The sequence below is a fragment of the Oryzias latipes genome, chromosome 1 (genome assembly GCF_053564925.1).
Source record: "Oryzias latipes strain Hd-rR chromosome 1, Olatipes_Hd-rR_3.1".
Lineage (NCBI taxonomy): Eukaryota > Metazoa > Chordata > Actinopteri > Beloniformes > Adrianichthyidae > Oryzias > Oryzias latipes.
In genome coordinates this window covers 27,223,824-27,327,072 of record NC_136237.1, presented here as the reverse complement: position 1 = coordinate 27,327,072, position 103,249 = coordinate 27,223,824, and the positions used below count along the sequence as shown (strand labels likewise).

Below are 103,249 nucleotides of genomic sequence, written 5' to 3'. Positions count from 1 at the left end.
GAGCATCTACAAGCGCAGGGTCCCCAGCAGAGCTGGCTCCTTCATCAGGGACCCCACCCACCCGCAACGAGGTCTGTTCACTCTCCTCCCCTCGGGACGGAGGTACAGGAGTGTGAAGTGCAGGACCACCAGACCCAGGAACTCTTTCTTTCCCTCTGCCATCAGATTCCTCAACAGCTTACAGGAGTCTGTAACAACAAACTGCACCTTTGCACATCCTCATTGCTTATCTTTACTGTTCTTGCACATTTAGGTCATGTAAGTCTCTTTGTATAGTTAAACTCAGCTAGATTTGCACAACATCTGATTGTATATAGGTTTAATCATTTACTGGTGCATAGTAATATTTCAGTCAGACAACTCATGCAGTAAGAAAGCTTTACTTTCCATATTTTCTTTTAGTTTGGCATAAGACTCCATTCAGATACAATAAACAAGATCTCCATGGAAAACTTAGGGTATAAAACTACCCCTGACGGAGCTCACAGGTGGAAGCTTGGGGGGAGAGTGGGGCGATGGACATAGATGAAGAGGGCATAGGGCGCACTCCGAGTTCTTAAGTAGGACGCAAAACAGGTGACTAAATTGGGCTGAATTGCCCGCGGGGAGGAGTAAACATGTAAACGCTGCTGAGTTGCCAGCCTGAAGTTCTCCGCAGGTCGTATATTTTATGTTACATGTGAATTTTCAGTTATGGTGTATATATCCTACTCCTATCTTTATTGTATTTTATTTCACCTTTGGCATTTGGAGCAGACAGCAAAGTAAGCATTTCATTGTACAGGGAAACCCGTTTCCTAAGTTTGCATATAATAATAAACTCTTTGAATCTTGAATCTTGATGGACTCAGTCCAGGGTGTACCCCACCTTTGCCCAAAAACGGTAGCATCCCCATGACCCCAGAAGGAATTGCACAGGTTTGGTAAATAGACGGATAGATTGGATTTTTTTTCATTTGGAATCAGCCCAGGTGAAACTTTCTTTTTGCCCAAAAATAAATAAAGCTCACTGAGGTGATTCATCATCCAGTTATAATAGTTTCCCACCACATTTCTCAGTTTCACCATCAAACAAATATGTGCAATGACATTAACTAACACCTGGAGATAAATAATGATTAATGACCCCATTGAGAAATCTTAAACTACTAAAAACTACTCAAACTACATTAGAGCAACATATGTGGCATGTAAAAACATAATACCTGGTAAAAACTTCTGTTTTGTCAAACAAAATGGACTGAATTTACCTAAAATAAAGTTTCTGTATTTGCACTAATTCATTCTACTTTACAATTTTTTTATGGAAAATCATTGGGGGGTGAAGAAAGTGGTCACAGTTATCATAGTGTCTCTAGGTGGCTGGCCATGTTTAGATCGGGACAGAGGATGGAAATTAACCTAGGCTACAATCCTGCATATTTACAGTGTCTCATTACTTTTAGAGCTCAACACTGTTTGTTGTATGCATGGTCCCGTAAATGAATAAATACAAATACAAAAATACAAAATATGGAAAAGTATTTTTTTCCTCAAAATATAAATAGAATACAGTCTTATTCCACATCCACTGTTTCCTGGTTTTCCCTTACATGTTCTTCTTTTCTTTCAAAAGGGCATCTTCCCACAATTATACTTTAAAATGAAATCATTTAACCTTTGTGCTATCCTATGACCCCACCCTTACATTGAGGTGTTATTCCTACCATGACAAAGGTGGATAAAGGTGGAAAGATTTCATGTAATCCATGGACATCAGTGAAGATCACAAATCATTGAAGAAAAAAGGTTCAGCGCACTGTCTAGTGGGGTCTAGATGACCCAACTCCCAATGTTAAAATGCCTAGGATAGCACAAGGGTTAAATATAAAGGCCCAAGACCCTTAAAAATTTTAAAAACCATCAAAAGAATCTTAAAATCAATCCTGAAATGCACAGGGAGCCAATGCAGCGATTTTAAAGCCGGTGTAATGTGTTCCCGCCCTTGTCGTCAGAACTCGTGCCGCAGAGTTCTGCAATAGTTGTAGGTTTGAAAGCGACTTTTTGGGTAAACCAGAGAGCAGGGAATTATAATAATCTTAACGACTAAAAATAAAAGCATCCATCAGCAGCACCTCTGTGCTGGCAAGAGAGAGGAACGAGCAGACTCTGGCAGTGTTTTTAAGATGAAAAAAATCTTGTTTTCACCACGTTTCTGCTATGAAGAATAAAACTCAGCTCAGAGTCAAAAAGCATGCCCAGGTTTCACACATTGAGAAGATTTAAAATTCCTAAGTTTGGGTAAGATCATCTCTCTCTTGTCTTCAGGACCAATGATGAAAACTTTAGTTTGGTCCTGGTTGAGCTGTAGAAAGTTTTCTGCCATCCACAACTTTATATCTAAAATGCAGTTTAAAAGAGTGTTAACAGGTTCAAGGTCATCAGAAGACATGGCGACGTAAAGCAGTGTATCATCAGCATAGCTGTGAAAGTCAATGCAGTGTCTCCTGATGACATCCCCAAGAGGCAACATATATAAATTAAAAAGTATTGGACCCAAATTTGACCCCTGGGGAACCCCACAACTCATTTCGTGGATTCTTGAGGACCAAATGTCCATACCTACCAAAAAGTGTCGATTAGTAAGATAGGAATGAAACCAGTCAAGAGCAGTTCCTGAGGTCAGCCCGACTCCTTCGTCTGTCCAATAAAATGTGGTGATCTACCGTATCAAAGGCGGCACTAAGATCCAGAAGTACCAGAACAGAAAGTTTCTGCGAGTCATAAGAATTTCTGAGACCATTTAAAATTTTTAAAAGGGCCGTCTCAGTACTGAATATTATGTTCATTTAAAAAAATCAAGTAATTGAGTAAAAACAGTCATTCATTCATTCATTCATCTTCTTCCGTTTGTTCCCTTTCGGGGTCACGGGGCTACCGGAGCCCATCCCGCCCACTTGTGGGCAAAGGCAGGGAACATCGTGGACAGGTCGCTAGTCTGTCGCAGGTTTGAGTAAAGACAAGTTTTAAAAATTTTTTACAAAAAATCGTAAGTTGGATACAGGTCTGTAATTGTCTATAATATTTGGATCCAAGTTACTCTTCTGCAAGTGGTCTGCAAAGTCCTCACATGCATTTTGTGAGTGAGGCATGATGAATTTAGTCAAATCTTTGTTTAATAAAAAATCAATTGGTTTAAAATGAAAACTGGGAGTTGTGTTTATTGTCTGTGATGAGATTTGAAAAATAAACTTTCCTTGCCTTTTTGACAGCATGGTTATAGATTGTTAGTTGATCCTCAAAAAAGTCATCGTCGACTGTTAAATTAGTTTTTCTTAATTTTATCTCCGCTCTCCTGCAAATTCTCTTCCGATTTAAAATAGCATGTTTATCCAAGGCATCTTTGGATTCTGATTCAGTATTTTTTTTTTTTTTTCATTTTCAGCAGAGCTGCTGAATCAATGGCAAACTTAAGTCTGTCATTAAAATCATCAGTCGGAGAATCGCAGGACACAGGTAAAATCTGAGCAGGAGTTTGTTTTAAAATGTCAATAAAGTTTTCTGCCACTTCAGGAGTTATATATTGTTTCTTCACAGTTCAGCACATTTCATCATCACAGCTTTTTTGCTGTCACACCTAAGACACTCCCACCAACCTGTGCATATAAAGATCAGTTCCCAGGGACAGGTTGTATCAGTGCAACATTTACTCTCTGTAACTTCTCAAAGTAAGAAATAGCTTTTTTTTTAATAACTATTTATGTTAGGTGTGATTCTTTCAGGCAGACTAACAAGAAAAGATTAGTTGAAGTAACTGCTAAATACATTTTGTTAGGCTTTTTGTTGCAACAATAACTCACTTTTCTTGTGTAATTTATTTACTGCTATAATTTGTTTATCTGTTTATGCTTATCTCTAACTCTTTAATTCAAGATTTCATCTGCTTCTGGAAATAAAGATGGTGAATTATAAAGTCACTTTACATACGGACGACAGAGTCGCTGCTGGGACTTTAAACCACGTCTACATAAAGCTGGTCGGCACTCAAGGAGAGAGTGAACGCAAGTGGCTCATGGGCCTCAAAGGTGCCAAAGCCTTCAAGAAAGGAGCTGTAAGTCTGCAAGATCAGTCCATTTTTGTGGTGATGTACGGCATCCTTTCTTTTTTTTCCAAAAATTAACAAAAAGAGGGAAAATGTCTAGCCTGATTTGTTGCTGCTTTGATCGTTTTAATTGGAAAAAATTCTGGGAAATTGCCATGGCTTTATAGCGGTTACACCCCCTCTGTTCTTCTTTCTAGGTGTCCTCCTTCACTGTTTCTGCTCCCACCTCTCTTGGACAACTGGTTCTGGTAGAGGTGGACAAAAAGGCCTTTGTGGGTTTCCTAGAAGACTCCTGGTTTCTCAGCATGGTGGAGGTGAAATCTCCCTATGGAGACACGTTTACCTTTCCCGTCCACCGCTGGATCAGTGACAGCAACGTGCACCGCTTCAGGGAGGCTGCAGGTTTGTGGACACTGTTCATGTATACCACCTACTACTCTGTACACAATAAGATAAGGGGAACTTTGTCTCCTCCCTGTGTTTATCTGTGGTGTCAAATCTCAACATTTATCCCTTCTTGCAGCTCTGAGGGTCTTAGATGACAAGCATCATCTGGGCAGGTACAGTCGGGAGCAGGAGCTGAAAGTGCGAGAGGAGGCTTATCGGTGAGCGCTTTCACTGTTTCATTGTCCTGGATGTTAGAAGACAACAAAGACGTGTCATTTATCTTTGAATAAAGTCTTGTGTTAAGCAAACAAGGAACCAAATGAATGAGAGGATTTCATCCTTAAGATACTAGAGTTTCGTACTTGTACTTTTTTCATAGCTGGCATGTGTACACGGAAGGCTTACCTCACTGCATCAAGGCAGAGGACCTCACTTCCCTGCCATGTGAGGTCCAGTTTTCCTTCACCAAATCTACAGAGTTCGCATTTACCGCAGCATCAGGGTAATTTATTAATTTTCTCTTATGTTCATTCATCGTTAGCTATGAGGAATAACAAAGTCAAAACTTCTAAGTGTTTGTCTTTTGGTTCAGGTTGTTAGAGCTGAAACTGAAAGGCCTCGATAACTGCAAGAAGGGGTGGACTAACATCCATGACATTGATCAGGTGTTTTGCTGCAAACAAACAGACATAGCAGGTATGATACCATTAATCAATGCAGGTTATACATCTTCAACGGTCAGATGAAGGGGCTGAAACACTCAGAGTTACACGGATGTGAATAACTTTTCCCGAGGGCTTCCAAAGAGAAAACACCAGATATCAATTTAAGTTCAATAAAAAAAGCAATAAGATAAAAATGATATCTGAAGATACATTTAAAAGTAATTGCAATTCCACATTGCTGCATTCCTAAACATTTTTGGTCCAGACTTTTCATTGCCTTTTTTTATCAAAATTCTAGAATTTTAACAGATTCTTTCTGTTTTATCCTCATTTGCAATAGCAGAAGATCTACCATTGGTTTAAGAAAAATCCTTACAGATCAGTCGGATTTCTATGCTGTTTTTTCACCATGTTTTAAAAATCGGTCAATCACATTGAAAACACTACCCCCCCCCCCCCCCCCCCCACACACACACACAAAAGACATCACTTATATTGAGTTGCTATGAAAAGAGCATCAGCTATCAAACTTTCAGTTATCTTTTTATGTTTAATTTATTGGAAAATTAAAGTCAATGATCATCTCATGAGTCTCTGGTTAGAGTTTTGCATCATATTCCATAAAACCAAAGGGTTGCAATCAGTGTAAACTGCAACAGGATGAGAACTAGAACCAGATTTTTTAAAATGGAGTTCCGGCAACAGAGAAAGTGCTTTTTTTCTCAGTTGTATTGTTTGTTTGATAAACTTCTTAGAAAAATAACAGAGGATCCTGAACACCATTTTCATCATCTCACAGCGTCATCAGATGTTATTCAAAACCTTCTACTCCAACAGAAAAGATAAAACAAAATAGAATAAAATTTCAATCTAAGATGGTAATTGGCATATACTTATTATATAGCGCTTTCTACCCTCTTTCGAAGGCCCAAAGCGCTTAACAGTCACAGTCCCATTCACCCATTCACACACTGATGGCGGCTCCGCTGCCGAACACTGGCGCCAACCTCCCACCAGAGGCAAGGTGGGGTTCAGTGTCTTGCCCAAGGACACTTCGACTCATGGGCGGGCGTGCAAGGTGGGAATTGAATCTGCAATCTTACGATCATGGGTCGACTGCCCTACCGCTGCACCACGGCCAGCACCAGATAAGGCAGAACCATGGCCTGAGCCGTAACAGTCCACCTGTACTTGTGTATAGTTTGATCTTCATGTGGGGAAACACAAGAGCTTCACTTCAATTGTTGCATTTTTAAAACAAATTCCTCTTTGATAGAATTTGTGTGTCTTCCTGAATGAGTGATGCTTTTCTTATATAACTGGTTTGAAATTAGACTTCTGCATGGATGATACTTTATACCATAGTAAAAATTGATTGGTTTGGCAGGGGAAACAATAATAGTGTTAGATTTAATTTATTGCTAAAAAAGGACATAATTTTCAGCTTTATGATTGTCAGTTGTTAAAAAATAGACAAGAAAAAGGGTTAAGAAACAATGTAGGTAGTCTGATGCATCCGATGCTGTTTTCTTGTGTCACAGATTATGTCCAGAAACACTGGAAGGAAGATTCCTTCTTTGGGATACAGTATCTCAATGGAGTCAATCCCATCTTGATCCGACGCTGCACAGAGCTGCCTAAAAACTTCCCTGTCACCGACTCCATGCTGTTTCCTAGTGGTCAGATGAGCTTGGATGCAGAAATACAGGTCTTTGCTTTTCATTTTCTTGCAAAAAGTGGACTTTAGAGACTTTCTAGGGATCACAAAGTGGTAACTGAAGTTGTTGCTAACGTGAAAGTTTTATGTGTTTGTTTGTTTTTTACATTTGTTTCTTTTAAACTAACTTTGAGGTTTGGTAATTGACAAAAAAAATGAATACAAAGTTTGAGTTGTGATTACTGCACTTTTCTCTGTAAAATGTACTTTTTTATTTTATTATTTTAAGCCTTAACAGCAAATCCTCTCCTTGTTTTCATGTATACATCAAACAGAAGGGAAACATTTTCCTGTGTGACTACAAGCATTTGGATGGAGTGAAAACCAACACAATCAATGGCAAGACGCAGTACTTGATGGCTCCACTTGTGCTGCTTCAAAAAACTGCAGACGAGAAGTTGATGCCAATCGCCATCCAGGTGAGATCCACTCAAATGCAGAGAAGCAAAGAAATATTTTAGATTTCCATTTTAAAGGTATAATTTCTGCTCTTTTGGTAACAGAAGCAAATGCATTACAGCGGTAGAAAAACTATAATGTCCAACAAATTCTTTCCTTCTCCTGCAGCTGAAGCAGACGCCTGCAGAGGACAACCCGATCTTCTTACCCACAGATTCTGAGTACGATTGGCTGCTGGCAAAGATTTTTGTGAGAAGTGCAGATTTCAGTGAGCACCAGCTTAACACTCACCTGCTTCGTGCTCACCTGCTGGCTGAGGTTTATGCTGTGTCTCTGCTGCGCAACGTTCCGATGGTGCATCCTCTGTACAAGGTTAAGACTCAGAACTACACGGTTGTATGTTGTGGTTGGAAAGACGATGTAAAACGATTACATTTTGAGATAACAACTGAGGTTTCTTCCTCCTCAGCTCCTCATACCCCACACTCGATACACTCTGCAGATCAACTTCTTAGCTCGAAACTTATTGATATCTGAGAATGGATCTTTCACTCAGGTACAAAAACACTGAACATAAAAAAGCATGATTGTTTCCTTTATCCTGTCCTATACTGTGGAGTGTATTTGTCTAAAATTTGTGATTTGACTTGTTTTCAGTTTTCTGCCTCTGGTGGAGAGGGCATGCTAACCATCCTGCGGCGCTCCCTGTCTGCAGTTACGTACAGCTCCCTCTGTATAACTGATGATATTGCTGAGCGGGGAATGCAGGATGTACCAAACTACTTCTACAGGGATGATGGGCTGAGGCTTTGGTATATCATCTACAGGTACTGGTCTCACAGAAGATGGTTGATTATGTTTGGAGGGAGTTTTCCTCTCCACTGTCACCTTTAGCTTTAGATAAATCTTGTCCTATGGAAATTTTCTGGACTGATATTGATTGTAATAATTATCATTAATAAAGCTTGGTTTGATATTTCAGCTAACCTTTGTCCAGTAACTGATGTCTCTATAGCCACAGTTCTTTACTGTCTATCCAATTCTGAACTACTTGATAAAACTGATGTGCAATTAAAAAAAAAAACTGTTGATAGACATAATAGTGTCTCCATATTCAATATTTGCATTTTAAATAATTTTCTTTCTTTATCCTTCAAAGGTTTGTGAAAGGAGTCATTGAGTACTACTACAAAAACGACCAGGAAGTCCAGCAAGATACCGAAATACAGAAGTGGATTTCAGACATTTTCGAACATGGATTCCTTTCACAAGCAAGCACCGGTAAGCGTTCATAGAAATTTCAACATCTACACTCACATTGGGCGGTTGTACCGCAGTGGTTTGGTGATTGACCTGTAATCGTAAGGTCACAGGTTCAGTTCCCATTTTAACTGCCCGTGTAGAGGGCAAGACACTAGGGATGCCGCAATTCTTGGTGTGAAACTGAACTGTTTGTTACACCATTGAACTGAATTGTGGGGAAAGTGACTTGTAGCATCCCTCCTGTACACCAACCATTATGTTTACATTGAAAGTGTCTAACAAATGTATACCCTTAGCATAAGTAGTCTATTTAATCCTTGTGCTATCCTTGGCACTTTAACGTTGGGAGTTGGGTCATCTAGACCCCATTAGACAGGGTGTTGAACCTTTTTTCTTCAATGATTTGTGATCTTCACTGGTGTCCATGGATTACATGAAATCTTTCCACCTTTATCCACCTTTGTCATGGTAGGAATAACATGTCAATTTAAGGGTGGGTTCATCTAAGATGGCACAAGGGTTAAGTGTGCTGCAGGTATACTATACAGTCTATACTAAAAGTGAGGGAGTATAATTGAGGTTTATTTTTTACGGTAACTTTTAATGTTACAATTTACTCTGGACAAGTATTCAGTTAGTTTACTTAGGCAAGGCAAGGCAAGTTTATTTGTATTGCACAATTCGTACACAAAGTAATTCAAGGTGCTTCACAAAACAGAAAAATGCATTAAAATCACAATACATCATAGAAATAATCAACGTAAAATTTACTTTAAAAGAAAAGAAAAAAAATAAAATAAAAAAATAATTGAAAATTGATTTAAAAATAAAGGAAGGAAAGGAAAGAAAAGTGCAGATAGGACCTTTCAGTCATATACACGGCTAAACAGAAATGTTTTAAGTCTAGATTTGAACATGAACACAGAAGAGGCCTGTCTTACGACTTCAGGGAGGCTGTTCCAGATTTTAGCTGCAGAATATTGAAACGCTGATTCCCCTTGTTTAGTTCTGACTCTGGGAATCAACAGGAGGCCGGCCCCTGAGGCCCTCAGAGTACGAGATGGTTCATATGGCACTAACATGTCAGAGATGTACTTTGGTGCTCGGCCATGGAGAGACTTGTACACAAGCAGAGCTGCTTTGAAGTCTTTTCTTACTATACTACACATACACGCTCTGTGGTATACTTGTTATACCTATACATTTACTAAAGTAAACTTCAAGTGTACTACTTTTTGGTAAATATAAGAAGTATTTTCGTCTTTTACTTGTCCTGTCTAGCAGCAGAGCAAACAGATAAGAGCTGAAGGCGTCTTGTGTTGGACAGATTTCACTGTTACAATAAGAGGTTGTAAATCTTCAGAGACACGAGGTGTATATTTGTATAAACCCCTTTTGTGTTTGATGCTCAACTATATTTATATTGATCGTGTTTGTATAAATTTCTTCTTGAACCAGATGGAAATAGAAGAGAGAGAGAGGTGGATGTTAGTGATGGGGCATGAGGGCAAAAAGGAAAAGGGAGCTGAATAAGTTAAATGATGATTAAAGAAGTAGGGGGCATAGAAACAAAAAACAACAAGATGCTGGAGATGTATCATTAATACTGTCAGGTGTAGATGTTAATCCTAAGGGTGGAACCTGTCCACAGACACACTCAAATATCTGTTCTTATTCCTTTCAGGTATTCCGCAAAGTTTCACAACCCTGGCAGAGCTGGTCAAATTTGTTACCATGGTGATAGTCACAGGCTCCTCTCAGCATGCTGCAGTCAACAGTGGACAGGTGAGTCCTTGTAAATAAGAAAAACGACTTTGGATAGCTACAGTTTGCATGAATAAATGTTTCCCACACTACAAACTTGATGTGGATAAATCTGTTTTAGACTAAAGAACAACCAAGGATAATTCTATGATGATGATTTTTTTTAATAAAAAACATGCATATTTTACTAGGACTGGGTTGATAAAATTGATATGAATCGATCCATGCTGAATAAATCAGTAAATCGATCCATAAAAGTAGAGATTGATCTTTTATGCCTTTCCTTGTCCGGTGACCTAACGCATAACAGCAGCAAAAGCCAAAGTCTGCTAGCTTAGACTGAGAAACAGCTTTTTCCCCAGAGTTGGTCCATCCTGTCAGGTAGGGAGGGCTGGTGACCATGACTAAAATGCAGAGACGGGAGGCACACGGTTCCAGGGAAAGGGGTTTATTAACTCAACAAAAAGCGCTGCAGAGCAGGGAAACTAAACTAAACTAAACTAAACTAACTGAGGCCTAAACAAGAAAACATGTCAGAAGACAGTCAGGGAAGAGACAGTATGGACCAGTACAAGAGGAAGGCAGAAACAAGACTTATATACAGACAGGACTGACAAGACACAGGTGAAAACAATCAGGAGAGATTGGACCCAGGGAAGTAAAACTCAAAAACATGACATGCAGGAAACTTTACAAATTAAAACAGGAAACAGAACTCAAACATGACAGAAACAAGCATCAAAACCTAGGGCAAAGACACCCAAACCATGACACATCCACCCCCTCCATTCCCCCAATCACACAATTGCGTGCCCCCCACCCCCCACCCACCCACCCACACACAAACACACAGACTTACTATAACCCACTGATCCCCTGAGAGCTGCTGTAAACAATTTCGTTGTGCACTGCATAATGATAATAAAAGATTCTGTTTATGATTCTCAATGCTAATGTACAATGGAATTTCCCATAGGACGGCTACTGCTAACGCCTGTTTGACCTAAACATACCATTGCTGACTAAATGAATAGCTTTGTATACTATCAAGCTGGAATTTTAAAAACTCTTTTGAGGAAACATTTTTTGAAAAGTAGCCACCTTGTAAATTCTAAACACATTCAAACCGAATTGAATTATGTGGGTAGAAAGAATAAAAAAAATGTTCAATCGAATTGATCCAGGCTATGAATGGAATCAATTCTGGACATTGTTGGTGATACCCAGCCCTACACTAAACATATTTATTTGCTGCAGTTTGACTACGGTAGCTGGATGCCAAACACTCCCATCTCTTTGAAACGGCCTCCACCAACCAAGAAAGGAGAAGCAAATGAAACCACCATGCTGGAAACTCTGCCAGACGTCAACGTAACGGTTCAGGGCATGGCCACCGTGTGGCTTCTTAGCCAACAGTCAAGTGATTTTGTAAGTGGGCAAAATTTCTAAATAAATTCCAGGAAAGGAGACTGTGGTAAATAATTCTGTTTTTGATTTCTTCAGGTTCCCCTTGGCGTGTACCCTGAGCAGCACTTCACCGAGGAGACTCCCAGGAAGTTCATAAAGATCTTTCAAGCACAACTGGAAGAGCTGAGCAACGATATTATAGCCAGAAATAAAAAATTGGAGGTGCCGTACACATATATGAACCCAACGGAGGTGGAAAATAGCGTTGCTATTTAAATATGACAGTGCGGTACATCCCTGGATCAACTGATAATGAATTTTTAGCTCTTTGACCTACTAAAATCTTTTGATGTTTGCAATTGAAAGCTTTATTGAAAATTTATTTTGGACATCATTTTTTGCTAACTTATTCTATTCTTATTAAACATATTTGAAAAACATTTCAAACTATAAAAAGGATTTTGTAACAGGTTTTCTTTATTTGAGGATTATGGCAGAATTTGAATAAAAACAAAACAAAACAATGTTTTCCTTTTCCTTCTCATAAAACGAAATGTCGCAGGTTCAGTTCCCATTTTAACTGCCCGTGTAGAGGGCAAGACACTAGGGATGCCGCAATTCTTGGTGTGAAACTGAACTGTGTGTTACACCATTGAACTGAGTTGTGGGGAAAGTGACTTGTAGCATCCCTCCTGTACACCAACCATTATGTTTACATTGAAAGTGTCTAACAAATGTATACCCTTAGCATAAGTAGTCTATTTAAGTGTACTGCAGGTATAATATACAGTCTATAATAAAAGTGTAGGGAGTATAATTGAAGTTTACTTTTTACACAGTTTACCTTAAAATGTTCCAATTTACCTTCTATACTACACATACAGGGTCTGTGGTATACTTGTTATACCTATAGATTTACTAAAGTAAACTTAATAGAATAAACATCAAGTGTACAACTTTTTGGTAAGTATAAGAAGTATTTATTATTTTTTGTTTTATTATACTACACCGGGCCTAGTATAAGCCAAATGAAAGGGTTTTCTTTTTTCTTACTAGCTTATAAGGAAATTTAAAAAAAAACATGTTTATCCAAATTTTTATTTTTGTTTTGTTATATATACACAATCGTTATATTGAACTGAAACAAAACTGTGACATTGTGTTGAAAGTTAATTGTTGCATGCCTACAAGACAATGAAGCCCACATTTCTCCTGGTTGTCTGGTTAGTTCTTTGCATTTCAGCTACCATCAGTGTGTGAATGGAACTTGTGACTGTACAAACACTTTGGGCCTTAATGAAAGTGAAGTGCTATATCAATAAAGAATACACTACTACCATTCACAGTGCACTTTCACAAACAATACTAATTTTGTGGACCTATTAAACTATATCTGTTTTTTTGTCTTTTACTTGTCCTGTCTAGCAGCAGAGCAAACAGATAAGAGCTGAAGGCGTCTTGTGTTTGCCAGATTTTACTGTTACAATAGGGGGTTATAAATCTTCAGAAACACAAGGTGCATATTTGTATAAACTCCTATTGTGTTTGATGCTTAATTTTATTTATATTAGTATGTTTGTATACATTTCATGTTGAATAAGACGGAAATAAAAGAAGAGAGAAGGAGAGAGGTGGATGTTAGAGATGGAGCGTAAGGCCAAAAAGGAAAAAGGGGGCTGAATAAGTTAGACGATGTTAAAAGAAGTAGGGGGCATAGAAACACAAAACAACAAGATGCTGGAGAAGTATCATAATTACTTTCAGGTTAAGATGTTAGTCCTAAGGGTGGCTGTCCACAGAATCACTTAAACATCTGTTCATATCCCTTTCAGGAATTCCGCAAAGTTTCACAACCGTGTTGGAGCTGGTCAAATTTGTTACCATGGTGATAGCCACAGGCTCCGCTCAGCATGCTGCAGTCAACAGTGGACAGGTGAGTCCTTGTAAATGAGAAAAACAACTTTGGATAGCTACAGTTTGCATGAATAAATGTTTCCCATACTACAAATTTGATGTGGAAAAATCCGTATTAGAGTAAAGAACAACCAAGGATAATTCTATAATGATGATTTTTTTTATATGAACCTGCATATTTTATTATGGCTGGGTTGATAAAATTGATTAATTGATTTGAATCAATCAAAGCTGAATAAATCAAAAGTAGAAATTGATCTTTTTTGCCTTTCCTTTTTCAGTGACCTAACGCATAACAGCAGCAAAAGCCAAAATCTGCTAGCTTGATGCTAATGTACAATGGAATTTCCCATAGGACGGTTACTGCTAACGTTTGTTCGACATAAACATACCATTGCTAAGTAAATAGCTTTATATATTCACAGGCTTGAATTTGACAAACTCTTTTAAGAAAACACATTTTGAAAAGTAGCCATTTGGGGTCTAAAACTTGTAAATTCTAAATAGAATCAAACAGATTTGAATCGAGTGGGTTGAAAAACTAAAAAAATGCTGAATCGAGTCGATCCAGGCTATGGTGAATGGAATCAATTCTTGACATTGTTGGTGATACCCAGCACTACATTAAACATATTTTTTTGCTGCAGTATGACTACGGTAGCTGGATGCCAAACACTCCCATCTCTTTGAAACGGCCTCCACCAACCAAGAAAGGGGAAGCAAATGAAGCCACCATGCTGGAAACTCTGCCAGACATCAACGTAACGGTTCAGGGCATGGCCACCTTGTGGCTTCTTAGCCAACAGTCAAGTGATTTTGTAAGTGGGCAAAATTTCTAAATAAATTCCAGGAAAGGAGACTGTGGTAAATAATTCTGTTTTTGATTTCTTCAGGTTCCCCTTGGCGTGTACCCTGAGGAGCACTTCACTGAGGAGACTCCCAGGAAGTTCATAAAGATCTTTCAAGCACAGCTGGAGGAGCTGAGCAACAACATTATAGCCAGAAATAAAAAACTGGAGGTGCCGTACACATATCTGAACCCAAGGGAGGTGGAAAATAGCGTTGCTATTTAAATATGACAGTGCGGTACATCCCTGGATCAACTGATCCAGAATTTCCAGCTCTTTAACCTACTAATATCTTTTGATTTTTGCAATTGAAAGCTTTCTTGAAAATGTATTTTTGGACATAATTTTTTGCTAACTTATTCTATTCTGATTAAACATCTTTGAAAAACATTCCTAACTATAAAAAAGAATTTGTAACAGGTTTTCTTTATTTTTAATTATGGCAGGATTTGAATAAAAACGAAACAAAACAATTTTTTCCTTTTCTTTTTTTTTTTGAACACACTTTATTCAAGTATGCAGATCAATTATTGTCTTTTACAGCATAATGAAATGAACGAAGAACAAGTGGCATCTCAGCAAAAATGAAGGTATCAACAGGAGTCTTTCAAAAACAGTTTCCCAGGACTCAGAAAATATTACCATAAAAGTAAATAAATAATGAAACAATAATTGACAAAGAAATATTACACTGTACACTGATTATGAGTGGAAAAGCTGCCCATAAAGGTAAACAATACTGTCCCATTGCAAAAACACCCTATGCTAAAATTTATCCATCTGGCCAACCAAAGTGTTCAGTCACAGGAGTCCATAAGTCATAAAACATCTCTGACCTCAAATGAAGTTTAGCTGTTATTTTTTCCATCAAATAAACTTTCCTCAAAGCCTCCAGCCACTGTTCAAGAGTCGGGGGTGAGGTTTTAAGCCAAGATCTGGTGATCATATTTTTTGCCACCAGTAGAAGAATTTGTATAAGTTTAACTTTTTTCTTTTCTATGCCTTCTTCTGGAAGGATGCCTATTATATAGTAAAGTGGATTTAATGGCAAGTTGACCTGTGTTATAACTTTAATAATGTTTTGAATTCCTTGCCAATATGGTACCAGAACAGGGCAGTCCCAAAAAATATGTGTGTGATCTCCAATTTTATTGCATTTCCTCCAACATAGATCAGATTTATTTTTGTCATATTTAGATATGGTGTAAGGAGTCTTGAAAAATCTCATCATAATCTTCCAGTTGAACTCATTCCATGTAGGACTGTTTGAAATTTTATGAACCCCCTCGCAGATTGTTGCCCACTTTTCATCCTCAATGACAATGTTTGCCTCCAATTCCCATTTTCCTTTCAGATCTAATGAATTATCTGACAGGTGTGCCTGCAGACATTGGTACATATTTGATACTATCTTCTTCCTTGATTTATCAACAATGCTTTTGATCATTAACTATTCTATTTGAGTTGGTGGGTGTCTCAAAGCCTCCCATTCCCCACACGACCTTAAGTAGTCCTTTGTTTGCAAGTATCTGTAAAAATCCTTGGAATCTATACCGTATTTATCTTGTAATTGTTTGAAAGATTTTAAGATGTCTCCGTCAAATAATTGATGTATTGTTAATACAGTGATCTCTTGCTATAACGCGGTTTACTTTTCACGGTTTCGCTACTTCACGGATTTGCATCGTGCATCGTGTTCTGCATTCTGATTGGCTAAAAAGTCACTCCGCTTCTTCTCTACCTGTGCGTCAATAACGTTGAAGTTTAATATGTACACGTACGTAAAACAGCTTGCTAAATTTACATTACGTACGTGCAAATTCTCTTGCGATTTCGAGTTTCTCTGAAACCCATAGAAAAAAGAGCGACAACTGCCTATCACTATGTTCTTCTCCTGAACAAACACAGCTGCACCGCGGCTTCAAAAGAAGAAAACACTGCAGAGCGGAGTCAGGATGCGGCGGCTCAGTCTGTAGAGCAGTGAAATACACGAGTCACTATTTGTCCCACTGTACTTTGTATTTTTTTCATAATCATTTTAAATTTTCTCCCGTTTAATCCAATTACTCGGGTCGCGGTGGGCGGGGCTAATCTACGCGATTTGAAGTCTTCTGTTCACATTGATGATTAAAATTATTATTTGACAGTACAGTACAGAAGTTATTTGTTGAAAAAAAACGTTTCTATAGTACTTTGATTTGTGAAACAAATGCTCGAGCCTGTAAAATAGTTTGTTCTTTCTTTTCAATGTATAATAGAGTATTTAATTGTATAAACAATAGTTAAAAAAAAAATGTTTCTACTTCACGGATATTGCCTATCACGGGTTCTTTTTGGAACATAACCCCCGCGAAAAACAAGGGTTTACTGTAAACCTTTTTTGCCCCAGTCTGAGAAACCAGGATCTATCTTGTTCGGCAAAAAGTCTGCTATTTTGGAAATTTTGAGTGCTCTTGAAGTTGTCAGGGGGGCGCCAATGTTTTTCCTCACAGTTGACCATACTCTCTGTGTACACAGTATCAAATTGTTTTATATTTTGAGGACTCTCCATTTTTTCTGTCCCAAGAATGGTGCTGTTTCAAGTGAAACTGAGGGGGAAGCATTGTTTTCCAGTTTTATCCAATTTGTATCCACATCTTGGCTCACCCATTCAGCCAGCCCTCTTAGTTGAGCCGCCCAATAATAAAGCTTGAGATTTGGTAATCCTAAACCGCCATCCCTCTTAGAACTACATAATAATTTTTTCCGAATTCTAGGCTTTTTATTTTGCCACACGAATATAGAGATCATCTTATTTAATATTTTAAAAGTGGAGGATGGGATCCATATGGGAAGAGCTTGAAAAAGATATAGCAGGCGAGGGAGAACATTCATTTTGACGGTTTCTATTCGACCTACTAGGGACAAAGGTAAATTTTCCCAACGTGTTAAATCAGATTTTAAATTTAAAATCAATTTACCATAATTTTCTATGTACATTTTAGAATGTTGTGATGTAATCAGTACTCCTAAATATCTAAACCCTTGGGTGGTCCAGTTAAATCCTTTTCTTTTTTATAAAACAAAAATTTTTTTTTTTTGAACAAGATCATTTAATTTTTAAATGAAGAGCTTCAACACTCTGGAATTATTCAGTACCAACAAACTTGAATCAACTTCATTTAGTTCTTTATGAGAGTAAAAAAAAAGTCATCTTTTTTACATCCACAATTTTAACATATAGCTACTGTTTTTTAAAATCATGTATTAAAGACACTTGCAACAACTAAACAATTTTATTATGAAAATCAGAGATAATAAGTTCTCACGGGGTATAAATTGGAAGGAAATTTCTATTCAATGCCAGATAATAATGTTAAAATCACACAAACGTAATATGTATATAATTGCAAATAATTTAGGCTGTAGATTGTTTCCATTATTTTGGTGATGAAGAATGTGGTCAGATCTGAGGGGAGGGGACTGTCAGGAGGCCAGTGAGCTTCAGCTTGTTGATTCCTCCATCCAAGACACAAACCCGAGGAAAATTCACCTTGACGAGTTGTGAAGCGAACTGGAAAGACAAATAATGAAGAAAAAAACTTGACAAGTTTTCTCATAGTCTAATTTTACTAGTCACTTCATTCGTTTTACTAATGACATATATAAGAAATGTTTTTCTTTCAGTGTTCTTTAAGCCCTTTTTAAGGAATAATGAGAACATGGATGAAAATGACAGTAAAATAAAAATTGAGATGAAAATAAAATATTAATTTCTGCATTTCTTAATGTAAAGGATTAAAGCGATTAAGTTACCTGGAAAAAACAAAACTTGTTTTATGGAAGTTTGGGATTTAGAAGAACAGATGCAAAACAGGGAAACTAAGGCCCCATTTACACTGCATGGTTCAAGTTACCCAATTCCGATTTTTTTCCTCCCATGTGACACAGATCGTATATGAACGTGTAAGCAGGATAAAAAATGCATGGATTCCGATTTTCTTGGATCGGATTCAGGCCTCATTTATATGTGGAAATAAATTGGATACAAATCGGATACGTGCATTTGCGTTTGCCATGTAAGCAGACAAATCGGATATTCCCCAGTAAATGCGAGTCATACGTCAGTGACGTCAACTCAGGACACCACCAACTGAGACCACATGACTTACAGGTGCTTTTGTGCGCTGATTTTGCTGTTCGAGGACAGCCGGAGCCCATCAGTGTGTCACCTTTCAGCCTCAGGCTTCAGACTGTAGTCGGAAACTGCTATTTCCGGTCCGGTCCCGGTCAGGACGCAAATGGTAACTTATCAAGCGGGGCACCGTTGCCCTGGAACAGGCTAGAAGCCGTTCATTTCTTTGCTTGGATCAAACTGTTAGGACAGCAAAACGTCTGTAAACACTTCCTCGTTCAAAACTCAGAGAAAGCACATAAGCCGGGAGAGCAGCCCTCCTTTTTCCTCTCCTGCGCATCCCCTCTCATGCGCCTGCCTCATCCAGGAGCGTCCAAGGCAACGCCTCCTTCCGTCGCTGCATTGCCTTCATGAAAACCGCAGTCACACAAAAGAAACACAACAAAAAGGGGAGGGTTTCACCATGCTAAACGTTTGCCGTTTGGACCAACACGCATCTTCTAAATGTGCTTTTATTACTGTTATGATTATTATTAAGGGCCTGCTCACTCATAATTTTTTTAATCCGTGTGGTCAGTGTTTTTTTTTTCTTGGCTGCAAGGACCGCGAAGAAGGACTATCATTAGGCTATATGTGCTTAAAACATTGGCCGTGGCCGTGTAGGTACTTAAAACTCTGTGCGGGCATTGTTGCAATGAGTATCTTGGATGTAAACATGTGGGGATTACATCAGCCTTTATTATGTCTGGACACCACTGGAAACACAAATTTATATGATGGTTTACAGTTTCTCAGATCTGTGTAGCAGCACTTCCGCCTTCGGTGATCCGGCTGCTGGTCTGACGACAAAGCTAGTCCCGGGGACAGTTTCGACGAACTGCGGTGCGTCCGAAGGAGGTCCGCGGAAGGCGGAAATGCTGCTACGTAGTCCTCAGAATGTGTAAGTTTGATAGTTTCAGCACTGAATAGTGTAACTGCAAAAATCGCATGCGGGTCACTTTTAAAAGATGATGTAAGCGGGTCGTCAAAAAAATCGGATATAGTCAGAAAATCGGATTTGGGCATCAAGACCTGCAGTGTAAATGCAGCCTAAGAGGAGACCAAAGGACTACCGGTAAGTAGAATAAAAGTTAGGGTGAATAACTAAGAAAAAAAGAAGGGGGGGGACTAAAACAGTAAAAGATGAACTGTTTTCCTTGTAGCAGTGGGTTGCAAAAGAGGATGCTAAAGATCAGACGTAACTACAGCCAGACACAGTAATGTACAGCCTGAAAACCACCTGCTGACACAGGAGTGAGACACCACCTTTCTAAGAACCATTAAACGGCAGGCTGAAAGAAAGCACAGGTGATTTATCTGAAAAACAACATTTTCCAAAAAGCCACACCAAAGCACGGCAGGAGTGCAAGCTTTCTCCCATCCTTGAACAGAGATGCCTTTCAGAGACACCCTTAGGACCTAAAGACATGCTACAACAATGGACAAAATAGCAGTGAGCCAGGAAGTGGATGAGATAAGCCAAGGTTTCTGCCAATTACTCTATTAAAAATGATCTCATGCTTAAAGTTTCCAATCTGAAAAAGTTGATAAAACCTTACCATGCAAAGATTACCGTATTTTCCGGACTATAAGTCGCCCTTTTTTTCATAGTTTGGCAAGGGGTGCGACTTATACTCCGCAGCGACTTATAGTAGAAATAAATTGAAATAAATACATTGCTAACCCTCCTGTTATGTTCATTTGTGAGGAACAGAGATGATGTTCCTGGGTCAATTTGATGTATGAGGTATGTTAAGTGTTAAGAGTATGTTAAGTGACTCAGAGAATCAGCAAACTTTTTTTACAATAAGATCTTGAAGGCTAACAACACAATATTCTATTTTCCAATGATTTCATATATTCAGAAATGCAATAAAAGTGAAAACTGTTTCTACAAATACAGGATGAAAACAGAGTATTAGTTGGACAATGATGCCTCGTGAAAGGAATAAATAAATAAGTATGAGAAAGAATTACTGGGAAATTATGAGATAAACAGTCTGCTATGATTGTGTCAAGTACTTTGAAGTAAATGGTGTTTTTTTTCTCCATGTTCTTGTGACATTTTACCCATGATGGAGCACACATAAAGAAAAGTAAGACTTAAAATTGTATTTATGTTTTCAAATCGTTGTACATCAGAAGCAGACAAAAAAAATGCAGTTTGAAAAAGCTTGTAGTTGGGATATAGTTGCTACAATTGGCATGCCACAAGCTCTCTGCTCTGCTCCATTTCGATGCATCCACTTGTAGACGACTAGATAGTTGTAAGTCTTTTTTTTCTGATCCTAGCTGGCATCTGGCTCAAGACTGAATAGCTGGAAAGCTCCAATATTGCTCGCATTTTTGTTGCACCGGTAATGTTAGATTAGAGTTGTGAGTTGCTGTAAGCTAGCGGGAGAGCACATGATGGATGATGGAAAGGGGGCGGGCTTACTCCATGCCAACATTTACACCCACAACTTAGAGGCAAATGAATTACTGCAGCTCTGCAGAAATTGAATCAGTTAGTTCAAAAGGGGCCCAAGTCCAAGAGGTTTGTTTTTCCAGGAAATGATTTTAATTGCATAGCTTAAAGGGAGGCTACACCAAATGATTAATACTTTACCCAGATTTAGCATCAGTTCATAGCTTACAAATGCAATAATATTAAGCACCTCACTTTTGTAGTTTCAGAGGACTAGCAAACTAAAGTCTCTGGACTTGGGCCCTTCTTGAATTAAACAGGGGCGCTGCCATATTGGATAACTAGTGCTGCCATCTATGGGATAAAGCTAAACCCATGCAAGAGAGGCCCAAGTCCAGGGATTTTGCACTTAATGCATTTTAAATGTCAAGCATAGTCAATATATTACAACGGACTTGGGACTTTTCTGCACATAATCAGATAGCTTTTCCCTTGAAGACCATAGAACATATAATATTCTATTTTGAAAAATTGTGGACTGGGGCCCCTTTTGAACTAAGCGATTCAATTAAATATTACACAGGTTTTAGGATGTGTTAAGTTGACCTCAACCTATTTCCCACTAGCAAAGGTTTCCGTTTCACGCCACGTTCATCTGACAGCCATTAGCGGCTTACCTCTGATTTGGTGCCAGCAGGTATGTTTGGACTAAAATGAGCTTTGTCCAGACACGCATTGAAATATTTGGTTATGTGCTTTTCTGCACATTCCCTTGAGCCAAACAGCTTCCTCCTGGTTCAATGAACAAATATAGACACAAGATCCAAGTTGCTTCAGGGAAAATTTCTACCGTTCAGCAAAGAGTTTTTGTGCCAAAAACAAGGCTTTTAAAAAAAAATGATTTGTGCTCCTCTGAATCAAATCAATCCTCCAATTTTCATACTGAATAGGTCAATTTGAATAGACTTCATTTGTGTTCCATCTCAAACATGAATTGAAAATGTTTACCTTTCGTGGAGTCAGCATTCCCCTTCTTTCATTTAAACCTCTTTTTAGGTGTCAGATTAACTCACTTTATGAAAGTCTTAAATGCTGCTTGCATCTGCCCCTTAAAAAATTTTGCCCAGGAAGAACTCGAGCATTGCCTCTGCCCCCATGACTCATCATTTGTGCCACAAGCTGGTGGTCCCCATGCCGACCCAAGCTGCAGCAGTAATTGACCCAAAGGAATATAAACATATCCATACTTTTTCTATGTTAAAATCCTTTATTTCTATTTTCTATTCTATTTTAAATTGGATTATATAAAATGTATTTAAAATAACTTTTGTTGTTGTTTTAAAGCTAAAGGAAAACTTATGAGCTCAGTTGGCATCTGATTCGTGTCAACACCCATGAGTTTAAAGTAACTGAGTTTCTACAAAAAATGTTTTCCATCAACAGTTCAGAGGTATATGATTTTTCACCTATTTTTCATCATTATGAATCAATATTCATTTTTATAAGATTAGATTAGAATAGATTAGATTATATAAACTCTATTCACCCCACAATGGGGGAATTCTCTTATCTTCAGCAGCAAAAAAGACATTCAGAAATACAAACAGCAAAAGAATTGGCATACCCAGAGGATATGAACATTATAGATAAATAATAAAACATTATTTATATATAGATACTCTATGACAAAGTAAATTACATTTAAACAAAAATAACTAAGTAAAACTATGCCGCAAAAGCAACCGTTAAAGAATAAAAAAAACAACTGACTACAACAGTTTATAAAAATAAATAAAAAGAGTGAATGTAAAACACAAGACACCTAAACTTATCACGTTAACACAGAGTATTAAACATATATATGTGGATTAAAAAGTATAAAAACCTCCTCCACTCAAATATAGAACTGGTATTGTGACTCTGCTGCTTCTGCATTGGCCTGTTCTCAATCCAAGGAGATCAAACAGAGCTGCATGTCAAAAGGGCTGATGTTTCAGAAATATGCATGTTGGAGGGCCGCTGCTGCGGCGCATCGCTGTACTAAATTCAGTTTTAATGCACAAATTGAACGAATTCCAGGAAAATCCACTCAGCATGTTTGAAAAAGGAGCCTGGAAAAATATGTAGTACACCAACTTTAAAGCAAACATGAAAGTTGATCGTAAAGATTCTTTAATGCTTTGAATTTAATTTCTTTAAAGCCACCACAAACTTTAGGATAATGGAGCGAAGACCTGCGAGTGACATTCAAGCACAGCTGAAATTTTTTTTAGAAAACCCTCTGAGTCTGTAATGTCATGATCTGCTCTTTATAGAAATTTTACTCTACAAACAAACTAATTAGGTAAATATATAAAAAGTTTTGGGAAGGATGTAGCTTCTAGTTGCTGATTGGTTACCTGGTCGCTTCTTTACAGTATATCCTACATCACATGTGTCAAACTCCAGGCCCGCGGGCCAAATGTGGCCCGCCATGTCATTTTATGTGGCCTGGGAAAGTTTTTAATTTCTTTAAATAAAAAATAAAATTAGTGTGTATTTATTCATATCTAAGGGGAATCAGACTTAAAATATCGGATTGGTCAACTACACATTAGGACTTAAACACTTTCCATACAACCTAACCTGACAGAATCAATTTAAAAGGATTTATGCTAGAATAACAAGCAAACATGTGTTTTCTATGCAACTGTAATTGTCATTTTAAAAAGTTATAATAAATAAATAATGAGTTATTTAACATTGAGGAGTGGTTACATTTATTTTTCATTACCTTTAGTTACATTTATAAGTTATGTCTGGCCCTTTGTACGGTGCCCCAGAAGGGTCACAACACAACACATTAACTTTACACACAACACATTAACTTTACACACAACACATTAACTTAACACACAACACATTAACTTTACACACAACACATTAACCTAACACACAACACATTAACTCACAACACAACACAATAACTCACAACACAACACATTAACTCACAACACATTAACTCACAACACAATAACTCACAACACAACACAATAACACACAACACAACACAATAACTCACAACACAACACATTAACTCACAACACAACACATTAACTCATAGCCCAGAAGGGTCACAACACAACACATTAACTTAGCTCACAACACTTTAACTCACAACGGAAGTAAAGCAGCAATTGAGGTGCTTTTATCCTGAAATTTCCACTGGGCTGAGCGGCTAACTACCTAACAGAAAGTAATGTCACAGTGAGCTGTGGAGGGAGCATGATTTTTCTACAAGAGAACCTAGCAGCAGTGTTGCCAGATTGGGCGGTTTTGGTTCTAAATTTGCGGGTAAAAATGGCTTTGGCCGGGTTTTCATAATTTGGGCGGTTTTGGGGTCGGTTCTGCGTTTTTTCCCCCCTCATGAATATATAATAGCAGACTACGTTAGGCCGTGTGGCTGTGAGCTTCTATGTACTGAAGCTCAGTGAACGCACGAGGCAGAGACGCTTAACGGGCTCTGTCATCTAACCTGTTGTTGGGGGGGGTGCAAGGCCCGCCTCTTAAAAATTGTGTTCTTTAAAGCCTGACACTGCGGCTGCGTGTGGGATGAGCCACCTGCTAAAGTTATGGTCTGATCGCTACATGGAGCAGTGTCTGTGTTTATCAATCCTTTTATTATTAGTCTGAACTATCTTTTATTTTGAAAAATCATCGGATCGGGTGCTAAATCAGTCCAGTAGGAGGGAAAACTCAACGAAGGCTGTGTATTCTTCTTTCTCCTGATCTAAAAAAAGGAGGACAGTATTGAATATTTCTTCAGCGGACCGGCCTTCTTTCATTCATTGTGTGTGTGTGCGCGCGCGCCCGTGTGTGTGTATGTTGGGGACCACACGTGCATGTGTGAGGGGAGGGAGCAGAAGAAAGGAGAGGAGCGTGCGTGCAGCGACAGAGAGGGGTGGGAGGGAGGAGTGTGCTTCATATTGTGTGTGTTCAGAGGAAGCAGAATTGTAATAAAGAGAAAGTTTCTGGCAACACTGCTGCTAGCTTCTCTTGTAGCAATAACATCCTCCCTCCACAGCTCACTGTGACATTAACTTCTGTTAGGTAGTTAGCCGCTCAGCCCAGTGGACATTTCAGAATAAAAGCACTTCAATTGCTGCTTTACTTCCGTTGTGAGTTAAAGTGTTGTGAGGTAAGTTAATGTGTTGTGTTGTGACCCTTCTGGGCCATGAGTTAATGTGTTGTGTTGTGAGTTAATGTGTTGTGTTGTGAGTTAATGTGTTGTGTTGTGAGTTAATGTGTTGTGTGTTAAGTTAATGTGTTGTGTGTAAAGTTAATGTGTTGTGTGTAAGGTTAATGTGTTGTGTTGTGACCCTTCTGGGCCACCGTACCCTTTGAGATCACCCACTATGTTGATGTGGCCCTCAGTGAAAATGAGTTTGACACCCCTATCCTACATCATGAGAAAAATGCCACAAACACTAAACACAAAAATCATTGGAGTGGGTCTTTCAAAAAGTGCACTGAAATGACATAATCCAACATTTGATAACAATATATCTATAAGCCATTTGTTTTTATTTATACAATCTGTTGCTCAAAGCCTTCTTGGTGCAGAGTTAAGCAGAAATTTGACCTTTTCAACAGCAGACAAGCTCATGTGTCATCACAAAAAAATGCACAGGTGACGCGAAATTCAATTATAATTGCTTAATTCCACTTTATAGAGCTCTAATACCCAACAGTATCCAACATGCAGAATAGCATGTCCTTACCATTAGACCATAAAGACAGAATGCACATAAAAAAAAGGATTCCCCGTCCCTCATTTTCAGATCTTTATTATTAGATTGCAAATGACCTTGAGTGCCCACTACTTTTCCTGTACAGATATGAAATGTGAGATTTGCGATTAAACATGAAATCCTTTTTCAAATCTGTGTCTGCATTCCTTCTTTGCTCATTTTCTGAAAATTAAGAAAACACCTCAAAATCCTTTATGTTTTGTTGCCTCAAGCAAAGAGATTGTTATTAGGCTAAATCTTAAAGCGTTGAATTAATCATGCAGTTTTTCTGTAAGACATTCCTGAGTAAAACAGAAAGGTCTCAGGAATTTTCAGAGCTTAAATTAGCCGTAAATTCGCCATTTAATTCCAGCTTCATGTCTTTTTAATCTGATGTGCTGCGTGTGGGCGTACTCACTATGATGGCGCTCTTCACAGCATGGCTGATGACGACGATGACGCTCCCTTTGTAGGTGTGCAGGGCTCCTGTAGCCGGACACTGCACCAGCTCCCCGTCAGGGTTGAACACAGAGCTGAAGGGAACGTTGATGCTGCCAGAAACATGACCTCTGCTAAAGCTGAGGTCATTTGGGTTAAGGACCAAAGATTTTGATGAATAATGTGGCACAACAAACAGAAAAAATTATCCCTGTTCTTTTGCTTGGTTTGACTGTGCTTAGTTTGACTAAAAGGTAAATAACCTTTTCCAAATGAATCTCATCCAATGGAGGCCATTGATCAGAATTAACAGTGGCCATTGAGATTAGAAAGAAATTAAGAACACAGATCTCTTAAAAAGAAAATGTGTTTACTTACAAACATATACAACACAGACACCCACCACAGATCTTAGAGAAAAGTAGCTTCAAAATCCTGTGGACGTGGTCAAAACCCCTTCATGTCCCCATGGGAAGATTTGCTGAATAGGCCAGTTCCCATTAATTTTAAAAATGCTTATCCAATAACTGCTCAAATAAAAACAGTTTACTTTTTTTCAGTAAAATACAGAAAAAGTATCATTATTAAACATTCATTTAAGTATAATTGCATACTGCAATCTGAAGTAGGCCTATAAAGGTGAGAAAAAAAAAACCAGTATGATGGATCATAAACCTAACAACATTTAAATTTTATTTAGGAGCCTTAGAGGGACTTTTGTGAGTGCAACAATAACAAACTTCCTTTTATGAAATGGGAACACCTTGCGTTTTTTATGTTAGGAATAATGCACAACTAGTTTGGCCTTTATCCGTGGTTTTCAATGGAGCATTTGACCTGCTAAACAAATTCATCAATTTTCCCCCTTTGTTTTAGCAACTTCTTCCGACTGTGTTCACTCTTTATCTCATGAAGAAAAGAGAAATGGAAAAATAAAGCCCAAAACCCCTCACTAAGATCTATACCTAACTCAGCATGAGCGCTGGTGTTTACATCCCCTAGGTTATGTCTTCACTCATCAAAAAGGCATAGCATTCTTTTTCTTTTTTGATTTTCAATAAAAGTTCCAAACGGTAAACAGCCAATGGGTATGTATCAAAATTTTAAAGTACACATCGAAGGATACTCTTCTGAACTCCGAATATCGACAGCGACAATCTTGGGCTTGCCAGATTTGTTTCTTTTGGGGAGCCCGGCCTGAGATAATTCACAGAGGTCAATCAGATCCTCAGCTGAGATCCTGGGAGACGCCTCTGCTTTCAGGTCACACAGTGCCAGGGGCTCCCGGGACTGCAAAAGAGAATGAGAGTCACTGCAAATGGAATTTCAAAACTCATCTGGGTGGAGGCTTTTGCCCAAAGATGCATTTACAAATGTTCTTAAAGGAACCTTTCACAAAGTAAGGATTTTCGGATTCTGCCGTTGAAAGAGAAAAAAAAAGAACCTTAGATTTAAATTTTTGACTATAAGAAAATTAATTATATTGCATCACTGATCAGGTTAAATAACTCAAATGTGCATACTGGGACAATTCGTTTTAATCTAAATGGGTAAACAACTCCTTTGTAGTCAGTTTGCACCTGAATTGCCAAATGTGGATCTTCCAGCAGGCAAAGCTGTAGGAGACATTTTTATTGGAAAATGACAAAACTGAACAAACCAACAAAGTTTTACGGTAGTTTAAAAATTATTCATCCAATAGGGCTGGCTGAGCACGGTCAGCTGCACGACAAATAAGTCTAATGACCCTTGGCCGACTCTGCGGTTGGCAGTGGATCTACATTCCGTAGCGGAGGCAGATGAATAGAGAAATACTGTAATTTCCGGATTAAAAGCAATCATTAAAAGCAGTGTAAAAAAATCCACCATCACCAACGGGTTTGTGATCAAATAAATAGGCTTTAATGTAGACAAGGAGACTATACAAATTATGATTGCATTTGCTTCTCCCTCTCTGAGATTGACTTGAGTCCTACTGTGTATGGAGCAGGGTCAGCTCAACGTCCCAGCTGGGTTGTTTCAATGTGGGCTCATGTGGCTAATGGACAGTTGCGGCTCATGTATCTATAATTTGGTATTCAAATTCAAATTCAACTTTATTTATATAGCGCTTTTCATGCTACATAGCATCTCAAAGTGCTTCCCAGAGAAAGAATTAAAAAAACAAGATGAAATATAATATAATATTTAAAATAATAAACATAGTAAAAAGAAAGGAACAATAATAAAAATAAATGCAAATAATAATAAAATAAATGAATTAATAAAACACACAAAAACCCAACACATACACACCCAACACATATACCCTTTAAAAATGTAATGGGTGCGGCTTGTAATCAGGTGTGCTCTATAGCCCGGAATTTAAGGTAAACAAACTGCTTTGGGTTGTTATAAATGACATCAGACTTTCTCTTTACACTTTCATCTTCCAACAAGGTGACCCATTCAATGACAGGGTGTTTCAGCCGACAGATACAAACTTCCTAGGTTCCCTGAGTCTTTAGACCATTCAAGAAAACACAAACCCAAAACATTGTTTTTGTATTCTGTGTTTTTCTATTACATTTTCTTTTCCACATTAGAATTTTGTTTTTTTAAGCTTAATTCATTAGGTTTCCTTTACATTTAATGACATCTTTCACTAGTTTTGGAAAAGGTGTCTATAAATGATACATATTTTGGTTTTACACAGAGTACTACCAAGGGGATGTCTGTTTATATTCAGTGAAAGCAGCTGAATGTAGCAGTACAGTTTGATTCAAGTATATTTGGATGAGTTGAAGTTCTTTGGTGAGTTTGATTTATTAGAAGTAAGAGCAGCAACAGAAAAAAAAGAAGTTAAAGTAATACAAATGAGCTACTTTGTCATTTACTGAGCAGGTATAATGTACTGGCATGAAAAGAGTTGCTGTTATCCAAAAAAGCAAAAGCGAATGCCAAGAGACAGCGCTTTTACTCTGCTCTGCATTTATAGTTTAAAAGCTGTATCAGAGCTACGTAATAAGACATAAAACGGCACAGCGCTCCAGAGTACAAAACCATCCAAAAATTAAATTAAAATGGACAGACCCAAGGAAATGTATGGCTGCCTTCAAGGGTCACGCCAATGCAGACAGCTGGGAGCATCAACATGTTCCTGAACATCCAATTAAAACTTTCAAACCGTGAGATATCTTGGACCCATTGTCAAAGCTGTAACCTAAATCTCCTCAAGCGAGCCAAAAACAAAATCTCTGATGAGTCATCAAAAACTCCTCCAAGCACAATTTCAGACTGACTGAGAAGCGTTTTAGACCAACCGTCAAAGACTGTAAACTACGGAGCCCGTGACCAGACATGAGTCAAAAACAATTCGTTCCCATGAAATAATAATTCACCTGATAAGTTATTCATAAACATGGATGTGAGCAACACTTGGATTTACAGCATATACACCTTCATATTTCTGCCTGTGTACATCTCATTAGACCGGTGCTGGGCAGCAGAGCTAGGTCCGGCACCGGAGTCCCAGAACCATGAGTGCATGCAAAAACAAACCATTCCATAAAACGATGGACGGATCATTTTCTGTCAATTAATCATTAGGGGATCAAATTCTGTGTTCCCTCCCTGTAAACAAAGTCAAGAAAAAGCAACAGCTTTTGTTTGTGAGGTCATTCTTTATTGTAACCATGTTTTCTTTTGGAAATAAATCATATCCTAAAGTCAATGATGGAATTAGCCGTTTGGATTTGGCAGATAAGCTCCAGCAAATGTATCAACCTACATCTTAAGGTCTGCGGCTTATCCCTACTAGCTTCACAAAAACACATTTAGAATTGCTCTTTTTTTGCATCAAAAAAAAAAGAAAAAAGAAAAAAACTCCCACTATGCACATGTACCATTTATTAACAATAGTGTTGTACAGCACTGATAAAACTCCATGAAAGTGTCAATGGGTTTCTTCAATTGTCTCCACACATTTACCCATGAAGGCTGTACTAAAAAAAAAAAAATAAATCAAAGTCTGTGAAAATGACAATGACAAAAACACATCAGCACATTCTTTCACGGTTAGAGACGAAGTGGAGGAGCAAAAACCGGGTCAGAATCATGGTAAAAACTGCTGACAGCAACAACAAAAAAAACGTTCTAAAACTTGTACACAGAAACACACCAGCTTCTCACAGAGGAGGGTTCCTTTACTAGGAAACGTCCTGCATGCCTTCTTGCTTTAATTTTTGCTGCACAGCACTTCCCGGTATTACATTAAAGATTTAAAGACCAGAAAAGGAGGCACTTGTAATGAAATTTTTTTTTTTTTTCCTTTTGCTGACAAAGTGTAAAAATTTGAGTGTAGGCATGCACTTTCACCGTTAAATTACGATGGTTAAAATATGAAATGTTGCAGTATAGCTGCTTTTCCTTTAAACAAGGTATGCTGCCTCATATTTTATAAAGTATTTTAAAAAGATGAGGACCCTTAATGTTACAATTTATGAAATACAAAAGAATCTTTGCTGAATCGATTACACACCCTTAGGATGACTAGCTGACTCTACAGATTTATGAGTATTTGAAAATATTTTTCTTATATTGTTAAAAATAAGATATTGTGAAAGTATTATTTTTGAATCCCTATCTGATAATTGGAGAATGTCAGAAGTCAGAACTCTGTCTCCCCCTCTGTTCATCAGCGGGAACTGTCTCCACAGTTCTAGCTACACTTTCTGGATGCCGCACACATGACTCATTTTACTCAATCAACTATAGCAGACTTAATTAAGCACTGCACTGAGCTGAGCTCAATGCAAAGTATTGTTTGTGCCACTCTGCCTTCATTACCGAGTGTTATTTCTGGATCTAATCTTCCGTCTTCGTTTGCCTGCCCCGACCCCCGCCTAGATTTTGACCATTCTGTCTCTCTGATGCACGGGAGGATAGCTCCAGTATTGCTCAGCATTTTTGTTGTACTGGTATAGTTAGGTTGGGTTTGTGAGGGACTTTAAGCTAATGGGCGAGCATGTAAACAGAGAGCTCTGTTATGGGTGACAGGAAGTGGAGGCGGGGTTGCTATGCGCCCACAACTCGTGGCGAATTTATAAATACTACTCTGCAGAAACTATGTCCTAGAAAACGACACAGGCTTTCACTGGGAATGCTTTAAAAATGGATCAAAAGATGATCGGAGTGGGACTTTAAGAATGGACCACAATGACAGTTTGTTTATTTTTTGCTCAAATAAAATAAATGGGAGGATTTCATTCTCCAGTATTGTTTACATTCTCCAGCAGCAGACTGCTGAGGAAAGCCCAGAGGTCTGCTGCCTGCGTAAAGGGAAGATGAACAAAAACAAACAGCACAAGCATCCAAACTCTGTTTTTAAGTCATAAGATCTTAAAGAACATTTAGGATTTGGCACTATGAACAGTTGTTTAAAATTTCTGTCTTTTTTCAGTCAAATTCCAATATAAAATGCAATTTTTTTTTGTCTCATCATCTTGACTTTACCTTTCCTACTCTTTTTTTGTTACTAAAACAGCAAGAATGACAGTGTAATACTCTGCGCTACACTATATATATATTTTTTAAATAGGTAGTTTGCACCAACTGTGGACGCCCGCCATGGATCAGTGCCACCACCCATACAAATGAGCCTCAGCTGAAAGAAAAAGATTACAGCAATCACACGGCAGACGGGGCTGCCAAAAGTGTCTGATCTTTTTCGACACGATGCATTCAGGTGTGAAAGGGGAACTGGACAGCACCGTCAAAGCGTAAAAGGCATCTTTGACGAAAACACACAAAAAAAACTGAAAACGAAGCTTAAACGTTAATTGTAAATTGGTGTGTAGGATTTGAACAAGCATTTCAGCTAAATTAAATTTTATCATATAAGCATTATACTGTATATTCTAAAATAACTATCGGTAACAGAAATAACTATGATGAAAAAAAAACATTAAAAATATACCCACACTTCAAACAAAATGATTAAGCCAAGTCAGACAAATGACCGAATTTTAATATTGAACCTATGAAAAAATATACATTACTTTGTCATTACATTGTTTGGTCGTGTTTTGGTGCCGTGGGTATTGTTTCACTTTATCTATTTTACAAATCAAATTGTGCTGCAAATAATTCACTTTTTTTATTTATGTAATCTAGTTATTGTTCATTTTAAAAGAGAATTGATTTTTTCCAACCCAGTGCATTTGATGGTTTCATGTTGTTTGCCAAATAAATGAAGAGTTGACCTACCTAAAAGCAGAAGAGTGGAATTTGTTTGCACCTATTACATCTCAGAGGGTTTATAGATTGACACAATCCTGGTTAAAATTAAGTTATGGCTGTTTTGACTTCAAACTGGAGCGTTTGCTTTCAAAAAAAAAAAGTACACGAATATCATGACCCATAACATAATTTATTTGGTTTCTGAAATAGGGTTAAATATTTTAAAAAATTGTCTCATTGATTAAATCTTTTTCTTTTAATTTCAAACTGTATTTCAAATGGTTTTCTGACTGAATTTGTAGATTGGAATGCAGATATTTGCCTCTTTCTTTGCTTCTAAAGGCCGTGTCACACAGCCACTATGTACATTTTGAGCATATTGCACAATTTTATGTGGAAAATGTGAGAAAAATTGTGGTATTTTTGCAAAATTTTCATAGATGTGACACAAATGAACCACGTTAAAACCACAAAAGAAGTATGAACAAACCAGGCAAAGAACACATAAATCAATGTAGAACATGAACCGTGCGTGACTATTGCGCCGTTTCAATGCTATTCATTAGTAATTAGTGCGTCAATTACGTAATTTTAACGTGATTTCGATGTATATGTGATCGAAACATTCCACATCGGTGGTACGTGGGTGAAAAGTCCGTTAGACATAGGTTGACATACGTGGAACAGTCGACATGCATGCATCTCACAAAAATCACGTACAATTGTGTATGATTTTTGTAATACAGTAATTGTGTATAAACGACATGAAATACACATAAACTGTTATTCTCAACTGACAAAAAATTTTGAACGGCTCAAAACTGAATTCACGTAAAGATCCTGAGGCCGAAACCCTCAACAGACCATGTGCAAAATGTACACAGTGGCTGTGTGACATGGCCTTAAGATTTGCATTAGAAAGAAAAAAATTGTCAGATTACTCGCAAGTTAGCATGAAAGTAAGATGTGTGAAATCTGTCAAGCTTCAGTTTACTTCCCGCACGCCCATTTTCACTTTTATTTTCTCTTGTCAGTTCTATAAATCTTTGGCTGTTGTGAAAAAAAAAAAGTGAATTTTCACTTTCAGCTTTTAATGTCACAGTAAAAAGAAAAGCTCATCACCTGCTTTGTGTGGAAGCACAACCATAGAAACTGTTTTCTTGAATCCTTACATGAACACACACTAACACACACACATAAACACACACACACAGCAAAGCTTAGAAAGGAAACAATATTTCAAACGAAGTGAAAGGTGGATTCCATGAAAAGTCCATGTGACCATGTAATTCTTAGCGCACACCAACACAAACAAAAGTCTTCATTCATGTGGAAAACATTAAATGAAAATGTTACTTAAATATTAACTATATCTGTTAGTGTGGAAATATAACTTACCAAGTCTGTTTTCGGCATGTCCTGATAGTCAGAGGAGAAGTATGACGCAGGTTTCCCAAATCCGTTATCCCCGGTGGGTTTTGGTAACTGGGCATGTTGTCGGTACGTAGCGCTCCTCGGAGTCCAGCGGAAGAGGATGACGGATTCACGTACGCAGCGCTCAATGTCAATTTCTGTACAACAATACAAACAAACAAACAAAAAAGATAAATGCTAGAGATGAACATGCTGATGGCTCTTCTTTGTTGTGAAGGCATTATGAGCTCGGCAAACAATAACCCTGCCTTGTGTGAGTCACACTGCAAAAAAATAATAATTTTGTTGTGCGACTTCCTGAATCACCTGCCTTCGCCAACGAGTGGCAGGGATAGGCTCCGGCAGCCCCGTGACCCCGAAAGGGACAAAAGGGGTTTAGAAGATGAATGAACGAATTCCTGAACTTCCTGAATCAATCAGTGTTTTTACATACAGTTATTCAATAGTTAAAGAAAGTTCACCAAAGTATTTCTAAACTTTGCAGGACTGAACATAAAGAAACAAAAAATACCATTTTCCTCCTTTGACATGTTAACTAAAAGTTGAGACACGGTGTACATGCATGTGTACATGTGGGAGATTAAAACACAGGAGTAAAAGATTGACTTTAACATTTTGGTAGCCTTAAGTAGTCATTCAGCAGCACCAGTGGGCCTCTGTGGCAGTTTTCTTTCTTTTTTGAGGATTTTATATTATTTGATAAATCATTGGAAATTAAAGTTGTTGATTTTTTTGTCTTCCCAGTAAATGAATGCAGCAGAATTCATTTACTGTTCACTTACTTCACTGACAATATAGATCAGTAGAACTGCAGAATAACCAAAGATTTAAGTAAATTAGGAATTCTCTGGCTATTCTTCCTCACAGACAGGATCTCCCTGTTGTGACCAGTGAACAAGCCAGGCTAATTCGCTCCTTGGTTATCACCTGCATTGGACCCAGGGCTCAAGTGAAGTAAGATGTATTGTGGCCCCTGCTACCCCCCACCCCACCACCGTGTCAAGGTTAGGGGGTTGTCTGCTCTCCTGGGCTAGAACCTGACAAACTCAGTTACAAGGTCCATTCTGGTGAAAAACACAGAAGCTCATGCATTCCTCACTGAATGGATTGTAGCAGTTCAGGGAAACACATTTTCCCTCCCCTGGGCCATGAATGCTGCATGCAATCACTCTTTCTCCTAAAAAAATAAATAAAAAGGCCAGAAACGCAGAAAAGGAGATTGATGGCGGCCTTAACAAGCTCTGGGCTCAGCTGGCCATTCCAAAGTCGCCAAATTTTCAAGTACCAATTTATTAATATCATCATTCTTATGTAGAGCTTACCACAAATAGAAAATAACAGGATTAGTTATGTTCAGCACATGGGGTTTAGTGGAATTATGAGCATGAGGTATTTCGATGAATTAAACACAACGGGGATATTAATACTATCAGGAACAGTCTGATATATGACATGCAATGTGACTGGGTTGCTAAGAAATGGTACAAAGGCCATCCTCTGAGACTACCATGCCGCCAATATTTGCATCCATGCATCATTCTTCCCTCCCACCAGTCAACCTTAAGTGATCTGTAACATTAAATGGTAAAGAAAATATTTATAATATTCTAAATATATATATATATTTTTTCTTCATCATTTTTTTTCATAATTCGAAAGACATGAGGTCTACAAATAATAATGACTTATGAAACAAGCATCGCTGTACTTGCTGTCTTTGAACTTCAAAAGACTTTAAAATCACAAAGATTCTACTTTATCTTGCTTAGATCATACATGCTTCGCATTTGAGGCCAACTGACTGGGCCACACATGATCCACAGATGCACCAGGAATGTTAACCGTTAGCAGCAGTAACAAAGAAAAAAAACTAAAATTACATTTAGTGCAGAGGCACAACATCCATCATCCTTTACCTTCCAAAGGCCTTAACAGATTGTTCTTATGTTTAAATTAATCTTTTCATCTGAAGCATTTCAATAAAGTAAATCAAATGTATCTCAACAATAGTAATACTTTTTGTTTGAAACGAGTGACAGTTTTGTCATTTTAGAACAGCGTCCAATGAATGAAATAGCAACTTAGGAGAAAGCGAAAAATGTAAGCATAGAGATTTAGATGAACTAATCCTATATAAACCATCTAGACAAAGACTGAAGCACTAAACCAAATTCTATTCATTATACTTTAATTTATGTTTTAGAAAATCAGCCATTTATAAATTTGTGCAGCTTCTGTCTTATGGATGCTGACTCAATCTTTTTTCCAGTTTTGAAATGAACAAATCTGTATAAAAGCTGCACACTTTCTTGAAACTGAGCCTAAAATAAGGCTGCTTTAATGAAGCCCTTTTCATTACTTTATCTGCATGCTTTCTAATTTTTCTTTAAAGCCTTTATAACTCAATAACATATTTTAAAAAAAAACTTTTTTAGGTGATTTGTTTGGGACAGTAGGTATTTAGTTAACTACCTTTATATGCATGCTTAAAGACCCACTCAGATCATCTATTGAGCTATTTTGAAAGTGTTCCCAGTGGTCTTTTATTTATGATGTTTTTGTTTGAAGCCAAAAATCAGGAGTCATTTTCTAAGACAGTTTTTATTTTCCACGTCACAAAAACGCTCTCTCAAACTGTTTTCTTTTTCCTTGCTCCTGATTCACAACATTCAATAAAGAAAAACACAGAAATGCCATTTTGAGCCTATTTTTCTCTATATTTGTCCTCCATCATTAGAAAATTCTTCACATGTTAAAAACACCAAAACAAGATTTTCATTGGATGGGTGGGTCCTTATAAGTGTTGTATTTGCTAAGTCCCTCAACCTAAACATCTATAAGTGCGTCCATCAGGCCTGTGCTCACACTTTCTCATTGGATCACATGCTAATGTACCATGAAGGCAAAAGCTTCTACACCATCAGTAAACACATGGTTGCTGTCAGCCAGAGAGCCCATCAAGTCCACTGCAAATCAATGAAGTCTCCCAGCATGAGGGAATTATCCAGGTTATTCAGGCCTAAAGCACAAGTCTAAGCAAATAGGTAACTTTTTTAAATGAATGCAGTCTCTTTCATGTTTTCCCTCCCATCTTAAATCCTGGTTCTTTTTCTTTGGAAAGCTAATTCTAACACAGGAAAAAGCTCACATTTGTGCATTTGATAACGAGCATGTGGAGTGATTTACGTCCACGTCATAGAGAATGTTTATATCCAAAGTTACAACGATAATAATCATTAGGAGTGGACGACCGCTGGCTTTTATGGTTCTATGTAGCTGCTGTCCTTGTTCGAGCACAAATACAAAACAATTTGTTTGCAGACTGATTTATGTCCAACTAGGCAACAAAGGCTCAAATTATTGCTCCTTTTTCAACTAAGGTTACCCTAAAGGATGAATTTAAGTTTCTCTTAATTTTTTTATGCGATATGGACATTTGAACACATTTTACACCTTCTTATCTTCTTAGAATATTGCGGAAGACAGACTTGCAGGTGTTGGAGGAATAGACTTGTCAGTGAGAGTTATTGTAACCGTCTCCCTCTGATCTAAAGTGTGAGGGAAAGAAGAGTGCGTCTAAATCATTAAAGAGTCACTCTAAAACAATAAAATCTCTACTGCTAGTGTTTTTTGGTCCAATAATGGCAGTTGCTGTTGGTATAAAAAAAGAGTGAAGCTTCTATTTTATGTCTAAACTGCAAAGAATATCACATTAAGAAAGATGTGTGATCTCACATTGGGTCAAATTGCTCTAAACTGGATTGGTATTATAGTAAAAAGAAAAAAGAAAAAAAAACATCCGGCTATGGGTGATTGTGAAGACCAAACATTGTGGTTCAACAATTTAGACCTCTGATATTTACAACTAAGGTCACACTGACATAATGGGGGATTGAAGAAGTCGCTGTAGACGGTCAAATTGCTTCCTGTCACCCCACATTTTGCAGGAACACAATGTTTAAGGAATGTCATGAAACATCTGATTACATTAATTTAGCTCATTAGAGAGTTAAAATTCTATTTTTTTTTTTACTTCATGTCAACAGTGTTCCAAAAACCACAATTAGGTGAAACATAGGAAAGTTTGAAGGTCTGTTTGGTCCACCTAACTGCTAATAAAAAACAAAAACAAAACATGCACCCTTAAACTGTGCAAGTTCTAGCTCACACAGTTATCATGAACAGGAAATAAAGCAATGTGCCTCGAAAAGATCCTTGAATCTTGACTGTAATTATTGCTTTGTGTAAAAACAGATTTTTTTAGCATTAGAGCCAATGGGAAATGACTCCCTACTCCCCACAGTGGTCATTTAACCCTTGTGCTATCCTAGGCACTTTAACATTGGGAGTTGGGTCATCTAGACCCACTAGACAGTGCTCTGAACCTTTTTTCTTTAATGATTTGTGATCTTCACTGGTGTCCATGGATTACATGAAATCATTCCACCTTTATCCACCTTTGTCATGGTAGGAATAACACGTCAATGTAAGGGTGGGGTCATCTTAGATAGCACAAGGGTTAAGAAACTGCTTTTTATTAAATCGGGTATGTGCGTAACGCAAGGTAGGGGCTTGATAACTCCATAGATTTCTCTCACACCTGTCATACATTTGAAAAAGCACTTTATAGTTTCATTATAATACAAATGAAAAGGCTGCTGCAGACATGGAAAAGCTTCAAGTTGCCTTTAAACCTACTAATTTGTGTAATTGCAGTGCTTAACAAGCTATTTCACCTTTTTTTTTAACCTTGCTTAATTCAAATTCATCAAAGAAATGTATGTTTGCATATTCAGTCATTTTGAAAGAAACAAAATCAACTATATACATCAGGGCGGCCATAGTGCAGAGGTAGAGTGGTCAACCTGTAATTGGATGATCCAGATGAGGTCCCCGCGCTGCACGCCCATGTGTCAAAGTGTCCTTGAGCAAGACGCTGAACCCCACGTTGCTTCTTGTGGTTATAGGTTGGCGCTAGTGTTTGGCATCAGTGTGTGTGTGTGCATGGATGAAAGGGACTATAAAGTGCTTTGGGCCTTCAAAGAAGGTAGTAAAGCTCATTATGAGTAAAGACCATTTACCATTGTGTAACTTAAGTATATAACGTGTAGATTTAAGGAAATGTAAATGATTTCCTAAACAGAGCCGTGCAGAGAGACACACCCTAGAACTTTGCTCAACAAAAGAAGGTGTTGTGAGGAAGCCAGTGACAGTTTTCTTCTTGCTGTGCAATATTTTTCCTGAGTAAGATTAACTAACCCAGTGTTTCCTTATTTCACGTAAACCACACGCCACACAAGACAGCAATTGTTTGTCTTCTTGTGTAATCTCCAGGCTGCAGTGGAGAACATTTTTCTGTCTCCACAAACAGCTTCTGCAATCGCAAACATGTGTACATGCGGGGGCTGCACACAAAAACAAATGAATGTCACGGCGAGCTCAGCTGTACGGGGACATAAATTCTGCACACCTGATGGCAGAAAAGAGCAGGTGCAGGCCACAAATCACAGGATATCTGCCATAACTCACAGTGTGCATGTGCTCTTCATTTCCCCCCCACAGGCATGAATGTGGTACGAAATAGCCCACTTTGACCTTCAAAAGCATCCATCCAACAAAACTGATGAACTTTTAAATGCCAAACTACTTTTTATCATGAGTTATACATGTGTTGTTTTGCATCACACGTCATTTATATAATTTTTTTTGTTAATTTTTAACCATTTTTAAAGGTAAGTGTAACTTTTTCTTTGCAGAATGTAAGCCCTTACATTCATATGAGAATGTCCCATTAGTGATGCTGAAAGTTACCAAATTTATGTGTATTTTTTTCCAATTTCATCAATGTTACTCTACTCCCTTCAACTTGTAATAGTTATCTAAATAGAGAGTTTTAGTGTGTCTAATTTAGATGAGTAAAAAAATAATTTAAATCACTTTTTTAAATAAATACACTTTAAAAAGTTTTTTTACTGCACAATACTTTTGGTTTTGCTCTTATAAATTTATTTATGATGAAAAAACTTTATTTTAGAGATGCACACAAAGAATGAGGCAATAAATTAAAAAAGTTAGCAATACCTGGATAAAACGGTTATTATTAGCATTGAACAGTGCAAAGATTGCTGTCCATCAGCCTTGACAGCTTTGGCTATAACAACCATCCTCTTCAATAAACTCACAGCGTGTCAGTGATGTAGAGGTTACATGAAATCCCAGAAACTTTCTTTTGCTTGTAAAGCAGCTGGGATGCAAGGCTATGAAAAACAGAAATTAACACAAGCACAAAAATTTTATTACCTAAAAAAAAAAGTGAAATACTTGATTTTATTCCTTACTATTGAAGATGGACATATTTTGAAAATACTTCATTTTAATTGATGTGATGGTGATTTCTCCACAGTATTCTGATTTTCTCAAATCCAGTTTTAGTGAGTTTCATGAGCTGGAACCCCAAAGTATGTAAAAAATAACAAATAAATATTTCAAATCAAATAAACAGTGAGCCCTGAATCTATAGTCTGTAGATGTCTATTGTTTTAATGGAACTATTGAAATGAATACACTTTTCCATGATATTCTATTGTTTTTAATTAATTGTCGGTAGATTGGTGAATTTATCCTCTGGGAGATTAATAAATCTCTATTCTATGTGGTTACTGGATGGTGTCAAACATGTGAAATATATCTGGAATGTATTTTTCTACACAGATAAACAACAACAAAAAAAGATTTTCATTTTTCGTAACCTAAAAAAATATCAGCTAGTATCAGAATTTCATTGATATCTTTTTTTTTTCTTAGCTTGTTTCGTATTATAAAATAGATATGTACAAACTCTTCACTAAAGAACCCTTACTCTTTTTTTCAAATTTCACTTAGTGTAGGAAATGAAAAAAAAAATAATTTAAAAGTCACACCAGACATCTTTTGTTTTTTGTTTCACTCTTCAGTGATGTGCTGGAACAGAAAACCCAACGCGCTGAAAGGAGCGACCACAAGACAAGAACTGACAAATGTTGCCTCAAAAAACGAAAAAAGAAAGAAGAAAAAAAGTTTGGCTCTCTGTTACTTTCAACAAACGCAGCTGATGGATGGACATTTAACAGGCTGTGTTTGCAGCTAGTTATGTGCAACTATCTTAAAGTGGGTCTGAACATGGCTAGGAACCTATGTAAACAATTCCTATTTGAGGTCATAAAGAGGTCTTCATACAGTTTAAGAAAAGTGCCAAAAAATACACAGTCACTTTCCTGGTATTCAGATGCTATAAATGAGGCTAGTAGTGATATACTGAGAGAAAGTGGCAGTAAGAGTCGCTCCTGCCAGACAAACCAACTGCTAATCTAAGCCAGCATATTTTCCCTTTATAAGGACAAGATGAACTCCAATTGGCTCCTGTCTAAATCTGATTGACCTGTTGGACTGGGACAGTGAAAAACAGTAAAGTAAAGAACACTAAATTCCAACAGGAGGAAAAGATTATATCAGCATTCCAGTGTTCATTTATGGGCAAGTGATGGTGGTCTGCTGCACTTCAAATCTCACATCATTTTGACTTCTAGAAAAGTCAAAAGTGAATGTTTTGATTTATTATGCGGGAAACAATAAATAATGTGCACTTTTAATACTGCTCTGAAACTTAGTGTGACAAACACTAACCCTAACCAGCAATTGAATGCATTTTAATGACTATCCATTTAAGTGGTCTAATGAAAAAACTGTAATTTGCTCTCCAAATCATCCTTTATAAGTGCAATATATATCTTTCTTATGAATGAATACATTCAGTAATTCATTCATAGCAGTTTGACTAGAGTTATTTCTGCTTTGAAAATAAATCATGATCTATTTTTGATTAGTCAGGAAAGATGTTGACTTAACACAAATCCTTTGCTTTACGTTTGCCTTTATCTATTTTTTTTGGCTACATTTGCACAATTTTTCTTTCATCAGAAATACTATGTTCGTCTTCTTAAGCTTAAAGCCTGCAGAACCCCTATATATAAGACAAAAAGATTCAGTTCTCTGCAATGAGTTTTCAATATCCTTATGAAAAACGTACATTAAAGCAAAGCAGGGAATCCCACAGCAAGATACAACCTCCACTGTGCCTAAGTAAGTAGATGGACGTCCTGATCGTAAAGAAACTGTCTAATTGGAAAATTAAAAAGTCCTTAAAAAGACAAGCATTCCTAATTGGAAGTTTTGTGAAAAACAGGGCAATCTTTTTGTAAAATAGATTCTTGTTTCATGGTTTTGCTTTACTTTGTGGCTGGATGCCACAACACCTTGGTTTGAGCTGAATATGGATTCCAGCCTCCTTGAGTGAGCAGGCTTGTTGTGTGCAGCAAATCCATCTGTTTTTTGTTTTTTTTAGTGGCGTCAGGTTACAAGAATGGAGAACACCAGGACAAGAACATTTCTTGAATGTTTTTTTTCTTTTCCCATCTTTCTTCTTAAAGTATGTGTCTGAAATAAATACCATCATCATCATCATCATCATCATTATGATAGTGTTGATGCTCACTTACTGAGTTTATTTTAAAGTCATTAAGGAAAAAGACCGGCTAAAGCAGGCTCAAGGCGTCTCATTTCAATTTTTGTTTTGACAGTTAAATATCAACCGTTCAAGTCTCGTGCTTTAAGGACAACAGACGTGTAGTGATGCTACTCACTGGATAATAAAAATATAAATACCGCAAAGCAGACAGCAATGCAAAATGGTAACACCACATTTAAGCATTAGACCATGACCGTGCAGGACAGACTGAGGTTTATTGGAATGCAACTTTAGTAAGGATGCAGACAGAAACTGCTGCTGCTCTTGGGGAGAGTTAAATTTACTTCTGTGGCTCATCATAACAACATCAAGATTGGAGTTTCAAAGTTTAAAGTTAAAAAAAAAAAATTCTAGGAGTAAATGTTCTATTTCAGATGGTAAACTGTTCAGAAAAATGCTGCAGGAAGTCAAAAGATTTCGTATAAACTGTCTATCTAACATCTAGAACGGCTCATTTGATGTTCCCATACATGGAAAGAAAGAAAATTGATAAAGAAAAGATCACTGTCATGGATCTGTAATTTTAGGTCATATAGGACCAGAGAGTTAAAATATTTTTAATAGAATTTTACAAATTTGAACTGAATTGTGTTGGAAATGTATGTCTGTAACCTGAATTTAACACAAACTCATCTTATATTATATGAGCCTATAATAAGCTTAGTGCATTTTAAAAATTACTTTACATTCATTTAGCTTATTTGTAAAATTTTTAACCAAGGTTTTTAATTCAACTTTGAAGATTTACAAACCTTTCCGCTGTTCCTACAGATTTACCAGCATTTTCTAAAAGAATGAATGAAAAAAGTCAACGAATTAGTTGCTTTACAGTTTTACCTGGCAGGTCAGAGAAGAGAAGGATGCATTCATTAAACCCGTTTGCTAAGAGACGGTCCCTCAGTTGCTGCAGTATGGCGACGCCAATACAGAAGGGGAATGAGGAGTTTCCCAGCAGCAATGTGTCCCATAGATGGAAGATCTTGTGCAGTGGGAAAACATCTGCATAGCAAACCAGGAAGAAAAAAAAAAGATTTGTGAACTGCAAAACACGTATATCCTTTAACACAAGAGCAAGTCTATAAAAGTTTAGAGGTACAATTGTATGCAATTAAAAATAAAATAGGTTATAGAGCTTGTTATAATGTGATTGTTTTATGGTTTAAAACACTGTATTCCTTGGCTAATAGTAGCTGGAAGAATGCCTGTTCAAGTAGGGAAAACTGTTGGAAAAACCTTTTCAGGTGGGAGATTTTGTGGAAAATTACATATGAAACATAAGCAGCCTGAGAAGCTTAACAAACAGAATTGTTTGGTTACTTCAGGCCAAATAAAACCACACTGATGACACGCCCACCTATAGCAATTATTTCAGTCGTATAATTTTAAATATGGACCAGAACAGGAAACCAGCACGGTTCTTCTGATTATGCCATCTCCACGTTTGTGAAGCCGTGAAGCCCAGCAGAACGTGACTCAGACTGAGGAGCCACATTAGCAGTCAAATGAGTGAACTGGTAAATGTGAGTGGCAGCCGCTTGGTCTCTACGTACATGAAGGATGACCCCTACGACCTTGTCTCATATTGGACCGGGGTCATTTGTAGTCAGACGGCTTCACCTCAGTACCGGACTGACAAACAGGTTTGATGAGGGGGTAGAAGAGGGACGATCCACCCTCTTCAACCCTGAGAGAGTGCACGCACATGCCTGATAAATTAAAGATTCCACTGCCGAGCGCAGGGCTCAAACGGATCTGTGGGTTAAAGTGATGCCAACGAAGGATCAGATCCTTGTTCTATCCAAGGCACGTTAACATTGGAAGTGGGGTCATCTGTACCCACTAAGACAGCTCAGTAAACTTTTGACATTCAATGATTTTTGATCTTCACTGGTGTCCATGGTCGACATGAAATCCTGCCCACCTTTGTCATGGGTGGGGTCTTCTAGACCCCACAAGACAGCACAAGGGACTGAGGATCATCTAAATTTAAACACAGAACCCACAAGATTATTTCAATAAATACGTTTAAATGAATACTTACGTGTGAACATAGTTAGGAACCAGGGGATGGCATAAAGCTGTAAAGATAAGACAGAAGACAAACACGTCAATGTTTTGGATGAATTCCTTTTAGCAGCAACAGATAAATTAACGGGAATAAACACAATGATCAAAAACTTCATTTGTCTTTTTTCTTACACCGGAACAGCCTCTTGGACTCACAAACAGCAACAATCTGTTTTGCCTGATCTTCAGTCGGAGGGGGGGGACGTGGGGAGAGCAAACAATAAATCTCCTGATACTAATCTAGTCTTCCCACTTTTCTCCCCTCTTTTTTTATTAATTTTTTTATTGTTCCTTTTTATGGTTCAACACATACAAGCAGAAACTATAAAAACACAAACTTTCTTCCTTAAACCAACAAACTACTGATTCATCATAAACTAAATCAGCATCATAACTGACACTAATATTCTACAGCCAAAGTGGGAATATGGCCGTTTATGTAGGCCAGTTAATGGGCAGCCAATCTGGAGGGAGATGGTGATCATTTAGTGCACCTCTTGTTAGCCTGCGGTGATGAGATGGGGAGACTCACTGCACTCAGAGTTGATGTAGATTGTGTTATTATAGCTGCAAATGACAGAGATGGAAATGGAGATGAGGCTAAACTGGAGGTGGTCTAGATGAAACAGCTGGCTGAAAGCAGCCAGACTCTGCTTGCTGCAGTTTTTCGGGAGAAATGTTAAATAATCTGCTTTTTATCCAAAATTGCAAAGAGGTTTTTTTCTGTTTTAAAATCACTTCTTTGTTTTAATAACCATGTCACGTACACAGATGATAAATATGGGTTGCATTAAACCACATATATAGACAGAATTTAAACTTCTTTCCCCGCCTTCTCCAATTCAGGGACAGGGTGCAGAGAAAGGTTGTGCCTATTCCAGTAAGGCTGTGGTTAAAGATGTGTGCAATTTGCAGGCTGTTCACTTACCTTCTCAAGTGAGTAAACAGCTCAAGACTTTGGGCACAACAACCTTTCTGACAACGCCAGAGTTTTTTATTACAATGCACTGGGCCATCCATTCCTTTCTTTACTGAAGACCTTTCTCCATTAGAGGTTAGTTATGCTCTTCACTGTTGCCTTTTGTTTGCTGAGTATGGAAATTATGCTATGTTCACACCTGGATAAAAAATGTGCGTTCAAGCAACCACTTCAAGTGAAATGTCATCGTCAACACGCGTATGTGTGCGTTTTGGACTTTCGCGTTTGAAATTCTCTTGTTCAGGTGTCGCTATGCAAGTTTTTAAGTCAGTTGTCGTGCTCTACATACTAAATGCACGGCCGATCACTTAAAGCCGAATCAGTTGAACTTAAACCCATTAGTGGGTTCACATTCAGCTCTTTCTTGAACACAGTTCACATGCTTTGTGTGAACGTGGCAGAACACCAAAAACCCTTTGATGTCATCTGTTGGTCACTTATCAAGGCCATGAAATTTAAATGATCTGGCCTTATTTGAATTATCTGGACTGAATTATAATAAAAAAAACTCTAGTTAGGATCTGTTTGATGCTTTTTATGAAGCGCCAAAAGACAACTTCAGATATAAACTGGAGCCCAATAAACAAACTGAACTGAATTGAATGGGGGTGCAATTATAGAAACAAAAATTAATGGATGACATTTGGAGGAATGGTTGCCTCAGTACAACAAAGGCCCACTTTGTTGCTTGAAGTTCCAAAGGACAGAGGATTATTCTCTCTGATGTCTAATTACTGGGATTGGCATCAAGCACAAAAAGTCTATCAGCAAAGACAGCATTATCCCGACCCAACGACGGACACGGGCCCACAGGGTCGTCTTTGAAACGGCAAGTAAGTGCTCGCAGTGCCCCACATGCAGGCTGAAAGTAAAGGCTGAAAGGATCACATCGGTTGAAGATATGGCTCCTTTCAGAGAAAATACCTACAAGAAACATGTCATTCTTCCTTTAGACTCTGACAGCCAAAGAGCTTGACGTGGGCCTTTGATTGCGCCACTTCAAAGCCACGGCATCACAAATGGAACGAGAGGAGGCTGTCATTTCTGTGATTAAAAAAAAAAAAAAACACTTTTCTTTGCGTCACCCACAGATGACACACATTCATCAGAGGAGGACCCAAAACCTGGTGAGGGAGCGCAGACGCCAACCTTGGCACAGAGGAGAGGCATCAGCGAGAGAGGCAAGGGCAGGAAGAGGTGGCACAAAGTAAGAGAAATCAACTGAGCCCAGCACAGGAGTGTCATTAAGTGTGCCTGGCAGACATTTTCTCGCTGTATAAATTATCATCCCTGGACTACAGGGAGAACTTGACTGTGACCACGGATCCTGGATGTTGAGCAAAAAGTCATTGACATTCAAAGAAATACATACAGCAGTCTATCATGGGTCATTTTCTTTGCCCTTGGAAAGGAGATAAAAACTAAGAAGAATGCCCTTGTATCGCCAAATTCCTATTAAAGATTAACTTAAAAAAAAAGACAAATGCAGAGATTTGAGCGCGCCGCTGCCTATCGTCATCGGTGAGCGTGGCAGCCTTGGTAACTTACATCTGGAATGAAGCCAATTTCATTCAGATGGTTGCTTAGCTCTGGGTCGTGAAAAGCAATCATTTGGGAGAAGACAGTCAAGTACTCTGAAATAGAGACAAAACAGCACAAGTGAAAACAGAGAGATTTTTCACTGAAAGTCTGAAAAGGATCCTTAAAAAACACAAACGAATAATATCCTGCCTTAAACACATTTTAAATTAATCTTAAAAGCGTTACCAGTGGGTGTTTTTAGTTATGATTGTGCCCTTTTTAGCTAAAATCTAAAAACTGTGTCATTTTCTAGGACAAAGTAGCTCATTAGAAATTTGTCTCCGAGTTATGGGACGGGACGAGGTAAGCCTGCCTTCATTTCCCACCATCCCTTTGTTTACACTCTCCTGCCTCACAACCCCAACTTAACATGTATCAGAAATGAAGGGCATTATTGAAACTATCTAGTTAAACAGTCTTGAGCCATTTTCCAGCTTGGATGAAGAAAACAAACATATGTGGATCTAGCCACCTACAAGTGGATTCATTGGAATGGAGCGGAGCAGGGAGCATGTTGCTTGCCATTGTAAGTCCAACACCACACCGACAAGCTAAAGCAAACTGCATTTTCTGATCCTGATTTACAACGAGTGGAATAAGAAATACTTAGAAATGCAATTTTAAGCTCAATTTTCTTTGTAAATCCATCATAAAGCAAATGCTGCAATAACATGTTAAAAACACCAAACACACTATTTTTAGCGGAGTGGGTCTTTAAAAACAAAACATCAACATGTCTAGAGATGTAGCACTAATACTGTAAACCAGAGGTGGGCACTGAGGGCCGCAGTCCTGCATGTTTTCCAGCATACCCTGCTCTGGCATGTTCTGATTGGCTGGACACACCTGAACCAGGTAATCAGCCATGAGTAGGGCAAGAGTATCTGGAAATCATGCAGACACACCGGCCCTTGAGGCCTGGAATTGCCCACCCCTGCTGTAAACTAATAGCATTCATTTGAATAGAACCAATTTTAATTCTCATATTTGTTACTCAAAAAATACTACTAAAACTTGATTTTTCCTTTTAAAATACCCAAAATTCACATTAAGAAATGTTGTGAACTACCTTGGTGACTAAAAGTTGGCATCATTCTTCCCCCCCTCTTTCTAACGTCCCTCTCTCTTCTTCCCCTCTTTCCTTTTCCGTCCGGTCCAACACCAAAGATCTTCAAACATGTTTGAAATTAATAAAGTTTGGCCTCAATTACAAAAGGGGTTTATTCAGACATACCTTTGGTTTGTCTGAAGATTAATAACCCCTCTTGTTAAAGTAAAATATGTCCAACACAAGAGGCCCTCAGCTCTCATCTGTTTGCCCAGCTGTTGGACAGGACAAGGTAAAAAAAAAAAAAAAAAAAAAAAAAAAAAAAAAAAAAAAAAGTTGGCATCATTTACATACTTGGTAAGAGCTCAGACCGCAGATGAACATTAGCCACCTCTGCAGAGCATCTAGCCCCGCTGTGATATGATAATAGGCACACTCCCCACAGAGCTGCATAGATGCACGGAGGAGCAGCTGTTTATCAGTCAGGTAGGAATTGCTCCTGACATTTCTCTGCAGGCATTTGCAGTTTCATGCGTCTACGTGCCTCAGAATGACGGGGCTCAGCTGGCGACTCCATTAAGACGGACTGAAATGGGATTTCACAGCTTAAGAGAGACACAGAGCTCGAATTAAGTCAACATGAGATGACGGCGCGATTGCTCCACAGCAGCCAATAACCAATTGTTTTTTGAGCCAAGGTGAAGTCTGTATTCAAGCTCTTTGCTTTGTAAAAGTGTGTGGTGTAAAATGATTTGAGGAAGCTATTTTCAAGACATTTAAAGATCTTTAAAAAAAAAAAAGAAAAACTGATTTACCGGTAAATTAAATTTAGGATATTGTGTACAAAAAAAATGCAAATTATGTTAGGGTAGCCTACATTTTTACCTAAAAACACTGAATAGGTTAAAAAAGAAATAAACCCCACTTGACCCCGACCCAATGATTAAAAAAAAACATAAAGCAATTGTTGCCGTTCTCCTGGCAAACCTTGATATTTGTTTTAAAAGATTTTCACATATCGCAGTTTAGGAAATTAAAAAAAAAATGGGGTCAAATTCCTGTGATTCAATTTAAAGCTTGTGCTTATTACTGACTTCAACTGTTTATATTTAACGAGGTTGATATTACTTATTCCATGTAATTTCTTCCAATTTCCAAAGAGAGAAACGTTTTTTTGGATTATATGTTCAATATGTGTACCGGTAAAACCCTCAGCCTGCCAGGCGGAGAAGTTAACCTTTTTTAAGATAAGAATTTGCCTTTTTAAGGAGTTCCCATGCTTTTAATGTAGCTTTAATATTAATAAATTTAAAGCAAACACACCGCTTAATGGAACTGCTAATAAATGAAAGGTTTGATGGTTTCATCTCTTCACATAATGACTGTTTTAGAACAGTCATTAAATATGACGAATTAGTCAATGAATTTCGTCAAATCAGTTTTGGTTTTTGTGAAATTGGTCAAATGTATGTAATGGGGTTTCAAATAAATAAATAAAGAAAGAAAGAAATAAACTTTAAGGCACATTCACTCAGCATTTAAGACAATCAAATGCCTTTTAAGCCCTTAGTTTGGATATTTAATACTTTTAAAAACTTTGGAGGATTTGCAGCTCTGAATAAATGCAGGGAGCTTTAGAAAAAAAAAAAAAAAAAAAAAAGAGACCCTTACCTTGAATGACATGGGAGTTGTCCTTCAAGAAAAAGTTGTACAGGTACTTAGGGATGAAGGCAGACATGCAGGCGTAGGCTAAAGCTGTGGAAATGTGACATGTAAATGACAGGTTGCAGAGAAAAATAGCAACAGGGGAAAAAAATATTTAAGCCAGAGTGAGTTAAACTGCTTAAAAGGAAATCAACATAAAATCCTTGCCTTCGTTGTTGAAGTTCAAATATAGAAACGGAGCGCAAAGGGAATCTAAACCTAAAACAAAAACCATATTATTAGTTGGAATTATTTTCACTACAGGCAGAACAAGGAAAAGACAGATTCTAAAATGTGACGTGACCACCATCTAGTGTCCAGTTATTGATGGTACAAGAAGGGAAAGTGCAAAAAAACCTCAGGCAAAACAGAAACAGACAGTAAAAGAGATTGACGGGCATAGCTGACCCTGCCAGTAGACTAGGTCAGGGTGTGAGACCACCCAGGCCTTCAACACACGCCTGAACTTGGTGTGGCCCTCAGGAGACGACAGCAGCTCGTCATACTGATGACAGCGGGGGATGTCCACTTCAATCTGAGCACAAGAACATTCACAGCAGTTAAATAAAGCCGTGGAAGTGTTTAAGCCACATGTCCCGACCCTTCCTGTTTGTTATGAAACGGCTGCCCACCTGTCTGTCAGTGGGAATGGGGGTGTCCTTGTCGATGCTGTCGTACTTGGCCTGAATGTCCCCCTGTGCAAAAAGAAGAGGACTCGTTCGGGTCTGATTTAACAAAGCTATCTCTTGTGGGTCAGTTGAACATTTTATTGTTGTGGCACCTCAATTCCCAGCAGAGCAGCCCACGCCAGTCCTCGAACAAGAGGAGGAACATCCAATCTGGCTTCTTTCCACACCAAGTTCTTTTTATATGGATAAGCCTGATATGGATAAACTCTTTTACTTTATTTTAACAATACCAATACATTAAAAATACAGAAAAGAATGGTAAACTAATCAGCAGGTCCCATGTGTTGGTGCTCTTTGAGTGCTGGCCTGACCTTGAGCAGCCTGTCAAAGAGGATGATGCGGATGAGCTGATACTCTGTGTCTCTCTCACGGATGATGAGTGGCAGCGTGACTGTGGACGACAGCTCATTGCTGCTGCTGGATTGGGACAAAGTCGACTGTCTAAAGGAGGAAGGAAAAAAACAAAAAGGAAACTTGCATTTCTCATATCAAATTTGAAAGCAGCTAATTCAGGATGAAAAGGACTTACTCGTCTTCAAGAAGGGGATAATAAGCTTCACCAGCTACATCCTTAAGTCTCTGAAAAAAATGACAGACCAAAGAAAAAGTCAACCCTTTACTTAAAAAGCAGCTTTTTTTGGCTTTGCTGTCTAAGGCAAACAGCCTTCGTGTTATTTTATTAACAAACTACTTTAACTCATTTTTTTTATCAAATCTTTTAACCCAAAAAAGGCCAAAAAGGTTTAGGGTTTTAATTTGTCAAACTATTTAGGCACAAAAAGAAACGACTAAGAGAGGGATCCAGTGGTTTGTCAGGGACAGTTCAGCAAACAGCTTGTTGAACTTAAAATCAATTAGGTTTTCAATAAAATCAGTAAGAAAAATGATGATTCATGATTCACTTTTTTTTTTACAGTTATTTAATCTGTGCTTAATTTGGTGTATAAACTAATTAAAGTTAAAGTTCTCATTTTTTAATTCTAAAGTTTTAAAAAAGTTGTCAATGTTTGCCCTACAGATCTATTGTACTTGTGCAGAAAGGCGATCATTTTTGTCTCACATTTCTGAGTTGACACAAAGACAGAGTCACCGTGGTGTCGTCCAGCAAAAAGCTCCGATCTCTTCCCTGCCCAAATGACTCCCCATCCTCCACGACAAAACTAGATAGAAGGAGACAAAAGAAAGAGCTGCACACAGCCAAGCCAAAAAGCTGAAAAAATATGTAATTCTAAGGAGAGCTTTTTGTGTTTGCGATGTACGACATGTACTTGGGCAGTGTGCAGATGGGGGGTTTGGACTGGATGATTTCTTTGTTGGTCAGCTCCTTCTCCAAGTCTCCACCCGCCAGACACCACAGGTGGTAAACTTCATCGATGCCCCGCTCAGCCAAGTAATCACCATCATCATCTGACAGCACAGATACAGATAAAGCTTTTTCCCAGCAAGCACAGGTACTGCTGTTGGATGTAATCAATGAAAATGATTGATAAGGAAAATTAAAAAAAAAAGAATGAATTCACAGCAGGGATTTTAAATTTAAATGACGACACATTTAACATAGCAAATGAGCTTTCAAACATTTTTTTAAAGTTTAAATTCCTCAAAGTTCAGCAAAAATGTAAAAAGTTGCTGTACTTGGGATTTTGAGAATTTTTTCTGAACCTGAAAAATGGGAGGAGTCAAGCTTTAAGTTAAGCAATCAACTCCGTTATTTCCTGTGAAGTGTAAGCCTAAAAAAAACATTAAAACTAAAATGAAATTGAACAATAGAGAACATAATAACAGGGGGGCCTATGATGAAGCAACCTCAAGTGTAAGCAATCATATCAAACACGCTTTTACTTTGAAATTTTAAAAAGTAGGGTGGTAAAATATTTGTGCACATTTCATTTTCTTTATGTTGGGAAAAAAGACCTTTGCAAAGATCACTGATGTCTTCCGGGAGCTCCAAACTTGCACAGCGCAGAGATGAGGAGAAGAGGCTCACAGGCCTCTGGAAGGGTCTATACTGGCAGGAAATGCCTCCAAAAACGGGGTCTCCAAGCAGCTCTGCAGGGGTCGGCCTAGGGTTTCCATAAAGACCAAAGACATGACGGTCAAAAATAAAGAAAAATATGTGCAAGCGTTGCAAATGTATCCAAAAATACAGAAGAGTATTGGGTCATGGAGGAAAAAAATTAAAGGGTTAAAAAGAATTCTGACTTCCTCAGAATTCTAGGATTAAAGTCAGATTTCTGAGGGGAAAAAAAGTCAGCATCTGATAATAGAGTCAGAATTCTGAGATTAAAGTCAACATTCTGAGAAAGAAGAAGGAATTCTGAGTTTAAAGTTAAAATTGTAAGACAAAAGTAATTCTGAAATTAAAACCAGAATTCTGAGTAAAAAGTCAGAATTCTTTCTGGCCCTTTATTTTTTTCTCTCCATGGCCTTAACCCTCTTCCATTCAGAAACATCCTGCAGCAAGTCAGGAAAAGACACAACAGAACCTGTATTTACCTTTTGGATGGAAGAAATGTCAAACACTTCCTTAAAAAGTCAAGCACATTCTCAGGGAGTTCCTGCAATGTGAGATACAATAATGGCTGCTTAAAATTATAGAAGGGGAGGAAGAAATTGCTTAAAAACATTTCTTTCACATTTTTTTTCTTTTTAATTTTTAGAGGGGTATAGAAGCGTATAGCTTTTGTTTGTAAAAAAATATATATATATATTTACTAAATGTATGAAACCAATGAAAAACATTTTTAATAAAGATCATTACTCTATTAATTTGATCTTTTCATTGACATTTGAACAGAAATGTCTAAAGTCTGGGTAAAAAGCTTATTGAAAACAGCCCCATGATAAAGAGGAATTAGTAAACCCCATGAATTTTTTAAAGATAAAATGTGCAGGTGTACCTGCTTTTTATTTAAAGTAAAAAAAAATACTTCAAACATTAACCTCTATTACTTCTGAAACAGAAACCTTTGTTTCACCTATTTTAATTACAACTATTTTCTCAAAGTCTAATAAAACACAAAAACCTTTTCCTGGCAACCATGTACGCTAGGAATGCATTTTGGGCTTTAAAACCCACTCCGATAATATTTTGAGTTATTTTTAAAGCGTTCCCAGTGGTCTTTTAATTATGTTGTTATTCACCAAAATCCAAAAACCTGAATCGCTTTCTAGGACAAACTCACTGCAAACCGGCAGTAATAAACAAGAAATTCCCCTCTGAATTATGGGTGGCACCGTTGGCGTGGCACAACCCCGCCCCCCTTCCCTTTCCCGTTGGAGAGCGGAGCAGGGAGCTTCTGGCTCGCCCACTGTAGTAATTTCCACATCACATTTCAGCTCCTTTTTAAACTGCAGTTTTTCGTCTGCTACTGATTCACAATGATTTGAATAAAGAAAAACTCAGAAATGCAATTTAGATCTCAATTTTCTTTTTCTTTTATGTCCTCCATAATCAGAAAAATGCCACAAGAACATGTTAAAAACACCAAAAACAAAATTTTAATCGCAGTGGGTCTTTAAAAAGTTAATCAGATGACCTGCAGATGTTACATCAGGAAATCAGGTGACACACAGTTTCCTTGGGATGAAGCTTACCTTTATGGTATCCAAACAACCATGTTCCTCAGCGAACACTGTGACAATGTCATCCATGCAACCTGGTGATGACACAGTACCACAGCTCAAACCCAGCAGAGTAAAACCTTTTGGTCTGCTCTGAGGAGAATTCCATACTTTTTACCCACCAAGAGTCAAAATGAACTTCAGTCTCTCACTTATATCAATATTCTGCAGAAGTCTTCTTCCCTGGAACAAAACCACACACCTCAATTTTTAAGGTGAAAGTCATTTGGGCGGCATAAATTCAGGCTAAGGCTAGAATCTTTTAGAAAAAAATAAATGAATGAAATATGTCTCAAGTGAACTCCATCTTCTTGAATGAAGGGTGTATGTGATGGATGCTTACTGCACACAATTCAAAGAGCAAAACTCCCAGAGACCAGACATCCGTCTTGGGTCCAGAGGGATGAGGAGCTTCGTCATGTGATGGATCGCTGGGGTGGGAAGAGCCCTGGGCGATCACTTCTGGAGCAAGGTATGATGGGTAGCTGGGGTCAAAATGGCAGAGCAGATAAACATGTCACTTTGTCAGCCTGTTCCCCACACTTCTAGCTGATGAATGTATTCATCTGCTAATTAAACAGAGCTCCTGGCTTTTATTTTTTTGTCCATTTGTATTTTTATGCTAAATAAAAATGCACCTATAACAATCTTCCAACCTCGGGATTGACTTATTCCTTTCACTTTTTTCAAATGATGTTCACACGGCAGTTTCTCACTCTTCTGCACTGCCGTTTGACGGATCCATGCATTGCGACTCCCTGCCAGATGTTCTATTGAAAGTCATGCGTATCTGCCGCCATTCCTCTCTCCGTCCTCAAAAAGGATATTAACCAGACACAGTTTAAAGTGCACTTAGGCCTCTAGATAAAGATGAAAGTGCAGTAATTTGTTACAGCTTCTCGGCAGGACACACACTGTCTGCCCCAAAAACCCGGGGCCTTTTGAAAGCAAAAAAAAAAAAAAAAAAAACATGGGTCCACGTGCGTTAAGGCCTACTGTCCTTTATTGTGAAGGAGGCAATCCAGTGTAGGCTGGGGAGGGGTTGACACTAACAACAAACAGATACACTGCAACCTCTGGCTCTCGTCAAGCAGCTGACAGTGATAAATCAGGAGACAAAGACGTACCCGATGGGGAAATCGACATCTGCGCCGTGATCAGTCATGTGATAAAGGCCAAACTTTGCCAGCTTGACATTCCCCTTCAAAACACAAAATCCATCTCAGATGCATCTCTTGTACATTATCATATAGGTAAATCTGACACACTTCTACGCCCATTCCAAGAAAACAGAGGTAAAAAGCATGTAGAGGGGTTTCCAAATATTTAGCAAAAAACAAACATCTAAACAGATTTTTTGTGTCACATGTGCAATATTTATCAATAACGTCACTGTATATAAAGTTAGAATATTTTTAAACCCCCTGTGAGAGACTGGCGACCTGTCCAGGGTGCCGCCTGCCTTCGTCCACAACTGGCCGGGATAGGCTCCAGCAGCCCTGTGACCCCGAAAGGGAATAAACGGAGGAAGATGAATGAATGAATATTTTTAAAAAAGCAGTCCAAAAATTACTTTCTTTTTAGACTGAGATTAGTTTGACTTTTTTTTTCCGTCTCATACCAAATTGACAAATGTGACAATGCTTATTCTAGGCAACTTTACAAATAATGTATGTTTTTTTATTTTTATTTTTTATTAAAAACATCCATCCATCTATTTTGTTAACCCACTGTTTCCCTTTTGGGGTTACGGGGTCGCCAGATCCTGACCTGGCTACTGTTGAGCGAAGGCGGGTCGCATCCTGGACAACTCACCAGCAGGACCACACAATCCCTTCCACACAACCTCACACAACTTGGGACACTTTAGAGCAGTGTTTCCCAACCCTGGTCCTTGGGGAACCTGTCCTGCACTTTTTCAGTCTTACCCTCCTGAAACACCTGCTTTTGATGACGGCCATTGTCAGGTTTCCGCAGAGCCTGATGAGCTGAACAGGTGTGCATAAGCAGGGCAACATAGAAAACATGCAGGACAGTGTTCCCCGAGGACCAGGGTTAGGAAACACTGCTTTAGAGTAACTATTTAACCTATGAAGCATGTTGGGGATTGTGTGAGGAAACCAGAGTGGCGTGAGAAAACCCCACGCATGCAGGGGAAGAACATACAAACTCCACACAGAAAGGTCCCAGGAGTAATGTGCAGGATTCAAGCTAGGGCCTTCCTGCTATGGAGGTGAGAGCGCTAACCCCTGTGCCTCTGTGCAGCCTTAAATTAAGTACAATACCTCATAATGTTTAAATGAATTCCAGAAAGAGTTAAAACACTTTATACCTTACAGTCCAGGAGCACGTTGTTAGGGCTGAGTGCTCTGTGCACCAAACCATGTCTGTTCATAAACTCCAGGCCTTCGAGAACCTCATAGGCAATCTGCAGCACTTTTTCTGGGCTAACAAAAAAATCATTTAAAAATGTTAGATCTGCAATGTGGCAAATGTTTATGTTGATGCGTTGAAATTATGCCTCTGCATTTGCAAAAAAAAATAAAGAAAGAAAAACCATGCAATAGCTATTGTCGACCAATCTGCTCAGTGAAACAAGAATATTCCTGAAATGCATTGAAAAATGCATGAATTCTAGGATTTTACCTTGCTCTTTGTCCTTGTTTGAAGTCATTTAGGTTTCTTTCATAGTGCTCCGCAACAACAATAAGCCTTTCTAAATATTAACACAAAGAGAAAACAAAATCAAACACTTTTATCATAAAGATATACAGAGAAATGGCAAAAAAAACACAAAATTCTAACAAGACGATATCATGAAAACAACGGTAAAACATGGACAAAAAATATCCTGAATTCACATCTGTTCGCTATGCTATAAACAAAAAAATATAATATCATTCCCAAGAATCACTTTTTTACATACTTACGCAAGCATGTATAAAAACATCAACATTATTTATTAGATTTAATAAACATGAATACATTGGCCATCTTTGCTTAGACCTCTCCCCCAGCAACCCGGTCCCAGATGAGCAGAAGAAAATGAATGAATGGCGTATGTTCTCCTTTTGTAATCTACGTTTACCCAAATAATCAGAATCAGAAGTACTTTAATGATCCCACATATGGGACATTTGTGCGTTGCCATACCACAAGTAAAATGGCGCCAATTAGAACATGTATTTTTTTAAGTTGTATAAAAATAGCTATAAAAATAATTTAACTAAGTCTTTCTGCTTTGTATTACATACTGAAGTCCAAAATAATATATTGTAAAATGAAACATTTAACTAGAGTTTGAACAGAGAAGCAGATTGTCAGACTTAATGTGTGAAATAAGTTGGGTTGACAAATATGCATTTCCCCAAACAAGTGGAAAAGAAGCACCATAACAATGAAATGATGCAACTCTGTGAAAGCCACCATAGAGAAGTCAATACCATGTTTCCCTCTGGAGATGTCTATGTATTGGCAGAGTCTGGGATGGGTGATGTTCTTCAGGATCTGGAAGCGCCCCAGGATTTTAATGGAGTTAGGAGTGAGAGGAAGACCATTGCTGCCACAGACATCATGAGGAAGAGCTGACGCAAAGAAGGTGAAGGCCCCCAGCTTGGCATCTTTGAGGGGTCTCATGTTGCACGAGTCTCAAAAATTAAAATGATAAAAGGAAACGTTAATCAGGTGCAACAACTTAAAAAAATGACACCTCATTGATGCTTTTAAATGCAGAGTTAAGGATCTAACTTTAAAACTGTCGCTGTCAGAGCATTATTTCAATTACAAAATAAACATTTCAGTTGTTGTTTATCAACATTCTCCTATTCATTTTTCTATGCAGCCGACAATGTAAAGTGCAATTACCTAGAAGATAAGATGCTGTACGGTCAAGAAATAAACGCAACGTTTAATCAATTTTTTACGTAAATGTTTTGAAAAATACAGGCTCTTCCTGTCCGTGGTATAGCTCCTCCAGCTGGGTAAACGTAATCGGTGACGTTATTTATATGCGACAAAAAGTGATTTCTCACGAACTTGGGTGTTAAATTTGTATATTTAAAAAAATTCTACGAAAAAGTTGTTACTTTGTTTGACTTTCCCTACTATTTTTCTTTTAAATAAATGCCAAGTAATTTTACGAGTATGAATTACGAACAGGCAATCGCTAACGACACCTTGATACCCAGTCAAGGTTGTTGATCTATATAACATGCGAACAGGGCAAATTGCATACCAGGCGTTTATCCCGATTCATTAAAGATCTGATAGGAGACCTTCGGGGGCTGCCCGCTAGCTGCCTGTTAGCTAGCTAACGTCAAGGCTCGCGTGCACCTCCCGAGCCGTCGCCTCTCCTTGAAACAGTTGTGCAGTAGTCGATGTAAGTGAAAAGCTTCGTGTTGCGTTGAAATGCATGACTGACAGACATGAACCAATAATGTTAAGCTGTTGTTACTGTTAAAAGCCACGCAGGAAAGCGGTACAAACCTTTCTGGAATTCCTTACACGAAGTTTCTGAATTTCTAGTTGATCTCCGCGCGCATGCTTTCAGTCACTTTTTCTGAGCAATAACGTTTACATCCTTTCATCGTAATGTATTCGTGTATATTGATTTAAAGCTTTTTTATTTTATTTAAAAATAATTTATAAAGTCGTATCGTTTGACATCTTAGCTTAGCATAATTGTTTTTTTCGATTGGATTTTCGTTTGAATTTCTGTAGTCTCCTTAGCTAGCTTTAGTTAATAGTTTTTTCCTTCCATTAATCCAGTAATAGTAATTTGAAATTACTATAATTTATGAACTGATTATGATTCAGACTTCTTCCAATGTAATTATTTTTGAATTTAGTCTCAGCAGGAGATTTCACTTTGAAAAGACACTTGAAATTGACCTGTGGTGCTCCTTGCTGCCACTAGGTGGTGCTGGTACACTGCACTCTTGTTTATTCTCTAATGACAGATTGGAAAAGAAACTCCATCAGAATGACCATGGAAGTAGAAATATCATCTTTTTGGTGAATTTGATAGATGTACGAATTTGTTCGATTGAAAGAGTTTAGAAAGCAATAAGTTGCTTTTTTTGCCTTTTTAGATTGTAATTTATTGATCGTTTACATACAATTATTTCGGTTTATGACACCTTAAAGGGAGAAATGCATCTTTTACGACTGTAACCAGCTACTTTTACTCTTTTGCAAACCTGAAAATGCATTAAAGTGCTGGTTTATGTACAACACAGACATTGTATAAACAAATGGAAACAGATTCCTGCTCTGCAGTTTTTGACGCAGATCCAGTCTTTACGGACCATAAGCCGGCCTCCTGATTCGTTTCGTGAGGGTAGCCAAATGAGATCAACCTTTTTTGTGGCCCATTCTTGTTATTACTCCATCAATAGTGCCTTTTAAATCAGTTCCGTTTCCTGAAAACACAAAGCTTTCACCCCAATTCTTTTCTAATCAAATCCAGATCTTTTGTGTTTCTAATTTCCTCATTCTGCAGCAAATTGTTTTCATCTTCAGCCAGCTGTTGTTGTTTCTTTTTTTTTTTTTCTCAGTGCATCCCTGTCATATGTGTAAGATGTCTCCTTCATACTTCATACTGCTAGAGGAAAACATTCTTTTCCACTTTTTAAATGAGAGAGGATTTTTATTGGCTTCCAGATCACAGAGGAACATTACCCCAAACTCAAACTGTTGCTGAAATAAACATAAATGACTAATTTTGTCCTTTCAAAAGACAAAATATCTAAACTTTGCCATGGAATCATGGCCACTGATAACCACATTCATGAAATATAGACACTGTCGTTTGTCACTTAAAGTTTTTTAAAAAGGGGGGATTTTTTTTAGTAATTATTGATTCTGTCTTTATTATTGGTGTAACTAAATGTTATGAGAAAAAAGTTTAAAAGAATCATTTGTAGATATTTAGATCATTCCACAAAACAGGATCCCCCCATAAAAACAATGAACCTCTTTTTTTTTTTGTCTTTTATTTTAAAAATGTTGTAGTTTTGTTGAACTCAGTAACATTTTACTTTTCTCAGGTCAATTAATTAAGTCATTAATGTTTAAAGGAAACTTGTATTAAGGCTTTCATATATTATTATATTGGTTAATTATCATATTAATTTTCAAGCATATACATCCCACAAGGGAGGATTTTGCTTAAATCTGCTGCTGATTATAAGCAAAATGTTTAACATCTGCAAACAACCATCAGAAATTAATATTATTATTATTTTGGTTGCAATAAGAAAATGTGAGCTAAACATGAATCATCTCACAAATAAACATTGTTTTTCCACTAAAGATGCTGTGATTCAGATTTGACCGAATGTTCAGCACAAATGAAGTGCAACAGTTCCTGCGCTGTAGAAATGCAACAGCGCAGTGTTGTGAAAATGCTGGTGTTGTGTTTTTGTTGAGACTATGTGAGAGCAGATGATGATCTCTGTGGTGACTTTTGGAGGCTGCAGTTTGTGGTGGAGCTGGACTGGAATGCACGCCTCGTAACTCAAACACTTTCTACCCGGTCAAACTTTTATTTTTCCTTTCTCCATTAAAGTTACGTAGCTTTTTTTCAGCTTTGTAACCAGGTGACCTAAGTGAATGTGGCTTAGATTTAGTTATTCTGCTCTCAGAAAAGGAGAAAAAAAACAAATAATGTGGAAGTTGTGTTTAAAAAAAAATGTAAAAGTATAAAAGTTGGTCCCTTGGCTTGGATTTTGTTTTTTTGTCTTCAATGTTTTTATACTGTTTTCTTAAGATCTGTCAAGCTTTGCATTGTGTTAAGAAAGAACATTGTTGTTTGTTTTTTTTAGGTTTTTAGCTCGTTCTTTAGTCAAGATGTCAGGCCACAATCCTTTGCTGAGGTTGGAACAGCGAGCAGCCGAGGCCGACCAGCTCATCGAGTATCTCAAGCAGCAAGTCCAGCTGCTGAAGGAAAAAGCCGGTAAGACGCATGTTCACAAAGAAAAACACAGATTGGGATGGATTTATTTCTGAATGTATGTAGTTTATCTCCTTTTAGTAGTTCCTGAGGTTCAGACGGATTGTCTTTGTTGTAGTTGGGCAGGCCAGTGTCAAAGAAGAGAAGAAACTCCTGGTGGAGAACGCTAAACTGAAGAAGGACATCGAGGAGCTGAAAAAGCAGCTGCTGGAGAAGGAGAAGAGTAGAGGAGGTAGGAGCAATATGTCTTTTTATTCTTTTTTTCCAGCTCCTCTTTCTAATGTAATTTTCTCAGGAAATGGGGCATCAAACGCATGTTTGTCCATCCTTCAATGTGAGCATCTTCTATTTTCTTCCTTCAGCTTGTTATTGATTTTCTCTTTCATTTTTAAGATGGTTTTTCTTCCGTTCTAGAATTGTTCCCAGTGGTCTTTTTATTTATACTTATGCCGTTTTTAGCCAAAATCAAAGAACCTGTGTTGTTTTCTGGGACATAGTTTCTGCAGAGCGGCAGTAGTTAACTGGAAATTCAACTCCGAGTTGTGGGCGGGACTGTTGGCGTGGAGCAATTCTGCCCGCCGTCCTCATACCGTTGCTGAGTGGAGCAGGGATCTACTGGCCCATCCAGCATATTTTCTACGTCACGAATAACCTTTTTGATTTTTATTTTTATTTTTTAAACAGCATTTTTTCATCTGCTCCGATTCACAAAGATTTGAATAGAGAAACACTCAGAAATACTATTTTTACGCTCCATTTTCTTCACACATATCTTCCATAATCAGTAAATGCCACACGAAGATGTTAGGAACCCAATTGACATAGGAATGGGTCTTTAATGTTTGGTAGATTATGGACTGGAAGACATAAGTCATCCAACTTGACTCTTTTCCTTAAACTGGAATGTCACAGAACTTAAATCCCACTCATTTCATATTGATGATGTTTACTTGTTGGACTGTCTTTCTGATGGCTTTAGCGGGCCTCGATACAGCTCAATCAAAGCAAAGATAAACAAGCGCAGGCTTTGACTGATTTTGTTTTTATCTACAAAGCGGAGAGCTGTGCAAAACGCCTCAGAGAAATATCAGTTCTCTAGCCAGAAGGTACGAAATAGGGAAAACTGCCTGTTTTTTTAATTTTTATTTAATTTGAGTTATGCCCAGTGGTGGCGCAGTCCTAAAATCAGAGTGGAAGCAATGATAAGTGGTCACTGATGTTTTTCTCTCTTTGTGCATCTGTTTTCTTTGTGCAAAGCACTGATTTCACTTCCTGTTCATATCATAGTTGCATAGTTCCAAATCTTAAAAGTTTTTAAGTCTTTGTGTAACATGCAACAGCCTCTTTTGAAATTGCATTCTATGCATTTTTTTTCTGTAAATTAAATTGACTTTAGTCCAAAGACGATGTTTCAGTTAGTTCTAATGAGCCTTTTTAGAGGAAGCATAAAAGCAAAGTGGATCCTTTCAGAGCTTTTTCTATACAACTTGAAGGTAAACCAGCAATGCCCGAATGTCAGCTCCTAACATGCAATCAAGATAATGAAAAGCAGCCTGGCGACAGTGGCGTACCTACAGACCAGTGTTTGTCAGAGCCAGCCACTAGGTTTAGTGGGAGTGGAAACATCAGACGGGGGAAATGAGGGGTTGCCTTTTCCCTGCTTGGCTCACTGCAGGACATTGTCTCGGCGCTTTTCGGACCCGTTTCCTCGTCTCCGTCAGTTCTGACACAGTTTCATTTTCCAATCTAAAATGTTTGCATCAGAAGAGCTGTCCTCCCACGGGGTGTGTAAATGCCCCTCTCCTGTGTCATTTGGCCCTGTTAGGTAACGCAGTTGTGCCTTTAGGGAAGCAAACATTTAAAATGTCAGTTTTCTTTGTTTCTTCTGCAGAAAGCAGAGAGGATGTCACGTTTATCATTTCTCAGATGTACGTCTTCCTAAAGGTCTCTTTTGTTCTTCCTGTAGTGCTGGAGGTCGCCATGCCAACAGGGGACACTACCATTGAGCCGTGTTCAAAGCCCACCCCTCCCAAACCAGTTGCAGCGCCCCCTGCTGCTTCTGTGAGTGCTGCAGAGAACCCCCCACCCAAAGAAGAGGGCAAAAAGAAGAAGCCTGACAAGAAAGGTAGATAGGAGAAAACCCATATTTTATGTTTTTGAGGCCCCACGGCGACCTGTTCAGGGTGTACTCTGCCTTTGTCCAACAGTCGCTGGGATAGGCCCCAGCAACCTTGTGACCCCAAAAGAGATTTCCATACATGAGGTTACATCTATTGAACTCTAACTAGATGTTTATAAATCAAAAAACAGAAACAAATGTAAAAAAAAACACAACTAAAATCAAGATGAGATTATGCATTTAAAATCAAAACAAAACTGGCAAAAGATTACAACTGTGCAGGAGTTAAGTATTTTTACAGAAATTTCTATTTGAAATTTGTTTGCTTCATCATGAGGGCGTCTTAAACCTTCGTACGTTTTCATTCTTACATATTTTTTTAGCAAATAGTAAAATGTTTGAATTTCTCTTACCAGGAAATTCAGATGCTTAACCCTAGTGCTATCTTAGATGACCCCACCCTTACTTTGACGTGTTCTCCCTACCATGACAAAGGTGGATAAAGGTGGAAAGATTTCATGGACACCAGTGAAGATCACAAATCATTGAAGAAAAAAGGTTCAGCGCACTGTCTAGTGGGTCTAGATGACCCAACTCCCAACGTTAAAGTGCCTTGGATAGCACAAGGGTTACAGTCCAACTCTGATCATCTTTTGAACTTTTTTAAAAGCGTTTCCTGGGATCTTTTAATTATGATTATGCCATTTTTAGCCAAAATCAATTTGCCTGAGTTCTGGCGGAACTGTTTGTACGACACAAGCAGCCCCTTCCTCCCCTTCCCAGTTACCAAGACATTTGGTCCTCCCAGCGTATCGTTTTATGTCAAAAATACTGTTGTTGTTTTTTTCAAACTGCATTTTTTTGGTCCGTTCCCTTTTCAAACCATCTTGAATGAGGAAATACTCAGAAATGCATTTTCTATTATATATGTCCTCCATCATCCATCAGAAAATGTTACAAACACACGAAACCCAGTTTTCATCAGAGTTGGTCTTTCAAGAACCGCTTCTTTGTACATTTGTAAACTGTTTTTGAACTGTCGTTATTCTTACTCCTCTTGTCAGGAGGAGAGAAAGCAGAGAAGAAGCAGCAGCAGCAGGTGGCGGTGAGCCAAGAGGACGCTAAAGTGGATGTGTCTCGCCTGGACCTGCGAGTTGGTCGTATCGTATCTGCCCAGAAGCATCCAGATGCCGACAGCCTTTACGTGGAGCAGGTTGATGTGGGAGAGGCGGCTCCCCGCACCGTGGTCAGCGGACTGGTCAAGCACATACCTCTGGACCAGGTACCCAGGAAACAGGCGTCTGACCAGCCGCACCTCTGGCACCTAGAAAGGCCAAACTCTGTTTGAATATTGGGGTCAGTCGGTAATTCTGCAAGAAATTTTTAGTGTACTGTTAAAAATTTAAGATGTGAGTTTTGTTGTTGCTTGGACTTTGCTGTCATTTTTGGATTGATACATAAAAAAAAGATTTCAGGAAATGTAGGGATTATCAGATAGTAATCATTTAAAATTAAATTAGTTTACCACAAACGCTTGGAAATCCAACATTTTGTTTGTTTTACCAGACTTGGTCATTTTCAAATTAAATTTAAAGTATTTTTTAAAATATTTTTACTATTGTAAATAATAGGGAAGTTTTACCTTTTAAATGTTATTCCTTTTTTAAGGGACAAACGTATAGCAAAACCTGTCATAGGACTTTTTTTCTAATGGAAAATTCCATCTATACCTATTTTGTCAGGCTTAGTTAAAAAAAAAGAATCTAGATTAATCAAATCAATCTTCATGCATCAAATTCTTAAAACGATAAAGAATTAAGGCAAACAAACAGCTTTTCTGTTCATTTGTAATATAAGAGTTAATGTTTTTAAGGAAAGTTCTTTCTTTGTTCAGTTTGAGTCAATACTTATGTGAAAATAGTTTTCATAACCAACTAAAATTAGTTCAAAAATGGACTTTTGACAAAAAATAAGTATTCTTTAGGTTTATGAATTGTGTATTTTTGCACTGATAACCTAACCTTCTCCATTCTCTCTTTACCAGAATGGTTAGAATTCTTCTGAATTTACTATAGTGATGAGTTTTTCCTTCTTTTCTAATAACCTTTTCTTCTCTGAGCAGATGCAGAATCGCATGGCGGTCTTGCTGTGTAACCTTAAGCCAGCCAAGATGAGGGGCGTGGTGTCACAGGCCATGGTCATGTGTGCCAGCTCCCCAGACAAGGTGGAGATCCTCGATCCTCCCAGTGGAGCTGCTCCAGGGGACAGAGTCACTTTCCAAAACTTCCCAGGTACTCTGTACATATTTTTTAATGATATTATTTCCTCAGAAGGAACTTTTGAAAAAGCTTCTGTAGTTCAACCAACACATTTCATTTACATAGAAAACATGACTCATCTTCTTTTTTCCTGTTCTGAGACCTAAACCACATCTTTCTAACACACACATTACAGGAGTCCTAATTGCTTACATCTTCACAAACATATGTGGCTCACACAAGTTGCTCATCACAATCTCCTTCACACTTTTGATCTCAGCTAGGTTTTCTCTGCTCCCAAGTCACAAAGAAGCAGAAGTCCCCGCTTCGGCCAAGTGATTCAACTCTTTTCCTGTCATACCAACAACAACACCAGACCAAATGTAGCCATCGGAACTTTGAATTTCCCCCAAATGCTTGGCAACGTCAAAAACCAAAACCACCATCAAACAGACGAGAGCCTCACCTATTTTTTTTCCCAGTTTGCACAAATCGATTCAGAGGAATTTTGTCTTCATGTTTTGAGTTAGGACAAAGATCAAAAAGCTGTTTTAAGTAAAGGAGAAAAAATTGTTGTTTTAACATTTGTTCAGAAGCCAAACCACAAACAATTCGTGTGAATGCGACGCCCCAGCAAACAATAAAACATGTAATATTTGGTGTTTACCCTTAAGTTTTAACTTGCATAAATGTCTTTCACATGCAGGAACTCCGTCAGCATGTCCTGTTGTTTTAAGCCGTATGTTCTGCATTATCCTTATGAAAAAAAACAATGCAGAAAGTTTCAAAAACACACAACCAATCCAGCTAGAATATATGACGCAAACAGGACAACAACAACAGGAGTGTCTGATGCATGAAACCATTTTTTCCTGACTGCAGGTGAACCAGACAAGGAGCTGAACCCCAAAAAGAAAGTGTGGGAGCAAATTCAGCCAGACCTCCGCACGGACGAACGTTGTGTTGCGACCTACAAGGGTGCTGCCTTTGAAGTGGCTGGCAAAGGAGTGTGCAAAGCCCAAACTATGAGCAACAGTGGAATCAAATGAAATAACAGAGCTGCTTGAAAAAGCTCAGTGTTTACTTGGCAGTCATCTCCAGTAACAACCATCATGGTGTTGGGCCACATGATGATGATGATGATGATTATGATGATGATGAATGGAAGTAAATACTTTACTTTGAAAATGTTCAATAAAGGCTTTGGATTAATCATATTTTGTTGTTTTTTTTTTCTAGTGTTTCAATCCATTATAATTGAACTGTAAATATGAAATATGAAGTTAAATTAAAACCTGTGAATATAAAAGTCTGGACCATTGACTGTATAAAAGAACTGGACTGAGCGAGTGCGACATCACCCAAAGAAAATGCTTTACCTCCAGCTCCAAGGAAATTAAGTTAACTTAGTTGGATTTTTTTTCCCATGATATGCAAGTTGCCATGTTGAAGCCAGATATCCGAGTCTGAGTCTACAGTTCCTTAGCAACCACCTTCCCCAATCAGGAGTGAGCTTGTTGAAAGTCTACACCCCTACCACTTAAAACTGAGCTCAGGAGAATCTTTCAAACTTTTGACGAGGCCACGTACTTTTATGACTGACTGACCGGTTCATGACTTAAAGTACAAGAAAATATGAAAAAAAATAAGGGAATAGCAACAACGGGTAATAAAAGCTAGCAGAGCAAGAATGGTTATTCTGACAAAGAGAATGAGGAGCAGCTGTTTATTTCTCATTAGAAGTCTATAGGATTTTGGCTTCATGGAGCCAGCAGGTACTTCCTGTTTGGAACGCTAGAGGGGAGGGGTCACTCATTTCAATTCTCATATACAGTCAAAGTTCTGGACCAGGTTATTTATGTTTCCCACATTACACTGAAACAAAAATGGCAGTATCTAAAGACTTTTCTCTGTCCAATTAGGCTTCAAATTTCTGCAGTTATGTTTATGTTTTGATCATACATTTGGACGCTTCCCTCTAGTGTGGACTACTGTTCCATTTTGGACTAAAACCTGTATCAGCAAATGACGGTCTAAACACACAGACCAATGCAAAAAAGAAAGAAAAGGACTACATGCTAAAATGCTGAAAATGTAGTAAAGCAAAAATTAATTCTGCATTTGAATAATAAAACAACAACTTTATTGTTGTTTTGTTGACTCTTCTTTGGAGCTTCGGGTTCCACAGATGCTGCTATTCATGTGTCTGGTTAGCATGAAGACTTTTAGGAGCTAACTGTCAAATTTGTGCAGCTGCAACTTGAATGCAGATGATGCACAGACTGTTTCTATAGTTGCTAAATATTAAAAACATAGTTGGGATATGCTTATAATTTTTCTAAAAGGTTTTTTTAATTTTCTAGATTGTATTTGTATACATTAATTATTACATCTCTGTTTTTCTTCGCTTTAAATCATGTGCATCATGATTAATAAATTAATAAACAACAGTCTTTTTGTTTTTTTGTTTTCAAATCTAGCCATATATGTATGTGACAGAAACACACAACCTTCTAACTTTTTTAAAATCTCAGTTGTACAAAGTTTGTATTGTGTTTTTTTTTCTTTGTGAGCCTAAAGTCAACACTAAAGGGAGTTATTCTTTCCCAAAGAAAACACGAGCTGACCAGCCTCAGGCAACCACATAAATGCTTGAAACGCCTCATTAGCAGCCCGGGCTTAACTTAACGACATCACCATGACACATTTTCATAATGCCTCCTTAGGAGTCAATTTGGCCTGTCCCAAGAAAATAGAAGAAAAAAAACTCCTGCTGTACCATTTTCAGCAAAGCAATCAGAGCAGAGTGACTACTTACAGCCATGAGCATTTTAGGGAGAGTTTTTAGCATCAGATAGATTAAAATAAAATGAACAATAAATACATTAGGGAGGAAACAAAATTAAAAATGAACTCTAATTGAAATAAGTTGCATAAACAATGCAATGAAATGCTTTTTAGTTTGTTAATTAATGTAAAAGTGACAATAATTTCCTTAAATCACCTGTCATTTTCTTCCAAAGAAAACTTTTTGCTGAAGACGCTTGCATTATTGCAGATGAGCTTAAAAGACAGAAATGATGCAAACACAGCACGAAAAGCATAGAAATATGAAAATCAAAACATCTGTAGACATATATTTCTTCATTTGTTGATTCAGAAGTTAGTTTGAAGTTAACTCTGATTATATTCTAACTCTAAAAGTCTGTTTTGTTCTGTTTTTTGGTGCAGTTCATGTACATGAAATAAACTTCTCTTTCCCATGACATTAAAGCTAGTATACTTTGACAAAAACAAGCAAACAGAAACAGCTGTCAGACAAAACACCTGCAGATATTTTCAGTGACACAACCAGAGTTTCTGCACTTAGTCTGCACAGTTTCTCACTCAGTTGTATAGACTGCCTGTTTTCAGTTTGTCACTTATGCTTATCAAGCATCAACGTGCTAACTGGTAATACTATTTCCAACAGGCAACATCAAATGTTCAGATTTCATACATTAACACACAGATTCAAACTAAACGATTTACTTCTCTTTTATACAAAAGTAATGGCTCTTTTTATTATCTCAAGGTTTTATTGCATCATTTCAAAAGTTTAGTCATTTTGTTTGAGTTTTTCCTACAAGTTAGTCTCACAGAGCAGTTTTATGTTTCCATATTTTGTATGTATTTCAATTTTAACCTTAAGAGCCTCCATATCCATATCCATTAGGAAAACACCTAAAAAGCTCATATAAAACTGGAAAATGGATGCTGCTTTTTTTATTGTGCTTGAAACTGTAATAGATGGTCTCCTATGGAAGAAACTGTCTTTCCCATAGTTTAAAGTTAGTTTTTTTGTGAATTATTCTTATTTGATTGCTTGAAATAAACCATTTCAAATCAAAATCAAAGAAAAAAAACACCTTTTTTTTACTTAATTAAATTTGTTTTTTAAGAAAGATTTGGAGACTGGAGTTGTTTTTGAACCAAGGAAATAGATGTTTCTGTTTCCAAATTATTGTCCTGACTACGTTAGATAATGACATGTACCATCCAACAAAATAAACAATGGGCTTCTTGCCCTCAACAGAACAGTTAAAATGCCTAATATTTAAATGGTAAAAGCCCCCCCCCCCAGCTCTTTTCTGGCGTTTCAGTCAATGTAAAGTGGGAAAAGAAAAAACTGGGAAAAGAAAAATATCTCAGTGCAGGATCCTTCCCTGCTGCAACAATGCTTTAGAAGACGCGACGGAAGAGGAAGTATTAAATGACTACACAATTATCCCGAACAAAATGCTTTGTTTGGGCTTATCTGATCCATTTGTGATACTGATCCTTTGGCTGGTACATATACCCATCCATTTCTTATCAATGAGTCAAGCGATGAAAGACTACAAACAAACCTCAGAGTTTTGAAAAGTCTTTCAGAACAGATTAAATGAGGATGTGGTTTAGCCTCACTAATTACTGGACCAGTTGCCAAAGGAAAAGGTGTTGACGTGGGCATTTTAAATTCCAATATATATATATATATTTTAAATTTATATATATATATATATATATATATATATATATTATATATATATTTATATATATAATTTATATATATATATATATATATATATATATATATATATATAAATATATATATATATAAATTTATAATTTATATATATATATTTTAAATTCCAATATCAACTCCAATTTCCTGGAGACCAGCTGACAGCTGAAGGATATTATAATTTTGTCCACAGAGGTACATATTTGCCTTTGAAAGGTACATACTGGAAGGGTACAGATACGTACCAATATGAAAGGGTACAACATTTGTACCCTTGAGGGTACTGCCCCAGTGACAAGCCATTGTACCTCTAAAGGTACAAATTTTGCACATTTTTTCTGACAGTGTAGGTCTAAGGATTTTATTTATTACCACTGATGTGAAATCACCTTAGTAACCCAAAATAAAACATCTTACTTTAGGGATCACCTCTGGCAAAGGCATTAAAACCCTCTGGTTCTGGTCTGCAGTCTTGATGAGGACATCCGTCTCCAAGACGCCGTCAGGCCCGGGGAGACGATTCCCCATGCCAAAGAAGATAAGGCTAGCTACGCTAAGAGCGTCTGCTCAAATCCCAGCGGGGTGTCGCCTCTTCACATAACTCAGACTAGTCTTTCTTTTGCCTTGACACTTAATGAGTCAAAGTCTAGAGACCTCTTGGTAAAGCGGGAGGAGGGAAGTTCCCAAAGGGAAACTTTTTTTGAGGTGAAGTCCATAATTAGAACCAAACAAGAACATATTTGGCCTCATTACAGATGAAATTCAAGATAACAAGGGGGAAATGGGATTCAAAGCTTTTTTTTTCTTAAACAATTGAAGAATAAGAGTTGAGAACTTGGTTTATGGCTGATTTGTACGACATCGGTCTGCGATGGCTTCGCGGGCAGGATGGCAAATGACAGTCAGAAGTGTTCAATAAGGGTAATTCTATACTTGGGAAGTCTGCGAACACATTTATTTGGTTGACAGAGTGGGAGTTGGACAAAGAGCTGTTGTTTTGCTGTGGTTGTCTTATAATCTTCTGTCATTCAGAGAATGGGATCAATTTACATGTTTAAGATGTGTCAGGGATATCCGTCAAGGACAAAGTTCAACTCACATGACAGCTAAATGCGCATAAATAGTCCATTACCATGTGTTAACAAGCAATGCTGTGATATTATGGAGCGGCAGCGTGTAATCCAGAGGAGTCTTGAATAACATGTGGTCCACTCAGCGGGGCAGCTGTTCTAACCATTAGACAGGCAGACAGGCCTCATTGGTGCCCACAGGCCTCACGGCAGTTGCTGCATCGAACATGATGCTCCTGTTGTTTGTTCTCACTGATCTGATTTATTTTCCCATAATGTTCGGGAAAATCCGCTCATTAATAGACAGGAGGGGAAGTGCTGATGCAGGATTTTGACATCCTGCCGCTGAATCAGTAAACAGACACATGTGAACACGATTAAACAGACCTTTATATACGATAACCATTCCAGTGTGTCATAAACTCACTCCGAATCAGATTTCCTCGTCAAAGAAGATAAAAGTGGATTTATAGCCGTGCAAAAACGAGCATTGACTTTTTTGCTAATGTTGTCAACAGCTGCTGTGGGACTGGGCAGCTGAGTCTGCATCACTGCTGAAAAGCAACATCAGACAATGGAAACACTGAGTGGAATGACTTCAGTGTCTCCTCATACTCAGATTAAAGGCTGAACTTCTGACCCCATCCAAAGCATCACCTCAGTGAGTCACCCCTCTGAATGCGTGTCCTTGTTACAAATCCGACGCAGCAGTAAGGACGGGCTGGGGGGATCTGATTCAACGCCCTGTGGAAAAAAGGTCATCATAAACTGACTTTTTGAACTCCCGTCCTTACACGGATTTTACTGTTTAACGCCAAGTTCAAAAACTGTTTTTTGTTTTTTAAAGCAAGGTCATAATCAAAACATGTTCACCAACACAGGGAAGGTTTATTTCCACAATCAAAAGTAGGCAATCAAAACTGAGCATCTTCTACAAAGTTTTGTTCAACTTACAATTAACTCCTAACACTTGTTTTAATATAAAGAACAAAATTGATAGTTTTAACCATAGTTGTTGAATCTAATTTATGAGGCTCAGTAATAAAAAAAAAAGAGTTGCTTTCCTCAGAGACTCTTTGCGAATTTCTATTAATCTCAACTTTATTTTACATATCTACATCAAAGTCTTAACACAACTTTTGCTACCTCTTCTTTTTTGATTGTAGAATCCAACTACAATTATCCAAAAATGCAGACATTTAAGTACGACACAGAACCTTTACTAAGATATTTCTCTCTAAATAGGTGTTTTATCATCCAAACATGATTTAAGCATGTATAGATAAACCTTCAGGGGGATCCAGAGCCACTGTCACGATCTGCAATCCCCTACCAGCTGCTAATTAATGGGGTGACTTTGGAGAGGTAGAGTGGTTGACCTCTGATTGGAGGTTTACAGGTTTGGTCCCTGTCCTACCTGACCATGTTTCAAAATGTCTTTGAACCTCACATTGCTCCTGGTGATGGTTCCAGGTCAGCCCCATGTATGACAGAGGAGCCACCATCAGTGTGTACTTGTGTGTATGCATGGGTGACAGAAAAGCGCTTTGGGCCTTAACCAGGGTTGAAAAGTACTAAATAGGTAAATATCATTTACTATTTACAAGTGCATTATCTCACTGATAAGCTGCAACGACCGAGTTGTCAGCAAAAGAATGGGGACAGCAGCTCTTAATGCTACAGGCTAGAATCTGCTTCATCTACTTTCCCATCAATGAGAAAGGGGCCATCATGTTTGGCAGAAATAAAGCTGCAGAATACAGAATAAAAAACTCTTAATCTATTTAATCTTTTCTTCAAACAACTTTTTCTTTCATTTTTTATTTAACCCTTTAACACCGGAGCTTTAGCTCCAGTGATGATGTTCTTTCAACTACCTTATCTCTTCAACTGTAATTCAGATGTAATTCCAGTTGATTCTGTCACAGAGAAAAGCAACTTTGTGCCATTATGCAACACTTTACAGTGATGTGTTGCATATCAGTGCAAAGCCCATATTAGAAGCTGCTTTTCTCTGTGTCAGAATCAGCTGATTGATGTTGCTCAATCAGCAGAAACGGTCCAAGAGTTACGGTACGTCAAAGAGCATGTGTTATTTACATGGCCAGTGACATCTATGGTGTCAAAGAGTTAAATTAGATTTTGTTCATTATTTGAAATTGGGATGTTGCCGGAATATAACAAATTTAGGAGTACATCAATAAAAACTAAAAGAAAACAAGTTTTTGAAATTAGACTTTGAGAAAGTTTACTTCTCTTTTAAAGTTGGAGCTTTTTGACTCTAAAGTAAGAGGGGACGATAAGTTTTTCATGTAAAAGAGTTAATTGTCTTGAATATGATTTGTATGATTTCTGCCTTGAGGGGGATTTCTAAAAGTTTTTTGTTTCTTGTTTTTTCTTCTGAACACCACAATGCCACAGTCAGATTTACAGTTCAGATTGGAGGTATGTAATTTAGGGTTTACCAAAAATTTCAGGCTGTGCATGCTCTATTATATTTTCTCTTTAGAACCTGCCTCTCACTTATGCCTTGCAACCCCACAGCTGATCGAGACATACGCTTAGTGACTTACACATCTTTTTCCTTGGCCATTTACAAAGATTTTCTTGTTACAGCCACTGAGGTCTGAAATCTGGTTAAATTTGAATCATATCCCACTATTTATATCAATGGTTCCACATTTATAAGACACACATTTGTGAGGTATTTGTCAGAGCTGAGTATAAGGGTTTTTTTGGACATGAGAAATGCACAGTTTCTGCCAAAAAACTATTTTAAAATTCTCTTCCATTATTGACTGTAGTTTGTGGTACCCTGGAGTGCTTCTAAAAGCACATACCTGATTGACATCTATTGTGAGCGTAAAGTACATGCAGCACAGGGGGGAATCCAAACCCTGTCTGTCCATTGACTGGGGTGATCCACAGAGAACACTGATATGAGGCTTTGCTTGCCTCTGAACCTACAAAATATTATCATTTTTGATGGAAGCGGCGTAAGAGGACTATAACAAAAAAAGGTCCATTTGCTTTTCAAGGGGCATTGAGATTCGTTAATTGGTGGTAATCCCTGTTTAAAACAGAATTCAACCAAAAATGAAACCAAAAATGTTATTGCTTTCCTACATAGATGATGGGTAAGTTAGATATAATGGCAGACGAAGTATGCATTATCAGAAACTAATGGACGCCGTGGAAGCCTGAACCATCCGACGAACGTGCGTTCATTTCTGATAATGCACACTTCAAAGGCCATGATCCCGCTCATACCATGGTCACTTCCAAAAGAAAGAAATATTTAATCAGTTTTTAGTACTTTATTCTTGTTATTTTTTGTCAGTTTAAATCCCTTTTTTGTTTAAATAAAGTGGACTATTTGTTACGTGGTGTGGTGCGTTGTCACGGTAACACGTTGCTTGGCAGGCCTCAACTGCAGCGGCATTGGAAAGCGACATACATACTGGTCGTCACGACAGGTTAAATAAAGCATCAGTTCAGGGGAAAGTTCACCTTTTACCGGTTGTTTTTGTCCAGATGATGAAGATAAAGTTTATTTTATAGAAGCCAGCGCAGTGACATAGAACATTTAAGCAATGTGACTGGAACTTCTTTATTAGGTGTGCTTTATCCCTGTGAATGATAACTTTTTAATCCACACCCAGCAGCCAATCAGAATTAAGTATTCACCCGGACCATGGTGTAATTAAAGATTCACTACAATAATCTGGAATTCACAAAAGTTCTGATCTTAACTGAGTTTGATCTGCAACAAAAATTGCTAGAGAATTGCATTCCATGTCATCCCCGCACAAGAAATCCACATGTGCCATCATGATAGTGACTAGCATGAAGATGAAGTGGATGTCAATCAGATATTAAAGACCCAATCCAACAAAATTGTGTTTTTGGTATTTTTAACATGTTCCTGTAGCATTTTTATGATAATGGAGGACATATAAATTAATTAAATCATTGCATATAAAGAGCAGACACAAAAATCAAAGCTTGTAAGTGTGACGTACTGTACAAGTAAGTTGGGGTTGTGAGAGGCTGTTAGCTAGAGGGAGAGCATGCAATTGGATGAATGGGAACGGGGTGAGCTTACTTTGCGCCAACAATTCAGAGGCAGGGAAATTTCCACTGGACTACTGCAGCTCTGCAGAAACCATTTCTGAGAAAATGACACAGGTCTTTTTGATTTAGGCTAAAAACAGTATAATCTGCATCAAAAGACAACTGGAAACGCTTTTACAATGGATCAAAAGATGATTGGAGTGGGGCTTCAGAGATCAATGTCTGATTTCTCCATAATTCACTATTCCAGACCAAAAAAGCAGATAAAGTTGTTTGGCACACAAGATGGGGCAAACTGTCATGACCACAGCTCCTCGCTTCTGCTCGTCCCACAAATGTACGTTTCTTTCAAAAGTACCACCATTTAAAAGAGAAAAAACATGCTTCCCAGCACTTTAAGATTTATTGCCAGGAAGTTTTGTTGCAGCAACATATTTATTTACTAAACATAAATGTCTCTACTCACATAAACCTTTGGTGTGAAGTTTATATGGTTTATGTACCAGCTGCTGCATCTATGAGGAGATTGCATGGGAATGCTGCTTTGTTTTTCATCATTGTATAACAGTTGAAAGGATGTCACTAAAAAGTCTCATCCGCCAGTCCCATGGAAACGTTTCAATAAACACACAGCTAAAAAAATGGGGTGGGAGTCAAGTTGCACGATGGAGCATAGGTAAAAGAAAGGAGAATCAAAAAGCATTGTGAAAGCATTGTAGTTGCTTTCTTTTCTATCCCTGGTAACTCTTCCCTGCTTTCCACAGACCAGATACCCATAATTTCTCAAACAAACAGACAAGAAAAACTCTCAAAACAAAAGCTTGGAGACCTGATATAATAATTTGAGTTGGGTGAGGATGGTGGGTCTCAGGAGTCACTTATGACCTCAGGAGACAGCGGGACCGAAGAGGTCCTTTGGTCGAGTGTATCAGTTGATGGTCAATGGGGTCGTGACATGAATAAGAAGTTAGAGAGGGTCACTTACCACACCTGTCATCACTTAGCATTACTCATTTCACTCAAAGACTCCGTGGATGGTGATGTTACCACAAGGCTCTGCTTGCAGCATTTGACATCTGGGATATTTACGCATTTATTTATGGATTACTTTAACTGGGAGGAACCCAAAAGTGCATTGAGTTTCACTAGCTTCTGTTAACTAAAGAGAAAACTACACAGATATATTTATGGTACTTAGCTTTTACTTTTGGATATGGAATGAATTATTCTTCAGGGTGGCCTGAAAAGCTGTTGAAGTTCAACAGACAGAGACACACATGTTAATCCCACTAAAAATCTGACTCCAGCTATTTATAGCTTCATTCTGGCACCCAAATTCTGGTGGCTGATGCAGAGGGGAAATTTCACCTGGGATCTGGATGCCTTCAGCTCTTGCACAAAACTTAAAAAAAAAAAAGTATTTGTTTTCCACTCATTCTTGTGTCTTTGTCTCTTTTATTCCTTGTTTTTGTCTTATTTTACTTTATGGCACTGCTACAATTAGGTGTTTTTAACAGGCAAAGTCCTGTAAAGTCCCACTACAATAACATTTTAATGTATTTTAGCCATAATCAAAAAAGTGTGTTATTTTTTAGGGCATGGTTTCTGCAGAGCAGCAGTAGTTCATTATAGTAGTGTTGTAGTTGGGACCACTTGCACTGAATAAGCCTCTTCCTACTTCCTGACATGCTTTCCCGCTAGCTTACAGCCCCTCACAACCCCATGCTAAGATTACCGGTGCAACAAAAATTGTGAGCAGTATTGGAGCTATCCAGCCAAACAGTTTGGAGCCAGATGCCAGCTTGGGAGAGGAAAGAAATGACGCACATGGATCTAGTCGCCTACAAGTGGAAGCATCAATTCATCGTTGCAGTGGAGATGGAGGTAGTGGCTTGCGGTTTGTACAGTAGGTCGTACATCACACATGCAAGCTTTTTCCAACTTTTTTTAAAAATCAGATTCACAATGATTTCAAAAAAGAAATACTCAAAGGCAATTTGGAGATTAATTTTCTTTATAAATGTCCTCCATCATGAGAAAAATGCCACAAGAACATGTTAAAAACACCAAAGACACGGTTTTCATCAGTGAGTCTTTAAATAATTAAAAACTCCTCAGTTAAGACACCCGAGCTGCATACTGTTCAAATGCCACTCAAAGTAGGACAGTTGTGATGGATTGCTTTTCTCTCTCTAGTGTAACAGAGCCCACCGGGCAAGACATTTGCTCCACATTGGATTATTTCTAACTATAACAAACATCAGTTGATTTAAGATGAGGGCTGCCTTTGAATACCCTGCGCACTTTTATCGCGAAACCAACGTACGAAGCATCTCTGTCAAGAGCAATCAGCTCGCTCACGCATGTGTTGCCAAAGAAAAGGAAAGACATCATTTGGCACGACCATGTATGGGTGGTTACCAAAGGCAAACACCAAAACTCATTAATATCATGCAAAGATGCGTGCACATGAAAAACACTTCATCGTCACTTCAAACTCCAAACAAAACACGAGAAGATTCCTGTCATTCGAATGATTTAAGTCTCATTACTCATGACCAACGGGTGGCAAAGTGTTTTTAATCCCCTAAATGTCAAGACTGACTTATTTCTAAAACGCAGACCAAGCAGTATTTTCCAGTTGCCATGGATATTTTACCTTAGTGTCTTGTTAATATTTAGAAATGTCATGTCTTTTAACAAGTAAACTGTCTTGAAGGAAAGAAACCTGTAAATTTACAATTATGGAGTATGTAGGATTGAAGAAACACCAGATTGCTTCCCAAGTCATACTTCATTCAAGACACAGACCTTTCTTGACCACACTATAAAAAACAAAGCTGTATTATTTTAGGCTCTGAACTGAAGGTATTCGTACAATCTTTTTTGCTCAATAGACTATTAATTATTTTGTCAAAACTTTTAAAAGAGTCACTGTATTTCTTCCATTATTTCCAAGGATAAAAAGAGAAGCTATATCTATAATAAGGAGGGAAAAAGGCTGCCCTCCAGCAGAAGAAAGCTAACATGTTTGCTGTCATCCAGTGACCACGCAGTCTGATTGAAGCCGTGTGTCGCTCAATAAACAAAGCCTTTATTTGCAGCTTTCATTTGTGCAAGCACTCATAAATATCAGACAATTCTTTTCTTTTCTTTTTGACTGAGTCCAAACAAAATAGATTTCTGCAGGGGGAAACCTTTCAAATAAAAAATCCATCACTCTCGTTACAAAGTGCCACTAGCCCATATATTACCAATCGTATTTGCTTTGACTGCAGATGGAAAAGACAACAAAAGCAAAAGTTTACACATTGCACGGATGAGTAATGATATGAACTGAATGCATGCCCATGGTTTTTAAGTTTAGCGGCACCCCATCAATCGCATCTCCAATGAAAATAAGAAACAACTGTTTGACAGAGTAATGCAAAAAGAATAAGAGTTTTCATATGTAAGAAGACACATGGGACGTCATCAGGCATTGTAAATTAATCTGGGTGGTGGAAGTTCATCATGTATGGAACATTACCTCAAGTTTGGGTGAGAAAACCTCCCAGTGAGCTCTTAATAAATGAGTTTTATAGCTGTCTGTGCAGGGATGCTAGAAGCCAGCGTGAAGCTGAGCACCCAGACAAGAGGCTTGTGGCTGCATGTGTGCGTATGCATGGGAGTTTGCGTGTGGCGTTGAGTGTGTTGTCTATTCATGCAGAGAAAAGGGTGGGAGGAGGGAGGTCTTTTTTTTCAATGGGCAGAGAGGAAGGATGTCTCCAAGCCTGACTCTGGCGTCCCTTTGTTGTTTGTGAAAATAAAACAAAATGAGGGGAAGACAAAGGGAAAGAGTGAGAAAAAAAAGAACGCAAGCGAGGGATCAGAAGAAAGGAAGGAGAGATGGAGAGAGCAGGGGGCGTGGATGGAAAAAAAAATCTAAGAGTGAGAAACTCACAACAAAGCAGTCTGGCCCCTGACAGAGACATGATGTCAGGTTAGTGGACTCCAAGTGTGGGGGTGGTGGATTGGCTGGGTGGGGTCTTACCTCTGGCCTCCCTGCCTCTCCACCCCTCTGGTCTTTTAGTGAATGAACCTTGGGAAACATAATGGGCCAGGCTTGCAGCTTCACTTCCGCACAGGCATTAGTTGAAACTGTGAGATTTCCAGGTTGTTCATTCATGATTTAGTCCCCACAGAGAGCTCCTCAGAGAGAGTGAATGAACCTGGTATAGGATCGCACTTAAGGGAATGCCTTTCTGAATGTGTGTGCGTGTGTGGAGTCGTGAGTTACTGAAGACCAATGACTGTCATGTTTAATTTAAATTAGTCAATAAAGCTATTTAGTGGCCTGAAAAATCCCAGAGCTTGTTGTTGTATATTTACAAGCCCACGCCAATAAAAATTGGGTTTTTGGTGTTTTTAACATGTTCTTGTGACATTATACTCATGATGGAGAACATATATAAGGAAAATTAAGATTAAAATCACATTTCTAAGTAGTTCTTAATTCAAATGGTTGTGAATCAAGAACAGATTAAAAAAATGCAGTTAGAAAAAACATTTAGCAGGGATGAGAGTACTGCAATCAGCTGCCCACAAGCACCCTGCTCCACACTATTCACCTGATTCACCTAGTTGCAGACAAATAGATCCACTTGAGCCTTTGTTGTCCTCGTCTGAGCTGGCATCTGGCTCAAAACTGGCTCCAATATTGCTCGCCATTTTTGTTGCGCCCCCTAATGTTAGGTTGGGGTTTTGAGGGGCTGTAAGCTAGTGGGAAAGCAGGTTAACAGATGGATGTCGGGAAGTAGGAGAGGGCTTACTCCACGCACCTACTACACTACAGTCCCGCCCACAACTCTGTGACAAATTTCTGATGAACTACTGCTGCTTCGCAGACAAATAGATCCCAGAAAATGACAGTTTTTGATTATGGCTAAAAATGGCATAATCATGATTGAAAGACCAGTGACAACGCTTTTACAATAGATCAAGAGATCAAGAGATGATTGGAGAGGAACAAGACCATGAAATGGGAAGACCTGGACCTATTTAATGTTATGGTTTATTGCGTACTTCCCAGATAAAGCATCTCCAAGAAATCTAAAAACCTTGAAAATCTTTTAAAAGCCTTTTTTTTTTGAGTCAATCTTTCAAGTTTGAATAAATAATGGGTTAAATCTAACCTTACAAAGAGAGCTGTTGTAGGGTGGAGGTGGCCATAGTTCAGGAGTGTTGGCCTGTCAATCATAAGGTCCACAGATCTTCAGTTGAGGTCAGTTTACATTTCAAAGTGTCTTTAAACATTAAACCCACCATCTTCTAAAGGAATTTAAGAAAAAAGTAATCTATAAAAGAAAACTGTTAGGATGTGTAGGCTTTCTAAACAATTTTCCTGGTTTGTTTTTGTGACGAAGAACACGATTTTCTTATACAAATAACTACAGTGAACAGGGGTCTGTTTGAGTATTAAATCTTATTTCTTCACTTGCTGAAATAAAAATATTTGCTGTTTTATAAACTGAAGGGGATTTTGTAATTATTTACAACTATTCTGAGCAGTTATAAACAACTTTTTTATGACAAAACTGTTACTTTTCATTGTGTGGTCCAGCCTAATACAGTCAAATTCAAACTTTCTTTGTAGGATGTTTAACTTAAATGATGTTATTTTAAATTTGGAGAACAAAAGTATTAAGATGCATGCCTAACATAATATAATGGCAGACTTGATCACATCCTTTTACTACCAACACTTTAGGTTCAACAAAAAAATAAAAAAATATATTTAAAAAGTTACCAAAAACTGCCTTTTAAACCTCTAAATTAGTGCTCCACACTCTTTAGGATAGATTGTTCATGACATTACTGTATCTTACATAAGAAAAATTTAAAGCATTGAAATATGGCTCAAATGGGTAAATTAAAAATGATGTTCATCCAAAGTTTGCCATTTCCCTTGTCAAGCGTGTTTAACTTCCTAAAACCTCATATGTGTTCAGCCACCTCTTCCAGATCTTCTGGAACGAGGCAGAGGCGTTCCCAGGGAGAGATAAAATCTCCTTAGCGAGTCCTATGTCTGCCCTGAGGCTTCCTCCCTAAACACCTCCTAAACAAAATGTCCCAAACACCTCCCCTGAGAGAGACATCCGGAAGGCATCCTGACCAGATGTCCAAATAATCTCATCTGGCTCTTTTTGATGAAGAGGAGCAGAAACTACGCTCTGGGCCTTACTCGGATGACTGACATACTCATGTTACTCCTCAGGGTGAGACCTGTCGCCCTTTGAAGAAAGATTTCAGTCCATTGTGTTTGCATTCACACTTTCCTGTTTACATAGTTCATATTTTTTTAAATGTGGATAATCTCACACCTACAGATTTAACTGACATGATCTTTTTTTTCTTTTATTCTGCTTTTTCATCAGTAAATTCCGACAGGATGGAAAAAAAAGTGATGTGTAGGCAATCCAATCCTTTTGAAAATTTCAAAACTCAAAAACAAAAGTGCAGAACATTCTGCAACAACCTAAGTAAATTGACTCAGATGACTGATGGTCCACCTGCACACCTGCTGTTTAGATACGCCCTCCTCCTTTGTTACTCCAGCACCATGTTCAGAGCACATTACTGACTATTCATGGAATCAAACTTTTTGCATGTCTGCTTCTTAATATTGTTTACACATAATATCAAAAAATAATCTGTACTTCATCAATGTAAAATATTAATCCGATCTTAATATGGCACCACAAAAAAAAAACAATGATGTACTCTTAGAAAACGCAAGCAAAAACAGTTAGGACTGTGCAGAAACTAGACTAATTGTTCTGCCCTATAAAAATGTTTCAGTGATTCTGTTCATTTCTGCTTTCTCTTCACATATTGATGTAATAAGTAACATGTTTCGAAATAAATGTGAAAGCGATCTAAAAGCGCGTTCAAAAATGCCCGTTTGGCGTGTCCTTAAACGCGTATCAGAAAATTTTGGAGTTTCTATTTCAAAACTGTGACTTTTGTTTTCATTTTATAATAAGAAGAATAGTTGATTTTATTTTATATGGTGCCTTTCTGGACACTCAAGGTTGCCTTACAGATACAAAATAGTTATAAAATACAGTTACAAGAATGAAACTTTGGTTAAAAAACAAAAGTCCATGATCTGTAAATCCGAGGGAAGTGAGTTCCAGAGCGGCTGAATGCTCTGCACCCCATGGAGATGAGCTGAGAGGTGGGTGTAACAAATTTGTACCAATTGCACCAAAGGGTTGATGTCCCTCAAGGGAAATGCAAATTTGTAAAAATGTTGCGTGCATGTGGTGTTAAATAAAATAAATAAAACAATAATAAAGATTATAAATGTCCTTCATTCCAGTTTAGTGGGCCAGATTAAATAGTGTGATGGGCTGTGCATGGCCCCTGGGACATAGTTTGCCCTATACCTGGTCTGGATTAATTTTATATTATAAAATCACAACAAATACAGCAAGGTTTAAGTTTTTTTTTCCCTTCTGCCTTGAGATGTTTTTGTTTATGTACTAGCACTTTTTAAAAGTTGAGTTAAATCGTAATAAATCCACCAAATCTGAAGCAACTCTAAGTTCAAAAGGTCTGAAGTCAAAAAGTGAAAGGTAATAAGGAAGAGCCTCTGTAAAGAGACAAGCAGACTTTCACAGCAGTCAAACCTCTTCAACGGATACTAAAGCACACTGGAAAAACTAATAAGGAAATAAAATAAAATGTATAAAACATTGAAATAATGAATATACAAAAACATACACAATAGGGACTGCCAATGACGTCGTGGTCAGCCCTCACATCACAGCGAGGAGGCCCTGGTTTGAATCCCGGCAGTGTGCTTTCTGTGTGGAGTTTGTGTTTTCTCCTTATTCATTTGTCAGTTTTAACAAGACACCCTTGCTTTCTCCAACAGCCTAAAGACATGATAATTACCGGTAGATTAATTGGTAACTCCAAATGTTCCCATAACCTTAAAGAAACTGCCTAAAGGTCAGTGGGGAACGTGGTGCCCATTAGGATTTAATTAATAAAAAAGACCATTAAGAAAGTGGAAGACTTCAAAAACCAAACAGTAGTTAAGTTAAAGTGATGAAACTATCCGATCATCATAAAAATGCTTCTTAGCAAAAACCAGAAGTCAGAGCATCACAAAAATCAATACAAATAGGATAAAACCATTTATAAGCATCTCCGTTCTGATCAGAAGAAAAAGAAGTGGATTCTTTCTTCTAGTGATAAAAAAAACATTTGTACTATTTCTTTGGTTTTTGTTAAAAAAAGAGACTTCAGAGTAAAAATATAGAATTTGATGTTCTCAGTATCCTATGATTACAGTCCAAACAGGAGCTTTTCTTTGTAACATTTCTTGCTCCCTGAAACATGAAGATTTTTTTGGCTTTTTTCTGCTGCCTGATAGATTCTAAAGTGCAAATTGATGATGTATCCAAAGTTTACTTAGCAAAAAAACCACACCTTTTACTTTATTCTATTTTGACTCAGTGTAGTTATTAGGGTTTAATGTTGAGGAACCCTCGCAACAAGATGAAAAGTCAAGTGTTGAGATGATCAGCAGGATGCTGCAAAGGAATTACTGGGAAGCCATCATTTCCAAAACCCTGGACAATTTGATTTCAGCTTTGAAGAATGGGTCTCAGAGGGCCTTTTTGGGACTTAACATCACATTTTAACCCTTGTGCTATCTTAGATGACCCCACCCTCACATTGACGTGTTCTCCCTACCATGACAAAGGTGGATAAAGGTGGAAAGATTTCATGTAATCCATGGACACCAGTGAGGTTCACAAATCATTGAAGAAAAAAGGTTCAACGCACTGTCTAGTGCTTCTAGATGACCCAGCTCCCAATGTTAAAGTGCCTAGGATAGCACAAGGGTTAAATGACAACATCCTTCAGCTGGCTCACTGTTAGCAGGTCCTCAAACCTGACTCTTAAATGACTGAGTGAAAAAAAAAGTTTTATACCATCAATTTATTACAGAGTGTAAATTTGTATAACCCTTTAAAAATTAAAGCAAAACTAAGAGGAATTCTCCAAGTACTGTTGACTGAAATCTTGGAGTGATGTTTGTTTTGGGGTCCAAACCAAACTGGTGTCAAACGTAGCCTGTTTTAGATTTTCTTGATACAAAAAAAAACAAAAAAACAATTGGGAACATGCCAAATATCAGAGACATGCAGGATTATGGTAATTTGTCTGAAAGTCTAGAAAGTTCACATTTTTTTGGGATCAAACTAATCCTGTCTTTCCTGTTCTGCTCTCTGCCTTTCCATAAAAAAGATTAATTCAATGTACAACCCATTGAAGGCTGACTCACTCCAAAGTCTATTAGTTATTTTTACGTTTTATCTAAAAATTGTGCTCCACTTTTCCATTTTAAGATGCTTTCATTTCCCAAAAAAAGGGAAGTTCTTCAGATTAATACACTGATTATGCAGACACAGATCTCATCTGGGGATTATATTCTTTTTTGGTTTCATCGCATTGCATAAAAAAATCTGCCTACAAAGTATTTTTTTCAACACATTTATTTATTTCCCTCATTTCTCTTATATGATGTGTGTTTTTGTGCGGCTTCTAGCTTAAATTTCATGCTCCACCATTTCCTCTTCCACAAACACTTCCACACTGATTAAACGTTTTTAGCTTCGAACGCAACGATGCAGAAATTTGAAGTGTGTTCAAACTCCTTCTGATTATATGCAAAAATGTCTGCGCGCATAAAAAGGGTTCTATTAATACACGTATGCAGCAGCAGTACATGATCAGGCACAGACACTGATTTAAATCTCAAAGCAATTTTGAATAATTTGGACCAGGTGGCAGGAGAAAGAGCAGACAAACATATTTCTGATTCAAACCACCCATGAAGTAACAGCCAGTAAATTCAATGCAGCCTTGAGTGTTTTTTCTTGTTTTATGTTTTTTGGAGGAATCCAGTCAGGAGAATATTCAACATTTTCAACAGTTCTTGTCCAATTTGTTCAGCAAAAAAACAGCTAAAGGGCAACTTCTCTGCCTGGTTTACAACAGAGACCTTAAACTTGTGCCATCACTGTGCTCAATTAGGTGTACACGAATGGAAAGACATGTCTGGTTAAGGCCGGGGCATCTCACGGTGAATATAAACGGCTTGGATGTGAGAACTTGCATGACTTCAGTTCATGTGTTTGTCTCATTGTTTTTAATTGCTTACAGAGTGAGCGTGATCGCACTTTCTTCAAAGCTGTGAAACTAAATCACAGTCGGTAGCACTGACAGGAATATTCCACTATCTTCAACACTGAGCAAAGCAGGGGGAAGGGAACCCAAGACTGATTGCATGGGTTTTCAAATAATAGAAGGACAGATGGACGGAGGAGCGAGGGATCGTGCACAGAAGGACAAACAGAGAAAGGATCTGTGGATCCACCATGGGAAGGTACCGGTAATTGTTTGAGTTTATTATGTAGCTACAGGAAATTGTACCCTTTGCCACCCACAAGCACTCAATAGTAACTATCAAGTTAAACTGCCAAAGTGCAACATTGTGACAAAGCTTCCTTTTAGAGATGAGAGAAGACAGTAAGATGGGGACGGGTGGGGGTTAAAGCTAGTCTCCTGGGAGTAGGAGGGGCAGTGTCACCGTTTGGAGCTGTTGAAAGGAGCACAATGATGTCCGGTATCAGGTTTGTCTGTTTGACAAATGCATCTCCTGCTGCAATCGTGGCGAGTGCAGGAGTCCTTATCTGCTGGCAGCAACAGCGAATGGAGATACAAATAATATTTTTTTTTTGCTGTTTTTGTCCCACTCTGATCATATTTTGATCTATTGTAAAAGCCCAGTGGTCTCTAATTGTGATGATGCCTCTTTTAGCCAAAATTTAAAAAAAAGTATTTTGCTACCGAATGTCGAGGACATAGTTTCTGAAGTGTGGCAATAGTTCAATTAAAATTCACCTATGAGTTGTCAGCAGTGCTGTTGGCACAAAGTAAGCCTGCCCCTACTTCTCAACATCCTTCTGTTTACACGCTCTTCTGCTAGCTTATAGCCCCTCACACCCTTAACCTAACGTTAACGGTGCAACGAAAATGACGAGCAATTTTGGAGCAATCCAGCTGTACAGTTTTGAGCCAGGAAAACTCTTGCAGACCATTTGCCACTGACAAGTGATGGAGCGAAGCAGGGAGTTTGTGGCCTGCCAATTGTAGCTTTTACATCACACCTACAAGCTTTTCCCACTGGCCTTTTTCTGTCTGCTACTGATTCACAGCGATTTGAATCCAGAAATACTCAGAAAGGCAGTTTTAAGCCTATTTTTTTTCATATCAGTCCTCTATCATGAGAAAATGCCACAAGAACATTTTAAAAACACCCAAAACACATTTTTTAATCGGAGTGGGTCTACAAATAAAAAAAAAACATATAAAAAAATGTCTTAATAAACAAAAAGTAAAAGCGAGCGCAACTGCCGCACCTGGCTACATTTCATTAAAAAATATATAATTTTGACCTTTATCTTCAAAGTCCCAGGAGTGTTACTACATAAACCCAGAATTTGTCTCTGGCCTGCTGATTGAGCAACAAAGCTGTGGCATCCTCCCATAAAGCAGAATCATTGGTGCTGCTAGCTTTCATCGGGCCTTCAATAAAGTGAGCTAAAACCTTTCTCTGTCTTTACTTAGTCACACTCAATAAAACTGGATTCATAAACAGAACCTGTCATCGCTGCATGAAATCACTCATGCCAAAGACTTTAGCTAATTATTAACCTAATATTAACCTTTTTGTTAGAAAATCTGGTTTCAATCTGATTGTCCAACACTGGTGTTTTACACTTTATGCAGTCTAAGGAGGCTGGTGCTGACAAATAAAGTTTCCTGACCAGAACACTGCACAAACATCTACATTTCACCTGCTTTAGCTTTTCCTGTCCGTCAGTCATGCTTCTCAGCAATTTACGAAAAAGAAAAATTCTGGAACAGAAGATCACTATCAACTAACTTTCACTTACAAAACCACCAGAAAAGAAAAAAAAAAATCTCTAATCCACGCCTTGTAAATCAGGGCGAGTGTTGATCAAAGCAGTGCTGTGAATCTTGCATGATGTATCCTGCATTCCTTTCTAAACACATTCACATGCTGCACTCAGAGACTCAGCACCCCGTATTTGCTTCAAGAAATAAAATTTCAACATAAGGCTCCAGGTGAAAATCTGGTTTCATGTGTGAAAACGTGAGATTCCTGTGCACCAAGGGCAAGTCCATCTTTTACATGGGCTTTGTCGTTTCATTCACAGTAAAACAGAAATTTGAAAATGTGACAGAATGACAAAGATTCAAATCATCTGGCAAGTTTACGTCATATTTATCAAATGTTTTCTTGATTAGCAAATCTATTTATACTCTCTCGTGCCTTACATTGTTTCCTTTAATTAATTCTTAAAGGTTTCATACCTTAATTTAGGAGAGAATCGGGAAAAGCATAACTTTGTTTCATGGTCTTACCCATGAGAAATCCATAATTTCTCTTGAGAATCGAAAATACATCGAAAGATTTTACTTTTTTATTCTATTTAAATGTCTTTTTTGCACGTATACGGAAGGTGTAAACATTTTCAGACAAATGTTGAACTTGATAAAGCACTGGGAATTAAGAGGTCATAGGTAACTAAATACAGGAACAGGGTAATATTGCCATGAAAAACGCAGTCACAGATTGGAGTTTGCACTTTTAAGTTGGTTTGCTCCAAATACCTCTGCTTTCTGCCTTGTCTGAAACATGTTTAGTGCTGGATATTCAAATGTATATCCTTTTCCTGCTATTGAAACATTTAAAACAAGCAAATTATAATAGTTTTCAATTCTTTCCAAATGGAGGTATTTTTCAAATCTAGAGGTGTACATTTGAATAACAGATGGTCTCAGATTGCTTACTGCTTCATTTCTTTTTTTTATATAAGAAGTAACGGGTTTCAAATCGTAGGTTCCGTTTTCTGTTTTCATCCTGTTCCATCTTCCATGGCTAAGAAGTGTCATTGCCAAGATTACCCACTCTAATTATCTTTTTTTTTTGTCTATTGGCTTTCGTCTCTGTACCGTTTCCTGAGAAGAAAATCGATGTGTACGCCTGAAACTTGCTCCCTCTGGGCTTCTCTTACGTTCTAAAACTTCAATAGTTTGGCAGCGACAAAGCTTGAGGAAGCCAAAACAGATGTTTTGAGGCTAAAAGTCAGCAGAGAGTCGTGACCCTGATGGTTCATGCATATTAACTTTAAGCAGGTGTAAATGGGTTGATTATGATGACAGAAAGCTTTGAAACCAAAAGAGAACGTCTCAGGAGAGGAGACCTGTCTGCCCCAAACCTGGAAAAGAAAAAAGGATCAGTTCAACAGTTCAATGCCAATTTCAGAACCAGAATCCTAGTAACAGTAGATATTGTCAATTTGCAGAAGCAAAACTGTCCGTTTTCACATCATGTACTCAAGGTGAAGTTAAAAATGTGTTCATTTGCAGTGCTGTCAAAAGACATTATGGTGCTGGGCCACTGTGTAAAAAATGTGTGATTTTTATGATTATATTCTTATTCTAATGTTAAATTTAAACTGAAAATAACTATTTTATGCCCTCTTTGGGAAATTAACACATGCATATCGTAGTTGAGCTTTACATTTTTTTAAATTACCAAAGGATATTTTTTAAAGAAAAGGGTTAGTTTTTAATATATATTCTCTTATTTATAATAAAATCTTTGTATTTACTAAACAATTTGTGATTTCTGAATGATTGTTTCTGTTTAAAACATAGCTAAAGCAAATGTAAAAAAATGCACAGTAAGGAAATGTTCAGTGTTATATAATGTCTTTACAATATGCAAACTTTGGATTGCAGGGCATATTGTTTTTCCGCTGTGGGACTGCTTCATGTCTACATGAACACTCGTTGGAAACTTTTCAGACAAAGTTTGGTAGTACTCTGTGAAAATATAGTTCTTTTTTTTTACTGTTTAGCATTTCAGCAATGTGTGTTCTGATCATACCTATAAAAAAATATTTAAAAAAAAGAGGAAAGAAGGAAAGTTTCGTGAAGGACTCAGTTCTGCCGCTCCTGGAAATGCATGCTGCTTGAAAAAGTTGCACCTTTGAACAGGAATAGAACTTTTCAACAGTAAATACGTTTTACATCTTTATCTACCAAATGCAAAATCATAAAAATCGTTATGGTGAATCATGAGAACATATACAAACACACTAATTCATCACCAGAACATGAATCACAGTCAAAAGGTCATGCTCCCAAGTTTTATAGAGTGTAGAATTTTGCATCTATGAAACCATGGGACGCAAGTTTAGTAATTATAATTTGTATGTTTTTTCTAAATGTATGCTTGCATTTGTGACAATAAAGAAGTAGGAGAGAATGTTCACAAGTATGATGTTGAAAGTTGCACCTTCAGCTGCACGAACACATGGCTACTAGGCGAAGACGATTCAACATCTTGGATCATTTTCTCAGCCTATTTGTTAACTCTGAATACGCTTTTAGGAATGTGCTGGTGGTTTACACAGCCTTGCTTTTTCATCAGACGGACTTTCAAAGCAAACTTGTTTTGTCAAACATATCTAATGAAATATTTACATAATTCTGTCTGCATCAATCAGCAGAGTTATCCATGGGATGAAAAAATCCTCACACAGACCCTCGATAAAATAAAACAAGTACATTTCCAAAATTCCTTCCATTCTTTTGACTTTTTTTGTTTTCTTGTTGACTGTTTTTTGATTAAATTAAAACATCTGAAGTTAAAATAGTAATGGAAAAAAATAATGGTGCACAAATGTCCAGTGCTCTCAAACTGAGAAAAAAATTTTTCCCTTGCTTTTTTATTTGAAGTTATTAGAGTTATTAACTTGTGCCAAAAGTCACTTTATTTTGCATTTAAGCACCTTCCATGAAAGTGGAATCAGCATAAAAACTCAAAGTCCATCCTGTAATGCAAACTTGTACATTAGAAAAAATCAGTAAGGAAAGAAGATGTGACATGGTTTAGTGATGTAATGCTAGTATTTTAACCCTTGTGCTATCCTAGGCACTTTAAGATTGGGAGTTGGGTCATCTAGACCCACAAGACCGTGCACTGAACCTTATTTCTTCAATGATTTTTTATCTTCACTGGTGTCCATGGATTATATGAAATCCTCTTCACCTTTATTCACCTTTGTCATGGCAGGGATAACACGTCAATGTAAGGGTGGGGTCATAGGATAGCACAAGGGTTAAAGATGGGAAAATCAGGGATTTAGCCCGTAATGTGTGACAGAAACTGCATTTTACCATTCCATTCATAAAGTATAAAAAAGCATAAAAACTGCTTCAGTGTCTCACTAGCATTGAGAAAGATTGGGAACGCTGCATTTGGTTAAAAAAATGTACGTGCATATGTTTCTTTTTCTTTTCTGCGAAATAAAAGCCAAAAAACTGTATACACTAGAGTCACAGCATTTCCTTTCATGTTCATTTTCCACAAAATCACAGCTTTTTCTCATTTGTAGATATTTATCATTAATGCCTAATCTGTCACATCTCACCACACTGTGTCCACACAACACTTCCCATAGTGTGTCTCTGGGTAGTTTGAGTTCCGCAACACATATTGTGTTATTTTCATCAAGGATAATGCAACTGTTTAATAACAGGCAGGCATTGAGACTTGACAAAAAGCAGGGCTTGAACCAGCAAAAGGTTCAAGGATTGAGAGTTGGCGGTGAGATTTCTTCTGTTTGAATAACCTCCGATGTGAAACAAAAAAAAGAAAAGAAAAAATCTTACTTGCACTGCATGCTCTTAAGAAGGGGGGGTTCATGGAAAAAAATTATAACTGGGAACCGTGCTGTAATGATAAAAAATAAAATGTGTACATGTGTAGAAAGAGGAAAGCATTTTATGCGAATTGTTCAGGTCTATTCATCACATCTGATTGGACCATAAACATCTAAAAGGTTGGCGCCAGGTCTTCTCTTTCAATATATGCCCCATTTTATGACACATAAGTTTTAATTTTGAGGGTGAAAAAAGATTTTTTCTTTTGCTCAAGGCACTGCAATTGGATTCAACACGACACTGGAGTTAAATAGTCTTAATATTTAAAAAAAAAAAGGTGTTAGAACAAAATTTATAGCTGTCAGTTAAAGACAGCCTTCTGACTTTGTTTCATCCTATGAATGTGTTGCTTTAAGGCTTCTTAAAGCAGACTTCAGAGATGGAAATTTCAGGAGCTTTGTATGTTCGGAAATGGTTCTGTTTGTCTGTTTGTGAGATCTTTCTAAGAAGACCCAGTTACTCACTGTTGTAAACATCATCTTAAGATACTTTCACATCGGCCTCGGAGCCCACTGACATGGTTTGGGTTTCTTTGTATTAGTTCTTGCTTCTGTTATGTCACTGTCATGATTTGAGTTCTGTTTCCTGCTTTATTGTGAAGGTTTCCTGTTTTTTCATGTTTTTGATTTTTACTGCCCTGGTTCCAATCTCTCCTGATTGTCGTCATCTTTTTCTTGTCAGTCCTGTCTGTATATAAGTCTTGTCTCTGCCTTCCTCTTGTGCTGGTCCATACTGTCTCTTCCCTTACTGTCTTATGCCCTGGTTTTCTGTTTAGCTCACAGTAAGTTTAGTTTTGTTTCCCTGCTCTTCAGCGCTTTTTTTTGAGTACTAAACCCCTTGCCCTGGAACCCTGTGCCTCCCGTTTCGGCATTTTGGGTCCTTCATGGGCACCAGCCCTCCCTACCTTACACCCACTTCCAATAAAAGGTCTATGTGAAAGTGTGTTTCGTTCTTCCGAAACAAGATTTGTTACTTTTTTTCACCATTACTATTATTACTATCTTTAGATTCATCTCACTGAATTCATGTGTCACTTTGTCAAGTTTTTTCCATGTTTTAACTTGTAGCCATTTGTTTTTAGGCTTTTTGATGACGTCTTCACTCAGATTTGCCTCTTGTTCATTATTGGACACCCCCCCCCCCCCAAAAAAAAAAAAAAAACCCACACACATTACACAACCCAGTTGGAAAAATCAAACAGTTACCACTTTAACCTTGCCTTGTCTGATCTGCCATCGCTTCAGCCTGTGCCCCATTGTTCAGGTCACTATGCAACTTGTCTGCTTCAAGGACGTTCAAGTATTACTTACTTCCTGTGTGCTTCAAAGTGGTCTCATTGCTACTCGTGCATCTTGTCCCTATGGCCATGGTCACCAGACCAGATTCTGCCTTTCTTGGTATTGATTTTTATTTTTTTGGTTCTGGGCTTTCTCCAGACCTCTTCATTTTACCATGTCTGGTGTTTTTGTTTTTTCTTGGGGCCGTCTAGGTTTTTATGCTCCTTAACCCTTGTGCTATCCTAGGCACTTTAACATTGGGAGTTGGGTCATCTAGACCCACTAGACAGTGCATTGAACCTTTTTTCTTCAATGATTTTTGATCTTCACTGGTGTCCATGGATTACATGAAATCTTTCCACCTTTATCCACCTTTGTCATGGTAGGGAGAAAACGTCAATGCGAGGGTGGGGTCATCTAAGGTAGCACATGGGTTAAGAAGGGGGGGCACCGTGCAGGTTTGGGATATTTATTTTATACACATTTTAACCCCTTGACATTTATTGATGCAAATATGCACTAAAATACTTCGGTTTCAAAATAATCTTAACTTTGCATCTACGTGAATTCAAGTAGTTTGAAATAAATTCAGGTGTTAATGTTGCTTGTAGTATGTTACAAATGTTAGTAAGACAGTGTCAATGACATTTAATAATGCTTTGTTTTGTTTTTTGGAGAAATAAAAACAGATTTAACATGAACTTTTTTTTTACAATACATTTAAAATTTTATGATTAGAAAGCTTACCGGTAGATTTTATTTTTAGCTAAGCATCAGACTGATTACTTAAGCCCGTTGAGAGAACTGTGTTGTTATATTGGGCTATATAACTAAAATTGAATTGAATTCAATTGCTGATTAGAACTGGTGCTGTTAAATAAGGGAAGCTGCCAAACATTGTGCCAGACTACTAATTATACAATTTTAAACTTTATGTGCGGAATAATATCGATGTTATATTTTGTCCTTATTGGTAGGGTTGTAATGAACTTTTTAAATCTGATGTGGAAGTGGTAATTTGCAGTAAATAGTGAATGGAATTAGTCTGAGAGAAAACTAAAAAAAATCCTAAAAGGGTTTGGGGGGTTAAAGCATGCATTTCCTCTTTTCTGTTATCAACACAACATTTTAAATGTGTACATCAAGTAATTTGCAACACTTTTGTTTCCTTGTTTTGGGGGCTTTTCTTTGTTACACTTGAAAGGCTTTTGCTGGAAAATGAGAATGTGCGAACTGCTCAAAGATTTGAACCAAACAAATAATTCTCTGTAATCAACATCAAAAAGTGATGACATCTTCAGATTCATGCTCCTCTAGAAACTGTTTGGTTGATCTGACATTAGTGATGCAGCAGACTTCACAATGATATCACTGTGTCTGCTCGCTAGAGAAGACTTTCATTCTCTGCCACAGGAGATGATATGAGCCATACAAACTCAAATTAAATTTATGATTTGCATGATGCAAACACAGGCAAGAAATCAAAGCCTTCCACTGAGTCATTTAGCATATTTATTTAGCTGGCAAGTTTACGGGCAATCAGAGACCTGCCTGTGTGAACTCCCTCATTTGTATTCGTTTGTATTTTCTGCTGACACCCACTGGAAAGTGCCGACCCAGTGACAGCCACTCTCTCATTAGCAGGTTTTGGTGGAGACTGCAAAAGTTGTGGGTGGCCTGGAATTGGAGAAAAGTACTTTTCTAGCTTGTATCTGCCTTTTCTTTCCACAGAGACTAAAAGTCTCCGATCAACCTGAATGCATCCTTTTCTCAAGGTCGACCCAGACTAAAAAGGATCCAACATTTCAGCTGAAAGAAATCTTATCCAAACAAAGATACGGTGCAATTATTATTTACAATGGAAAGCATGTGTGGAGAAAAAAAATACTGGATCATGGCTGTTCTGACGGCACAACCTTATAAAGCTTTGAATAGATTTCAAACTGAACGTTTACCAAATTTGAGAAAATAAATTATCCTTTTTTTTTCATTTGTATTGAAAAAAGTATTTAATATTAAATTGCAGCAGCGTATAAAGTTGTTGTAAAGTTTTATTGTTAAAAAATAAAGAAAATGGATTCTAAGTATAGAAATAAAGTACCGGTAAACTTGTTTTCAAAGTGATCATTTTTCAGAGTTTGCACTTTTTTCACATCTCCTTCAACCTCTGAAGACCTGAGCTAAGCTTGTTAACACCAATTTCAAGTCAGCCAATCACATGGCAGCAACTTAGTGCATGTAGGCATGGTGAAGACGATCTGCTGCAGTTCAAACTGAGCATCAGAACAAGGAAGAAAGGTGATTGAAGTGACTTTGAACATGGAATGGTTGTTGATGCCAGACTGTTTTGCTGGTCTGAGTATTTCAAAAACTGCTGATCTACAGGGATTTTCACCCACAACCATCTCTAGGGTTTACAGAGAATGGTCAGAAAGAGAGAAAATATATCCAGTGAGCAGCAGTTCTGTGGGCAGAAATGCCTTGTTGTAGTCAGAGGTCAAAGAGAATGACCAGACTGGTTGGAGCTGGTAAAAAGGCAACAGTAACTCAAAGGTCTGCAGAAAAGCGTCTCTGAACGCACAACAAGTCCAACCTTGAGGCAGATGGGCTACAGCAGCAGAGGACCACTCCGGCTTCTACTCCTGTCAGCTAAGAACAGGAAACTGAGGCTACAATTCACAGACTCGTCAAAATTGGACAATAGTAGAATGGAAAAGCGTTGCCTGGTCTGATAAGTCTCCATTTCTGCTGCCATATTCAGATGGTAGGGTCAGAATTTGACATCAATAACATAAAATCATGGATAGGTCCTGCCTTTTATTAACAATTAAGAATTAACAATTCTTGCATTATTCTTGATGAACAATTAACATCAGTGGTGTGATGGTGTGGTGGATATTTTCTTGGCACGCTTTGGGCCCCTTTGTACCAACTGAGCATGGTTACAACACCACAGCCAACCTAAGTATTGTTACTGACCATGTCCATCCCTTTATGTCCACAGTGTACCATCTTCTGATGGCTACTTCCAGCAGGATAACAGCCGTGTCATACGACTGGAATCCTCTCTGGTTGGTTTCTTAACCCTTGTGCTATCCTAGGCACTTTAACGTTGGGAGTTGGGTCATCTAGACCCACTAGACAGTGCGCTAAAGCTTTTTTTTTTTTCAATGATTTGTGAACCTCACTGGTGTCCATGGATTACATGAAATCTTTCCACCTTTATCCACCTTTGTCATGGAAGGGAGAACACCTCAATGTAAGTGTGGGGTCATCTGAGATAGCACAAGGGTGAAACATGAAAATTAGTTCACTGGACTCAAATGACCTCCGCAGTCACCTGATCTCAACCCAATAGAGAGCCTTTGGAATGTGGTGGAACAGGAGATTGGCATCATGGATGTGCAGCCGACAACTTTGGAGCAACTGTGTGATGCTGTCATGTCAACATGGAGTAAACTCTCTGAGGAATGTTTTCAGTAACTGGTTGAATCTGTGCCAACAATGAATAAGCCAGTTGTCAAGAAAGAAGGGGTCCAACCCGGTATACCAGCAAAGGGACTCTAATAAAATGCCCAGTGAGTATATGCCCAAAATGTGATTTCCACTAATGTGGAGGTCTTAAGTAGTTAAAAACTTCAACATCTTTCAAAGTATTCTTCAAGAGTGTTTTCCCGCTAAATGTTTAAGGTCAGGCAGTGATAGAGGGGAAAACCTGGTTTCTAAAATAGGAGTTGTGGGAGACAGAAATTTCAACTCAAGCTCTGTCAACCAAACATTTTATCAGCGTCTGGTTGATACATCAGAGAAGCCACATTAATGAAAAAAAAAGCTCACTAAGTGCAGGATATATTGTGATGAAAATATAAACTGACAGTGTGTCATTGAGAATTATGGAACAAAACCCATGAAACACTATAAACGTCAAATTTGACATATTGCAACTCTGTATAAGTTCCTTGGGTCCCGTAAACTTAATATTACATTCAAACTACTTCTAACAACTAGTACAAATCCCTCCAAGTAGTTACTGTTACTGAGGGAGCTTTCAACAACTTTTGTGTTTCAGTTGAATCATCCTGAGCAGGAAAATTGGAGTTTTAGAACAATAGAATCTGTTTTTACCTAATAAATAAATGTAATTTAGTACCAGGGTGAGAACAAAAGCCTGTTAAAACTTCTCTGATTTTGCAATCAGACCGACTCTCCTGGGACTTCTCAAAAAGGGCACAATCAGGAAATACAATTATTTTCTCAAAATAGCCCCTTTTTTTCTTTCAAAGAGCTTCCTGCTCTACCATCATTTCATAACATGCATCATAAAAGATACGTGGTCCTTATTAAACCAAATATGTACTGAACATTTTCACTGGAACAAGGGTACAAAGATTTGCCCATAGATCACATCTGCAAAGCATTAGGCTATAATGACCCTCATAGATTTTTGTTTTGACCGTTGAAAAGCAGACAAACGCACTTTGTGGCTGCAGGTTGTTGTCACCCGATCACAATTTAAACTCCAATTTTACCCTCATTATTGGGGTTTAATAAGCAGGACACATTAGTTTGAAATAAACAAGTGTTTTTTTTTAAATAAATTTATCAAGTTTTATTTTTTTATGTAGAGATAATGTCTAAAAATATCATTCATGTTAATTACTTTTAGAATGTTAACTACATTTAGAAATATATTTAAATGGTTTAAAAGGGACTTTTATTCCATATTGTTTATGCACATTGACTGTGTAGAAGAGAAAACCATGAAAAACAAACTTGAAGGACTTTTTCTGTCTAACATCTGGCTATAAATGTGTTTTTTTCATGTATTTATTTGCCCCTTACTAGACTGAGTGCAATTTGAGCCTCCAGGACGGCGAACTGGGAGTGTCTTATCAACAGAACACTTGGTGTCTGCAGTATTTCTGTCAGTGATGAAGTGTCCTTGGATGCAGACTTCTCTTAGGCTCTGTGCACACTGTTCCATGCAACAACAACAAAAACCTGGATCAAAACTAGTTATTTCTGGCTGTATGTTTTCATTTCAAGAACTTCAATAAAAGAAATTAAATTCATATTTCATATAAAAAATGTCCATTCAACTCATGGAAAGTATTAATACTAAAGACTTAGTTTATCAACTCTGTTACCTCACTGTTTGAAACTTGAACTTGCGTTCACTTTTCTGTGGCTTCTTACTGTTTGGTCACTTGACTGGAAGTTGAAGAGGTAAATTCCAACATAAGGTTCACATTATTGCTGGTGGCAGTAATGAAGTGCATAATGTGCATCGACTCACAAATGTTCTTAGCTGCTGACAAGTAAACAGAGTGGGAGGTGAAATGAAAATGTGTTTCAAAATGTGTCTTTTGTAATGAGTAAAATATTATAATTTATTGTGGGCCACAGTAAAATTAAAACATATTTTTAGGCATGATGTTTAGGTTATTTAAATTGATCAAGCAAAAAGAAACAAAGGGTGATGATAAATACAAAAAACAATATTTTTATTCATCCATTAAGGTAAATACAAGAAGTAAAATCAACGCAAAGGATTCACACACAAAAAAAATATTAGTGGGATATTCATCTTCTCACCATTTACACATCATTTACATGACATATTTGAGACATTGTTACGATTCATCCGGTCTGGGAAATTTGTCAGAACTATGGCAGATTTTCTCCTGGCTGTCTACTACTTCAGTGTGCATTTGCCATCCAACCCTACCCTTCCTACCTAAAATATTTCATAGTACTGTCTCAATCTTAAACATATGTACATGATATACACGGATCCTTAAATATATGCTAATTCCAGTCTATTTACAATATAAGAGCTTATCGATACTTTAGAAGGTTTAAACAGAACAGTATGTATACTTGATGCTTTAAAACAAACATTCAATTTTTCAAACAATGAAATCTTAATGCTTGTTTGTAAAGTTCAAAATTAGGGAAATTAAATATACTTTAAAAAGATTCATGTTCGAACTTTAATGGTGCGCCACAAATGTTTCCAAAAAGTTTGGGATGAAAATATATGGTAAGAAAAAAACACAAAAAATGAATGGTAAATGACTTGTTCATTCCTTCCTTGACTTCAGGTCAGGTGACTGTAAAAGCAGAAGCTTTGACATTAACATCACAACAGCTGCAGCAGATCCTCAGTTTAACTCACTGCTGGATGACATTTGGTAGAAGCTACATCATGGCAGATCATACAAGCTTTCTGCAGCAAATACGATGCTTCAGTTCCTGTTTTATGATAGCAACATCATAAGAAACTGCTCATCCTGTAGAAAATGCCATTCTTTGGTGTTCGAACACTAAATGTAATGTTTAAATAAGTTATCACTCTAGGTGACCAGCCTGTACTGTCATTAAAAGGATTAAAACACTGTTACTGGTTATGAAAGTTTCTAACAGCAAAAGTTGACATTTTTAAGCTTTGAAATAACTGAATGTATATGGAATTATGGAAATTTGACCCAAAAAAATGAGGAAATCCAGTCATGAAAACAGAAATGTTTAACATAAAATCTTTAGACTATGTTAAGATTGTTTGGATGAAGCTTGATGAAGGTTGCTACATCTGTGGCCTCATTTTGGTCCACACCGCTCATCTGAATATCTCTGCAGCTCCCTGAAGGTTATGAAAAAGGGATTCTTTTTTAATAAACGCAGTTCAGACGTGTTATCTCAATGCTGTGTGTACATGTGCTTGAGCGGCCTCCTCTTGTAAAAGAGAGCTTGAACCCTAAAAGTTTGTTCTGTCTCTTGTTAGTGTCAGCTTTTTGCTCCTTTTCAAAACAGCCAACTATTTTCTTTTTTTTTTCTTTTTTAAGAAAAAACCTTCACTGATCGACGGATGAGGCCTCATCACTGACAGCTGCAGCCTCAGCTTCAGATCTTCTGGCACATGTGGAGTCTGGACTTGGATAAGGAGGTGGCGTCTTTCCACACCTTGCAGGAGAGGCCCTTGGCGCAGTCACAGCGCTGGAAGATTTCCAAGCCGTGAGAGCCTTTCTTCCTCTGCTTGGTGCACACCTCTCCCTGCCTCAGCACTGGTTTGCAAATTTTGGTCCAGAAATGGCGAGCGCAGCAGTAGCCCTCCGAGCAATCAGACGATCGCAAGCAAGGGTCACCCTCGTGACCTGAAAGAACACCACAAACTCTGAGCATCAGGGGTGGAGATGTTACATGAGCAAACACAAAGATTCTTATAGAAATTCTTATAGAACAAGCAGAAAATATTTACACTGACTGCCATTTAAAAAGAACATACATGGGGATGTATCGCGCCTAAAAATTCCACAGATTCCATCATATTTGGACTCGTCAGAGTCACAGGAAGCATTAAAAAGTAAAACTACTTTCATCCTTTAAGCCATGCTTCTGAAATGTTTTATGTCTTACTTTGCTTATTTCAATATTTAGTCTTGCCAGTGATGAACTATTAATTCATAGTTTTATATCCTGGATCTTCTGGGTGGAGACTTCTCAAGCAGTGACTTGCAAGAACCTTCTAGAGCGTTTAAAGATGCACTCTGATAAAGAAAAACTGATTGTTCACATGTTCTTGTGGTAGTTTTTCTAATGATGGAGGACATATATAAAGAAAATTAAGCTTAAAGGTGCATTTCTAAGGATTTTTTTTATTCCAATCATTGTGAATGAAGAGCAGACGAAAAAATGCAGCTGTAAAAAGATTGTAGGTGTGACAGAAACTACAAGAGCAAGCTACAAGCTCCCTGCTCGGCTCCAGTCACTTGTAGACAGCTAGATCCAAATGATGTCCAACATAAAAACAACATAATTGTGTTTAAAAGACGACTGGGAACCCTTTCACAATAGATCAAAAGATGATAAAAGAATGACTTTTAGGAAAAAAGAGTCAAAAACAAATGAAGGCAATTCAATGAATCAGTTGCAACTTTTAGGTTGTTGTAACACTGATTTCTACTTTAAACTCTGTTGGTTAAAGGGTCCATTTAGAGTTAAGTCACCCACTGCATCAGGAACAGGCTCTAAAAATAACCTCTGTCAGGTGGCATGAACACAAAGCAGGAGGTTCAATGAGTTATTGCAACAGACATACCAAAACTGGGTTCTGTGGTTTCTTTCCTTGTGTGTCACACATTGTGTGCTGCTGTCAGCAGAACTGTTCTGTGGTTTTGTGACAGTGCAGAACAGCAACATGCATTGTGGTTTGTTCTCAGCTGGCCTGGTATGTTTTGGGCACAGCACCAAAAGGCCCTCTATCAACATCACTTGCGGACTGGCATGGCCGTTAGATTGTTGAAGATATGCTGTAATGACTTCATCCACAGAGGTTGAGGATGGCAGTGAGAAAAATGAGAACATTGAAAATGGTTTGCAGAGGAGATTTTTACCTTTCAGCGAATGCTTAGCCTGTGCCTTTCCTTTCTTCCTCCAGCTGTGGTATTTCGTGGAGTGTTTGCTGTGCTCGTCCAAAGCTGGGATGTGAGGCGAAAGCACGCTCTCAAACACTGGGACACAAATATCTGCACAGAAACAAACAGGAACAGAGGTGAAGCTTAACTCTTATACATTTTTAATAACAGCCCTGTTGCCAAAATGAATTTCTCAGAACACTGGATAATTTGAGGGTGGGGCGTGAAGCCTCAAACATCTCCACTGGAGCAATTCTTTCGTTCCAACTTAAAGTAATTGGTTTGCTTAGGAGAATTGTGGACATTTGTTTTTTGTTTAACTGATCATTTGACAACTTGGGTTAAATATTATTTATCTTTAATGGTCCAAAGGAAAGTATCTTTTAGAAAAGGCAAACTAAAGATCAAATTTTTTACTTAAAAAACTGTTTTTTTTTAAAAAAAGGTTTTGTTGCAAATCCAAGTTTTAGAATGTCCCCTGAGTTCATCAGGCTGTATATATTTTAATTTGGGAATGAATTCACACGCACAGTTACTGCAGCGGTTTCCAGGGCAGCACATAGAGTCTCGGTTGCATCTTTTCATCTTCCGGCGGCAGGACAGGCAGCGAGAGGGACTCTGTTGGGGGCTGTGGCAGTAACTGCCCACACTGCATTCCTTGTCATTACTGCATGGATACACTTGCTGGAAAAACATACAAAACAAAAGACAAAATAAATTACCTCTTTTATTGCTTTATTTTATTTATTTTTTGGTTCTGCCTGCACAACATGCGAAAGAACAAGTGTTTGGAAAAAGTGAAAAACATTAACAACACTGTAGAAGATGAGTAAAATAAGAAATAAGACAAGTGCTAACAAAAGAATAAAAGCTGCATGTATCCGGTAAGTATCTTTAATCACGCTCTGATTTTATTTTGAAATAAGTTTCTGTGGGAAGTACAAGAAACACGTTCTCATTTATATTTCTGTAAAAACCCATCCACATGTGAGAAACTCTTATTTTGAAGAACATCACCTTGGGTGCAGGAGCCGGATGTGAAAGAAAAGAAGAAAAATGAAGCGACTTAAACCAGCTGCAACATTCATCAGCACTACAGCAACACATCGGAAGTTCTCACATGCACATTTGAGCTTCAAAAAAAAAGAACAAGATTAGACTTGCTGGACAGCTGCCACAGTTGACTTTCTCAGGCTTGAAATGTGTGAAGGCACTTGTGCAGCAGTGGAAAAACGAGCAGGAATATCAAACTGAATGCTCATCCATCATTATGACAGGAAGCAAATGCTCAGCATGTGGATAAAAGTAAGCATTATGCTCAAATCCGTGTTTATGCCAACATTCAGGGAGATTAACCAACATACTAAGGTCATTGAAAAAAAATAGGGGAGACGGCAATTAAAAAAAAAGATTTGGGACATATTTCGGTTCTGGTTTGCACCTTCCTGACCCTGGATGTCCGACAGCTCCCAGCGTTTCATCTGTGCAGAAAATGCAATTGTACATCCCAGCTTACTTACATCACACACCCTCACTAATGCCACAAACTACCATTTTGCATTTTATTTGTTTATAGATCAACTATGCGAGAATTAGTTGGAGAGACGGGTGTTTGAAGAGAAGCTGGCTGCCTGTTCCCACTGCTTCCTGTCAGACACTAATTGCCTCCCGGCTCAGATGCCGTACCAAGTAAACAAATAGTAGCTTGTTACTCAGCCCCTTGAAGAACACCTTGATGACAAATTATTGCTATAACTTTAGTTATCGCTGTAAGCTCACTTAATATGCTCTTTGCTTTTTACAAACTCCTTCTTCCAAGATGATTGGAGTAACATACTTAGTCCAAGAAACTCTCAATGTCCAGAAGACTGCTGGGGAAAGTATGGTCCAACAAGAAACAGGGACATTCTTTGCTGAAGCGACATTCACTCCACCCTCAGCAACGCGTGTTCAAGCAACCACTACCAATGAAAGGTTTTGGGCTTCTGCGTTCACAACTCTCATGTTCATGCAAGTTTTTATGACCATATTCAGGCTCTTTATGCAAAATGCACAACCACTGAATACATGTTGCATGATAAAGGTCAAAATTTGACCAATCCGGGGACTTGGATTTCTTAGTGACATGTGGATGATGTCCCTTTTAATTCCAGGAAGTGCCAACCGCTTGAAAATTAATCATGGGGGAGAAATTAATAATTGCAGTTTGTGCCCAAGCGGAATTATATGACACCAAGTTTTTCATATATCAGAATTTTGCACTGCTTTGACAGTTGTTACAAAGCCTCTTCCAACTGTAGGTGGCGGACATGCATGGGCTCTATTTGCGTTCAAAAAACCATGTTTTGCAAATTCTTAATGGGGAAGTCCGGTGTTTTTGTAGCTTCACAGATAAATATGCAGACGTATCTCCGGCGGTATTTCATGACACCTGCTCTGATTTTGTCGTGGTGTTGCATCAGGTTCCACAGACTGCATGTTGGCAGGAAAGAGTGTTGCAGATGAAGAAGACCTGGGCTCACCTCTTCCATCAC

General features: G+C 37.9%; 4 protein-coding genes across 7 annotated transcripts in view; 2 read left to right on the top strand and 2 right to left on the bottom strand.

Moving 5' to 3' along the window:
* The first annotated feature begins 3,608 nt into the window (after nt 1-3,608).
* Nucleotides 3,609-14,918, top strand: LOC101165945 (polyunsaturated fatty acid lipoxygenase ALOX15B). Its single transcript, XM_078952378.1, has 17 exons — nt 3,609-3,707; nt 3,913-4,090; nt 4,279-4,483; nt 4,605-4,686; nt 4,848-4,970; nt 5,061-5,164; nt 6,675-6,841; nt 7,126-7,269; nt 7,418-7,621; nt 7,719-7,805; nt 7,907-8,076; nt 8,409-8,530; nt 10,197-10,297; nt 11,534-11,704; nt 11,780-13,616; nt 14,245-14,415; nt 14,491-14,918. Exons 2-15 carry the CDS (start codon nt 3,938-3,940, stop codon nt 11,957-11,959), a joined length of 2,013 nt encoding a protein of 670 aa, XP_078808504.1. The 5' UTR covers nt 3,609-3,707; nt 3,913-3,937; the 3' UTR covers nt 11,960-13,616; nt 14,245-14,415; nt 14,491-14,918.
* Nucleotides 14,919-17,513: 2,595 nt separating this feature from the next.
* Nucleotides 17,514-58,645, bottom strand: LOC144994463 (TBC domain-containing protein kinase-like protein). 3 transcript variants are annotated; one of them, XM_078952354.1, is made up of 26 exons: nt 58,606-58,645; nt 57,564-57,767; nt 56,767-56,836; nt 56,453-56,567; nt 55,248-55,321; nt 54,464-54,605; nt 54,243-54,303; nt 54,094-54,155; nt 52,993-53,054; nt 52,411-52,559; nt 51,765-51,903; nt 51,557-51,656; nt 51,026-51,075; nt 50,808-50,937; nt 50,589-50,687; nt 50,440-50,502; nt 50,216-50,342; nt 49,976-50,026; nt 49,775-49,858; nt 47,023-47,108; nt 44,470-44,506; nt 43,266-43,427; nt 33,830-34,002; nt 27,339-27,502; nt 26,193-26,352; nt 17,514-17,998 (listed from the first exon to the last, which is right to left on the bottom strand). In XM_078952354.1, exons 2-26 carry the CDS (start codon nt 57,754-57,756, stop codon nt 17,888-17,890), a joined length of 2,664 nt encoding a protein of 887 aa, XP_078808480.1. In that variant the 5' UTR covers nt 57,757-57,767; nt 58,606-58,645; the 3' UTR covers nt 17,514-17,887. The 3 variants fall into 3 exon arrangements, with proteins under 3 accessions (XP_078808480.1, XP_078808485.1, XP_078808477.1); XM_078952359.1 differs by lacking the exon at nt 58,606-58,645 and adding an exon at nt 58,355-58,473; XM_078952351.1 differs by lacking the exon at nt 58,606-58,645 and adding an exon at nt 57,985-58,168.
* On the top strand, nt 56,131-66,666 carry aimp1a (aminoacyl tRNA synthetase complex interacting multifunctional protein 1a). Of its 2 annotated transcripts, none has more exons than XM_020707014.3 (7): nt 56,131-56,353; nt 60,945-61,075; nt 61,191-61,304; nt 63,039-63,197; nt 64,256-64,473; nt 65,314-65,482; nt 66,332-66,666. In XM_020707014.3, exons 1-7 carry the CDS (start codon nt 56,211-56,213, stop codon nt 66,496-66,498), a joined length of 1,101 nt encoding a protein of 366 aa, XP_020562673.2. In that variant the 5' UTR covers nt 56,131-56,210; the 3' UTR covers nt 66,499-66,666. The 2 variants fall into 2 exon arrangements, with proteins under 2 accessions (XP_020562673.2, XP_023813169.1); XM_023957401.2 differs by lacking the exon at nt 56,131-56,353 and adding an exon at nt 58,360-58,498.
* Nucleotides 66,667-97,778: 31,112 nt separating this feature from the next.
* The window catches only part of LOC101172222 (dickkopf-related protein 2), a 10,145-nt gene continuing 4,674 nt past the window's right edge, over nt 97,779-103,249 (bottom strand). The window contains exons 2-4 of the mRNA XM_023957408.2: nt 101,246-101,399; nt 100,695-100,826; nt 97,779-99,455 (exon numbers count right to left, since the gene is read on the bottom strand). Coding sequence (XP_023813176.1) covers nt 99,205-99,455; nt 100,695-100,826; nt 101,246-101,399 — 537 coding nt within the window. The 3' untranslated portion in view covers nt 97,779-99,204. The remainder of the gene's footprint in view (nt 99,456-100,694; nt 100,827-101,245; nt 101,400-103,249) is intronic.

Coding starts and splice junctions, on each gene's coding strand:
- LOC101165945 (XM_078952378.1), top strand. CDS start 3,938: ATGGTGAATTATAAAGTCACTTTACATACGGACGACAGAGTCGCTGCT. Junction 6,842..7,125: donor GCTTGGATGCAGAAATACAG/GTCTTTGCTTTT, acceptor TACATCAAACAG/AAGGGAAACATTTTCCTGTG. Junction 7,270..7,417: donor TGATGCCAATCGCCATCCAG/GTGAGATCCACT, acceptor CTTCTCCTGCAG/CTGAAGCAGACGCCTGCAGA.
- aimp1a (XM_020707014.3), top strand. CDS start 56,211: ATGAAGCATGTTGGGGATTGTGTGAGGAAACCAGAGTGGCGTGAGAAA. Junction 61,305..63,038: donor GAAGGAGAAGAGTAGAGGAG/GTAGGAGCAATA, acceptor TTCTTCCTGTAG/TGCTGGAGGTCGCCATGCCA. Junction 65,483..66,331: donor CACTTTCCAAAACTTCCCAG/GTACTCTGTACA, acceptor TCCTGACTGCAG/GTGAACCAGACAAGGAGCTG.
- LOC144994463 (XM_078952354.1), bottom strand. CDS start 57,756: ATGAGACCCCTCAAAGATGCCAAGCTGGGGGCCTTCACCTTCTTTGCG. Junction 51,904..52,410: donor CATCAGTGATCTTTGCAAAG/GTCTTTTTTCCC, acceptor CTGTGCTGTCAG/ATGATGATGGTGATTACTTG. Junction 49,859..49,975: donor TTTGAACTTCAACAACGAAG/GCAAGGATTTTA, acceptor ACATTTCCACAG/CTTTAGCCTACGCCTGCATG.